The sequence below is a fragment of the Homo sapiens genome, chromosome 11, assembly GCF_000001405.40.
Source record: "Homo sapiens chromosome 11, GRCh38.p14 Primary Assembly".
NCBI classification, from domain to species: Eukaryota; Metazoa; Chordata; class Mammalia; order Primates; family Hominidae; genus Homo; species Homo sapiens.
In genome coordinates, this window is record NC_000011.10 from 93,658,013 (window position 1) to 93,765,630 (window position 107,618).

Below are 107,618 nucleotides of genomic sequence, written 5' to 3' on the forward strand. Positions count from 1 at the left end.
ACAGGTGCACACCACCATACCTGGCTAATTTTTAAATATTTTTGTAGAGATTAAGTCTCCCTATGTTTCCCAGGTTGGTCTCAAACTCCTGGGCTCAAGCAATCCTCCTGCCTCGGCCTTCCAAAGTGCTGGGATTATAGGTGTGAGCCACTGTGCTCAGCCAAGATCTTAAACATTATTCTATACTATCTCCCAAGATGTCCAGATGTGTTTGTCTATGAGAATTTAAATAAAAATCTACAGCCCTTTTTAATTTGCAAAAAAATAGAAATTCCCATTCAAAGCAGCTTCAGTAGAAGACTGAATGGCTGCTACCAGTTTGCTGCAGAATAGGCAGGCATATTGACCTCAGGTATGGCTAGATCCAGGGACTTGAACACTATCCAAATTCTCTCTCTGCGCTCCTTGCTGTCACACTCATTCTTTCAGACCAGCTTGTGGGGGACCACCTGGGAAAGCTCCAGGTTTACATCCTAACATGAGCCCAGAGAGGAAAATATTTGTCTCTGCTGTCTCCAGTGCCAATTCCTGTGAAAGACTCTGATTGCCCCAATTAGGTAACATACCTGTACCTCGGTTGGTCACAATGGCAATGGAAACAAGAACTGCGATTTGTCCAGTCTGGGTCACATGCCTACCCCGGTAGCCTAGAGGTCTGGGTCTGTACCAGAGGAGGAGAGAAAGGTGTTCGACAGAAAAATAAAATAAATAACTGCTAAACTACCTAGTATGTGTATACCCCTCTAGAGTTTACAAAGTGCTCTCATATGATTCATGCCTTTTGAGTCTCACAACCATCCTATAGAGAGGCGACATGAAGTATTACTAAGAAACGTGGTGGATTAAGATGGCTACAAATTCTTTGTCACTGCCTCCATTGAGAGATGGAGTTCATTTCCCTTTCACTTGAATCTGGCCTGGCTCCATGTTACTTAACCAATAAAATGTGATACAACTTACTACAACTCGTTCTCTGCCTCACCTTTTAAAGGACTTGCAGCTTCCACTTTATTCCTCTGCGAATGCTCACTCTTAAGATGCTCCCTCTCCAAACTAGCCACAATAGAGTGAGATGTCCAATCTACATGGACTGGTCATGAGTGGACACTCCAGTCAACAGTTCCAGCTGAGCTCTCAGCTGCCAGCCAACGTCAGCTGCCAGCCATAGTAAGTGACCCATGTTGGACATTCCAGGGTGGTTCGGTTGGCAGCAATTGATCGCCAAAACAGAAATGAAGACTCATTGATTTGAGGTCCCACGGCTAGAAAGTATCTGTGGTAATGCTAAGCCAGATGCTCTGACTCTAAGCCCACTTGGGCTTTGATTCCTCACTGCCTTCTATTAAAAACAGAACAAGTCTCGATTCAAAATCTCCAAGTGTAGAATTTCTGCCAAGGATGCAGGTTGAGGAAGTGAAGCATGTAATTTGGTCATTTATTCAGCTTTGTTCATTTATGCCAGGCAACTGAACAAAGTGCACTCCTGGTTCTCAAGAAACTTAGAGTGTAATCAATAGAGAGCCCTCTAAACAGCTCATTTCAATAAGAACTCCTAAGTGCCATGGGGCAGCATGTGCAGGAACCCATGTCCAGGCACTAAACCTAGCCCAAGGGATGAAATAATATGCACATGTTTTATCGGGTATGGAAGAGTATCTCCGTGCCTGTATGGAGGATGCTGAAAAAATGTTTAAAATGAATACAAATATTCTTCAAGATAAATGTGACAGGAAATGGGGAGAGAGGCTGAGAAGAACCCTAATATTTGGGAAGGAAACGTGAATTCTAGTCCTGGTTCACCCTTGACTGAAATGTGCCCTTGGCCAAGTTGCTGAATCTCTCTGTAACTCAGTATCCTGATCTGTAAATCTGAGGTGGAATCACACTATTTCTTCCTGTACCTTCCTTCCTCCTACTCCATCCCTTTAAGTTTTGGTGTTCCTCGGAGTTTGGTTCTTTGCTCATTGCTCTTCTCACTCTGCAAATTCTCCCTAAGTGATCTCATCCATTCCGCTAGCGTTTGTTATTACTCATGTAACAAGGAAATCCCTTTATGCTTAGCCTAGTTCTTTCTGTGGGCTATCTACCGATGTATTCATCTGCTTACAGTACATCACTGGATGTTCTACAGGCACATGAAGTTCAATATACACAGAGCTTGGCTCATCACCCTACCCACTTAACTGCCATTTCTGATTTCTCCCTTTACAATCAAGAATCAACACTGCTACCCAAGCTAGTGGCCTATGAAATCAACTTCACTTTCCCTTTTCTCTCAATCTCACATGCAATTGTTTGTCAAGTACTGCTAATTTTGTGTCCTAAGTTTCTGAAATGCATCCCTTTGTCTAGATATCTCATAAACAGCTCAAATTCAAAATATTCAAAGCTTAACTTATTACTTCTCCCTCCTGGTTCTCTTCATGTGTGTTCCAGGAGGATGTTATCACTATCTACCCAGGTGCTAGGTATCTGGGACTTGGGCATCACCCTTGTTTTCTCCTCTTGTGCCTCCCATAACCAGGTAACCACCAATTCCTGATGTTTGGCTTCCTATTCAATCTACTCACCTCTCTCCATTCTCATTGCTATTATCTTTCACTTTCTGTAGTAGTATACGGCCTTCTGTCTTCACTCTCTCTGACCTTTTCCCCACTGTGCAGCCAGATCTGATCGTGTCAGCAACTTCCCATCCCCACCCCCCATTTTTAATCCTTTGATTCCTGATGTTTAACCCCCATGACCCAGACTGCAAAATCTAGTATAGGCATCATAATCCATCCAGAGTAACATAATGTACTCGGCACATAACAGATACTCAATAGGTATTAACCTGTGCTCACCGCCTGATTATTGGTTATTTACAGCAGATAAATCCGTGAGGTGCTCTCCGTGCGCTGTACCTCTGGAGGCACAGGGTAACATACGGCTCATTGTTGTTATGAGCTGGAGGCCTTAAATGAAAGCTATAAGACGTTAACTGCGCATAATAGTACCAATGAATTCCGTAGTCAGTACAGAAAAGGATGCATATCCCAAGATATCTTCATGATGGGGCCTTAAAACAAAAGTCACCCTCATGGCTCTGCACTTTTTTTTTTTTTTTTTAGACAGGCTTTGGCTCTGTCGCCCAGGCTGGAGTGCAGTACTGGCGGGATCTCGGCTCACTGCAACCTCCACCTCCTGGGTTCAAGCGATTCTCCTGCCTCAGCCTCCCGAGTAGCTGGGATTACAGGCGCCCACCACCACGCACGGCTAATTTTTGCTGTTGTCGTATTTTTTGTAAAGATGAGGTTTCACCATGTTTTTAAAAGGACTTGGTCTTGAACTCATAACCAAAAATACATAACCTCGAACTCTTGGGCTCAAGTGATCCTCCCGCCTTGGCCTCCCAAAGTGCTGGGATTACAGGCGCGAGCCACCGAGCGCGGCCCATACGGGAAAACGTCAAAGCCTGACAGGTGTGACAAATAATGGGCCCCTAGGCAGGCTGGGGCTGGCGCGTGCCTGTGCGCGTGCGCGGGGCGCGGGGTTTTTAACACCGCGCAGCCTTCCCGGCGGCCCCCGAGGAAGGCGGGACAGGGCCTATTCCCGCGGTTTGGTCCGGCCATTGGCGGGCGGTTTGAATGACGGAAGTGACGGCGGCTCGGCGATGGCTCTCCCGCAGGCGCAGAAACGGCTGCTGGGCAGCTGATGGGCAGGAGCTTACCAGGCTGGCTTGCTCTGAGCTGCGGTTACTGTGTCCAGGCCCCGGGTTCTCAGGTGAGTCAGGGATGCACTGGCTTCCCAGTCGCCCCGTAGGAGCATGACTCCCCGAGGCCCAAGAGCTGGGATTGTATTCCGGAGGAATGGGATCCCAGGAAGGCGCCTTGTTGCGAACGCAGGTACGGCTCGCGTTTCTCAGGCTCCGCAGGCCGTGGGCCCTGCCCGCGGTCGGGCTGGCGGCTGTAAGGAGTGTCCGGACCAGACCCGGTAACTCAGTGCGAGAGGCTTTGCGCGCTCTCCTGGGGTCGGGTCGCGCGAGCTTCCCACGCAGCCTCCCCTGTCGCGGAGCTTCCGTGTCGGGGGAGGGGCGCTTCCCCCAGATCACCCGCGGACATGGCCTGCCACCTGGTAGCTGTTAAAAGAGCCTTGCCTGGATCGTTTCATGCAAAGAGCACGCTCTCTTTTGGTGTCTGCCACCTTAATCTCACAGTTATTCAATCCTGTCACAAACTCAACTTTTAAAACAATGGTGAACTTTTGAGTCCTTAATACTTAGAGTGTATTTGAAGACTTCACGCTAAGTCACATAGACGTCAGAACAAACCTTTTGGGGTAGATATTATTATTCCCTTTATACAGTTTAAGAAAACGAAACCAAAGTGACTTCAGTGACTTGGCCAGTATCTTCCTGCTAATAAGTGGCAGTGTTGGGTCTTGAACCCAGATCTTCCAAGTTTAGTGTTAATTTTGTGATTACTATGTACCAGGAGCCATTTAATCCTCAGGACGAAATCTTGCAAGATAAGTAGTATAATCTTCAATATTGGATAGTAATAAAATGTAGAATTTAAAAATCCATATTACTAAGAATAAATAATTAATAAACAAGTAAATGGGGCAGCAGGGAAAACTTCCTTACAGCAGGATTCCGATTGATAATTGTAGAAGGAATAATGGAAATAGAAAATACTATTTGGTAAACACCACAGTAGTTGTTTCAGACAACAGTCATCAATGGATACTAACGTCAATGGGCAAAAGTATGATGAAAAGCATATTTCTGTAGCCTCTACTCTGTCTTCATGAGATATTTATAAAGGAAAAGTAGTAACTACAGAGGAGAAACCTGGTGGACATCATCTTAACCAAGTGACCAAAATTCAGCATCATTTACCTCTTGATAACAATGCACTGAAAAGGTGCCTAATCAATTCTGTGGTGTTCTTGCCAAAAATACATAACCTCAGTTTAATCACATAAGATTAGACAAATCTAAATGGAGGGACATTCAACAAAGTACTTGGCCAGTATTTTCAAAAATGACAGGGTCTTGAAAAGACAGACTGAGAAACTGTCCCAGATTAAGGGGGACATGACAACTTTGACATGAGAATGTAACTCACATATCTTAATCTCCTGCATTCTGAAATCTCCATTTGCACTGAGGCCATGCTTCCCATGGGCTGCTCCTAGCCACTGACAGTGGCAGGCCTGTTCCTGAGAATCTCCCCACGGGTTCTTGCTGAACATTTCTTATACTGCATGGCTGTCTAAGAGGGGTCTACCCATTGTTACTTCCCTCCATTCAGTGTTAGACTTACACTGAAGTCTGAGGCGCTTGTAACTTTTATCAGCTCCCTCCCATTTTCCCTCACACACGCATTTCTCCTAATAAAATATTTGCAGGTTTACTCCCATCTTAGCGTCTGCTTTTTAGATGACACACAGTTACACAGCAACAAATGCAATGTGTTATATCCTTGGATTGGCTTCTGGTCCAGAAAATAGACATTAGTGTGATAATTGACAAAAATTGAATACTGCCTGTAGATTAGTAAAAAATATTGTGTCAGTGTTAATATTCAGATTTTGATCATTGTACCATGGTTATGTACAAGACGTTGACATTTGGAGAAGCTGGGGAAAGGGCAAATGGGAATTCTAAGCCTGAAATTTCCAAATAAAAAGTTTAAAAAATTTAAAAATTATACACAAGAAGAAACAGTTATTCTATCGCATTTTAGGAGCTTAAAAATAATAAATGTTTATATGTTTTTCAATAATCCTCTGAGATGAAGTAATGGATACCTAAAATTTGAAATATTAGGATTTTTTTCCTCTTAAAGTATAAGAATAAAACACAAATCTAGGTATACCATTTGAGGAATTTTTACATATGTATACACTTGTCTAAACCATCATACAGATCAAAATATATAAATTTTCAGTACCCCAGCAAGCTTCTTTGTGCCATCTCCGAGTCAGTAACTTCCAGTAAGGTAACTTTATTTTTACCTCTCATGGATTAGTTCTGCTTGTTCTTGAACTTTATATAAATCAATTTTGTTGTACTTTTTTGTGTCTGGCTTTTTAAAAATTCAGCAATATTATGTCTATGAGATTCATCAGGAATTAGTCTTAATTATTTAAATATGAGGGAATTTCTTAGACCTTCAGACAAAATAATAAAGATACATTGTGAAGATTAATCTTGTTCTTTTTTCTTCTTTGTTAAATTTTCTGTTTTTTAAATTCTCACTCTCAAAAAACAACAGCTTAAATAAAATTTTCGCCACTCCACATATTTTTGTGTGTTGGAAAGTTAGGAGCCATTTGGAATAAGGAAACCAGATTCTTCCCTTGGCTCCGCCACTAGATGTTGTCACTCAGGGAAAGTCCTTTAACCCAAGAGGCCTTGTTTCTTCATGTATAGCATGAAAAATATAATCAGTACTTTAGTTACCATTACCAAAGCCGTGTGAATATTAGATGAGTAGGATGCATTAAAAGATTTTTTTAATGCCAGCAGTTAGTCCTTTTTGGTGTTAGAGTCTTATTGAAGGTTGTGATGATTGTGTATAGCTCTGTAGCACTTCACATAAATTAACTCATTGAGTCATTCATTCAGTCAACACACTTACTGAAGTAACTACCTATGGGCGAGACACTGTTTTCAGGCTATGGACATAAAATGGTGAATAAGTCCATTCTGCCCTGATGAGCTTACATTCTGATGGAGAAGTCACTGGAAAGGTATTAGTCCCTGTTAGGTAATCCCACAGTCTCCTAGCCCCTATTCTGTTTACACCTGGTTGAAAACATTGTGCATCCATAGTATGTGAAATATTACCTGGTAGTTATTTATTAAATTTAATTGAATATTAAAATTTTTATTAAAAAACCCATAGCCATTGTCCTTCAATTGTTAGGAATCTAACTAGAAAGAGCAAACTGTAATTGATGAAAAACTACAGGAGGTAATACCAAGACAACATAAAATTAGTCCCCATCTGAATGTATAGGTAATAATGTATTAGAGTTGGGCAAATCAGGAGTGGGAAATTGCAACAGGAATTATCAGAGGACAGCTTCGTAGAGGAAGGAGGGCTTAAGCCAGCTTTAGAAAGATGTAAATATTCAGTAACTGAGATTGTCTGCCTGGTCATTGTGAGGGAGACCTGAGAAATGTTGATTGTCTCAGATAAAATGCTCATGTACTCATGTAAAGTGTCTAATTTTTTGGAAATGGCAGTAATAGGAGCCAGTTAATATCAGAATTACCTGAGGAGGGTATTCAAATTATAGAACTATAGATTCTTATATTTATTCCATTTCTTTTTGCCTCGTTCCCCCAAATAGGAGCATGTTATAATCTAGGGAGGAGAGAGAGAACACAGTGTGAACGGTAGCAACAGAAGAATAGATCTGGGCCGGGCGTGGTGGCTCACACCTTTAATCCCAGCAACTGGGGAGGCTGAGGCAGGTGGATCACTTGAGGTCAGGAGTTCGAGGCCAGTCTGGCCAACATGGTGAACCCCTGTCTCTACTAAAAATGCAAAAATTAGCTGGGTGTGATGGCGCATGCCTGTAATCCCAGCTACTCAGGAGGCTGAGGCAGGAGAATCACTTGAACTCAGGAGACGGAGGTTGTGGTAAGCCAAGATTGTGTCATTGCACTCCAACCTGGGCGACAGAACGAGACTCCATCTCAAAAAAAAGAAGAATAGATCTGGAAAACTAAACGCTTGATACAGCCGAGCAAGTCATTCATATAAAAATTACGTCACTATAATTATTGAAGAATTGTTTACTGTAGATTATAGAACATGGGATTGATGTGATTTCATGAGGTAACAATGACACTTGGTGATCAAGTTATATGCAGTAGACTGGGAGTTGAATCTAGGAACAAAGAACCCTTGAAATTACAGCAACCTTGCTAGTTATGAACAAGTTATGAAGGTTCTAAAGTGTCAGATTATAGTTTTGAAAACATTTATTCTATGCTAACATCTTTTTAGGTCTTTGTGCTTTTTCACATTTAAGCTCAGTAAACTCTGGAAATGCTAACCAGGAATAAGTCAGGTCCAGATACTCGAGGTAGACAATCTGCTATAAACAGGAGAAAACTTTTCTGAGTAATTCTGATTCAGTCTTCATTTCCACTTTCCCACCCTTCTGAGTATCACTGATCTAAGTGTGAATTTATAATTGCTATTTGTAAATAAGTTGGACTTCGTTTACTCAAATTTTCCTTGCATGTATATAACCCTTTAAATATCAAAAGTATTAACACGAATTTTAAAAATTTTCTGAGCAGGCATGGTGGCTCATGCCTGTAATCCCAGCACTTTGGAAAGCTGAGGTAGGTGGATCACTTGAGGCCAAGAGTTCGAGACCAGCCTGGCCAACATGGTGAAACCCCATCTCTACTAAAAATACATAAGTTAGCTGGGCGTGGTGGCATGCACCTGTAATCCCAGCTACCCTGGAGGCTGAGGCATGAGAATCGCTTGAACACGGGAAGCAGAGGTTACAGTAAGCTGAGATCGCACCACTGCCCTCCAGCCTGGGTGACAGAGCAAGACTCTGTCTCAAAAAAAAACAAACAAAATTATTCTAATCTTTGCTGCCCTATTTTAATGTTACATTATTTTTATAGACATTTTCCTTTTTGAATTCAGAACTGTCATACATAAAGTACACAGAAATGAAGAGAAAAGTCGTGAATACTCACAAGCTGAGATTGAGTCCTAATGAGGAAGCCTTCATTTTGAAGGAAGATTATGAAAGAAGGCGAAAACTAAGATTGCTACAGGTATGACTTATTTGTAATAAAGTTTTAAATTCCTTTCTTCCTCAAATTACTTGTATTCTTTTACATTAGAGTGTTCTAAATGTTGTATTTAAAAACCTCTTCTGGGTATACGAGAGCCCTGGTTATTTGGTATTAACTAGTTTTGGAACACTTGAAAAATAGGCTGAGATGGTTAAGTACATTGTAGAAGAGTTGGAAGATAGGTATTATTTGACTCGAATATTGAAAATAGCTCTTTATCTTTTTTAAAAATGGTCTGTAATTGGTAACAGGAAGCTTAGATGACTTTGAAGAATGCTAATTGGAAAGATTATTAGCTGCTGAAACAAATTTATCAGGAAATTGCAGATAACCCTTTTCTAGAAGTGTTTTTAAAGTAAGTTTTTGTGAAGTATGTTTCAGGCACCATTCTGTCTAGAATCAGAAATGATGTACAACAGAAATGGAGTTCTCATCTGGCTCTGTCTGTACTCTGGGCTATAGATTTTGTTGAATCATATTTATCGCTTTAGCTTTTATAGGTTATTAGAGTGATAATGGCAGTCCTTTTGGGAGTGGGCGCTGAATAAAAGCTATCAGTTTGGAGACATTAGATATAGTCTTGAGATTTTTACTTTTTGTACATTCACTCAGATTTTCTGCTTTAAATAGTCTTTATCTAATACAAGATGAGTATCAAAGAGAGTTGACAGACTTAAGAGAATTCATTTGAGTTCCTCTTTCCAAATAGCTTTTCAAAAAAGTTTAAGTAAACCTCCTTTCATATAACCTGTTAAATATGCATTCTTTAGGTTCGAGAACAAGAAAGAGATATCGCCTTACAGATAAGAGAAGACATAAAACAGAGGAGAAATCAACAATTTACACGTTTGGCAGAGGAGCTAAGGGCAGAATGGGAAGAATCACAAACTCAGAAAATACAGAACTTGGAAAAACTGTATTTGGCAAGTTTAAGAAGTATGGGAGAGGGACATCGACAGGCCAAAGAAAATGTGAGTGAGATCTTATTTGACTACCCTGTTGTGGCAGTAATATTAGTAAAAAGTAAATTATAGTTGTTGAATGCTTTTCTGATAACATTTTCATGCATTGAATTTCTTTGGGGCAGCTTGAACTTTTTTATAAATTTAATGTAATTTGTGAATAATAGGCTCATTTCTTACTAAGAGTTATTTCAAGTAAAATCCATGTCAAATAAAATTGGTCTTCCTATGATGTTCAAGTTAGCATTATTCTCTTCCAGTACTCCTCTATCTGGGGAAATAATAATCTTCTGAATCAGAAGTTGTTGTCCATCTCAGGCATTTTTTGACAGATTTGGTGGGGTGAATTCAACCCCCCAACAAACATTTTTTGATGACTTTCAGAAAGTCACAGTAAGTCTGCCCCATTATTTTGATTTATTGTGATTTATGATGTGGAAATACTACAGTCCCAGAATCAGTCACATACAGTAAACAAGCTAGTTACAAAGAAGGTAAATCTTTGATAACAACTAGTGAGAAAGAAAATATCTTAAGACTGTGGCAATCTGTTTCATGGTCCTTGGTTTTAGTCTGTGTTTTTAGTAATAGCCGTAAGTTCTGACTCAGGTTTTTGTGGTTTTATGCATGCCACATTAAGTTTGTGCCTAATGCAATGTTTCCCAAACCTCTGTTATTTGAATACCATGTTCACAATTTTTGCCCTGACTGGGAAACTACCCATATCACTATATATTTTACGTACTTTAACCATGTCCTAAGTAGTTCGATATCCTATTTATATTTTTGTAATAATGTTAATTGATTGCATTAACTTTACATTAAAATGTTTGTGTTTGTCCCCCCTAATATGGCATATCATCAGTGGTACTGTTGTCATGCTCTGGGAAACACTGCTATAGTATGTAGAAAGAAGATGACAAAATTGATAAATCACTTCTGATATCATATGAGACACATTTCTATTATTCTTGTTTAACATGACATTTTAAGTAATATATATTTTTAGGAACCTGATTTGGATGCTTTGGCACAGCGGGCAGCAGAAAGGAAAAGAAAAGCAGATTTGAGGCATAAAGAAGCCTTGAAAGTACAGAAAAATCAAAAAGAAATATTACTGAAACAAAAAACCTGGTAAAGTAATAATTTTTACTATAATCTCAACTGAAACTAACATGGTTGAAAGTAGAGGATACATAGGATACTGTGTAAGCAAATATTAAATAAACATAGTAGCATATTCATTGCATTTGTTAAACTTGATTTAAAAATAATGTTGGGGACAGGGAATGATTTGCTTAGGTGAACATAGTAACTAATGAGCTTTCTTTTCTAGTTGTAGTTTGAGTTGAGTTTAGCAGCAGTTACTAAGTTTCTGAAAAAATATATGGCTACTTCAGAATGCATGTCAACCAATGTCTGTTTCCGATGTAAACATGAAATAAAAATTGATGTGATTAAGAACATTAAAAGAGGTTGTAGACTCTGGAAGTCATTAGTATTTTTTGCATGTTGTAAAAATTAAAGGGCCATTCACAGGAAACGTGAGTGAAGCAAAGTAAAAAATTAAGGGCCCTGTTACTAGTTAGCAACAGCCATTTTTAACAACATTTCTGTTTTTTTTTTTTTCACTCTAAAGAACATTATAAGTTTCTTGGGTTGGTCCCCACCATAGAGCTTTCTGTCTTTAGATAGGCCTCTCTCAATTTGTAAACATTTTCTTAACATATGTATAGACTCTTTACACATGTAAAGCTTACTGAGCCTGTGGAATCAGACTAGAGGATTTCTTGAGCCTATGACTTACATATTTTTAACCCTGTTGTACTATAATATTATCACTGAGAGATTAATTGATGACATCTCTTGTTTCTTAAGGCATATAAAAGCTCGAAAGGAAGCACTGCTTGTGGAAAAAGAGAGATCAGCCAAAATTACAAGTCTGCCACCTCCTCCTCCAACTCTTTTTGAGGTGAGTTTGAGTATTAAGAGGAACTAGGTCATAATTCTTCTTTACTATTATAATTCAGTGGAGGTCAGAATGACTATCACTTAAACTTAATTGTACAAGTTTTCTTGTACAATTAAAAACTTGTACAGGAGTATATCTGGAGTATGTTAAAATAATTCTAGATATCATTTCACCTGTAAATACTTTAGTATGTATCTCTGATGTATAAGGACTTTTTTCTTAGTATAATACTAATATTGTTTCCAATATTATTTAATACCCAGTATTTGTTCAGCCTTCCTCAATGATGTCAAAAAAATTTTGTTGTTTGGAAAACTATAATGGTTTTGGTTTTGAAAAATCTTTTAATAATTCTGCCTTTTGAAAAAATACCCTTTATTTATTTATTGGGGGAAAAAACTAAACTATTCGTCCATTAGGCTTTCCCACACTCTGAATTTGGCTTATTTTAAATGGTCAATATTTTACAGATAAGTTTCAGTTAAGTTAATAAATTTACATAAGATTATAAAGTATCCAGGTGTGATTTTAAAAAAGAAAAGAGGAAAAAAATATTATAAAATAATAAGGATCTATTTTTTATGGGAGTAAAATGTGTGCTTTTGTGATTTGAAGCTTATTTTTTTTAAAAAAATGTAATTAAAGCAGAAATTTTTTAAAATACTTGTTCTCCACATTAGCTTGTTATAGTTATTGAAATGGCTATTTGGATGATTGTCAAAATTACCTAGTTATTTTTATCTGAAGAATGAAGTAGAAGTAAACCCAGAAATACATAGTTGTACATACAAGTATATTCTGTATAAGCATAAGTACCAGATACTCACTTCTTAGGCCTTTCAGTTTGTCAGCCTTCCTGCTTGTACGTTGAGCCATCTACCATGTAACATTTGATCCAACAAAATTCAGACGGAAAAGTTGTATTTCAGTCACTCCTTCGGTACAAAGTGACATGATAAAAGCCAGGCAATGTATTATCCATGATGCCTTTTGATTATTTTTGTCTTAATTCTTAGTATTTATAACAAGCCAAAGTCAAAAATTTATAAAAAGTAAACAAAACTCTGTAAGTGCTTTGACAAGCATGAATTAATCAGTGGGCATGAACTATTTAGTTCTTTTTTTCTTTTGAGGCAGAGTCTTGCTCTGTCACCCAGGCTGGAGTGCAGTGGTGCAATCTTGGCTCACTGCAGCCTCTACCTCCTGGGTTCCAGCGATCCTCCCACCTCAGCCTCCTAGGTAGCTGGGATTATAGGCATCTGCCACCATGCCCCGCTAATTTTTCTGTTTTTAGTAGAGACGGGGTTTCACCATGTTGGCCAGGCTGGTCTCGAACTCCTGACCTCAGATGATCCACCCACCTCTGCCTCCCAAAGTGCTAGGATTACAGATGTGAGCCACTGCACCCAGCCTCGTTCCTTTTAGGAAAACAGGATATATTCCTTGTTTTTCCTCTCTGCCAGTTTTCAGAGTAAAGGGTTGGGGTAATAATCAATGCCATTGGTGGTAAATGGGTTTTTTTTTCCTTTCTCTTTTGTTACTATCACTGTTAACTTGTGGGGGTTTTTTACTCAATATTACATAGTCAATTATAGTCATTCTTTTTCTTCTCACTGATGTTCGTAATATCTGAAATTTGGTCAGCAGGAGACTTGAAGTTGTTTCTTGCGTCCCCGTGACTCCATGAGCATTTCCTTGCTCTGTGCCCCAGCAAATGACCTAGGCTTAATTTACTCTGTCCCGTATCTGGTATCTCCAAAGACCCCTGATTCTTTTTAGTGGAGAAGTGGTACTTATAAACTAAGATCTGGGTGATTATATTCTTGTTTCACTAAAAGGCATTATTTTAGAAAAATACATTACCCAAGCCAATAAAGGTGTTTGGGATAAGGCAGTGTTTCTGAATGTCTTGAGATGGTTGTGAATTTATGGCATAGAAGGGAGGGATAGGATTTTAGTTTGGGAAAAGCTAGGTTGTGGGGTATTTGGGGGCCAGGGAAATGCACCATATAAGAATATTGTGTCACATACACAGGATATAGATGCATCTGTATCACTGTTTCTCCAAGCAGATAAAAATATAAATGCTGAAAATCCTGGGGAAATAAACCTAGACTGTTTAGTCTTCTCAAACCAAGGTCTTTCCTTAATTTAAGAAAATATTATTTTTTGAGAGAGCTATTTACATGGTGAAGAGAATTGATACTTCTTGTGTACCTAAGATTTTATTTATGTCAGGTTTTTTTATTCATATCTAATTTAATCACATTAGCCCTGCATGTTAGATATTTCCATTTAACAAATGAAGAAAATTGAAGGTCAGAAGTTAAGTAACGTAACCAAAGTCCTTTAATAGGTAAGTGCGATAACCAGAGTTTATGTCAAGGTCTATTTCTATAAAGCTCATGATCTTTTTACTGTGACACTTAGCTTCCCGTGAATATACTTCAGAGTTCATGCTAACTGTTCAAGTTAACTACTTATATATTAAAGTCTAGGAATGTAAACAACCATAATCTTTTCATAGGTCTGTTAAAGAATGAAGTTTGTATTGAAAACCCTGAGATGCTATGAAGACTTCTCATGTATCTATACCAGATGCAAGAGAAAAATGAGCTTTGTTTTACTTCTTCCCTTGCTTATACCTTTTTTTTTTTTTGAGACGGGATCTCACTATGTTGCCCAGGCTAGAGTGCAGTGGCTCTTCACCAGCCCCATGATAGCTCACTGCAGCCTTGAACTCCCAGGCTAAAGCAATCCTCCTGCTTCCGCTTCCTGAGTAGCTGTGACTACAAGAATGTGCCACAGTGCCTGGCATTTTTTTTCTTCTTTTCCATTGCTGCATGAGCCAGTGTCAGGTACTCCAGAGTAGAAAGCTGGTTTTGTCCTGTACTTGGGTAGATAAGGCTAGAAATAGTTACTGTGGAGCAAAACTAAGGCTGGAAGATAGAACACAGGAAGTAAATTAAGTGATTTTAAATTATTAACAGATCATCCTAATTCTGCCAGGCTAAGGACTGATTTCACTAAAAACTTAGGTGCAATTCACTGGAAATCCTGTTATAATCAATAAGGATTCATAGTAATCAAAATCTCAAATCCCAATTTTGGGAGGATTCCAAATTCAATCTATACATAATTGCCTTTACTCTGGAAGTACTGGTACTTTAAAATGTGTAAACTGAATCCCATTTGTATATCAAATTACATCATTTTAGAGACTTGTTTTCTTCAGAGTTCTTCCTTGTCAAGAAGCCTATGGTTTATTTTTTCAAGGCATTGATTTAAAGTCTACTAAGATTCTTCGTAGAGTGAAGCATTCTAATGTGTACTACCATCTCTGAATTTTTGTTTTGTGACTTCAGTTTCTTACTGAACTTTAATATTAACTAGTTAAAGCTGAGTGTGGTGGCACCTGCCTTTGATCCTAGCTACTCAGGAGGCTGAGTTGGGAGGATTCCTTGAGCCCAGGAGTTCAAGACCAGCCTGGGCAACATAGCAAGACCCTGTCTCAAATATATATATGTATATGTGTATATGTATGCTAGTTAATGTTTTCATTAGTGGTCAGTTTAATCCTTTACCTAAATGATAAGACCCTGAATAAGGTCCTCTATTGTACATATCTGGATGTATATCCAGGTATTTGCCAATTAGTTATCTTCTGACTGGTCTAGGTAATTCTCAACTTTGGCTGTACATTTATCACCTGTGCAGCTTTTTTTTTATTTTTTATTTTTTGAGACAGAATCTTATTCTGTCGCCCAGGCTGGAGGGCAGTGGTGCAGTCTCGGCTCCCTGCAACCTCTGCCTCCTGGGTTCAAGCGATTCTCCTGCCTCAGCCTCCCAAGTAGCTGGGATTACAAGTGTGTGCCACCATGCCTGGCTAATTTTTGATTTTTAGTAGAGAAGGGGTTTCTCCATGTTGGTCAGGCTGGTCTCAAACTCCTGACATCAAGTGATCTGCCTGCCTTGGCCTCCCAAAGTGCTAGGATTACAGGTGTGAGCCACAACGCCTGGCCGCAGCTTTTTAACAATGCTAATACTGGGCTCTGTTCCATGGATTCTGATTTAATTCGTTTGGTGTGGGGCCAAGACACGAGAAGTTCTTAAAAACTACTCAGATAATTCTGCTCACATCAGACTGTACATTTTTACTTGGATTTTCTTAATCCCCCCTTCTTTTTTTTTTTTCTTTTTGAGACAGATTCTTGCTCTGTCGCCCAGGTTGGAGTGCAGTGGCACAATCTTGGCTCATTTTGCATCATTGCAACCTCCGACCCCTAGGTTCAAGCAGTTATCTTGCCTCAGCCTCCCTAGCAGCAGGGATTACAGGTGTGTGCTACCATGCCCATCTAATTTTTGTATTTTTAGTAGAAATGGAGTTTTACCATGTTGGCTAGGCTGGTCTCAAACTCCTGACCTCAAGTGATCCACCTGCCTTGGCCTCCCAAAGTGCTGAGATTACAGGCATGAGCCACCGCGCCCAGCCCCTTCTTGTCCTTTATATTGTTTCTGTTCACTTGAGTCCTCCTCATCATTCCACACTCATATATGTTATAGCTAAAACTTTGGTTAATTCTCAACCTATTCTTATTTAAACTTTTCTCCCTCCCAACCTGTGTTGCATTTGTGATGTCATTGAATTAGCCAGGCATGGTGGTACATGCTTGTAGTCCTAGCTATGGTAGGCCGAAGCGTAAGGATCGCTTGAGCTCAGGAGTTACAGTGCAGAGTACAATGCCACTGTACTCTGGCCTTGTCAACAGGCCTTAAAAAAATTAAAAGTGCTTTTTATACATTAATTGATTCTTACAGTAATTGTCACAATGATCATATGGTATAGCGATAGCTATAAACCCACTTTTCTTGAGAAAGCCGAGGGACAGAAAAGTTGAGGGACTTTGCTAAGTTTTCACTACTGGGATATAATACAGAAGACATCCAGCAGAAGTGTTAGCATTTCTTTGTGGATATTTTTTTCATCAAATTATCTGTAAAATGCATGGTTTATTATTTAATTTATGTGTAATCGTTAGAACTTCTAGTTAGAACTGTTACTGTGAGCTCCTTGAAGCCAGGGGCCATTATTTTATTTTACTTCTCGTTGTCGTTCACAGTGCCTTGTGTAATGTTTAACACATAGTAGGCACTTAATATTCTTTGTCAGTTTAGTTAATTAATTTAACATCAGTATGTGATAGGTTGTGATGGACTGAATCTGCCTTTACTACAAAATACAGGAAAGGGAAGGGGGAAGGTAGTTTACTTTCATTCTTCTGAGAGTTGTTTTGTTCTGGAGTAAGTGTAATTTAAATATATTGGCAAGTGTTTCAGGACCAAAATTCAAAATACGTCATTAAACATTGAGAAAATAAGACTAATGTGAACTACAGTAGAATTTTTGTGATTAGATATGGAAGAGGACATAGTAGTGCATGTTGTTGTCTTATAAATATAATGAAGTGCTTTTCATTTCATTTGATATGGCCTGTAAGCCCTTCTATATTCAGGAGATTTAAAGATGAAATTTCTCTATAAATAACTTAAAAATTGAGATGAATAAAACACATTTAGTTAGCGACACCTTGAAGATGATTTGAAATACTGATGAATCTGGTACTTTTATTAAAATTTGAAGTAATTTAACTCAAAAAATTTGATTTCATTATGAGCAGATATTTAGCATGTTTTGGATGCGGAGAACTCATTAAAATACAAAATTACTTTTTTTGCATTGGATTCAGCTTTAAGTGAAAATTAATGCTTTTAACCTATTTTTTTATGTTCTCTTTTCCAGAACATCGAAGTAAAAAGAATTTCTGCAGTCAAAACCAATAGTTCTACCTACCATCATCTTCACACTTTTGTGAATAGAGAGACAGACACAAAACGGGTGATTGACTTATTGTTTCTTCATGCCCTCGCTTTATTATTTCTGTGTGCATTGAATTGAATTATATCTTAGTTATATGTATGGTGTTCCCAGATTTCAAAATTTGGACAATTGATAATAATAATCAAAACCTTTTAAATGCTTTGAATTTTCATGTCAGGCATATGATGGTTTAATATGAATTAAAGAAACTAGTTGGCTATTTAAATGGTTATTTTAAAATAGCAGATTTTAAAGCTTTTTTTATCATAAAATATTACATGCTATTTGTGGAAAATTTGGAACTGTACATATAAGTGTAAACTATTGGGAAAACACCAATTCTGTCACCAAAGTGGAATATAGTTAATGTTTTAATAAATTCATTATAACCTTTATTTAAATATAAACATATACACACACTTTTCAAAACATGATTTTTAGTGGCCACTTAATATTTCATGGTAGCATTTATTTAACCATTATTTTATTTTTTGCTTCTGTAAGTAATGTAAGCATTATCTTGCACGTTTTTATCCACATCTCTGATTATATATAAATTCCTGAAAGAGAAAGTATTGGCTCCAAACTGTGTAACATTTGATACAGATCATTAAATTGCTTTTTAAAAGCATCAGCAACATAGGAGAATGACCACCTTACCATAGCCTTTTCTGCACTGAATATTATGTTTTAAAAATTATTGCCAGTCTTAAGAGTAACAAATGATATATTGTTATTATAATTGCTATTTCTCTGTGTCAGTGGGGGTTTTAATTTTTTTCATGTTGAATATATTTCTCTACTAGGAAAATAAATTTTATAGCATTCCTGTGGCATTTAGAATGCAACAAATACACATTTTGGTTGACTGCTTAATAGCAGGTATTAAAATATTCAGTTAAGAACTAAAATGAATATCATCACAGAATGAACTTCTAAGATGCAAGAGTAAATCTGAGATTTATTTAAAATTGTAAAGTATTATTACAGTTTCGATATTATGATGTAGGAACAATAACTTCAATTTGTTGCTAACTGCTTTACTGTTTACTGCATTTTTGTGATTTGAAAAGATGCTACCTTTTAACTAAGATTGATGATGAATTTTTTTTTACCTAACTCTGTCAGCATAGGGTGCTGCTGATGGTATTAAATTAATATCCATAAGCTTTCTTTTTTGATAGTAACCAGAAGGCCTACCTCCTTTTCAATTTTTGGACTTAAAAATTAGATCAGTAGTTATAATGATAAAGGGTTAGAAAAAAGTTCGGGACCACAAACAAATTTTGTTTCTAACAGTTTTATGAAAGTATTCCCACAAACTAAAGCTTTGTGTACTGAATGAAGATATGATTTCTGAATATTTTCAGAAATGGGTTTATTACTGAACACATTTTTATTCGAATATTTTCTTTTATTTGCTGCTTTACTGTATCACTTAGGAAAAGTCTGTCCTTAAACTTTGGATTTAAAATGTGATGACCAATGTGCTTGGCTTTCAAGATAAAATTACCTCTGAATTTTCATCTGCACTCAACTTATATCACATGCACAATAATTTTAGCATCTTCCCTGGAGGAGTACGATATGATCTTTACAGCAGGTATCATATAAAAAATATTTGCACGCTTGGCATATATGTTTGGGTATTTTTCTTTAGCAGCTTTCTGCAAATAAACTTTCATTTGTTCAGTCAGCCTTTTTAGCACATAAGAGCTGCTATTGTGTGTGTGTGTGTTTTTAATATCCTGATAAAGTAATTCCAAAATCTTTTATATGTCATAATATATATCTTTGGCTGAAGAAGATTTATGAAAGTGGCCTGCTGTAGTCCTACTTACAGCCAGTAATTCTCTACATTTTGTTTTGCTACATTCGCTACCTCTACACACAACTGAACAAAACATCATACGCTTAAAAGTCCTACATTACATATTCATGGGCTTCATCATGTCTATTCTTTGTCAGTGACAGTTACGTAGCATTTTTTTCAAATGAACTTTGCATTCTGAAAATATTCAGTCAGATTAACTGTATTGTTTGTGGTGAGACCCAGAAATGTCTGCAGAAAAGTGAAGCTGAATCAGTTAAATTCATCATCAATTTTCCATGCTCTATTATATCTAAAAAGATTTCTGTCCAAATATCTGATGTACAAGATTCAGAAATGTATTTAATAATAGCATTTATCATTCATATATCTTTGATCTTCACATACTGAAAATAGAATCTAACATTATTTCAACCAGATTTATGGTTATGTTTTTAATTGCATTGACACAAATCTATAGGGGATTGTCTTCCTAAAGCTGTATTATAAATCTTGTTTTGAAGTATGATCAATAAGAACAAAATTTGTTTGTGGTCCCTAACTTTTTCTCTAACCCTTTATTCATATCCTTTATATGCTTTTTTATATCTGGACTGATATTTATCATTCATGTTGTATGCTATTTTGAAATTTTTCCTTTCTTTAAAATTTTGGTTTACCAAAATTGACATACTGCTTTTAATTTATCTTCAAGAGATGTGAAGAATTCATAAACAACTTTTTTCTTGAAAACCTCATGGCTGAAATGGATTGAAATATTGTTCTCAGAGGTTATATTATTTAATATCATACATATTGATATACTAAATACTCCTACAGATTATAATTTTGATTTAATCTAACTTTTTTTGTCTTACCTGATGTTATTTAGTTTTGCATGAATATTTAGTGGCTCAAAGCGGTTATATTCTTGATAAATTTGTTTGGCCAGTGTACTCTTTGTTAATTTAATAACTGTCAATCTCTCTACCTATTTATCTCACCATGTGAGAATTTTTAATAATCTTACACTTGAAGTTAACAGCTTTTTTGGTCATCATTAATTGTTTCAACTGGCTGGCAGAATTTCAACATACAAAAGACAGAAAAAGACTTTTACTGCTGGTTACATTTAGAATATTTACCTATACTTGAAAGTGAATGTTCAGATAATAAAAGTAAATCCAGGCTGGATGTGGTAGCTTACGCCTGTAATCTCAGCGCTTTGGGAGGCCGAGATGGGAGGATTGCTTGAGACCAGCCTGGTCAACATAGCAAGACCCATCTCTTTAAAAAAAAAAGTAAATCCAGACTCTGTGCCTCTTTCTCTTTTTTGTGTTATTTATGTTAATGAGATTTGTGGGTATTTACCTTTCAATACTGTCATTTTAATGAAGTTTCCTTTTTTTTATTTTTGAGATGGAGTCTTGTTCTGTCACCCAGGCTGGAGTGCAGTGGCACAGTCTTAGTTTACTGGAACTTCCGCCTCCCGGGCTCAAGTGATTTTCCTGTCTCAGCCTCACGAGTAGCTGGGATTATAGGTGCCCGCCACCATGCCTGGCTAATTTTTATATTTTTAGTAAAGACAGAGTTTCACCGTGTTGGACAGGCTGACCTCAGGTGATCCACCCACCTCGGCCTCCCAAAGTGCTGGAATTACAGGCATGCGCCACCACGCCCAGCAAGAGATTTCTTTGCTTACAAAGTGATGGATAAATGTGTTTGGAGGAGTATAACCTCATCTGGTTTAAAATGAGTAACTCGTAAAGCTTTATACTAACAATTTGATCCCTTTCATAGGTACATGCCGTTGATAATTGTGGACATTTTAAAATATAACTCTTCTTATATTTTATATATGTAGAAAACATGATTTTAAGGTTGTTTTGTTTTTTAGTTACTGCTTGTCTCACACTTTAAAAATTTTGCCTACAATTTTTGATTGACTGCTAGCCAGATGCTCGTTTGGCTGCTGAAGAGGAAGCTAAACGATTGGAAGAACTACAAAAACAGGCAGCACAAGAGAGAATGGAACGGTTTGAAAAGGCACATGTACGGGGATTCCAAGCAATGAAGAAGATCCATTTGGCTCAAGTAAGACTTATATTCTACCCATGACCATTACTCATGGACTTACTAATAGCATTGCAGGACTGATTAGTGAATGAGCTCAAAGAAAGGTAGGAAGGGTGGGTGTTCAATATAGTCTCTGATTCATATGATTTCAAGTTTCCCAACTTTCTTTGCCCTCCAATTTCAAGTTCTGATTGGGTTAAGCTATTCTCCCAGTGTATTGCTATTCTAAAAATTTTACTAATGAATTTATTAAAAGTTTAATATTTTAATATGTCCAAAAACAGCCTGAGGAAAAAAATCACTTTCCTGATTATTTCAATAGCATATGTGCTCTATAAATTTGAGGATTCAGTTCATTAAATTTGTATTGAGCAAAGCACTTGTTGGCTTTGCAGAATGTTGTTTCAAAAATAAAGTCATGATCCTTGCTACCGGAGCTTTTAAAAAGTGACAGTCAATAGGCCAGGCATGGTGGCTCATGCCTGTAATCCCAGCACTCTGGGAGGCCAAGGCGAGCAGATCGCATAGGCCCGGGAGTTTAAGACCAGCTTGGAAAACATGGAGAAACCACGTCTCTACTTAAAACAGAAAAATTAGCCAGGCATGGTGGTGTGCGGCTGTAGTCCCAGCTACTCAGGAGGCCAAGGTGGGAGGATCACCTGAGCCCGGGACAAGGAGGTTGCGTTGAGCTGAAATCACACCATACCACTGCACGCCAGCCTGGGCCACAGAGCGAGACCCTGTCTCAAAAAAAATTAAATAAAAAGTGACTGTCAAGTCCAGTCGAGGTAGCTCAGGCCTGTCTCAGGCCTGTCATCCCAACACTTTGGGAGGCCAAAGTGAGCAGATGGCTTGAGCCCAAGAGTTCAAGACCAGGCTGGGCAACATGGTGAAACCCTGTCTTTACCAAAATTCCAAAAATTAGCCAGGCGTGGTGGCCTGGGACTACAGAGTCAATACAGTCAGTCCCAGTTTGGGACTGTGTTGTGGCCTGGGACCTCATTTCCCGAGAAGGCTGAGGTAGGAGGATTGCTTGAGCCTGGCAGGCAGAAGCTGTCATGAGCCGAGATTGCACTATTGCACTCCACCCTGGTGACAGAGTGAGATTCTGTCAATCAATCAATAAATAGTGACTGTCATCAATATGTAAAATATTGTAATGAAAGCTGGCTTTATAGTTTTAGCTTAACTTCTGTCATGCTTATTGTTCATTTAGTGCTTAGTCTTAAAATATAGCATAAAAATGATTCATCTTATTAGAAGTCTGATTTTATTTTCTGAATTTGACTAATGCATTTGGATTTTTTAAATACCCATCTTAGGAATGAGTTTTTAAGTACTTCTTAAAAATGCATTGGAAATTAAATTTTCTTATGAAAGGTTATTTTTATAGTTTGAACTAAATCATGAGCTTCTCCCTTAAATTTTTAGCTTTCATAAACTAGGAGTGAATTATGACTAAAATAACTGAATGTCTGAATTATTATCAGTAATTCTCCCCATCTAAGGTTTAAACCTATAGTAAAACAGACACAAAAAGCAGTCATAAATTGAACAGATTCTTCCATAAAAGCAGTAATGTTTAGTAGTTAAGCAAGTGGGCTTCACAGTCATTCTGCCAGGATTTATCTGTCTTCTTCACCACTCAGCTGTTTGATCTCAGGCAGATTAGTTAACCTCTCTAAGTTCTGTTTCATGTGTTGTTTTTTTTTTTTTTTTTGAGACGGAGTCTCACTCTGTCGCCCAGGCTGGAGTGCAGTGCTGGGATCTTGGCTCACTGCAACCTTCACCTCCCGGATTCTAGCAATTCTCCTGCCTCAGCCTCCTAAGTAGCTGGGACTACAGGCTCGCGTCACCACACCCAGCTAATTTTTTTTTTTTTTTTTTTTTTTTTTTTTTGTGACAGAGTCTTGCTCTATCACTCAGGCGGGAGTGCAATGGCGTGATCTTGGCTCACTGCAACCTCCACCTCCTGGGTTCAAATGACTCTCCTGCCTTGGCCTCCCAAGTAGCTGGGACTACAGGCACATACCACCACGCTTGGCTAATTTTTATATTTTTAGTAGAGACAGGGTTTCACCACGTTAGCCAGGATAGTCTCGATCTCCTGACCTCATGATCCGCCTGCCTCAGCCTCCCAAATTGCTGGGATTACAGGCGTGAGCCACCATGCCCAGCCCAAGTTTTTTGTATTTTTAGTAGAGACGGGGTTTCACCATGTTGGCCAGGCTGGAACTCCTGACCTCAAACAATCTGCCTGCCTCGACCTCCCAAAGTGCTGGGATTACAGGTGTGGGCCACCAAGCCTGGCTGTTTTTTGTTTTTGTTTTTTTTTTTTAACCTCCCCTGCCACACCTCTCCTGATCATCTGTTTTGTGAGGATTCAATGAGTTTTCCAAAGCCCTTGGAAATGTGCCTGGAATTTCATAAGCTCAGTAAATGTTAGTGGTAGTGGTCATTGTTATAAATAATCCAAAAGGAATAATATACTAGCTTGCAGTGAGCTAGAATAGTACACTTACTCAAACAACTTTAGATAATTAGAATCTTAGTATAAATGAAATAAGTTCATTTATAATTTTCCTTTTCAGGACATGGCAAAAAAAATTCATCCTCAAAAGACAAAATAGTTAAAACTTTACAAAAGAATAAGTAATGTATATATGTTATCACTTTTTAATTTATTTTTATTTATTTTTTATTTTTTGAGACAGTGTCTCACTCTGTTGCCCAGGGTAGAGTTCAGTGGCGTGATCTTGGCTCACTGCAACCTCTGCCTCCTGGGTTCAAGCAATTCTCCCGCCCCAGCCTCCCGAGTAGCTGGCATTTCAGGCGCATGCCGTCACGCCCTGCTACTCTTTGTATTTTTAGTAGAGACGGGATTTCGCCATATTGGCCAGGCTGGCCTCGAACTCCTGACCTCAGGTGATCTGCCTGCCTTGGCCTCCCAAAGTGCTGGGATTACAGGTGTGAGCCACTGTGCCTGGCCCATTACCATTTTTTTAATGCAGGATTTCTCTACGTTATAGTAGACTTAATGTTCCTTATATAAGAAGGTTGTTAAAAAAAAAAACCGTGCAATCTCACTGCTAATAGAGGATTTCATTTTTCCTGTCTGAACCTTTTTGCTGCATACTGTATTGTGGCCTGGGACCTTATTTCCTTCTAGTGTCTATATTAACTAATATTTGACTTCTACCTGCTTCTCCAGTTTTATCTTCCTTCCCTAATCATCCTTGCCCTCCATGCCCTAGCTATAATGAACAGTGTGCTATTTTCTGAATATCCCGTGCCTTCATCTCCATACTGTTGTGCTGCAGTTTTTTTCTTACATGTACTCATTCTCTTTCAGCCACTTTTGTCTGGCTAAATCCTTATCCCATCCCAAGGAACAAGAAGTCTTGCCTTGTTCTCCCTCCTTACCTTCTACCACCAAAATTCCATTAGATAACCTCATTAAAACACTGATTAAACTTTCATATTAGCCATACTCTTTAAGCTTAAAGAAATACATTCAGATCTCCTTTAATAATGGAAATTCATAAGAGTGTGAGGTAACAAGAAATATTCTATGTTAAGCCACAGTCACCCTGGGTCTTGGTGCTTACCTGAGATAGGTATATGGAGAACTGGAACAAAGTACATCACAGGAGCCATGGCAACTTATATAGACATTAACTTCATGACTTTCCTCAGAAAGGAAAACTGTAGCTGGCAGACACTTTTTGCAGCTTTATGGCCTAACCAGTACCACTCTTTCATTGTACTTACTAACATAACACTACTTATTTGTTGGTCTTACTACTAGGGTAGGGTTGAGATTGTGTCCCTAGCACTTAATGTGGTATCTGGTATTCAGCAAATAATTGTTGAATGAATAAATGTCTGTCTTTTGGCTGAACAAATAATAGAGGAGAGGAGAGAAGCTTAGACCCTGATCCTCATTTCCCCTACCTGCAACATTGTTAATATTACCATACAAAGTTTGTGACTCAGTTTTTGTTAATTCTCTTTATTCTTGAAGAATCAGGAGAAACTAATGAAAGAACTCAAACAGCTACAGCAAGAGGACCTGGCACGTAGGAGACAGACTGTAGCACAAATGCCACCACAACTAGTTGAACTTCCATACAAACGCAGTGAAATGAAAGAAGACTGGCAGAGAGAATTGGAATTTGCCTTTGAAGATATGTACAATGCAGACAGGAGTAAGATATTTTCAGTAGGGCTTTCAATAGTGATTTTATACGTTTTGGTGGGAAAATATGTTTGTAATGATAAAGCAGTTTTTATCTTGAAATGAGTTCTCTGTTTGAAGGAGGCCCCCCATATTTTAGATTGAGACATTACCGTGGCCTTTGCATTTTTGTGATCCAGTTATTTTTAATCATTTTGGAATGGAAACGTGTCTCTATTTTTCTTTTTTAAGAGGTGAAAGGGAATCTGATTCTGCACCTTGAACCAGAGCCCTTGCCCACTGTGACTAATCAGATCCAAGATGAAGAGCTGGACCTTTCAATGGAACAAGAAAATTTGGGTGCAGCTGAAGACCTTCCAGTGACAGAAGCTGAAATATGTTCTAGTGAAACAGATGGTAAAAACCCTTCTGAGCTAAATATTACAGTATTTCACAGAAAAAAAAAATGCTAACCATTAGCCAGCAGTTAGGAAAATCTGGTCTGATATAAGTGCAAGCAATGAGTAATACTGATGGGAGCAGTAGCTAAAGGATACAACGTTTTTATATTTCCATCATTGACGATCCTTTTTCATATGTGTAGGAGGAAAGTTTATTCAGACGTACAGATGATCTGAAGATTTTCAGGTTATTTGAGTTGGGTGCTCAATTCTGAATTCATTAGAAAGGTTGCATGGTAAACATATCTGATAGCAATAACTTAAGCATACCCTGAGAATGACCCTGTGTGGCATACACACCTGAATGTGTGTTCTGAGCTAGGGAATCTGGGAGTAGCCAACCTGGAGGTTCATTTCTTGTCTATGAGGAACATCTGAGCCCCTGTCCCATCCCGTGGAACATGAGCCATACAGAGGATCAAGGTGTCAAGTTTTGGGTTGAATGAAAGTTGTCAGGTGGAGATCGTTAGGAAAAGGGTACTAAGTGACAGTACTATTTAAACTGCATGCTTTTTGCAAGCGGTTGCAGTTCTTCTGTCCAGCCTGCTGCCACTGGACTCTCCCTTATGTGTATGCCCTCAGTGAAACCCCAAATCTCATTGGCTAGCTCTGGATCTCTTATTTGGCATCTTGAACCTGGTGCCATCCCCATTTGAGTGAGTAGAGGTTCAGCACGACAAAGATCAGCATAGACTTGTCAGATCATCAGAGATCCTACTGGTATTCAGTTATTTCTAGGTACTTCGTGTGTAATGATGGATAGCACAAATTTTGATCTCTCAAACATCTCTATCTCCAACATTCTGAACTTTTTTACTTGGCTGTCCCATAGTTAAAACTGCATGTCTAGCAATAAATTTATGATCTTCTCTTGCCTACTAAAACTGTCTCTACCTGTCTTTTCTATCTTAGTGAATGGTATCACAGTCTGCAGTTACCCAAGCCAGACCACTGGGAGTTACCTTTAATACTTTCCTTTTACCTGCATGTCTCCTTAAAGACCAAGTCCTCTTCATGGAATTCAGCTATTTTTGCCCCGTATCTACTGGTATTTCCTTTGTTTAAAACCACTGAGGCTTTCTTATCGTCTTCACCCTACACTGTGAACATAGCCTTTTGGGATTCCAACTTTATGTAGGCCTCCTATTATGTAGGCCTCCCATATCTACTGGTATTTCCTTTGTTTAAAACCACCCAGGCTTTCTTATCATCTTCACCCTACACCGTGAACGTAGCCTTTTGGGATTCCAACTTTATGTAGGCCTCCTATTAGACTCCTCAAGTGAGGGCTCTAGGCCTTATTCATGTCTCCTATGCCTACATTGTTGTCCAAACGGAAGCCTAAGGTTACTACCAGCAACTGGGGAAAAAAAAGCAGCAGCAGCTTAAGGTTACTGTGTTTTGACTTTGGCATAAGCTTAGCAGAAGATGGTTTCAGGGCTGACTTGCCTTCCCTCCAAGCTTTCCACTTAAATTTCATTTCTGTCCTCTGCAGAACCTTTTCTTTTCATGCCAGGTCAGCTGTGTCTTTGTTTGTTTGTTTGTTTGTTTGTTTTGAGATGGAGTCTTGCTCTGTTGCCCAGGCTGGAGTGCAGTGGCACGATCTTGGCTCACCACAACCTCCACCTCCCGGGTTCAAGTGATTCTCCTGTCTCAGCCTCCCAAGTAGCTGGGACTACAGCCACACACCACCATGCCTGGCTAATTTTTGTATTTTTAGCAGAGACGGGGTTTCACTATGTTGGCCAGGCTGGTCTCGAACTCCTGACCTTGTGACCCGCCCACCTCTGCCTCCCAAAGTGCTGGGATTACAGGCATGAGCCACCATGCCCGGCCAGCAGTGTCTTTAAAAAGATATTCTTACAGCCAGGTGCGGTGACTCATGCCTGTAATCCCAGCACTTTGGGAGGCCAAGGTGGGAGGATCATTTGAGTTCAGGAATTCAAGACCACCCTGGCCAACATGGTGAAACCCTGTCTCTACCAAAAATACAAAAATTAGCCGGGTGTAGTGGCGCTCACCTGTAATCCCAGCTACATGGGAGGCTGAGGCAGGATAATCGCTTGAACCTGGGAGACAAAGGCTGCAGTGAGCCGAAACCACACCACTGCACTCCAGCCTGGGCAACAAGAGTGAAACTCCATCTTAAAAAAAAAAAAGATATTTTTACTCTTTCATGCAGCTTTTTCAGTTATTTTCATTGGGAGTATCAATATCTAGTTTGTCACAATGGAAGTCTTGCCCAATCTAAAGGGACAGTTACACTTTAGCTCCTGCTGATCTCATTTGGTCTTATTGGCTTGGTGTTGCCAAGTTGTTTGTTTGTTTGTTTGAAGCTAGAAATCTCATTGTTTTTAAAAATCCTTACTTTTAAATATTGGCAATGAATTTACTTCTTAAAAATGAGTGGGTTGTGGACTAATGGTAAATGAAAGAAGCCAGGCAGAAAATAATACCTAAATGTGTGATTCCATGTTTATATGAAGGTTTTAAAAAAACAGGCAAAACTAATCTGTGATCTTGGGGTTAAAGTAGGGGCTGTTTTTAGGGGTGTATTGACTGGGAAGGGACATGAAGGAACCTTAGTCCTGGTAATGTTCCACATGATCTGAAAGGTGGTACATTGACATATGTGAAATTCAGTAAGCTATACACTTAGGTTTTTGTGCACCTTGTTCTTTGTGAATTATAACTCAATTGGAATTTTTTTTAATATAAGTTAGACAAAACTACAATCTGCCTATTTTCAACCTCTTAAAGATATTCTTAAATTTTATTCCTTGACTAAGCCAGAGAAATATGTACTTGCATCACACTTTTGTCCTCTTAGAGAACTGTTCGTATTATACTGAGTTTTGGCATTAAACTATCAGCCCACATGGGAAAATGTTTGAAGAAATACTTGTGTTGTTTTTTTGTTTTTGTTTTTAACTGAAGGGATCTCTGTGTGAAGATGGGTGGGAGACATTTTTCCCAGATAGTGCCAAGAATAATTTGGGAGCAGTTGATTTGCTTTTATGGCTATGATGTTTTCCTCTGTAGCTCACTAAGAAATACAGAGCCATATTTGGGACCATTCTCTAGTGTAGACTATAGAACCTCACAGCATATATTTTCAATACTAATCTTACCAGCAAATTAATTAGAAGTTACACATTCATTTATCATTTAGCAAGCAAAATAAACATCTTCCTGATAAGTTTTTTAGGCTTGATATTTGTGTTGCATACATGTTTTTGGAAAATACTTGAATTTTGGCACTTTTACTATTTTCAGTTGAAAAAATTATTTCTAGTTATAATGATTGGAGTCAGATAGCATTGTTGTATATACTGTTAAATCGTAAATATGAGGAAAATAAAACTGTGCTTTTAACTAGTGGTTATAGCAGTAACCGAATATAAGATGGAACAATTTGCCTGGTAATACAATAGATGCTAAATAAGTTTTTTCCCTTTTTCTTTCTTTTAGTTCCCTTGGTAATGAAGACCCAACAGATTCCTTCAAAAGTTCTTTTTAAAAAATTATTAAATAAGATCCGAAGCCAAAAATCTCTCTGGACAATTAAATCTATGTCTGAGGATGAAAGTGAAATGATTACGACTGTTAGTGAAATTGAGAGTAAAGCACCAACGGTTGAGTCAGGAACAATTGCCAGCAAAGAGAGAACGTTATCCTCTGGGCAGGAACAAGGTATTTCTCTCCAAGAGTCTCATTTTCTATAAACCCTTTTAAGTTGTTCAAAAGTAGGTTCGTTTCTGAAAAATCAAAGAATAGAGGTTAAAAGGAACAAAACATAATCCTGCTAATTAAAAGCAACAAAGAAACATTATAAAAGCCTTAGTGAATCTTCTTCCGGACCACTTTTAATCTAGTATAGTTATTTATATATATTAATTGCAAAGTAATCAATGAATCAAAATTAACCAGTTCCTTATTGAGATGTTCAGGCTGTTTTCTAATTTTTCTTGGCATTTTTGTGCTACAGTGGGCATCCTTTTAGTGAAGTCTTTGCCCACATCTTTATTTCCTTAGGAAGGACTCTTTAAAGAATAACTCCTGATCAAAGGATATATGAGCATGTTAATGGCTTTTGAGCGTGTTGTATTCCCACTAGGTATTTAGTTTCTTATTTGCTAATTTTAAATACTTTTCTGATTGGAAAAATAGGCTATTAACTATATTTCCAGAAGTTACAAAGTATCTTTTCACACACAATTCAAGTATCTCCTTGATTGGGATGATTTTAAAAATGTGATTGGATTTGTATAGAAATGTTTTGCTTCTATGCTTTTGATAAGAGTGACTTGTGGTCTATATTTGGGTTTTGGATTTTATCCTGAGTCCCACAGGAAGCCTTCTTGAAGTATTTTCTTCCCTTGGCCCCTTGACAGCACCTTCACTTGGTTTTCGTACTTTACTATTTTCTCTTGCATTTTCTTCGCTGTTTATCCACATCTCCATAATGACTAACCATTGTTAGTCGTTGGTTAGTCTACAGCTCATTCCGCAAGTCCCTTCTCTTTATATCAAAACTCCCTAGTTGATCTCAAATGTCACACTTTACATTATCATCTGTAAACTGATGTCTCCCAAGTATGCATTTCTATTTTTGGCCTCCTGTTTGAACTCACCTTACTTATTTAACTGTTTCCTTCTCTTGTATATCTAATAATATCTTAAATTTCTTCAGAAGTGACCTGTTGATATCCCCTCCCACCACATACCTGCTTTTCCTACAGTATTCCACATTTCAGTATCTGGCAATATGTTAATTCCCTTGCTCAAGCCAAAAAGCTTATAGTCATTCTGGTTCCCTCTTTTCATATCTTATGTATCTTATGTCCAAACTATTAGCTGATCCAGTTGGTCCTACCCTCAAAATATATCCATAGTCCAACCATTTCTTTCCACCTACATCCTAGCTTAAGCCATGTTCATTTCCTAGGGTAGATTCTTGTAGTAGCCTGCTATCATCAGCCTTTGCACCTCCCTGTTATTGTCTATTAACATAGTGGTCCTCTTAAAAACAAGTAATCTCATGTCATTTCTTTGGATGAAGCCCTCCAGTAACTGTCAGTTTCACTCAGTAAAAACCAGAGAGTTTATAGTGGTTTCAAAGCCTTATGTGACCTGCACACATACACCCCCACCACCACTACTCCCATACTCACTACCTCTCTGACTTCATTTGCCTGCCACACCTCCCTACCCATCTTCTGCACTGTAGATGCCAGCTTGCTCGCTGTTTCTCAGACAGCAAACATAGGACTCGTGGTCTTAGCAATTGCTAATCTTTTTGACTAGACTTCTCTTTTTCTTGGGTATTTCCTTGACTCACTCCCTCACTTCCTTCACATGTTTACTCAACTATCCCTTTCTCAGTAAGGCCTTTTCTGACTATATAAAATGGCACACTTCTACCACTCCCCACCTCTACCCCAACCTCCACACCTTTTACTTCCTATCCCCTTTACCCTGCTTTCCCCCCATAGCTCTTATCAATATCTGATGGGCCCAGTAAAGTGACTGGTGCTTATTTTGCTTATTATCTTAATGCCTACCCCACCCATCCATAAGGACAGGAGCTTTGATTTTGTACATTGCTATGTCCCCAGAGTCTAGACTACTGCCTTGTACAAAACAGGTGCTCAGTTAACATTCGTTGAATTAATTGAATAATTTAAAGCAAGAGAGGTAAATTTGGAATCTAGACATATATATGATATTTAAAGCCATGGGCATAGAAAACCACTTGGAGGGGAAATAATTTAGTGAAAAGAGGGCTTGTAAGACCATCTGAGGGATTCCAACATCTAGAAGATGGCTAGAGAAAGGGCAGATAGCAAAGTCAGTAAAAGGAGTGGCCAGAGAAGTAAGGGAGAATATGGTGTTGAAGTCCAAAAAAGGGAACTCTCATAGTCAATCCGTGACCAAGTTCTTTTGATAAAGGGCCTGGCTGGGCGCAGTGGCTCACACCTGTAATCCCAGCACTTTGGGAGGCCCAGGCGGGCAGATGACGAGGTCAGGAGGTCGAGACCATCCTGGCTAACACGGTGAAACCCCGTCTCCACTAAAAATACAAAAGATTAGCCGTGCATGGGCTGGGTGCGGTGGCTCATGCCTCTAATCCCAACACTTTGGGAGGCCGGGGCAGGCAGATCACGAGGTCAGGAGATTGAGACCATCCTGGCTAACATGGTGAAACCCTGTCTCTACTAAAAATACTAAAAAGTAGCTGGGCATGGTGGTTGTGGGTGCCTGTAGTCCCAGCTACTTGGGAGGCTGAGGCAGGAGAATGGCGTGAACCTGGGAGGTGGAGCTTGCAGTGAGCCGAGATCGGGCCACTGCATTCCAGCCTGGGTGACAGAGCGAGACTCTGTCTCACAAAAAAAAAAAAAAAAAAAAAGTGAGCCAGGCGTGGTGGCGGGCACCTGTAGTCCCAGCTACTCGGGAGCATGAGGCAGGAGAATGGTGTAAACCAGAGGCAGAGCTTGCAGTGAGCTGAGATCGCACCACTGCATTCCAGCCTGGGCGACAAAATGAGACTCCGTCTCAAAAAAAAAAAAAAAAAAAAAAAAGATAAAGGGCCAATATGAGCAGGCTTTCACCATTCTCATCTTGCTTTATTCTCCCCCTTGCCTGACTAAAACCATGCACACTGATCTCTCAGTTTCTTGAATGGGCCAAGGTTTGTTTCTTTATCCTCACGGGGCCTTTTATACCCATTGGTCTGTCTGGAAAGGTCTCCTATACATCTTCATGTTGTTTACCTGGCTGGTTCTTCCTTACCTTTCAAGTGTCTGCTTAAATGTCGTTTCCTCAGAGAAATTTCATCTTGCCCAGATTTATTATACTCTATTGTATAACCCTTCACTTTTCTTATATAGTACTTATTACAATTTCTAATTTTATAATTTTTTTCTGGGATAATTATAAGATGGTTCTGCCACCTACTCTGTAAAGCCTCCTTGAGGCATTTTCTCATTTACTGTGGTATCCCCAGCATCTGCCACATAAGTAGGTACCAAATGAATTAATGAGTGAATGAACGGATAGCTCCATGCAGACTATCTGGCTACCCAAATATGATCAGAACAAATTGCTTTAACTTCCTTCTCTGCTCTGGTTTCACAAATTATTTTTTAAAAACCTAGTATCCAAATATATCAAAGATACATTGACATTTTGTTAGCTTCTCCTTTTTAACTTTGATACCTTGTTGTTTCCGCTCTTTTTATGCCTTTCTCCTATGTTTGAAATCCTATCAGCGTATCTATTAAATCAGTTCTTCACGTTTTCACAATTTCAGTCTTTCATCTCTGTTGTTATTATTAGGCTTGGGTTTAATGAGAAATATATCTGATCATCAGGAAGGTTACTGGATCTTAACTAGATGAGACATTCAGATGGCCCTAGATTGAATGTGTTAATACCAGAATTTTGTTATTTTGCTTTAAGTTTGACAATGATTATATATTCAAAATAACAGTGGTATTATCTATTACAGTTGTTGAAAGTGATACACTAACAATTGAGTCTGGACCACTTGCTAGTGAAGATAAACCACTTTCGTGTGGTACAAACTCTGGAAAAGAACAAGGTATTTCTTTTTATCACATCCTCAAATTAAATTTGACTCCTTGCATCTTTTTTTTAAATAAAATTACATGTGATATATTAAGAAAGGGCATTATAGTGGTGTCAAAATTCTAAATTATTGAAACTAATTTTTGTTTGGGGCATTCCCCTAGAAATAAATGAGACTCTGCCTATCACAACTGTAGCTCAGAGTTCAGTTCTACTTCATCCTCAAGAAGCAGCAGCCAGGATTAGAATGTCAGCAAGGCAGAAACAGGTAATTTGAAATTTTATTTTTAAAGGTTTATTTTTCCCCTAGGTACTATTATATAATTTTGTTTGGCCAATGAAATTTGTCTTAATGTCTGGCTAATTTTGATATCATGTTTTTGACATTGTCTTACACAAACATTCAGCTGATAAAATGCGTGTTGTCTTTGCCCATACTGCTCATTCAACCCTTATTGTGTCTGCTTTATATTTTATATATTTGTATAGATCTTCCCTATAAAATTTATTAGCTTTTAAAAAGCAGAGACTATCTTCTTTAAAAAATTCAATTTATCCTACACAGTTTCTGATACAATGCTTTGTACATAGCAAGTATACAATAAATAATTGTTGAATTAACAAGTCCTTGTCATAATATTAGACACTCAGATGGGCTTTGTAATCCCACAAGTTTTTTGAAAAATAATACTTCAGAGGAAAAACTTTTAATATACAGCGCCCTTTTTTTGCTCCGTCGCCCAGGCTGGAGTACAGTGACACGATCATCGCTCACTGCAGCCTTGACCTCCTCAGTTCAATCCTCTGACCTCAGCTTCCTGAGTAGCTAGGACTACAGGTATAGGCCACCATGCCCAGCTAATTTTTTTTTTTTCCTAGTAGAGATGACGTCTTGCTATGTTGCCCAAGCTAAACTTTAACTTCTTTAGGCTGGGCATAGTGACTCATGCCTGAAATCCCAGCACTTTGGGAGGCTGAGGTGGGCAGATCACTTGAGCCCAGGAGTTTGAGACCCACCTGGCCAACCTGGTGAAACCCTGTCTCTACTAAAAATACAAAAATCAGCTGGGTGTGGTGACACAAATCTGTAGTCCCACCTACCCAGGATGCTAAGGTGGGAGGATTGCTTGAACCCAGGAGGCGGAGGCTGCAATGAGTCAAGATCACACCACTGCACTCCAGCCTGGATGACAGAGTGAGACTCTATCTCAAAAAAAAAAAAAAAAAACAAAAGGCCGGGCCCGGTGGCTCACGCCTGTAATCCCAGCACTTTGGGAGGCTGAGGCGGGTGGATCACGAGGTCAGGAGATAGAGACCATCCTGGCTAACACGGTGAAACCCCGTCTCTACTAAAAATACAAAAAATTAGCTGGGCATGGTGGCGGGCGCCTGTAGTCCCAGCTACTCAGGAGGCTGAGGCAGGAGAATGGTGTGAACCCGGGAGACAGAGCTTGCAGTGAGCCGAGATTGCGCCACTGCACTCCAGCCTGGGCGACAGAGCCAGACTCTGTCTCAAAAAAAAAAAATCCTCCTTAACTTATGACTTTGGTCTCATCTACTTTTAATAAAATATTTTTTTAACCCAACTTACCTCGAAGGAGGCTAATTATTACTAAGCAGGCCAGTTTATAGTCCTAGTTAGTTTTTTCAAAAATACAGCTGGGGAATAATTCCGTGAGCCAGTATTTCTTCTCAGATAAATACTTTCTCAGGCCAGGTGCAGTGGCTCATATCTGTCATCCCAGTACTTTGGGAGGCTTAGGCGGGCGGATCACCTGAGGTCAGGAGTTTGAGACCAGCCTGGCCAACATGGTGAAATCCCATCTCTACTAAAAATACAAAAAGTATCTGGGCGTGGTGGTACGCACCCACAATTCCAGCTACTCAGAAGGCTGAGACAGGAGAATCGCTTGAACCCAAGAGGTGGAGGTTGCAGTCAGCCAAGATTGTGCCACTGCATTCGCCTGGGCGACAAGAGCGAAACTATCTCAAAAAAAAAGAAAAAAAGAAAAAAAGAAAAATTTCTCATCAATAGTCTAGAACAGTATTGTTCAGTAGCACTTTCTGTGATGATGGAAATGTTTTATATCTATGTACAGTATGTACCTGTTAGCCACATGGGCTGTTGAATAAAATAGTGTAACTGAGGAACTAAATTTTAAGTTTTATTTAATTTTAATTAAATTTAAGTAGTCACATAAAGCTAGTAACCACTCTATGGACAGTACAGTTGTAGATGTACTACAGAACTGTAAACAGTCTAAATTCAGGGGCTCCTATGAGTAAGGGAAAGTAAGGAAGAGGAACTGTCTGGGAACTCAGTTGAAGCCACTGTTGCCTAACTAGGAATAGGTAAAGAATCAGGTCAAAACATTTTTTATTTTGAAAACAAGATCATTGTTCATTATCTCTAGTAGAAGTGCTGCTCTTTATATAAGAAAACAACGTGCATTCCTTTTTTTACTTATTCAGTAAATACTTGTCTGTTTATCAGGGACTGTAGAGTAGTCCCTGCTTATCCACAGTGTATATGTTCCAGGACCCCTAGTGGATGCTTAATAGTACCAAACTGTGGATAATATTGATTCCTGTATATACTATGGGTGAATTTATTTTTCCTTCTTTATAATTCCACTGATAGAAGATTTACTTTTACCATAGATCTTAGCAATCAGCGTATAATTTTTTTTCTTTCCTTATTGAGAACTTTCAGCTTTTCACTAAAAGGAAGCACTTTACAGCCTCTCTTTGACATATCAAAATTGCCAGCATTACTACTCTTATGCTGTGGAGCCACTGTGAAGTAAAATAAGGGTTATTTGAACACAAGCACTGTGATGCTGCAACAGGCAAGTTTTTGTAACCAAGATGGCTACTAAGTAACAAATGGCCTGGTCCAGTTTACAGCATGGATATGCTGGACAAAGAGATTATTGATGTTTTCAGCAGTACAGAGTAGGACAGTGCAAGATTTCATCACACTACTTAGAATAGTGCATAATTTAAAACTTATGAATTATTTCTGGAATTTTCTATTTAAGATTTTCTGGCTGCTGTTGACCCTGAGTAATTAAACCACAAAAGCTAAATTGCAGATAGGAGGGGACTAAGGTGCTGGATTTGGCAGGCTAGTTTTGTCCTCATGAAACTCATAGTTACTCAAACATGTTCATATTACTTAGAGTGTGAGTGTGCTTGTATAGTATTAGAGTTTATGTGTTATCTTTCTGCCATTTTCTTCTGTTCCATGCCTGACAAAAAAGACACAGAATGTTGTTCATTGCTTCTAGATAACTATCCCTCTTAATGAGCATGGTTAAGAAGTCAAAGTATTTTAGGAGGCCTTGATATTTAATTTCTTTAGTCATTATTTATACTATTAAATGTGTGAACATAGAATTTGGCTGTACATCATTTGCTACTTCAAGGTAGTTCTTCAGTGGTGATCAGGGTTTCACTGTGCTCTCAGAAAGTAGAAATAGTTAATGTATTTATTCTTTCTTTTCCTTCTGCCTTTTTTTACTTCTATCCCTTTTTCTCTTTTTCCCATTTCCCATCTTTTACTCCCATCCTCAGTCTGTCAGTGATAACAACAGAGATAAAGCATCAACACTTACTTCTTTGAAAATTGGTACCCTTGGTGAAGAAACCTAATTTCTTTTAAATGGAACGTGTGTTATCTTTGCCTTTGTATGAGTTTGTTGTTAATAGATCAATAGTATTTTGTTACCTAGATAATGGAAATAGAAGAGCAGAAGCAAAAGCAATTGGAATTACTTGAACAAATTGAACAGCAGAAATTAAGATTAGAAACTGACTGCTTCAGGGCTCAGCTGGAAGAAGAAAAAAGAAAAAAAACTCAACCGACTGGGGTAGGATGCAGAAAATCTCATCACTACATAAATCATTTGGTAAGGGGGGCAAGAAAATATGAGCACTTGTAGCGTTTAGAAAAGTAAAATGGATGGCTGGGCGCGGTGGCTCATGCCTGTAATCTCAGCACTTTGGGTGGCCGAGACAGGCAGATCACTTCAGGTCAGGAGTTCGAGACCAGCCTGGCCAATGTGGTGAAACCCCATCTCTACTAAAAATACAAAAATTAGCTGGGCATGGTGGCACGTGCCTGTAATCCCAGCTACTCCAGAGGTTGAGGCAGGAGAATCGCTTGAACCTGGGAGGTGGAGGTTGCAGAGTGAGATTCCATCTCAAAAAAATAATAATAATAAAAGTAAAATGCCTTTGTAATTCTTATTTGGTCTTTTTTTGATATAATGTATGTATATATGAATAAATTTGCATCAGTTACGGCTTTCATCTTTCAGTTTCTATAGGATACTAATAGATACGACCATGGTTTGTAGGTAATGCGTATGTTGAGCTTTTGGACCTGCACTGAAGGAGAATGACAGATTAGTTCATTTCTTACTAATGGAAATGCCAGTCATTTTATAAAAAATAAAGCTGTATGGAAGTTTACAATTATAGAACTGTATGTAAAAATACTTCAATACTTACTTCTAAATTTGCTTTTTAATTAGTAACTTTGTCTTTTATTAGGTTGGCATTGCTCCAGCATCATGCCCTGTAATTTCTGATGAAGATAGTCATAGGCAGATGATTCGTAACTATCAACATCAGCTTTTACAACAAAACAGGTATTAGCTAGGGTATAATTTATATGTGATCGTATGTGGCTACATTTTTAGGATTTATTGTTTCATTTATATGAGGATCTAATTTGGATTTCCTTAGAATTATGGCATTTAGAACTGCCATTCTTAAAGGACAATGTGAGTGTAATTTCTTTTCACCATGAGTATTGCCAACCCTAGATTGCTGTTTGTTAAATTTAATGTATAGACATGGGGCTTTTTATTTTTCATTAAAAAACAATAATTGTTTGCTTTTGTTTTTGGTAGGTTACACAGGCAGTCTGTTGAAACAGCCAGGAAACAATTACTTGAATATCAAACTATGTTAAAAGGAAGGTGCCCATCGGTGTCAGCTCCATCATTGATAACTGATTCTGTTATATCAGTGCCATCATGGAAATCTGAGAGACCGACTGCTATATCAGAGCATTGGGATCAAGGTCAGAGACTCAAGTTGAGTCCTAACAAATACCAACCCATACAACCTATACAGACCTCCAAATTAGAACAAGATCATTTTCAGGTAGCGAGACAAAATCACTTTCCACAAAGACAGGTGGAAACAACAGAAACATTACGCGCTTCAGATATTTTAACCAATCAAGCTTTAGAATCACAAGAACATCTAAGGCAATTCTCTCAGACTGAAACACAACAGAGAGACTATAAATTGGTCCCCAAAGATTCTGAGACACTTTCAAGGGCTTTGTCACATGACAGGCAGCTAATATCACAGGATGCTAGAAAAATATCTGAAACATTTGGGGCAACAACTTTTCAAAGTTTAGAATCCCAACAATTGTTCTCAGAGAATAGTGAAAATATATCTTACCATTTAACTGAACCTTCTTCATTTGTACCACTGGTACCTCAGCATTCTTTTAGTTCTCTGCCTGTTAAAGTTGAGTCAGGAAAAATTCAAGAACCCTTTTCAGCCATGAGCAAAAGTACAGTTTCCACAAGCCATTCTATAATCAGCCAAATGCATGATAGGCCTTTGCTGCCGTCAGAGAATATCACAGCCCAGCAAGGTAATATGAAGGCCCTCCAAGAACAGTTAGACCTACAGAAGAAAGTTCTTCAGGCAACTCAGGAAGCTCAGGAACAGTTGCTTTTGTGCAAACAGAAAGAAGTGGAACAGCAAACGGGCCTCTCGGTATTCCTTCCCTTGGTAACTCCAGATTCATCTGCTTTATTGCCTTCTGCCAAAGCAGATTTGGGGAGAATCCAGGAATCTTCACCAACCAAGAATAATATTGCAGTTTCCTCAGACCATCATGTGATCTCACAACTTCAGGATAAGCGTTTGAGTCTTTCACAGCCTATCCTATCACAGCAAAATAATTTTAAATTTCTCCAAGAGCAGTTGAATATTCAGAAGGATAGCCTTCAGGCTAGGCGAGAAGCCCAGGAAGTATTGTATGTACATAAACAGAGTGAATTGGATAGAAGAGTATGTTCCGAACAGGCTGAGCCCTCTTTCCCATTTCAGGTAGCTCAGCATACATTTACTTCACTACCATCTGCTGATACAAAATCTGGAAAAATACAGGAGCAACATTCATCTAAGAGCGAGAAAGGACTTGTTTCATGCCAATCTGACATCCCCATATCTCAGGATGGGTCTTTGAGTTTCCTACAGCAGTTCCTACCTCTACATGATAGTTTGAAGTTGCTCCAAGAACAGTTGACTAAACAGAGGGATACTCTTCAGGCTAGGCATGAAGCTCAGGTGGAATTACTTTTACATAGACAAAGAGATTTGGGGGACAGTAAGTCTGGGCTGGTGAGCTCTTCATCCTCACCAGTGGTTGTTCAGCATTCAGTTGCTTCACAAGCTTCTGCTAAAGCTGAGCCTAGGAGAATTCAGGAGCTTTATTTATCTGAGAAGGAGAATGTAGGTCCCTCCTGTCATTTGATAATCCCAACATTTCAGGATAAGTCTCTTAGTTTTCCACAGCATAGCCTGGCACAGCAAGAAAATTTGACAATACTCCAAGAACAGTCACAAATACAAAGGGTAATACTTGGTGCTAAAGAAGGAACTCAGGAATTTGTACACACAGAAAGTGAATTGGAGAAAAGAATTTCTTCTGAACAGACTGGCACCTCCTCATCCCTTTCCCAGGTGGATGAATCTGAGAGATTCCAGGAATGTATATCAATCAAGAGTGACAGTACCATTCCCTTAAGCCATCCTAAGATCCCAAGATGTCAGGAAAGACTTTTGAGAGTTTCACAACATATGCTACCTCTACAAGATAATTTGGAGGAACACCAAGCATGGCTAGACACTGAGAAAGAAGCCTTTCATTTCAGCCAGAAAACCCAAGAAAATACATCTTCTGAACAAACTGGTTCATCTTCATTCATACCCCAGTTGGTACAGCTTTCATTTACTTCGTTAGCTTCAGCTGAGTCTGGCACAATCCTGGAACCTCTTTTTACAGAGAGTGAAAGTAAAATTTTTTCAAGCCACCTTCAGATCCCACAATTGCAGGATAGGCTTTTGAGGATATCGCAACTTATCCAGCCTCAACAAGATAATTTGAAGGCACTTCAAGAACAGTTAGCTACACAGAGAGAAGCCATCATTCTAGCTAGACAAGAAGCTCGGGAAGAATTACTTTTACATCAGAGTGAATGGGAGGGAAGAATATCTCCCGAGCAGGTTGACACCTCTTCCTTACCCCTAGTACCACAGCATTCATTCGCCTCATTACCTCTTAATGAATCTGAAAGAAACCAAGAACCATGTTCAATTAACAGTGATAATATAGTATCCTCAGGTCACTCAGAGATACCAACATTGCCTGATGGGCTGTTGGGTTTATCACATCTTGTTTTACCTCAACAAGATAATTTGATTGCACTTGAAGAACACTTGCATGCACAGACAGATTTCCTTCCTTCTATTGAGAAAACCCAGAAAGAATTGGTTTTGTCAAAACCATGTAAATTTGAGGAAAAGGTATCTTCTGAGCATTTTATCCAGTCTCACCATGGTGATTTGCAGGCACTTCAACAGCAGTTAGATACACAGAAGAAAGCCATTCGATCTATACAGGAAGTCCAAGAAGAATTGCTTTTGCAAAGATTAAGTGAATTGGAGAAAAGGGTATCATCTGAACAAGTTTGCTCCTCTTCATTTGTATCCCAGGTGCCTGTTGCTGACTCTGAAAGAACCCAGAAGTCTTTCCCAACCAAAAGTAATGATACTCTTCCCTCAAGTCATCGTGAGATTCCAAGATTACAGGATAGACTTTTGAGTTTATCAAAGCCTATTCTGCCTCAGCAAGATAATATGACAGCACAATTGGATGCACAAAGGGAAGTGATGTATTCTTATGAGAAACCCCAGGAAGAACTGTCTTTAAACAAACAAAGAAAGTTGAACAAAAGTGAATCTGCTGAGCATACTATCCCCTCTTTGTTTCTACCCAAGGAAACAGAGCATTCGTTTATTCCACTACCTTTTGCAGAAGCTAAACCTAAAAGCACTTGTGAATTGTATTCATCCCAGAATGAACATGCAGCCCCCCCAAGTAATCCTGTGATCCCAGGGTTTCAAGATAGACTTTTGAGTTTTTCACAGTCTGTCTTAACTCAGCAAGATAACTTGGGACTTCAGAAACAGTTGGATCTACAAAGAGAAGTTCTGCATTATAGCCAGAAAGCCCAGGAAAAATTGCTTGTACAGAGACAAACAGCATTGCAGCAGCAGATACAGAAACATGAAGAGACTTTGAAGGATTTCTTTAAAGACAGTCAGGTATGTTTTAAACCTGAATAATAATGAAACACTAGAAGTTTAAACCCAAATCAGTTTTTAATACTAGGATTACAAGTTTTCAGTTATTGAGAAAAAGTAGTTTGACCTTAACTGTGCTTTGATTTTTCACCCTAAATGATGTGGAAGTTAAAACAAAAATCGATCCACCCACATGGTGTTTATGAGGTTAATAGTTACGTGAAGTCCAATTAATTTTTTTAAATTTTCTTTTGTTTTTGCTTTTTTTTTTTTTTTTTGAGACAAGGTCTCGCTCTGTTGTCCAGGCTGGAGTAGAGTGGCACCATGTCGGCTCACTGCAACCCCTACCTCCTGGGTTTAAGTGGTTCTTGTGCCTCAGTCTCCCAAGTAGCTGGGATTACAGACATGTACCACCATGCCTGGCTAAATTTTGTATTTTTTTTTTTTTAATAGAGACAGGGTTTCCCCATGTTGCTGGGATTACAAAGTGCGGGGATTACAGGTGTGAGCCACCACACCTGACCCAAAGCTCAATTAATTTCACCTGCAAACACACCACAAAACAATGTAGATTCTTATTTTAGAGTTTTGTTTTAATGTATTTTAAGCTTACCATAAGATTTAAATTGTAAAAATAACTGGTTAGCAGAATTTCTCTTATGCAGCAACAGACATTGTGCTCTTTGTTGACATTTATATACAAATCAAAATCAATACCATCTTTTTTCTCAAGTGACACTATTATGGTTTGTTGTAAAACGGGCATGATTTTAGGCTGATGTAGAGCTGGACCTGCTGCTTTTATCTGAATTGTTCATAAGACTCGGCCCAGTGACTCATTCATAGTTGCCCTATCTGGGAGACAAGGGTATGTTCTAAATTTGAATGTATCTGTTTTATTTTAAAAGGCCAGTTCTGCTGGACATGGTGACTCAGGCCTTATAATCCCAGCACTTTGAGAGGCCGTGGCAGGTGGATCTCCTGAGCCCAGGAGTTCAAGATCAGCCTGGGCAACATGGCAAAACCCTGTCTCTACAAAAAATACAAAAATTAGCCAGGCATGGTAGCATGTACCTCTAGTCCTAGCAACTCTGGAGGCTTAGGTGGGAGGATGACTTGAGCCCAGGAGGTTGAGGCTGCAGTGAGCCATATTATGCCACTGTACTCCAGCCTGGGCGATGAGGGAGACCCTATCTCAAAAAAATAAATAAATGAAAGGCCACTTCCTAAATTTATTATTTAGTCTAAATAGAATTCTACAAATCCTTTGATGTCGAGAAGAAGCTTGAGTTGGGTTCAGGAAGAGTTAACGTCAAGAGATTTACTGGTCATTTAAAGGAAAAGTAATGGCAAAAGAAAAGCAGAGGGAAATACTCAAATATAATCTCTTATGGAAAGATGAAATGGAGGCTAAGTTTTTTTTTGTTTGTTTTTTGTTTGTTTGTTTGTTTGTTTTTGAGACGGAGTCTTGCTCTGTCACCAGGCTGGAGTGCCGTGACGTCATCTTGGCTCACTGCAACCTCTGATTCCCTGGTTCAAGCGATTCTCCTGCCTCAGCCTCCCGGGTAGCTGGGATTACAGGCATGCACCACCATGCCCAGCTAACTTTTGTATTTTTTGTAGAGACAGGGTTTTGCCATGTTGCCCAGGCTGGTTTCAATCTCCTGACATCATGATCTGCCCAACTCGGCCTCCCAAAGTGCTAGGATTACAGGCGTGAGCCACTGCACCTGGCTGTAGGCTAAGTTTTTAAGTCCAAGGCTGTGAATGGTTGTTGTTTTTGTTGTTGTTGTTGTTGTTGTTTGAGACGAAATCTTGCTCTGCTGCCCAGGCTGCAGGCTGGAGTGCAGTGGCACGATCTTGGCTCACTGCAACCTCTGCCTTCCAGGTTCAAGTGATTCTCCTGCCTCAGCCTCCTAAGTAGCCAGGATTACAGGCATGCACAATCACGCCCAGCCAATTTTTGTATTTTTAGTAGAGACGGGATTTCACCATGTTGGCCAGGCTGGTCTTGAACTCCTGACTTCAGGTGTCCTGCCCACCTTGGCTTCCCAAAGTGCTGGGATTGCAGGCGTGAGCCACCGCGCCTGGCCGAATGGTTGTATTTTCAATGGAAATATCCTTTTGGCATTAGAAGCATATCTTATTTTTTATATATAGATAAAATTTTGTGATTGATGGAACTATTTATTTGGTTTACGTTCTAATTTAAGAAGGGAGATATAAATCTAATGAATAATGCTTCACATGATCCCCCAACTTGTGCTTCCCCACCCTCATCTCCACTTTTTCAGATAAGTAAGCCCACAGTTGAAAATGATTTAAAAACCCAGAAGATGGGGCAGCTCAGAGACTGGTTTCCTAATACACAAGACCTAGCAGGAAATGATCAAGAAAATATTAGGCATGCAGATAGGAACAACTCTGATGATAATCATTTGGCTTCAGAAGATACTAGTGCCAAGCAAAGTGGTAAGATAATTGTGTTTGATTGTAATTATTTCACTGATTATTCCTTGTTTTCGTCCCCTGTAGCTTGCTAGTTGAAGAAAAGTTAGAAGTATGTTAATAGATTTTGTATTGTATCCAACTTTGTCATTGACTTAATAGGTGAGCATCTGGAGAAAGATCTGGGGAGAAGATCCTCAAAGCCACCTGTAGCAAAAGTCAAATGTGGTTTGGACTTAAACCAGCATGAACTTAGTGCTATACAAGAAGTAGAGTCACCAGCAATTGGCAGAACTTCTATACTAGGTAAATAGATGCTTTGATAAAACAAGATTTTTAAATAATTTGCCAGTTTTCTACTTTTTTTTTAGATGGAGCCTTGCTCTGTTGCCCAGGCTGGAATGCAATGGTGTGATCTCAGCTCACTGAAACCTCTGCCTTCTGGGTTCAAGCAAATCTCCTGCCTCAGCCTCCCGAGTAGCTGGGATTACAGGCGCCCGCCACCACACCCAGCTAATTTTTGTATTTTTAGTAGAGACAGGGTTTCACCATATTGGCCAGGCCGGTCTTGAACTGCTGACCTCAGGTGATCTGCCTGCTTCAGCCTCCCGACGTGCTAGGATTACAGGCGTGAGCTACCGCACCTGGTCTACATTTTTTCAGAGTGCTAAATGTTTTTTGTTAAACTTATAGCAGAAAAAGGAGATGGAAAAAAAAAAAAGAAACCTAGACTGACTTTCATGAAAAGGAAAAAATGGCTTATTTAAACAGTATTTAAAATTTGGACTTAAGGAAATGTGGCATTGGTAATAACTATGACTATGTAGTTTCTTTATCTTGTATATGGGGAAAACAACTTATTGTAGGCAAAAATTTTTTGGTTTTCCATCTTCTGACAGTCTTGCTCCCCGTTTCCTTTCATGTCTGCCTTCTAAATGTGTTTCTTTTAGGATACACTCAGGTTTTTTTTTTTTCTCTTTTCCTTTGTCACTTTCTACTTTCCTACCTTCACTGTTCTGTTCTTTTCTTATATTTTTATAGGATTATTATGCTTAAATCCTGGCTTTGTGGTCAATTAGATATATTTATTCACTGTACTACTTTCTACATCCAGGTGTCAGAAAAAAATAATAAAACACTCATCCCTGTAATTCTTTTTTTTTTTTTTTTTTTGAGACAGAGTCTCGCTCTGTCGCCCAGGCTGGAGTGCAGTGGCGCAATCTCGGCTCACTGCAAGCTCCGCCTCCCAGGTTCACGCCATTCTCCTGCCTCAGCCTCCCGAGGAGCTGGAACTAGAGGCACCCGCCACCAAGCCCAGCTAATTTTTTTATATTTTTAGTAGAGACGGGATTTCACCGTGTTTGCCAGGATGGTCTCCATCTCCTGACCTTGTGATCCGCCCGCCTCGGCCTCCCAAAGTGCTGGGATTATAATCTTGAGCCACTGCGCCCGGCCCCATCTCTGTAATTCTTAATAAATAGTCTTATGTGAATTTCATAATTTTTTTTAGAATTCAGATTCACTAAATAATTTTCTCGATCAAATTTATCAAAATAAATTATTTTTTAAAGGGGAACATTAGCTTTGTCAATAGAAAGGTACTTAGAAGTTGTATCCCCATTAGTATAGTAGTTGAAAAAAAAGCTGTAATGTTAATATTAGCTGTTTGATCTTCAGCTATAAAATATTGTACCTGTGTTTCTGAGCATTTGAAAGAATTAAGGGAGGTATGCCAGGTGCAATGACTCACACCTGTAATCCCAGCACTTTGGGAGGCTGAGATGGGAGGATCGAGACCAGCCTGGTGTAATGCAGGGAAACCCCCTCTGGTGGCGCTTGCCTGTAGTGTTCAGCTACTTGGGAGGCTGAGGTAGGAGGCTCACTTGAGCCCAGGGGGTTGAGACTGCAGTGGTTTCTTTTAAGTCTAGGAGTAAGTCTAAATAAGTCAAGACCCCTAGGTAGGTGAACTAAAATCCCTACCAAAACCCCTGGTAGGTGAACTACCAGGCCCTCATGATCTTTCTCTTCCTCCCTTCAAGACTTAGTAAGTGTCATTGGTTTGGTAAACTTATTCAGATTTCCTTCTCATGAAGTCTTGGTCTCATCATAGCCTTTACCATACTTCTTAGGGTAATACTTCTATCATCATATTACATGCAAGTAATTTAAAAAGGGAAATAGCGCTGAAAGGTATAACATAAAACAGCAGTTCTTCCTGCCCCTACACACCCTTTAATACCACTCACTAGAGGCAGTTACTTTTCAAGTATTTTAAGTATTTCTTCTTGTATTTACTTCCATAGTTGCAGTGGGTTTAAGCAAAAATTAAGCTAAATTGTCATTATGGTGATACATAGACCTTTTTTGCTGCGGAGTCCATTAGTATATTATGTTATTATATTTTATTTTTCTAAACTTTTTTTCATGTAGTAAATTGTCTTATTTATTTAATTTGCTTAAAGTTTTTAGAGTGTCTGTCTTTCCACTCTCTACTACTTCAGTTAAATACCTCTCAATATAATGTAGTTTGTACTATTTTCTCTTTTTGTGGAACACCTTTTAGTTGGAAGTTGTATGGGCCGTGCTATGCATTCTTAACAAGGGTGTTTTTTCCCCCAGAGGGATAAAAATTGGTTCTTGGGGAGGTGAAAAAAAACTTTTACTATTTATATGTACAAAGCACAAATATGCATAAATAGATATACAGTATATTTGTGGTTATTAAAACTGAACGGGGGTAGAGGCAGTTTAAAAAGGAAAAGTCTAAAAAGACTCCTTAAGGGATGATAAAAATAAGGTTGAGAAATACTGATCTATATTGATCTTTCCATTTTTTCTTCTCTTTCTTTTTCTTTGGGTTTTGTTTTGTGGGCTAATTTTCTTAATTTTGTGTTCTGACTTTTCTTTTGAACTTTTGATGATCAAATTGTAGTTTCTAAAAGGTTACTCTTTTTCTCTGATTATTTTCTTTTTTTATAGCATCCTGCTATTGTTTCATGGATGCAGAATGTTGTCTACTTTAAATATTTACAGTGGATTTTTTGGTTTGGGTTTTTACATTTTTTAGTTCTTTCATTTTTTTGTTGTCTCTGTCTTATACTTTAGAACCTTTCCTCTAATGTCTTCATATTTGAACGGGATGCTAAAAGGCCAATTGGAGGTTCTCTTGGGGTGAGGGGCTATATGTGCTGTTGGACTTTATTGGAAAAAGTATGGCTTTGTAGTGAGGACGCTCACCTTAGTATCTGTAGTTCCATTCCTTGAGAGAAGTTTAGTTTCTTCAAAGAAATACCTTTTAAGCTTGATATAAGCCTGGCTGTTGATATTATTGAGCCAGACCTAGGAGATCTGGATTGAGGATGCAGACTTTAACACCCTCTGATTTCCTTATGGCATTCTGTCACCCCCTTCCACTCTTGCCTGCTTTCTGTGCCTGATCCCCTGGACCCCAGAGTGTATCAGATTCGTTTTCTCCAGAGAATAAACCTTTAGTTTCCTCTGGGGATGATGTTGATGGACAGGGATCTCAGGAGAGGGATAACTCTTCCAAGTGCATAGTCTTAAATGTTCTGTTTTTAGTTTCCTGCTGCATGTATTCCTTTTGTAGTAGTGCCTAGCGCCCTTAATTCCCAATTTTTGGGGCGATGCTTTATCAAAATATAACCTTCAAAGAGGTGCACAAATCATGTTTGTTTCATGTAAACACCACCAGGTCAAGAAGTGGAACATTAGAGAACCCAGTAAACACTTCTCTTTTACCTTCCCAGTTATCATCCCCTGTCTTCTAAACCATATCTTGATTCCTATACCACAAATTAGTTGTGGTTATTTTTGAACTTTATATATAAATTATGAATGCATGTTATAATGGCTGGTAAATTCTCCACGAATTTTCTTTGTGATTAGTCAATACTGAGGCATAATCTGATGTGGTGAGGTAGCAGCATCATTAAAAGCTTAGTAAAATTGAATACAAATAATATAAAAGCTTGACTGTGAAAGGTAAGGAATTATTGCTATATACAGTAAGTCTTTAAGAGCTTAGATTTCTACCCATAATATAAATTGGCACTTTAGTTCTAGCTATTAATAGTTCCAGAAATTGAAGTGGAAATATTTTTTCCCCCCCAGGTAAACCAGGTATTTATGAAGACAGAGACCCCCTGCGAGTCTCAATAAGCCGAGAACAAAGTTTCTTTGGGAGCCCACTGGCCCATGATCCGTTTAGTTGTCTTCAACTGGTTGGCCAAGAGAATGTCTGTGGTGATGACTATGATGAAGCAGGTGAGAAATAAATGGAAAGTGGAATTGTATGCACAAGGATATGTGGACAAAAGATATTTATTATTTTGTTATTTGTAATGGTGAAAAATGGTAAATAAACTTAGTTACTGCTGTTAATGGAATCGTTATGATGCAGTTAACTATATTGTTCTATGCAGTTGTTAAATGAGTAATTTTGCTTTTAAATTGTTTTATTAAATGCCAGTAAGAAGTTTATCAAGGTAGGAGTTTTATACAATTGGCAGCATCCATAAATTTTATGTTTAAGCCTATTTGTAACAATCCATATCTAATTAAATACTGTTAAATATTTTAAAAATTCTATCTGTGGGCATTCTAAATAAGCTGTTTTATGTTTATTTTTAAATATTTGGAAAAATAAAGATAATTAGAAGGAAAAATATTTAAATCACTTAATCCTAACACCCAAAGACAGCCAATGTTAATCTTCTCGCTTCTGAATTTATATATGTATATATATATAGCACAGGATATTTTATATATAATTTGTGTACTGATCCTACAAAGTATAGTTGTAGTACTATTTTATTAGTTGTAAGGCATCTTTTAAGAAGTTACATTTTGGCCGGGTGCAGTGGCTCACATCTGTAATCCTAGCACTTTGGGAGGCCAAGACTGGCAGATCATGAGGTCAGAAGATTGAGACCACGGCTAACACCGTGAAACCCTGTCTATACTAAAAATACAAAAAATTGGCCGGGTGTAGTGGTGGTCACCTGTAGTCCTGTAGGGAGGCAGGAGAATGGCGTGAACCTGGGAGGTAGAGCTTGCAGTGAGCCGAGATCAAGCCACTGCACTCCAGCCTGGGCGACAGAGCGAGACTCCGAGACTCCATCTGAAAAAAAAAAAGAAGAAGTTACATTTTATAGCCAGATTTATTTTTATTTTAGCTGTACACCTAGTAAGATAATTTACTTGTATCTATACAAGATACCTTACTTGTATCTATAGTTGAGTGGAATGAGAGATGAAGGAAAGGGATATTCTTTTGAGGGTTTATTAAAAAATTGACTTTAACATCTCTTTAAATTGTGGATTAAAATAACTGTAAAGGATATAATTTTCAGTGAGCTATAATTTTTGACATTTTAAAATAAAACAGATTATTCTTTTTTTAATTTTTAATTTTTGTGGCTACATAGTAGGTGTATCTATTTATGGGGTATATGGGATAGTTTGATACTGGTATACAATGTGTAATATTCACATCATGGTAAATGGGGTATCCATCACCTCAAGCATTTATACTTTATTACAAACAATTCAATTATAGTTTTAGTTATTGCAAAATGTACAAAGAAATTATTCACTATAGTCACCCTGTTTTGCTATCTAACTGCTTATTTGTGCCCATTAACCATCCCCACTCCCCCAACGACCCCCAACTACGCTTCCCAGCCTCTGATAACCTTTGTTCTACTCTCTATCTCCGTGAGTTCAGTTGTCTTAATTTTGAGTTCCCACAAATAAGTGAGAACATGTGAAGTTTGTCTTTCTGTGTATGGCTTATTTCACTTAACATAATAACCTCCAGTTCCATCCATGTTATTGCAAATGACATGATTTTGTTCCTTTTTATGGCTGAATTGTACTCCATTGTGATACGTGCCACTTTTTTTTTATCCATTTGTTTGTTGATGGACACTTAGGTTGCTTCCAAATCTTGGCTATTGTGAACAGTGCTGCAGTCAACATGGGAGTGCAGATATCTCCTCAGTGTACTGATTTACTTTCTTTTGAGTATATACCTAGCAGCAGGATTGCCGAATCATATGGTAGTAATATTTTTAGTTTTTTGAGGAACCTCCAAACTGCTCTTCATAGTGGCTGTACTGATTTACATTCCCACCAACGGTGTTCCCTTCTCACCACATCTTTGCAAAACATTCATTATTACCTGTCTTAGATAAAAGCCATTTTAACTGGACTGGCAGGATATCTCAAAGTAGTTTTGATTAGCATTTCTCTAATGATCACTGGTGTTGATTGAGCACCTTTTCATTTGCCTGTTTGCCATTTGTATTTCTTCTGAGAAATGTCTGTTTGGATTTTTTGCCCATTTTTTAATCAGGTAATTAGATTTTTTCCTACAGAGTTGTTTGAGCTCCTTATATATTCTAGTTATGAATCCCTTGTCAGATGGGTAATTACAAACATTTTCTCCCATCCTATTGGTTGTCTCTTCACTTTATTGATTGTTTCATTTGCTTTGCAAAAGCTTTTTAATTTGATGTGATTCCATTTGTCCATTTTTGCTTTGGTTTCCTGTGCTTGTGGGGTATTGCTCAAGAAATCCTTTGCCCAGACCAGTGACCTGGAGGGTTTCCCCAATGTTTTCTTTTAGTAGTTTCAAATTTGAGGCCTTAGATTTAAATCTTTAATCCATTTTGGTTTGATTTTTGTATATGGTGAGGGATAGGGTCTAGTTTTATTCTTCCATATGTGGGTATCCAGTCTTCCCAGCACCATTTACTGAAGAGACTCTCTATTCCCCCATGTACGTTCTTGGCACCTTTCTCAAAACTGAGTACACAGTAAATGTATGAAATTGTTCCTGTGTTCTCTATTCTGTTCCATTGATCTGTGTGTGTCTCTTTTTATGCTAGTACCATGCTGTTTTGATTACTGTTGCTCTGTAGTATAATTTGAAGTTAGGTAGATTCCTCCAGTTTTGTTCTTTTTGCTCAGGATAGCTTTGGCTATTCTGGGTCTTTTGTGGTTCCATATAAATTTTAAGATTTTTTTTCTATTTCTATGAAGAATATCATTGGTATTTTGATAGGGATTGCATTGAATCTGCAGATTGCTTTGGGTAGTATGGACATTTTAATAATGTTGAGATTCTTCCAATCCAGGAACATGGAATATCTTTCCATTTTTTGTGTGTCCTCTTTAATTTCTTCCATCAATCTTTTACAAGTTTCATTGTAGAAATCTTTCACTTCTTTGGTTAATTCCTAGGTATTTAATTTTCTTTGTAGCTGTTGTAAATGGGATTACTTTCTTGATTTCTTTTCAGGTGATTTGCTTTTGGCATATAGAAATGCTACTGGTTTTTGTATGTTGATTTTGTATCCTGCAACCGTACTGAATTTATCAGTTATAATAGTTTTCTTGTGGAGTCTTTAGGTTTTTTCCAGATATAAGCTCGTATCAAAGGATAATTTGACTTCTTCCTTTCCAACTTGGATGCTCTTTATTTCCTTGTCTTGTGCGATTGCTCTAGCTAGGACTTCCAGTACCATTAATATGTTGAGTAACAGTGGTGAAAGCAGGCATCCTTGTGTTTCAGATCTTAGAGGAAAGGCTTTCAGGTTTTCCCCCATTTGGTATGATACTAGCTGTGGATCTGTCATATATGGCTTTTATTGTGTTATGTTCCTTCTGTACCCAGTTTTTTAAGGTTTTTATCATGAAGGAATGTTGAATTTTATCAAATGCTTTTCCAGCATCAATTGAAATGATCATGTGGTTTTTGTCCTTCATTCTGTTGATAGGATGTATCACATTGTTTATTTTGCATACATTGAACCATCCTTGCATCCTTGGGATAAATTCCACTTGGTCATAATGAATGATCTTTTTAATGTGTTGTTGAATTCGATTTGCTAGTATTTTAGCATCAGTATTCATCAGAGATATTAACTTGTAAATTTTATTTTATTGCATCTTTGTCAGGTTTTGGGATTAGGGCAATACTGGCCTTGTGGAATGAGTTTGGAAGTATTTCTTCCTCTTCTGTTTTTCAGAATAGTTTGAGTGGGATTGGTATTAGTTTGCCTTTAAGTGTTCGGTAAAATTCAGCAGTGAAGCGATAGTGTCCTGAGCTTTTCTTTGCTGGGAGACTTTTTATTTCAGCTTTGATCTCATTACTTGTTATTGGTCTACTCAGGTTTTGGATTTCTTCATGGTTCAACCTTGGTAGGTTGTATGTGTCTAGGAATTTATTCATTTCTTCTAGTTTTCCAATTTTGGCCTATAGTTGCTAATAGTAGTCTCTAACGATCCTTTAAATTTCTGCAGTATCTGTTGTAATGTCTCCTTTTTCATTTCTGATTTTATTTGGACCTTCTTTTTTTGTAATTAGTCTGACTAAAGATCTGTCAATTTTTTAAATATTTTCATAAAACCAATTTTTGTTTTCTTGATCTTTTGCATTATTTTATTTGTTTCCCTTTCATTTATTTCTCCTCTGATCTTTATTATTTCTTTTCTTCCACCAACCTTAGGTTTGATTTGCTCTTGCTTTTCTAGTTTTTTAAGATGCATTTTTAGGTTGTTGATTTGAAGTTTTTCTTCTTTTTTTATGTAGATACTTAAATAGCTATAAATTTCCCTCTTAGTACTGCTTTTGCTGTATTTCATAAGTTTGGGTATGTTGTGTCTCCATTATTTGTTTCAAGAAATTTTCAGTTTCTTTATTAGTCTCTTCATTGACCCACTGGTCATTCAGGAGCATACTGTTTAACTTCCATGTGTTTGTATAGTTTCCAAAATTTATCTTGTTACTGATTTCTAGTTTTATTCCACTGTGGTCAGAGAAGACAAGTGTTATTATTTCAGTTTTGTTTTTGTTTTTGTTTTTGTTTTTGTTTTTGTTTTGAGACAGAGTCTAGCTCTGTCATCCAGGCTGGAGTGCAGTGGCACGATCTTGGCCCACTGCAGCCTCCATCTCCTGGACTCAAGCAATTCTTCTGCCTCAGCCTCCCAAATAGCTGGGACTGCAGGCATGTGCCACCATGCTTAGCTAATTTTTGTATTTTTAGTATAGATGGAGTTTCACCATATTGGCCAGGCTGGTCTCAAACTCCTGACCGCCCAGGAACAAGTGATCCGCCCACCTCAGCCTCCCAAAGTGCTGGGATTACAGGCTTGAGCCACCACTCCTGGGCTATTTAAGTTTGTTTGTTTTTTTTTTTTTAATGTTTTAAGCCTTGTTTTGTGGCCTAACATGTGGTCTGTCTCTGACAATGATCCATGTGCTGAGGAGAAGAATATGTATTCTGTAGCCATTGGATGAAATGTTCTGTAAATATCTGTTAGGTTCATTTGGTCTATGGTGAAGATTAAGCCCAATGTTTCTTTGTTGATTTTCTGTCTGGAAGATCTATCCAATGCTGAAAGTGGGATGTTGAGGTCTCCAGCTATTATTTTACTGGGGTCTAGCTATCTCTTTAGCTGTAATAATATTTGCCTTATATGTCTGGATGCTCCAGTGTTGGGTGCATATATGTTTATAATTGTTACATCCTCTTGCTGAATTAACCCCTTATCATTATATAATGACCTGCTTTTTTTTTTCCTATGGTTTTTGTCTTGAAATTTTATTTATTTATTTATTTTTTTAAGACAGAGTCTCACTCTGTCACCCAGGCTGGAGTATGGAGTACAGTGGTAGGATCTTGGCTCACTGCAGCCTCCGCCTCGTGGGTTCAAGTGATTCTCCTGCTTCAGCCTCCCAAGTAGCTTGGATTACAGGCATGCGCCACCACACCTGGCTAATTTTTGTATTTTTAGTAGAGACGGGGTTTCGCCATGTTGGCCAGGCTGGTCTCGAACTCCTGACCTCAGGTAATCCACCCACTTAGACCTCCCAAACTGCTAGGATTACAGGCATAAGCCACCACACCTGGCCAAAGTCTATTATTTCTGATATAAGTATAGCTACTCTTGCTGTTTTTTGTTTTCCATTTGCATCTTTTTCAATGTTTTTGTTTTCAGTCTGTGTTTCTTTATAGGTGAAGTGTATTTCTTGTAGGTAACAGATCATTGGATCTTGTTTTTTTATCCATTCAGCCACACTATGTCTTTTGCTTGGAGAGTTTAGTCCATTTACATTGAACATTATTATTGATAAGTAATGATTTACTCTTGTCATTTTGTTATTTGTTTTCTGGTTATTTTTTGGTCTTCTCTTCCTACTTTTCTTTCTTCTGTTTTGTTGTTGTTGTTGTTGTTGTTGTTGTTGTTGTTGTTTTAGTGAAGGTGATTTTCTCTGGTGGTATGTTTTGATTTCTTGCTTTTTATTTTTTTTTTTGTATCTGTTGTATGTTTTTAAATTTGAGGTTACCCTGAAGCTTGCAGATAATATCTTATAACCCATTATTTAAAACTGATGACAACTTAGGAATGATTGCATAAACAAGCAAAGAGAAAACTAATAAAAGCCCTATACTTCAACTTTGTGTCCCTGCTGTTTAACTTTTTGTTGTTTCTATTTATGTCTTATTGTACTGTCTATATCTTGAAAAGTCGTACATATTATTTTTGATCTGTTCATCTTTTTGTCTTTCTGTTTAAGTATGAGTAGTTTACACAAAACAATTACAGTTTTATAATATTCTGTGTATTTCTGTGTACTTACTATTACCAGTGATTTTTGTACCTTCAGATCATTTTTTATTGCTTACTAATGTTTTCTTTCCAATTGAAGAACTCCCTTGATTATCCCTTGTAGGACAGGTCTGGTTTTGATTAAATCCCTCAGCTTTTGTCTAGGAAAGTCTTTGTTTCTTCTTTACTTTTGAAGGATATTTTTGCCAGATCCGCACTTTTAATGTGTCATGCCACTCGCTCCTGGCCTGTAAGGTTTCCTGAAAAGTCTGCTGCTAGACGTATTGGAGCTCCATTGTATATTATTTGTTTATTTTTTTCTTGCTGCTTTTAGGATTCTTTCTTTATCCTTCACCTTTGGGAATTTGATTATTAAATGCCTTGAGATAGTCTTCTTTGGGTTAAATCTGCTTGGTGTTCTCTGTTCCTCTTGTACTTGAATATTGATATTTTTCGCTAGGTTTGGGAAGTTCTCTGTTATTATCCCTTTGAACAAACTCTATCCCTGTCTCTCTACCTTCTCTTTAAGGCCAGTAGCTCATAGATTTACCCTTTTAAAGCTATTTTCTAGATCTTGTAGGCATGCTTCATTCTTTTTAATTCTCTTATCTTTTGTCTCCTCTGTGCATTTTCAAATAACCTGTCTTCAGGTTCACTAATTCATTGTGCTTGATCAGTTCTACTATTAAGAGACTGATCCAGTCTTCAGTATGTCGATTGCATTTTTCAGCTCCAGAATTTCTGCTTGATTCTTTTTAACTATTTCACTGCCTTCATTTTATTTATCTGATAGGATTCTGAATTCCTTCTCTGTGTTATCTTGAGTTTCTTTGTTTCCTCAAAACAGCTACTTTTGAATTCTCTGTCTGAAATGTCACATATCTGTGTCTCAGGGATTGGCCCTTGGTCCCTTATTTAGTTTGGTGAAGTCATGTTTTCCTGTATGGTCTTGATGTTTGTGGATGTTCATTGGTACCAGGGCATTAAAGAGTTAGGTGTTTCTTTCTTTTCTTTTTTTGAGACGGAGTCTTGTTCTGTCTCCAGGCTGGAGTGCAGTGGCATGATCTCAGCTCACTGCAACTTCTGCCTTCCAGGTTCAGGCGAATCTCCTGCCACAGCCACCCAAGTAGCTGGGACTACAGGCGCGTGCCACCACGCCCAGCTAATTTTTGTATTTTTAGTAAAGACGGGGTTTCACCATGTTGGCCAGGATGGTCTCAATCTCTTGACCACATGTTCCACCCGCCTCGGCCTCCCAAAATGCTGGGATTACAGGCGTGAGCCACCATGCCCTGCCAAGAGTTAGGTATTCCTTACAGTCTTTGCATTCTGGGCTTGCTTGTACCCATCCTTCTTGGGACAGCTTTCTGAGTATTCAAAGGGACTTCAGTGTTGTGATCTAAGTTTTTGGTCACTGCAGCCATGTCTTCATTAGGGGATACCCCAAGCTCAGTAACACTGTAGTTCTTGCAGACTCATAGAGGTACTGCCTTGGTGGTCTTGGATAAGATCCAGAAGAATTCTCTGGACTATCCAGCAGAGACTCTTATTCTTTACCTTCCTGTCTCCCAAACAAATAGAGTCAGTCAGCCTCTCTCTCTCTCTCTCTCTGTGCTGAGCTGCCTGGAGCTGGGGGGAGGGGTGACACAAGCACCCCTGTGGCCATCATCTCTGAGACTGTGCTGTGTCAGACCTGAGCCAGCACAGTACTGGGTCTTGCCCAAGGCCCACTGTAACCACTACCTGCCTACCATCTTTGTTCATTCAAGGCCCTAGGGCTCTACAGTCAGCAGGTGGTGAAGCCAGCTGGTCTTATGTCCTTGCCTTCAGGGTGGCAAGTGGCCCCGGGCAAATCCAGAGATGTTGTCCAGGAGTCAGTGCCTGGAATCGGGATCTTTAGAACTCTACTGGGTACTCTACTGTGGCTAAGCAGGCACCAAAATCACAAACAAAGTCCTTTCCACTGTTCCCTCCCCTTCCTTAGGCAAAGGACTCTCTCCCCTTGTCCACCACCACCACAGGCCTATGGAGAGTACTATCATGGTACCACTGATGATCACTTAAGGCCCAGTGGCTCTTCAGTTAGCTTGTTGTGAATGCTGCCAGGCATGGGACTTCCTTCAGGGCAGTGGGCTTCCTCCTCTCTGACCCAGGGTAGGTTCAGAGATGCCATCCAAGAGCCAAGGCCTGGAATCGGGGACTCCAAGATCCCACTTGGTGCTATTCCCCACTGTGGCCAAGCTGGTACCTAAGCTGCAAGGCAAAGTCCCCTTTATTCTTCCCTCTGCTTTTCTCAAGCAGAAGGGGTCTCTTCTCATAGCCATCACAGCTGTGAATATGCTGGGTCACACATGAAGCCATCATGTCTCAGAGTCTCACCTAAGGCCCATGGCATATACTACTTGGCTACCACTGCTAGGACCCAAGGGCTCTTTAATCAGCAGGTGATGAATCCTGCCAGGACTGGGTCCTTCCCTTGAAGGCAGCAGGTTCTCTTCTAGCCCAGGATGTGTCCATAAATGTCATCCAACAGCTAGGTCCTAGTATGGGGACCTCATAAGTCCTCCCAGTGCCTTATTCTTCTGTGACTGAGTGGGTATTCAATTTGCAAAACAAAGTCCTCTTTATTCTTCCCCTTCTCTCCGCAAGCAGAAGGAGGGGGTCTCTTTTGGAGCTGTGAGCTGTGCTGCCTGGGATTAGGGGAGGGGTAGCACAAGCACTCCCTTCGCCACCCTAGCTGGTTTTCACTAGGTCATGTGACCCCTCCAAGTCTACAAGCTCTGAGCCCAGCACAGCACTAGGACTTGCCTAGTGCTGCAGTTGCAGTCTTTGTGGCCTAAACAGCCTTTCAAGTTTGTTTAGGACTCCAGAGCACTAAATTTAGCCCGTAGTGACAAGACTTGCCAAAACTCAACTTCCAACTGCTAGAGTGGATACTTCCCCTCTGGCTAGGGCTGGTCTAAATGCTCCCTCCAAGGGCACTGGCAGAGTTCTACTTGGTGCTGGCCACACTGAGTTCCAATGCAAAGTCCCAGAATGGCTGAGCTCTCCTTCCCCCAAGCATACAGATTCTCTCTCCGCACCATGTGGCCACTGCCTGGAGATGAGGGAAGGGTGGTGTTGGCATTTCAAGACTGTCTTTGCTATCCTCTTCAGTGCCTCTGTCAGCGATATGAAGTTAAAACCAGGTACTGTGATTGCTCACCGGATTTTTGGTTCGTATGAAGGTACTTTTTTATATGGTTGCTGTTGTGTAATCAGGAGGACCAGGGAGAGACCTTGGGGTGTATACAGGAGGGTATCTTTATTATTGAGTGCACTCAGACCCAGCAGACTCAACGTCTAAAGACTGGGCGCAGAACAAAGACAGTACTTGGCTTTTATACACACTTCACAAAAGGGGGTGGGCTAGCTTGAAGCAAGCTTACAGTGGTGTGAAAGCAGGGATACAGAGGCAGGACAAAGACAGTTAATCAAATTGTAACAAGTTCATAACTCAGGATTGCACATGACCATCGCTGTGCAACCCAGATGCCCATTATCTAGATTTTGCTCTAAAGAGCCTTGCACTGGTTTATCTCGTAACCTTCACTATGGTGCCTAGGCAGCTGTAGTTCAGGCCTGCTTAGGCTTCTCATGACCTTTGATGTACTTCTTAGACAAAACAGAATTCTTGAAGTTACTAGTTACAGAGAACAGGAATCTATAAAATCTATAAACTTATACCATAAAACAAAGGAAAATTTGTTTTTCTTCTCCCTATGTTGAAGGAGTGCTGGGAGAGTCTACAGAGCACATTAGATAATATTATTAAGACTTTTCCTGGGTCTGGGCTGTGCCTGTTGCTGCCTCTGGGACAAGTCAGCCTAATACAGGAAAGCTTATTTCTCTTTAATTTTATTTTTCTTTAATTTCCCGCCTCAGTTGCCAACTTTGAAGTTCCTGTGGTGAGGACAGTTGGTGGAAGCTTCTATTCCGTCTCTCTTGCTCCACCCCTACCCGCTGCATCACTTTTTTATTTACACAATGGATATTTGCATTTTCTTTTTATTCTATTTGTTGATAACCTCTAGCTAAAGACTACGAGGAACGCACCTATAGTTGAACAAAGCTGAGCGTCTGACCTGTTGCGGTGAGGGGGAATGCATACCATGGGCAACCACGAGGCATCTCAGTAAATGGCTATTTAGGAAGGACTTATAGGATTTGGGCTTGTTTTAGGGGATTGGGAGAAGGATTCAAGGAAACAGAGCTTTTTGGTAATTAGTATTGGATGTTGTCAGGAAGCAGGAGTAATTCTGTTTCAGTACCTGAAAAGTTCTTATCTAGGAGGTGGTAAGAATGGAAGTGAAGCTAAAGTTGTAACTGGTAAAACAGCAGCAGTCACTCCTATTAGCCAGGATAAGGGAATGCTTGGCCATTCTTGTGGTTTAGACAATATTCATGGTTTTGTCTGTGTTCAGATGTGGTTACAAGGGGTCTCATTTTTTTTTTCTTTATCAGGGTCACAGAGTGGCCATTTCTGAGACTGGCATTCCATGGAATTGTTGATGTTTAACAGAACACCAGGGCATTACCTGATAGTGCCAGGTCAGCTCCTGGATACCAGGGACGGCTTTTCTCTTTCTCAGAATCATTCCCAGATTCAGATTGTTTCAAATTTCTTTTATTCTGTTTTGAGACAGGGTCTTGCTCTATCACCTAGGCTAGAGTGCAGTGGCACAACCACAGCTCATTGCTGCCTTGACCTCCTAGGCTCAATTGATCCTCCCACCTCAGCCTCCCGAGTAGCTAGGACTACAGGCATGCACCACCCCACCCGGTTAATTTTTTAATTTTTGTAGAGACAGGGTCTCACTGTGTTGTCCAGACTGGTCTTGAACCCCTAGGCTTGAGCAGTCCTCTCACCTTGGCCTCCCAAAGTGTTGGGATTATAGGCGTGAGCCACCACGCCTGGTCCAGATTGTTTCTATTTTAGAAAGGTCTGTCTTGTTACTACTATTCCATTGTTTCTGCCCCACATCTTGATTTAACAGATTTTTAAGATGGAGCCACTAACTGCAAACTTTGTACTGTCTGCCCTTGTAGGAAAACAGGAAATGGTGCCTTCCTGCATGGCATGAAAAGATAGCAGTAAGGTGTTACTTTCATTATGTCACTTCCCCTTTTTAGGAACTGTTATCAGTGAACCACATCCCAAATGACGACAGTTATTTCTCTTCCAGCTTTCAGGGACCTATCCACTGAATCTTTGAACATCTTCAGTGACTCTGATCTTGCTCCTTTCTCTCACTTTTATTTTTCACTTCTTACTACCACGCAAATGCTGCCTTATTTATTCATACCTCCACTGAGGGAGTCTTCTAGGTATATTACAGATAACAGTAAATAATTGTAATTATTATTAGTGAATTGAACATCCCAGATTAACTTCTCATTTCCCAATTAGCTTTTAAAATGAACTGCTTAAGAATAGAAGAAAAAATTAAAACTCACTATAAAATTTCACCAGCCAACCTGGGTGACAGAGCAAGACCCTGTCATCCAAAAAATATATTGTATTTAAAGACAAATGTCAGCCAGGCACGGTGGCTCACGCCTGTAATCCCAGCACTTAGGGAGGCCCAGGTGGGCGGATCATAAGGTCAGGAATTCGAGACCAGCCTGGCCAATATGGTGAAACCCCGTCTCTACTAAAATACAAAAATTAGCCGGGCTTGGTGGTGCGCACCTGTAGTCCCAGCTACTCAGGAGGCAGAGGCAGAAGAATCTCTTGAACCCGGGAGGTGGAGTTTGCAGTGAGCCAAGATCGTGCCTCTGCACTCCAGCCTGGGTGACAGTGAGACTCCGTCTCAAAAAAAATAAAGACAAAGATTTGCGATTAGCTTTGTTTCCACTTCATTAATCATAATATATATTATTTTATGAATAAATATCTGTACTTACATACAGATAGATGTGTACGTGTGTGTGTGGGTTGTTTTTTTTTTCCGGGTTTTTTTTTTTTTTCCTGTTTTTTTTTGTTTTGTTTCAAGGCACAGTTGTTCACACTGTTGCCCAGGCTAGAGTGCAGTGGTGCCATTATAGCTCATTCACAATCCAAAATCCTGGGCTCAAACCATCCGACTGCCTCAGCCTCCGAGGTAGCTAGGACTACAGGAGCATGCCACTATGCCCAGCTAATTTTTTATTTTTTTGTAGAGATGAGGTCTTGCTAGGTTGCACAGACTGGTCTGAAACTACTGGCCTTAAGCAATCCTCCCACCTCAACTTCCTGAGTTGCTGGGACTAGAGGGGTGAGCCACCATGCCTACCTGCTTGTTTACTAGGTCTACATTTGAAAAATAATTCTCCTGGTCCGAATGTAATGAGTTATCTCAATTGATTATTTACAGTCAGTTACAGATCGGACTCTTTGTTCTATTCTTTTCCCTGTTCTCACTACTGCACTTGACTAGTCTTAAAAAAAAATAAAATGAATAATTAATAATTGTTACATAAACATTTAAGAAATATACCTTTAATGTGCATACCTTCTAATATCACTGAGATTATGAAGCAGAATTTTGTTTATATTCAGTGAAGCAGTTTTAATTGTATTTTTCAGAGCCATAGACTACAATATGTCTTGGTGAGCTTTCTCACAAGTGTCAGTTGGTCACTTGGAATAAGAAGGAAAATAAGCTCAGAATACATGATTGTTAATATGAGACACAAAGTATAATTTTAATGTTTTAATATCTCAAATATAATTAGGAATGATAATTCATCATAAAAGTAATATATGCTCATTATGAATTTAGAAAGCTGTAAAAAAAAAAAAAAGCTGGGCGTAGTGGCTCATGCCTATAATCCCAGCTACTCAGGAGGCTAAGGCAGGAGGATCACTTCAGGCTAGCAGTTCAAGACCAGTCTGGGAAACATAACAAGACTCTGTCTCGCCAGGCGTGGTGGCTCACACCTGTAATCCCAGCACTTTGGGAGGCCGAGGTGGGCGGATCACCTGAGGTCACGAGTTCGAGACCAGCCTGGCCAACATGGTGAAACTCCGTCTCTACTAAAAATAGAAAAATTAGCCAGGCATGGTGGTGTGTGCCTGTAATCCCAGCTACTCAGGAGGCTGAGGCAGGGAGAATTGCCTGAACCTGGGAGGTGGAGGTTGCAGTGAGTCGAGATTGCGCCACTGCATTCCAGCCTGGGTGACAGAGCGAGAGTCTGCCTCAAAAAAAAAAAAAAAAACTGTCTCTAAAAAAATGAAATAAAATAATAGAAGGCACTAAAAGGTACAGTACAAGTAAAAATTACTCCTTGTGCTACCATTAATAAACAACCACTGGTTACATTTTGGTGTGGTTTTTTGAGACGGGGTCTGGCTCTGTTGCAGAGGCTGGAGTGTGGTGGCACATTCTCGGTTCATTACAACCTCCGCCTCCCAGGCTCAAGCAAGCCACCCTCCCACCTCAGTCTCCTGAGTAGCTGCGACTACAGGTGCCTGCCACTGCCCCAGGCTAATGTTTGTAATTTTTGTAGAGATGAGGTTTCACTGTGTTGCCTAGGCTGGTCTCGAACTCCTGCACTCAAGCGATCCACCTGCCTCAGCCTCCCAAAGTGCTATGATTACAGGTGTAAGCCACCGCACCTGGCCCTGGTGTTTTCTTTATTGTCTCTTTTATATGCATGTTTTCGCATCTTTAGGACCACACTGTGTTTATGATTTAATATTCTTGCTTTTCCACTTAAAACAGTGGCAAAAGCATTTCTCATCACACTGGTTCTTTTCTAGGTTTTAGACCTAATATTCAAATTTCTTAAAGCATTTTATTCATAAAATAACAATAGCTACAGTTTTCCAGGAAAAAGTATATTGTGCTGACTAGTGAATGTTTTTAACAAATACGGTGAATTTTTTCTTTGATCTAAGACAAGACAACTTTAAGAAGCAAAATGAGAAAGTAGATTGTAGGAAAGCAGGGAATGGTGTCCTGTGGTGCTAAGAATTTGATTTGTCTTATCCCAACTATATTTTTCTCCCATCTTGAACTCCAAAATCCATTTTTCAGTTAAGCTGAAGGAATCTGTTGTTGAAAATCATGCAGTGTTAAGTTATGCTGTGGAGGAAGAACATGCATATTTGGGTCCAACTGTGAAGCCAGATGATAAGGTTAGTAATGTCTTAATGTTCACTCGATTTTTAGAGCTGTTTGGCTTCGTATTCTCTTTTGTTTAGTTTACAGAAGCTATGTTATAACATTAAAGTCAGTGCTTTCTGAGATCTGCTTTTAGTGAAGTGGATCAATGATGAAACTAGCCAAATCTGAGCATCAGAAGTCTTTCCAGTCTACCTGATGCATGATCTCTACAGTTCTGAGAAGCAAAACTATAAAACAATGTAAAACAATAAGGGCATATGTCTGGTGTGTGTGTGTGTGTGTGTGTGTGTGTGTGTGTGTACGCACATGTGTTTATAAAGATAACAGCTGTAGGAATGAATGAGATTGAGGGTGGGGGGGTGCGTATGTATGTCTATGAAAGCCTAATCATTTCTGGGCAATGATGAAAAGGTTTTACTACTGATCTTTGTAACTATGATGGTTTCTACACTTGACCTGAGCTCAGAAGTGACAACTGCTGGGGTTGGTGATTTGGGGTTTTCTTACATACTACTTGCTACATTGTGGTATGATATTCCCCTTAATTTCTAGGCTAAAACACTGTCTTATGAACCATTATCTTCAGCAACTGTTTCCACTGGGAGCCTTTTAAGTTATGAAAACACAGATTTGAGCCTTACAGATCCAGGTAATAAGGTCAAAATGTTTATAAATAAGTTGAAAGACCGGCACCAGTTGAGTTGCAATACAGTGATGGAAGGAAGCATTGGGTTTTCATGATACACCATGGGGAACTATTTCTCTAAATCTCACAAGTAAAGTATGGCCAGGCGTGGTGCCTCACGCCTGTAATCCCAGCACCTTGAGGTGGGAGGATCGCTTGAGCCCAAAAGTTTGAGACCATCCTGGGCAACGTGGTAGAACCCTATCTCTACAAAAAAATACAAAAGTTAGCCAGGTGTGGTGGTAAGTGCCTGTAGTCCCAGCTACTCAGGAGGCTGAGGTGAGGGGATCGCTTGAGCCTGGGAGGTCAAGGCTGCAATGAGCCACAATCACGCCACTGCACTCCAGCCTGAGCAACATAGTGAAACCCTGTCTCAAAAAAAAAAAAAGTAAAATATTCACACCCAGCAAAACATTGGCGCATATGGTATTCTAAATATTACTGGAAGTAACAGGGATGCTCTGTAGATCCCCAACAATACTTTTGAGAAGCAGTTGCTGATATATTTTTCCATTCAGTGGAAACCTATCCGAGCAAATTTCATGGTTGCACTGATCTCTTAACAATATGTATTACCATGCTTCTCCACTAAAATATGTCTGTAAGGAAGTACCCAGTACAGTATGTCTGTAAGGAATATTCCATTAAAAGGAATATAGTGTCGCTGTCAATTACATTTTTTTTTCTTTTGAGATGGAGTCTTGCTCTGTTGCCAGGCTGGAGTGCAATGGTGCAATCTCGGCTCTCCCGAGTAGCTGGGACTACAGGTGTGCGCCACCACGCCCAGCTGATTTTTGTATTTTTAGTAGAGATGGGGTTTCACCATGTTGGCGAGATGGTCTCCATCTCTTGACCTCGTGATCCACCCACCTCGGCCTCCCAAAGTGCTGGTATTACAGGCGTGAGCCATCACGCCTGGCCTATTTACATATTTTCATTAAACTCAATTTTCAGAGTCATTTTCAGAGCACATGGATGATAGCAAGCAAGAATCTACCACCAGTAAAGAAGAGGAAACAAATATTATAAGTTCCATAGTTCCTTCAACACAAGATATTTATCAGCGGCAGAACTCTTCAGACGTTCATAAATCTCTGTTGCCTGCAGTGGATGAAACTACATGTGGTCACACACACTTTCAGCAAATGATAGACAAGTACATTAATGAAGCAAATTTGATACCTGAAAAAACAGATTTGCAAGGTAAAATTATTTTAAAGCAATACTTTTATGTAAATTAAGTTTTAAATTTTCACCTTTCATCATTTTAAATTTTATGCAGTGATTGTTTGAGCTTCATGTTCTTATGGCCTGCTACAACACCGTTTTACCACAGAATATATTGAGGGCATTTAGTGAGAAAGGGGATCTGGAACCAATTAGACTCACTGAGGCACATTTATAGGAGATTAATTAGCAAATCTTCCTTTGCCATTGCAGAGTTAGCTATTACGGCTGAGGCGGTATTACTGATAAATAAGAGCAGGAGCTCAGAAATCATACAGTTCTGGATTTGAGTCATAGCCTGACCATTTCCTAGCTGTAAAACCATGGGCAAGTTACTTTTTAATCTTTTATAAAAGAGGAATATTATAGATTAAATGAGATAGTGCACATAAAGCACAATGTCTGGCCCATAGTAACACTGAATACAGTGAGCCTTTTTCCTTTTTTAAGCTTATACTGAAGCAGTGGTTACATATGTCCTGTTGATCCTCATTAGCCTCATAAGGCTGTGGAAATGGAAATTCGTATTTGTCAAAAGTTTGTTCATACCTGTAATCGTAGCACTTTGGGAGGCTGAGGCAGGAGGATTGCTTGAGCCCAGGATTTCAAGACCAGCCTGGGCAACACTGAGACCCCATCTCTATTTTAAAAAAAAATTTTTTAAATTTAAAAAAATTAAATTTCTCTAAAAATAAAACTTAAAAAGTTTTGGTCACTGAGAGGATCCATATTTTGGACCTTTGAAATAATCATGATAGGACTTAACTTTAAAGCATCTGCTGATCATGGGGGAAAAACTGAAGTTTTTGTTACACTGGAGTTACCTGAAAATAAGCGTTTATGAATATGTTCTTAATACTCCTTTTCTAGTGTTTACCTTAAAAATAAATTTATGATTTTTTTCCCTCAAAAATTCTAACAGTTGACCTTGACTTTCCAGAATTGGAACACATTTTTCCTAATTTGCATCATCAGCTGTTTAAACCCTTAGAACCACATCCAGATTTTGACTTATCATCATCATCCTCTGGGATTTCTCCAGACAACAGAGACTTTTACCAGGTATATTAAAGTAGATGTCCCATTGCAGTGAATATCTAAAAATAGTTTTAAGCCATTTCTTCTACTGGAACAAAAGTTCTTCTAAACCCTTACCTAGAATCACATGGAAGTCTGGGCACAGTGGCTCACACCTGTAATCCCAGCACTTTGAGAGCCCAAGGCGGGCAGATTACTTGAGGCCAAGAGTTCGAGACCAGCCTGGCCAACATGGCAAAACCCTGTCTCTACTGAAAATACAAAAATTAGCCAGGTGTCGTGGTGCGCACCTGTAGTCCCAGCTACTCGGGAGGCTGAGGTGGGAGGACCACTTGAGCCCAGGAGGTGGAGGCTGCAGTGAGCTGAGATCGTGCCACTACACTCCAGTCTGGGTGACAGAGCCAGACCCTGTCTTTAAAAAAAGAAACAAACAAACAAACAAAAAGAATCACATGGAAAACTTAAATAAAAAATAAAAATAAATCCTATTGTCCAGACTACACCCTAGACCAATTAAAGCAGAGTTTCTGGGAGTGCTCAGATAGTACTAATTATTATTATTATTTTTTAAGCTCCCCAAGTGATTCTAATGTGGAACCAACTTTGAAAACAGCTGCATTGGGCCGGGTGCGGTGGCTCATGCCTGTAATCCCAGCACTTTGGGAGTCTGAGGCAGGTGGATTGCTTGAGGCCAGGAGTTTGAGATCAGCCTGGCCAACATGGTGAAATCCCATCTCTACTAAAAAACACAAAAATTAGTTGGGTGTGATGGCATGCCTGTAGTCCCAGCTACTCGGGAGGCTGAGAACCGCTTGAACCTGGGAGGCAGAGGTTGCAGTGAGCCGAGATCGTGCCACTGCACTCCAGCCTGGACAACATAGTGAGACCCCATCTCAAAAAAAAAAAAAGGAAAACAGCTACATTAGAATTTTGTTTGTCCCATCCACCTGTCTCCACCTAGGGAGTATGATGCCATAAAAGGCTTAATAACAACTTTTAGTTGTGGAACATATTTAAACAGTAAAGTAAATACAATTTTGCAAAATTTAAAGTATCCTCCTACACAGTCAAAGGAGCTGAGATTTAAACCTGAGTCTTTTTGCTTCCACTTCCTGATGGCCTGACATTTTAAAGTCTCTTTCATATTGATTGAAAAGAACTGGATTTGAAAAAGCAAATCATTGCTGTCATAGTGAAGTGATAATTAAGGAAGAGTAATACCAAAGGAACACAATGATTATTGTTTCAATTGTTAATACCTAATCAGTATTTCAGCCTTTCCCTTTTGTTTCCTGCCAGAGATCAGATTCTTCATCTGAAAGCCACTGTGCTACTGGATTATCCAAAAGTACAGTTTATTTCACAGCACTGAGGAGGACCAGCATGCATTCTTCTCTTAACACAAGTCCGAATCAACAACCTGACACTAACTTGGCTCATGTTGGAGCTCACAGTTTTGCTACAGAAAATATTATTGGGGGTATGTATGACTAAGTTAGAAAAAGTTAATTTTTCCATGATTTTTTACATCCATTTCCTTAGAAATTAAGCCTAGCACCTCTTGGTTTGTCTTCACCCCTGCTCTCACCCCTATCCTGGGTGTTAAAAAATATTTAAATTACAGAAGTAATACATGCATTTTTTTAAACAATACTGAACATTATGAAATAAAAGGAAAAGTGTTGCCTCTTGTTCCTCAATTTCCCTACCTCAATCATTATGTGATAGTTAACAGTTTAAGTATTATTTTTTTGTTTGTTTTTTTTGTTTTTGTTTTTGTTTTTATTTTGTTTTTGAAGACTGAGTTTCACTCTTGTTGCCCAGGCTGGAGTGCAGTGGTGCAATCTTGGCTCACTGCAACCTCCGCCTGCTGGGTTCAAGTGATTCTCCTGCCTCACTCAGCCTCCCAAGTAGCTGGGATTACAGGCATGTGCCACCACACCCAGCTAATTTTCTATTTTTAGTATAGACAGGGTTTCACTATGTTGGTCAGGCTGGTCTAGAACTCCCGACCTCAGATGATCCACTCGTCTTGGCCTCCCAAAGTGCTGGGATTACAGGTGTGAGCCACCATGCCCAGCCAGTTTAAGTATTCTTCTTAGGCCAAGTATAGTGGCTCACGCCTGTAATCCTAGCACTTTGGGAAGCTGCGGCAGGAGGATCCCTGGAGCCCAGGAGTTCAAGACCAGCCTGGGCAACATAGAAAACAAGTATTCTTGAGCCTTTGGTACAAATGATTATATATACACACAAACATACATGAGATACACAAGGATGTACAAATTATATATACACACATGGATAATTGAGATACACATGGATGCTTTATTCTCTTTTCTGTTATTAAAGTCATATTCAGTTCTTATAGAGGAAAACATCCTCAGTTTATAGCCATATTGTCCTTATTAAATATTAATAGAAAAAGAAAAAATACTTGGTGTGAGCTGTAGTTTGAGAAATCACTGTGACCATCCTTATCTTTGTATTCATGTTTATACACATCAACTTTTATGCCTAAAATTGTAGGTTACTTGCAATTGGATGATAAACTATTAGAGACTGTCAGTATCCAACTTTTACAACATGTAACGATGATTAACTGATTTTTGAATTTCTTAATGCAGGATCTGAACAATGTTTTGAACAGCTTCAGCCAGAATATTCTTCACAGGAGGAGAGCCAGCATGCTGATCTACCAAGTATTTTTAGCATTGAAGCAAGAGATTCTTCCCAAGGCATGAAAAATCAGAACTATCCCTCTGAAGAACATACTGAAATATTACAAAACAAGAAAAAAATTGTTCATTTCCAGCTTTCTATAGGAAACTTAAGTTCAGTCTACAGTTCATCTGATGAAGCTAATGTATTTGATCAGTTAAATGTACAGCATAGCACTCCATGTGGTTCTAACTCTAGTGAGTGCTCAACAAAACACCAACTAGAAAGCAGAAAGGAAAGTATGGGCTTTGAAGAACTATCAAAAAGAGGGGTTGTTACAATGTTACAAAGTCAAGGACTCATTGAAGATAATAAAAATGAAACCTGTAGGGTTTTAGACATAAATCCACAGGTAGAGGAAACTGACTCTCGATTATGTGTAAGAACAGTGGAGATGGGAACTTCAATTCAGGCACCATATTCCTTAACTACTCAAAATGAAAAATATTTTGAGAATTCAGCTGAAACAGACATTCCAAAAATCACCAAAAAACTATCTCAACTAGGAGAATCAGAGCTTTTTGCAAGTTCTGGATCATTTTCATTACAGAGCTCTATACCAGTCTGGGTAAGTGAAATCAGTGTTGTATAAATAACATTTAAATTCCTTTTTGGGAAAAAACTTTTTTCTTCTAAAATTAGAGATGAAGTTCCCACTATGCTACCCAGGCTGAACTCAAACTCCTAGGATCAAGGGATCCTCCTGCCTCAACTTCCGAAGTAGTTTGGACACACCACAATGCCTGGCAGGAAAAACCTGAAACAAAATACAAGCAAAACTGCTTGTTAATATTGCTATCCAGCTTGTGATCACTAGAAATATCCAGCATAATGCAGAAACTTAAAAATTTGAAAACTGTCTTCTGAGAGTATTTTACAAAAGATCCTTTTTCTCCCAATTCAGATATCCTTTCTCCAACTTCCCTGAAAAATGGTGGTTCTGCCTGTGCTTCAGCACTTTCAGTGTTGAGCCTCATTCCAGTGCAATGAATTCATCCATTATTGGAATAAGTATTGGAAACCTGCTCCTCATATTAAGCAACTTATAATCTGCTTGCTTTCAACACCAGTCAACTGGTGACTGGTTTTCATCTAGCAGTATGTGCAGTTTATCCTTCCACAAATAAACATAACAGATTGAAAATAAGAATTACAACTAAACCACGTTTTATGTGGCTGCTTTTGTTCTTGTTGTGTTTAGATACTTTTGAAACATTATCTGTTAGCAGTCAGTGGCCCACATTTGGTAGCAGCCCAGTCGACCCCTGCTCCCTTTAAAGGATACAATTCGGCACAGCCAACCTGCATTTATATTTTTTGCCCAACACTACAAGCATTTAGGTTTGTAATCATTGTGGTAGATACCTTTCAGTCCATTGTCACACTATTTCATCCCCTCCCCAAAGTAGGCTCCAGTATTTCTACAACTGAATGCTGGAGTTATGGAAGCCTAAGGAAATCTGATCTGTTGGTCTTTGCCAATCATTGCTTTTCTTCCTCCATTTTCACATTTATATACACTTGCAAAAAATGTGCATTATATACAAAACGATTAGTTTAAGTCTTTTAAGGCTATTTTGACATGGTTTTCCTTTTAATTGTGGTTCACAGGAAACAGAAACTGGCCATGGTATAATGGAAGAACCAGAACTTACTTTAATAAGCACCACTGATACCAGTATTGCTGAAATGGATTTTGCAAATTTAACCCTAGAAGAGAAGAGCGAGAATGAAGCAAAATGCTTCTTTCAGGTAAATTTAAGCTTTCCTTCTATTTTATTCTATTACAAGCAAACCAGTTGATTTGTCTCTTACAACTTATCAGAAGGTACTCATTGGAGGGAATTATGCTATGCATTTAACTAAGCCGACACCCCCACCAGCTCTCAATTTGTCTTAAACCTTCACTATTCTGTCAACCATTGTGCATTTTCTTTTAATCCCCACTCCAATTTATGCCTGTCTCCAAGACTGGCAGAACTAATCTTATACACCTAGTGTTATAGTGCCAAGTTGGAAGTTTTACCTAAACTTATTCCCAGATATTGAAAAATGACTTCAGAACAACTGGTAATTTTACTAGGGGAGTAGGGAGGCAATAAGAATAAAGCTATCTAAACAGAGGCCTAGAGGTGTGAGGGCAGTGGAGCCTAAGCCCAGTTCAAGACCAGCCTGGGCAACAAGGCAAAACCCAATCCCTACAAAAAATACAAAAATCAGGCATGGTGGCGGGTCTCTGTAGACCCAGCTAAGATTGAGGCTGCAGTGAGGTGTGATCATGCCGCTGCACTCTAATCTGACAGCAGAGCAAGACCCGCTTAAAGCGTTTAAAAAGAGTAAAACATGCAACTTTCTTGCCATTAGGTGAGTGAGTTTCTGCCTCTTGTATCAGCAACAGAAGCCTCAGATTATCCAGCTGTATCAGAACTTTCCATAGAAAAACCAAGGACAGCATCTACAGGTAAGCCTTGGACGGCCTCCACACTTCTAATGGAAAGTAGATACTTTGCCTATTTCTGTCATAAATTTCTTTTCCCCCAGCAGAAACCCCTCGCAGGCTTACACCTGTACCAGGGAGCTTACAAGAAGCATTTATAAAGAGGAAAAAATCATTTATGGAGAGATCCCACCAGAGGCAGAAAGAAATAAGGAATAAAATTCATGTCTCTGAAAATTCTCAAATCAAAACAGTTAAAGAGAAACCATCTATAAGTATGTTGAATTTTTAAAATCTTCAACCAACTCCCTGAAATGTTTAAAGCCTTGTGTTTACAACTTGATTTCACTTTTCTTTCCTCAGGTTCATCTGTGAGTCGTCTAAAGGGCGTGAATAAAGTCAGAGCATCTTTTCCTGAAGACAGAAAGACTACACAGGCTCTAAGGCACCAAAGGGGTCTAAGGTAGGGTTAATTTTTTTTTTTTTTTTAGTGATTCACTTTTTGCAGTGTTTGTCTCTAATTCTATATAAATTCTTTACAGGTTATACAATCAACTAGCTGAAGTGAAACAACAAAAGGAAGAAAAAACAAAACAAGAAGCTTATGCCCAAAACAGAGCAAGGGCAAAAGAATTCCATAAGGTGAGTATAACTGAGGGAGAAGGACTTAATTTTTCAAGCATGAAGTACACAACTGAAACTCAAATTTTTATTCCTTCCACAGAAAACACTAGAGAAACTTCGAGCCAAAAATACATGCTGACTTTCTAGAAATAGTGTAAAGGTTTTTTAATTGTGTATATGTAGCATTAGACAAAATTATTTAAAGTCAATAAATTGTTATTCGAGGAATTCCATGTTGTGATTTCTTCCACTGTCCATCAAGGTCACTTTAGATCCTCTAAAGAGCTGGAGTCAAAAGATTTATCTTCAAGTTTGCCCTGAAGAAGAGAAATTTTGATTAACCTTTAAAACTCTCACATGGCAACAATCCTGGATTATTACGTTTTATATCTCCTCAGGAAAACATAGCACCAAACATTAGGAGTGCTATGGCTTCCTATAGAGAACTTCCATCTTTGGTCACAGCGTTAAGAGCTCTGGGTTTCACAGCCTCATAAGCCCTCTTTGAAATGACCCATACAAATGTCTTTTCTAATGCATACATACCTTTTTAATGAAACTGATCCAGTTGTCCTGTCAGCCCTACATAACAATAGTATAAAAGTAAATTTTACATTTCCAGAGATGAGTGTACAGTGAGTGAACATGAATGAGTCCCTAGAACGAGCCTGAGTTAACTCTACTACAAACTGCTTGGTTATTAGCAACCCACAAGGGTTACAATATAAAGGCAAAGCAAATTTGCATGATTCAAGAGATCTAGGAGAATTTTCAAATCTCACTGATTTTAAAGAAAAATCACATGTGGTTCACATTTTATTTGTATTGCATTTCTATTACAGTTAATCAACTGTTCCCAATAAGCTGATTGCTAGCAAAGTAGCAGATAGAAAACCTACTGGGAAATTTTTTTATGGTCATGTCCACAGCAAATGAGAAACTGCATTCTAAAAGCCTTGGTAATGACCATTACACCCTTGAGCAAATAACTTATAGTTAAGATAAAAACCATTACTTGCCATAATTACTTTGGCTTCTGTCATCTCGTTTTAATATGGATATACTGATGAAGACTTCAAAATTCACCTGTGGAAAAATGTGTATTTCAAATTTATATTTACTATTAAGTACATAAATCTATCTTTCAAGAATGAGGTTGCTTAGGTTCCAAAGTATCCTGAAACCCGGCACCCCAAGTAAGGTATTGAAAATTCTATGCTTAAAATAGCTATTTAAACTAATAGGTATTTTTAAAAATCAATGATCCCATGCCCATTCATATCCGAATTTGCTCTATGATCATGTTTCTGGTAACTTTTACCTTTGAGCTTTTATAATCTTCTGAAATACAATGCAATATTTAATGTAAATGGATGTTCAGAAAGGCCATTTTCATTCAGCCCCTTCAGAGCAGTTGAACATTTCGCCCATCATCATAACATCGTTAATAATGAAGTTTAAACACATAATAACGTAAGCCTAGTCCTTTTTTTTACTCCTAAGTGGTGATAGATGTTGCAATAGCATTGCTAGATAAATAAATAACCTAAAATAACATTTGGAGAAAAGCTAGTATTCAACAAAATAACCTGCATGGCCTTTTAAGTAATGAATTAACTTACCAAGAATCTTTGGGATCTAATTTCTTCAACCAATTTACTTTAGGGTCCTAGAAGTTGAATTGTACAAAGTACAGTTACATTTTGACACCTGATCCAAGACACAGTAATGTATACCACATTACAATGTTTCAGTCAATATACAGCACATAAAAAAAGTGGTCCTATAAGAGCTGAAAATTCCTTATTAAATGTTATTTCTAATATTGAAAAGTCAACATTTTTCTCCTACATTTTTACTCATAAACATAGCAAAATGTTACAGGTCTCATTGTCACCACTGCAATATGCATACTGTGATGGAAGCATAACCTGTCTCAATTTAGCCACATTAACTATTTTTGGACACCATGATCAACAGTGCCCATTCTCTAGAATGAGGCATTGTAAAAGTCTTTAAAGCTTAGTAGTGTATTTGTACGAAGTTCTTGTTATGCTGGCAGTGCTACTGATAGAGGGAAACAAGCAGAATCAATAGAAACAGAGAATCTTACCTTTTTACTGTAGGTGGTGGGGATCTACCTGGTTCTCAATTTGACACCCTGGAAAAAAAAGCATTGCTTACTATTTTAGAGTATATCAAACTGAACACTCTGAGAAACCTACACAAATACTGTATCAGTAGAAATACCAGGTTTAACAAGCACAAAGCCAAGAAAACCAACGATGCCAGATACTGAATTTCTATAGCACTGACCTTTGAACACCCTAGCAGGTGTAAACTGCTGAGTGCAGATACCATGCAGTGCAATTATGACTGAACTGTACAACTCGTATTCCCAAATTTGCAATATTGCTGAGAAATGCTTTCACAAACCTCTCAAATTCCTTTAACAAGTACAATAATTTGAGCTTTTTTCCTAATTGTCACTGTAATAAGGAAGCTACATTAACTACATTTTAAGCTACAACTCTAGTCTTTGCCTAATCTTTGCCCAGTCTCTCTATAAAACTTAAAGATGGAATATATACATGTAACTTAACAGATCAGACAACAAACGTCAAGCTCATTGTTGCTCAAACTGCCAGTTACACAAAATTCTTTTTATGTAATTCATATCCCTATTGATTCAACATATCCACACAGGTTTACGTGACTTTAGGATGAAATATGTGTAACTGCCAGTTGAATAATGATGCAAAGAACACAGGTAGTTTCGTTTGGTAGGTATAGACATGCAGTCTCTTCATTTTCCTTCTCTATACAAATATATACATTGTAATATTTTTGCCAGTATCTTACTAATTCTGTGTTATACCTGAAATACTGGGATGGTGTAATTTCTATTTTTCATCTTTTGAGTCCTTGATTATTATAAGTTAAATATTTTACTTACCTCTCAACATGAATGAGTTCAAATCACATTCATTCCTATAGAAAGTACCAATTAAAGATTTAGAAAGGATACATTTCCAGTTATTAAAACTAAAACCCAAGTATAAATTTAAGATCCAGTTTATTATACAGCCATATCCAGCTCTGTCAGAATTAAGTTTTAGTTCATGCCCGTTATCATTCAGCAGTTGAACAGTTAAATTCATCATCTGAACTGTAATCATTATTTCCCAAAAGATTATACTGTCACCAATTAAAACTTACCTAAGCGATCACTCAAGAATGGTACAGATGTGTGGAGTATGCCAATACCTAAGGTAAAAAAGTAGATTATCTGGTTTTTCATAACGTTTAGCAACCGTCTTTTTCAAACTTTTAGCAACTGTCTTGTAATTCCTTCCCACAGATCTAACAATAGTCCTGTGAGTAAAGTAAAACCACAGAGTTACTCTATGAGGCGTTTCCAACGATGTGCAGGCTACAGGAAAAGCCCCATCGGGATAGACCTCAACCACTATTTACAAGGTTTTGATTTTTTTTTAAAGACACAGGATCTGCCATGTCTTTTAAAAATCGTGTGATTCTTGCTGAATCACTTGAGCCCAGGGGTTCGAGGCTACAGTGAGATGTGGCAGGATCACATCTCACTGTAGCCTCAAACCGCTGGGCTCAAGTGTTTCTCCTGCCTTAGCCTCCAGAGTAGCTGGGGACCACAGGCACCACTGTGTCCAGCTAGTATTTATACACATAAATAACAAAGTCTAACACTCCATAGGAAAGAAATTATGAGCAGAAACTGCAATATGCTCTTACAATATTGCCAACTGCAGAAACTTCCTACTACGTTAATCACAAAAACAATAATTTCACAATCACGTTGTGCTTAGGAGCCAGAGGAATGATAAATAAAAAGTAACATCAAGTAGCTCCTTTACATGAACCAAAGGAAAAAGATTTAAACTTAAGATTTAAGTTTAAAGTCTAACTGTTGTTATGAACTTCAGTATTGCAACAGAGGATGTTGTTTTCCCAATTCGAAGATTTCAGCAAATTTTAATTCTTGGCTCAAAATTAATTGTCATCCATTATAAAATACAGGAATATAATGTGCCTGTAAGTTACGACTTTGGCATTATATAACTTTTAATCAAACTCTACATCATTCAAATTTATGAATTCTTATGACCTGTGTAATCATCTTTTATTATACTATATTTTGCATTAAACCATAAAATCCTCTGCCTCATTTTAGATTGTGCATTAATTCAAAATAATGCTGTAGGCTTCAAGTAGGAAATCCAAAGTTCTGATTATTGCTACAAACTAACAAATTCAGGACCCTCTAATGCTTGCAACTAAAATGAATCTGACACATCACTATAAAATGTGTGAATCTAGGATTCTTCTTTTCAGAAATCAGTATAAATGGGAATTAAAAGCATGGTAGAAATGTCCCTGAATAAAATGAAACTTGCTCTGACAACATACTGTTTCCTACACATAAACAAATATGATGTGAAAACTCAAATTGAGACATACCTTTAACTCCAGACACCATGTTCTCAAGATAAAAGCCTTTAAAACAAAAAGCCATTGTGTATATCATCAACATGAAATTGGAATGCAAAATTAATACTGCTGAGGATTTCCCTCATATCCCATGCTGTTTATCTATTCTACAGGCCTGGAATCAACCTTTTTTTCTTAAGAGACAGGGTCTGTCTTTGTTACTCAGGCTGGAGTACAGTGGTGCCATCAAAGCTCAGTGCAGCCTCCAACTCTGCCTCAGCCTCCCCCCTTTCTGAGTAACTCCAACTACAGGCACATGCCCCAGTACCCAGCTAATTTTTAAATTTTTGTGGAGATGTGTTTCTTACTTTCTTGCCTAGGCTGGTCTTGAACTCCTGGTTTCAAGCAATACTCCCACCTTGGTGTGGGGATTGCAGGCTTGACCCATTGCACCTGGCCTGGAACCAACCTTTATGGCTATCAATACTCCCATCAATCAACTGTCTCAGGTATCATAATATCCCTTCTTATATGTATCAAAACTCATACTGAACAATGAGTTCTGGGTTGCAAAAGAGGATTTATTTTTTGCACCTATCTGTAAGTCTTTGTCCACGTTAAACAAAAACATACATAAGTGCAGTCCCAAAATGCACTACATAGCAGAGTAGTCAGCTCTATCGTGGTGATCAAAATAATGAACATCGGGGTAATGACTGGTTCTCCCCAGGTATACATGTTGAATAAATGTGTATGCCTTTTCTTGAACTAATAAAAAGTGAAAATGGTAGTTAAAAGTAGTATTAGGCCAGGTGCCATGGCTCACACCTATAATCCCAGCATTTTGGGAGGCCAAGGCAGGCGGATCGCCTGAGGTCAGGAGTTCGAGACCATGGTGAAAGCCTGTCTCTACTAAAAAAACAAAAACTAGCTGGGTGTGCTGGCTAACGCCTGTAATCCCAGCTACTAAGGAGGCTGAGGCAGAATCGCTTGAACCCGGGAGATGGAGGTTGCAGTAAGCCAAGACTGCGGCCATTGCACTACAGCCTGGGTGACAGATCGAGACTCTGTCTAAAAAAAATAGTATTAAAGATACTCTAAATTTGGAAAGGGAAATGAGGTTATTACAATACTAAGCATCTGACAGGTCACTTGTCATGGCTGAACAAAGCTGGGATAAAATTACAGCATTTCAAATCCCCTCTTCAAGATGGTTGGGTGTCAAGTTACTTTAAGATTTTCTTTTCAAAATTAAAATCACTACATTTCATTGTTTCAATACTCACAGGACACCTGTAAGCTCTTATTCAGAAATCAAATGACAATTTCTCAAATTTTTCTATGTATTTTCTCTGGTGTTTTAATGGTTTTTTTTCTAATTATTACTACTTCACAAGTTTCTTTCACAAACTTCTTCACAGGGTTAAAAATTTTTTTTCTTGTTATAAAGTTCTGGGTTTCAGAATTTCTTCACCACCAGACTGGTACATATATCCACATTTATCTTTATTCATTTCTATGAAGTCGTTTTTTCTATATGCTTCACCTTTGACATTCATGATCCTGTCACATTTTCAGGCCTCTCTGTCCAGTATTTTTGGCTTTTGTAGCTCTCTTTTTAGACAAAGCAGCTTCTTCAGTAATATCCTCTTCTTCTAAGTATACACTCAGTCTTACAGGGAATTCAGAACTTACTATGAAACTATCCCCCTGCATAAAACAAACAAAAAATCATGGATTAAGCAATAACTCAAATAGTTTAGTAATTACATATAGCTGAATGCCCTGGATTACTTCAGATAACCTAGAGACTACATGTAGATGTTAAAAATCCAAATTAACATTGCTTATTTTTTCATTTGACATCCTAACTAGCAATAATATGTATCAGAATGCTACTTATTAAAAATAGTACTGAAAACCCCATGTTCTTTATCAAGTCTCTAAAAAATTATTTTCCTTCTTGCATTTCCTGCAGTAAACTTATAGAGCTTTTCAAAAGTTAAATGAAGTGTAAGAGAAAAACTAAATATAATTCCTTCTGTATCAACCAACTCCTGCCTTCCCAAAATGGAATAGGAAAAAAATAAGTCACTTACTGCCAATTTGATATCACATTCGTTATCTTCAAGATGTGTTGCATCCTCATCCTCTGCTCTGTAATATTAAAATTTATCATCGAGATGACAGAATCTTCGATGACCTAATTAGTTGTATATTCCACTCTGAAATATAACTGAAACTGCAATACTAGTCAAAGGAAACACAAAATTTGAGAATTTTGTGTTCTGGAGAATTCTAGATGAACGGTGTGCCAAGCTTGGCTCAACTGTAATAATCCCAATTGTCATACTCTGTATCTTTGTTCATTATTTAAGTATAACTATATTAAAGGCAAAATATGAAGCAATTAACATAGAAATTTAATTTATAACCTATTACCAAAGTATTTCATATGATTCCACTTACGTTGACTCCTCAATAGGAGAAATGGATCCATCATCATCCAAAAATTTGTATCTACGACTGTCAAAATCTTCATTTTCTAAATCTTCACCAACATTCATTTGCTTCAATGATTCTTTCAGGTGGTGTTCATACTTCAGTTTTTCAATATAGTTAAAAAATCCTCTTGCAACAGCTTGCTATATATTAAAAACACCATAAGTATGTCGAGATTTTATTTTTAAGACCCAGCAGGTGCCTATGTTCAAAAAGGGCAATGCCCCCCCTTAGCAAAGACTCTGAATTTGCTATCTTAACTACTCCCCACTTGTGGACTTATCAAATGCTGATTATTAAAATTCACATTACAATTATGAATTTACCTAAGCTGGTAACATGGAAAAGTGAAGTACATATCTTGTCATGTCTGGGACTTACTAAAGGCATTTTAAAATGTAAAAACAGGAATAAGATTTCTAATGTTTACTATAATCACCTTAAACTTAAGAGATTAACTGAAGAGATTAACATGTATTAATCCTCCCAAATAAAATTTCAGGTTCTGGCAAGGGATCATAAATTAATTCTGAATTCATTCAACATACAACTCTCAAATATTTAAAAAAGTCTACTCCTAAGTATTAGCGTATTTTTCAGATAATTGGCTTAGAAACATCTAGGCCTTAAGAATATATCCACTGAACATAAGGCATGTGTGGTTTTAGTTTAGGTTACTGCAAAAGTAATTTCAAGTTATGTGAGCTTTTATTATCCCCACTGAGTTTTAGGGTTGTGTTTAAAGACCTGAGATGGGATAAGATCAAAGGATTTTATACAAAGAGCCTTGGAGCACTATCTTTTAAATATGGCAAAGTGTAGTTATATTAAGAGATACAAGTCAAGATTCAGTTGAAGGATAGGGTGGACTTTAGGGGTAAGTCAGTATAGAAGAGTATCAAAATTGCAGACAGTCTGTTCCCAGTATATCTGAGACAATTCTAAATTGGCCAACAAATCATTTTGGGCATCTTGAGTTATGTGTAGCCATGTATGTAAAATGCTGACTCACCTCAAACGTTAAAATTTTTCTCCAAGGTGCGTTTTTTTCATTCTCTGATTCTAAAAATGGGAAGCCAGATCCTCTGCTTCTAAATTGTTTCTTCTTATCTATTAGTGAGTATATAGGATTTCTCCTTCCTTCTGGTCTTCCCCGTGGTCTTCCTGTTGGCTGGTACCTCCTCTTTTTCTTTTTTTTATATCTCTTTTTCCTGTTCTTGAATCTTTCAAAAATAGCTTTTATAGTCAATGGTATTGGTTCAAAAGATGAGTCACTTGATGAATCACTTGCGTGAACACTTTCAGGTGTACGAACAAATTTTCGAATGGGGTTTCTTTTCTCCCCTTTAGGTGAGTAAGGGATACACTGAGTTTTAAATAAGCTGCTATCAGAAGAGTTATCACTAGAAAAATGGGAAAAAAATTAATTTCATCTTCTTTTCTTACTGCTTATTACCATTAATACCCAGTCCTAAATGTACATTTCTTCCAAGACCAACTCAGAAAACATGCCCAGAATTAAAAATTTTTTAAAGGATGGGCTCAGAACCAGCTAGCCTTTCTACTGATCATCCTATTTAAATAGCCCATAATGCTACAGCTCTTATTAAAGAGTTTTGTAGACATCGTCTTGCTGTCACCCAGACTGGAGTGCAGTGGTGCAATCACAGCTCACTGCAACCTCAAACTCCTGGAAACTCCAGGGATGCTCCTGCCTCAGCCTCCCAAGTAGCTAGCTAGGACTAATGGCATGCACCACTATGCTCAGCTTACAAAAAAACTGTATCTTTCAAGACAATGTATGAGCTCCAAAAGGCTGTATGGTTCGGTTCACTGCTAAGAGTGTCTGAGTAAAACAAACACAGCCTACCGAACCGGAGGATGTAGTCTGGAAGAGATGCTAATATGACCCAAAGAATACATTTTTTCTCGACGAATGTGTCCCATAATATATTCACATTTTGAATTTAAAGTATTTGCAATGCTATTATATCAATCTATGTAACTAGATAAACTTGGAAGGTCAGTGAAATCTAGTTTTCCTTCTTTCCCAATTCCTGAAAATTATCTTTACTGTCACTCATTATATACAATAGTTTCTCATAATTCAGATACAATAAACATGATTGAATCCACTCACCTTCGATTTGCAAGTTCCACAGCATCAGATGTCACATGGTCAAGAGAATCTATTCCTGATTTATCCATCAATTGCTCTTTGTTTTAAACAGTTTTCTGAAATTATGAAATTTAGTAAATATGACAAAGCTTCCCTAAATATTGACAGTATCTACTACAGTGTTGAACGTGGTCAGACTATGCCAATGATTTCAGGCGAAATCATTTACCAAGGTTAAGCTTCTTATCCATTTCAGATCAGTTTCTTTAAAAAGAAATCCAGAAATTCTATTCACAGGTTCTTTCAGTTGTTACCCTCTAAATGTATTCAACGCAACAAGATTCCAAAAAAGTACCGTCCCTTCCAACAAAAGCATCTTTCAATATAAGTAAAAAATGTAGTTTTATCATTAGCCACATATTTTAACGTACAATTACCAATACAGTATTAATGTACAATTAAAAGCCGTTTTCCAAGATCAAAGGGGGAATTCCTAAAGCAAAGTGTGCCCTATATAAACCAGGAAAAGGATCTCCAATCAATAAACCATTTTAAACTCCTAATCACCTCTCCATTATAATTCCTAGATTCTTCATTCCTAGATTCATTTAAGCAACTGAACTTTGTCATATTGTATCTTTGCCATTATTGGTGGAAACTGACAAGTTCTGAATTCTCAACCTTTTTCAATGAACTATCATAATTCTTGTGTCTTCATCCCCATGGTAGAGAGTATACAACATACCAAAAAAAAAAAAAAAAAAAAAGAAAAAGATTCCTTCTTGTGAGCTAAAAGAAAAAAGAAAAACAGGTTGGTCTGGGTGGCTCAGGCCTGTGTAACACAGCACTTTGGGAGGTCGAGGCGGGCGGATCGCTTGAGCCCAGGAGCTCAAGACCAACCTGGGCAACGTGGTGAAACTCCGTCTCTACAAAAAATACGGAAATTAGCCAGAATAGTGGCGCGCGCCTGTGGTCAGGAGGCTGGGGTAGGTGGAATACCTGAGCCTGGGAGGTGGAGCTTGTATGTAGTGAGCCTCAGCAACACAAGGAGACCCTTGTCTCTACAAAAAATTCTTAAAATACTGGCTAGGTGTGTTGGCCCGTGCCTTTGCTCCCAGCCACTCGGGAGGATCGCTTAAGCCGCGGTGGAGGTTGCTGTTAGCCGAGATTGCACCACTGCACTCCAGCCTGGACGACAGAGCAAGACCCTGTCTCAGGAAAAAAAAAAAAAAAAAAAAAAAAAAAAAAAAAGGCATGGCAACAAAAATTAAAGATAACTACTTATTTCATTATTGTACATGCCTTAGTCAATCTCTTGTCTCATTCTGTAGCTTCTTGGGACCTGACATGAGTCATTACATATAAATCCTAGGATGAACTAGCAAAATATTTAAAATATGAAACGATAAGGTCACCAAGAGCTCAGATTTGTTAAATGCCCCCTGTGGTATTTTCCTGGTACAAGGTCTTACTAGTTTTTTTAAGTACAAGATTCTACAAAGTCATTAAATATCGAATGCTCAAAAACGGAATTCAACAAAAATTTGCCCCCATGCTTTAACGGTATACCTGTAGTTAATTTTTTTTAAAAGTAGGGATTATCAAAATAAAGCTAGCTCAATAATCACTTTTTCGAAGTGTTTAGAAGACACTCCTACTTGGGTGTCGATGCCTCCGTGGGGATTCTGCAATTCTTAGAGGCCACGTGGGCAGAGAGCGGCGCTTTACCCGGAGCTAACGCTGTGACCACCAGCGCCTCTCACCCGGCAGCGCCTAACCTGCAGAAAACCGGCGCGAGTAATGGGTACCTCACATACGAAGGTTAAATCATTTAAATCACGTAATAAGGTTAAACTTGTCCGCAACACGATTTAACACCTCCATCTCAAGATATAATGAAGCCCGTCCACACTACAACCACGTTTGTGTGGGACTCATACCAGCCGCGTGGCGCGGAGTGGCCTGCGGCCGTGATCCCTTCACCCTCTCGGACCGACTTCGGAGTCTCGATCCTCCGGACCAACGAAGGGGCCCCGGGAAACCCCAGATATGCAACGCCTCCCCCGCCCGCCAGGCCCGGACGGCCTCGCCCTCTTAGCAACCTACCTAAAACGGCCTCGCAGTGGCCCCAACCGCGCACTTGCTGCTTGTAACCCAGGCCTCGGCCCAAAACCCGCGACTGGCCTGGTGTCCTAGAGCTCTGTACACACCACCCTCCCGACCTCAGCCCTCCAACTCCCGATAACCAGCCGACCTCCTCCAACCGTGCGGAAGAAAAGGGTTGGCTATTTCCGTGGCCCAAGTAATAGTCAGGCCGAAATCTCGCGATACAACTTAGCTTCCGGGAAGAAGGCGAGCGGTGGGAGGAGACGCGACGTGGGGGCGCCATTTTTCTCGCCGCGCAGGGAGGACTGACTAACGTGGGCGGAGCTCTAGCTCGCGTATTCTGAGGAGGCGGGGTTGGCCTAGGCGAAGATCCGGACTCTGGGTGTTTTGCTACCGTGACCGTTTAGGTGAGTGGAATAGCCAAGAACATTTCGGCAAATAACAAAAACAAAACGTGCGGTCACTTGTGAGTGGATGAGAACTGTGAGGAAACAGCCTCTCAGCCCGGTTCGTTTCCGGTGGTCTCGCGTTTGCTGAGCTGTCGCCTGGCTTTCTAAATCTGGTCCCGGGTGTGTGGCGAGGGTGACGGGTGGGATGTGTGCCTGAGTGTTTTGTAATCCTTTGTCTATTTCTGCCTTCAGAAACCCTTGTGTGTTAAAATATTGGAGAAGGCTCATTCTTTGACCATGACTCGAAGTGTGTAACCTTTGTGCTGGACGCCAGTGTTATTCCATAGCACGCCCAGGTCTCCTCCCCACTTTTGCACCTGTTTCGTAAGCTCACCCTTTCTGCCTCCCAGGAGTTGGCTAACATGTCACAAGTGAGACCTGTGGAGGATTTGTTTTTCCTAAGTTTCCTCCTACATCCCCCCTGCCCCACACCATTAGTTCCTTGACCGGTTCCTGAGTTAAGATTAAACAGTGTAAACTAGTTTAGTTTTGGTGGGGTTTTTTTCTCCCAAAGTAATTTTTTTTTTTTTGAGACCGAGTTTCGCTCTTGTTGCCCAGGCTGGAGTGCAACGGTGCGATCTTGGCTCACCGCAACATCTGCTTCCCGGGTTCAAGCGATTCTCCTGCCTCAGTCTCCCCAGTAGCTGAGATTACAGGCGTGCGCCACCATGCCCAGCTAATTTTTGCATTTTTAGTAGAGGCGGGGGTTTCTCCATGTTGGTCAGGCTGGTCTCAAACTCCCGACCTCAGGTGATCCTCCCGCCTCGGCCTCCCAAAGTAATTTTAAAAAGGAATGAACTGGTTTGATTTTTCCGCTTTCAAAATTCTGTTTTCATATGATAAACCACAAAAATCAGTAAAGCTGTCTAGTCTTATTTTATAGTTCACATTTTAGGATTGAACGGGCCTTAAAAGTAATCTGGTCTCTTTACCTGCTTTGCTCCATAGTTTGGACAATTCCGGGGATAAAAAGTCCGATCCTTTAGGCAGCCCACTGCATTTGATCCACAGGGTCTGGGCAATGACGAAGCTCCAGGACTGGTATGGCATGTCCCTCACTGCCGTATTCAGCAGCAAGCCTAGCTGTGTAATTTGTGAGGCTCAATGCAAAATGAAAATGCAGCGTCCCTTGTTCAAAAAGAAGGGGAAAAGTGCTATTAAAGGGAAGGAACATTTAACTCCTAATGCAGAATCATTGAAATTTCACATTTCATTTTGTATTTTTTCTTTTTTCTTTTTTTTTTTAGAAACAGAGTCTCGCTCTGTCGCCCAGGCTGGAGTGCAGTGTGGCCCGATCTCAGCTCACTGCAACCCCCACCTCCCGGGCTCAAGAGATCCACCCACCTCAGCTTCCCAAGTAGCTGGGACTACACGCGCCCGCCACCACAACCGGCTAATTTTTGTACTTTTAGTAGAGACCAGGTTTCACCATGTTGGCCAGGCAGGTCTCGAACTCTTGACCTCAAGTGATCCGTCTGCCTCGGCCTCCCAAAGTGCTGGGAGTACAGGCGTGAATCACCGCGCCCGGCCACATTTGGTATTTCTCTGTTTGTGTTATAGAGACAGGGTCTTGCTCTGCCACCCAGGCTGGAGTGCAGTTGAAGCAGGATATTCCTCTGACCCCTTCGTGGGTCTTGCGGCTGCGGTGCCTCACTTACTTAGCCCACGGCTCTCAACTCCTCGCGGGAGGGGGGGCGCGAGTGAATGAGGCGGGAACTGGAGTGCTGGAAGCCACGAACTCCAGTCACCCAGGCCTGCTGCGCTCCACCCTTTATGGGAGGGTGCGTGGGGGTGAGCAGATGCTGGAGCCGGAGCGAGCGCTTTTGGTCGCCGGTAGGAGCGAACTCCATGCAGGCCCTGCGGCTGTGTCTAGGGGATGCCCGCGACCCCTGAAGACCCACAGCCTGTCTTACAACCTGTCATGGTTGTGAAAAGTTTTGAGAGAACGTCTGCACAGTGTCTAACGGTGTCTGGTATATAGTGTGCACTCAAATGGTAACCAGTTTAGTTGCGATAGTTGGTCTACCCCTCCAGGTGTTAACCTCTGCAGCTCCGTTTCCCTTCTAGACCCTATTTCTGGGCCATCGACTCCCACCAATTAGGCAGGAAAATACTGTTTGCCTCCATCTGGCCCAAGGCTGTATTCCTGGAGTTTATGTGAGAACCTAACTCCTTTCTCAGCTCCAACTGTAACCCTCTCCCCACCTCCAACACACACATAAACACTCACATACACATGCTACCACACTGCCTGCTGTGCCATCAGCCTGCCTGAAGTTCACATCATTTTAGAATTGGACGGGCCTTCATAATTTAAATTTTATTATGAAAAAGTGATAGTCTAAGGAACTCATTTGATTTTTTTGTCTAAATGTCAAATATAGAGTAGAACGCACAAGTGTCTGTTATAGAAATACTTGAGAGTCCTATATGCACTGTTATCCACAACCATTTAAGCACTTATCCACTAATCCCTAATAAGTACCCCTAATAAGTACATTTCTAAACCAGTTATTCAAGCTACATCCTCCCAAGATTGGACTTTGTTTCTACTTTGGTAGGGACATAAATAAACGGAAACAACTGACCTAACTTTTTACTAAAGAGATAATAAAGGGAATAAAATTAAGATTACATTTGGATTTTAACTTGTGTTCTTATTCCTACTGCCAGCAAAAATATGTAAAGTGTTTTTATCATTATAAATGAATATACTATTCATTGTGCAGATTTTGACATGTTCATAAATAAGTTAGTACCCAATGTTTGCTTGATAAAGAATGTGATAAAATGTTAACATTTGGGAAATCTGGGTGAAGAATGTATAGGAATTATTTGTATGTAATATTTGTCAATCTGAAATTATTTAAAAGAAAAAGTTAAACTGTCTCATTCCTGAACAATTATAAATTATTCAACCCAAAACTGAAGGGGGCCTGCCCCTCCACACCTGTGGGTATTTCTCGTCAAGTGGGAAGAGAGACTGAGAAAATAAATAAGACACAAAGTATAGAGAAAGAACAGTGGGCCCAGAGGACGGGCACACTCAGTATGCGAGGACCTGCACCGGCACTGGTATCTGAGTTCCCTCAGTATTTATTGATTACTTTTCACTATCTCGGCAAGGGAACTGCGGTGGGAGAACAGGGTGATGGTGGGGAGAAGGTCAGCAGGAAAACATGTGAGTAAAGAAATCTGCGTCATAAATAAGTTCAAGGGAAGGTACTGTGCCCAGATGTGTAAGTAGGCTAGATTCATGTTTCTCTTTACCCAAACATCTCAGTGTAGCAAAGAGTAACAGAGCAGTATTGCTGCCAGCATATCTCCCCTCCAGCCACAGGGTGGTTTTCTCCTATCTCAGAATAGAACGAATAGTCGGCTTTACACGGAGACATTCTGTTCCCAGGGATATGCGGGAAACAGAGGCCTTCCTCTTTTACTAATCCTTCTCAGCACAGACCCTTTATGGGTGTCAGGCTGGGGGACGGTTAGGTCTTTCCCTTCCCACGAGGCCATATCTCAGGCTGTCTCAGTGGGGGGAATTCTTGGACAATACCCACGCTTTCTTGGGCAGAGGTCCCTGCAGCTTTCTGCAGTGCATCATGTCCCTGGTTAATAGAGAATGGAGAATGGCGATGACTTTTACCAAGCATACAGTCTGCAAACATATTGTTAACAAGGCACATCCTGCACAGCCCTAAATCCCTTAAACCTTGATTCAATACAGCACATGTTTCTGTAAGCACAGGGTTGGGGCTAAAGTTACAGATTAACAGCATCTCAAAGCAAAACAATTTTTCTTTGTGCAGATCAAAACGGAGTTTCTTTTGTCTTCCTTTTCCACATAGACACAGTAACAGTCTGAGCTCTCTTTTCCCCACACAAAACTATGTTTAAAATAATTTAAGTATGATTATATAAGATTTGGGGGCCGGGTGCAGTGGCTCACGCCTGTAATCCTAGCACTTTGGGAGGCCGAGGCAAGTGGATTGCTTGAGCTCAGGAGTTTGAGACCAACCTGGGCAACATGGTGAAACCCCGTCTCTACTAAAATACAAAAAATTAGCCGGGCATGATGGCACATGCCTGTAATCCCAGCTACTGGGGAGGATGAGACAGGAGAATTTCTTGAACCTGGGAGGCGGAGGTTGCAGTGAGCCGAGATCATGCCATTGCACTCCAGCCTGGGTGACACAGCGAGACTCCGTCTCAAAAATTTGGGACCGTTAATAAACAGTTATATATATTTGGGAGATTAGATTACATGTATTAAATCAAGAACAATAAAAGCTGGTATTTGATAAAGTACTAAAGTAAATATAACATCCTAAATGTTTGCAATAGAATGATTATAGAGGATATGTTGTTGGAAAGTACCAGAACTAGAAACCCAGTTTCTAAGCAACCTGTGAATCTTTGGAAAATTAGAAAAAAAAATTTGGAAGAATATTTCAAATGGCTGAAGATCACCGTTCCACTTGCTAAATAGGCATGTTAAGGGCAGAGGCCACTCAGATTAATGAAGTGTTCTATTAACAGTTTTAACGAGAACTCCTGCAGTACTCTTAGAAACACCCTTAAGAGTCTTGTCTGTGTTCCCTGTTGTGATTGGCTTGGAGTAGGATACCTGTCTACCTCATATTACTTATATTTTTCCCTGTCTTCATTTTATCTCCCTCTGGTTGCATACTTCATCACTGAACACTTAAGGTAAGATACTAATCTCTGTGTATGTGCACTTATTTGTTACAAAGTATACTTGGCATATATTTTATTTTTTAGTTGCAATGATAGAAAAGCATATATTTAAATATCAAATTATAATTGGATAGATTATCAGAATTGAACATTAAATCTATTTACCAAGAAAGTATGTTTATTTGTAAATGAAAATAAAAATTTGAATTTCAAAGGCTAATCATTCCATAAAAGTTTCCATTTCTATTCGTAATTTAAATTTTATTTTGAAAAAGTGATAGTCTAAGGAACTCATTTAATTTTTGGCCTAAATGTGAAATATAGAATAAAAAACACACATATCTATTACAGAAATACTTGAGATCCTATATGTACTATACAAATCCTATATGTACTGTTATCTACAACCATTTGAACACTTATCCATAAACCCCTAATAAGTACCTTTTGCTTCAAGACCTATATTCCTTAGACCCACCATTAGAAAATTGGATGTTCACTCCAGCTATATGATATTTAAAAAAAAAATGAATCAGCTGGGAGCAGTGGCTCACACTTGTAATCCCAGCATTTTGGGAGGCAGAGGATGGCTTGAGGCCAGGAATTCAAGACCAGCCTGGGCAACATAGTAACACCTTGTTTCTATTAAAAAATTAGTTTTAAATTTTAAATTACAATAAAATAAAGTGTAAGTATTAAAAGGCCACTTGTCTATTTCTCACTTGGAATATTAAATGCTGGAAGCTGTGTTTGCCTGTTTATGAAGATAGAAACCTAAATGCCCTTTTGTTCTGTTTATATGTTTGAATGCTCAATGTTCATTTCCAGAACAGAAACTGTTCATACTTGGTGCGCTGTGGACTCTTGTGATAATTAACCAAGAGTAGCTCTATTTGTCCAACCTCACACCTAAAGAAGAAAGAAAATGGCTTGTGCTGAGTTTTCTTTTCATGTACCAAGTCTTGAAGAGCTTGCTGGAGGTAAAAACAATATTAACTTTGGATTTTTAAAAATTATCCCAAGAGAAAATTCTTTTAAAAAGATTCTAAGATCTATCTATATCTTACTACTTATGTATATCTATATCTTACTTATCAAAATAATACTTTTGGTACAGAATTCATTTTCCATTTCAGTATCTGTTCTGTCCCATTTTTATTGAGAAAGTCCAAATTCTGTCTAAAAAAACTAAAATTATAATTTATAAATTCTTTTTTCTTTCACTTATAGATTATTGATGATACCAACTTTACAAGATGTAAATGATTAGTAATCCAAGACTTAAGCATGTGTGATGCCCAAAGAGTCGCAAAATTTTGCTTTAACTTTTTTCACTTACATTATTCTTTAAATGTATACTCTACTGTTGTATGTTAATCATATTCCCAATATAATTCCCCCCCACCACTGATAATGACAGACTGCCAGTGAACTTGCTTTGATTTAAGGCAGTTTCCCAAGATAAATTAGGAGGGAAGATAGTCAAAAAAAGGAAAACAAAAACGAGTACAAAAATGAAGCCAGGAATAGTTGTTATCCAAAACTGTAAAGTCTGTCAGAATACTAACCTTTATTTAACAACCTCTAGGTTCTGTTCTAATGGTAACTATAGAACCTTCGCTTGTTTCTCAAAATGTGATGTTCTGGTAGTTCATTTGTCATCCTGATAAGATTGAAGTTAAGAAATAGACTCATTTTTGCTTTGTTGTAACTTTCCTCTTATAATCTTTTTTTTTTTCCCTAATTGAATGGTAGCTAATAAACAATCTGTATTGTTTGGCCTGTATTTCTTTTTCATCAGTCTGTCTTCCCTAATATGACAGGGCAGTTAGGAATTTTTTCTTTTTCTTTTTTCTTTTTGTAGACATAGGATCTTGCTCTGTTGCCCAGGATGCTCTTGAACTCCTGGCCTCACTCGATGCTCCTGCCTCGGCCACCCAAAGTGTTGGGATTACAGGCATGAGCCACCATGCTTGGCCAGATTTTTTCTTTGATTGCTTTTCTAGAATCTGTTTTCACTTTTGTGTTTGTTTCTATTTTCCTTCTATATGTGCAGGATATATTCAGAAAAAGTAGAAATTTTATGGCCTGGCACAGTGGCTCATGCCTGTAATCTCAATACTTTAGGAGGCCAAGGTGGACAGATCACTTGAGGTCAGGAGTTCAAGACCAGCCTGGCCAACATGGCAAAACCCCATCTCTACTAAAAATACAAAAATTAGCTGAGTGTGGTGGTGTGTGCCAGTAATTCCCGCTATTCAGGAGTCTGAGCTACAAGAATCACTTGAACCTGGGAGGCAGAAGTTACGTTGAGCCAAGATCGCGCCACTGTACTTCGACCTGGGCAACAACACGAGACTCAGTCTCAAAAAAAAAAAAAAGAAAGAAAGAAATTGGCAAGGTGCGGTGGCTCATGCCTGTAATCCCGGCACTTTGGGAGGCTGAGGCAGGCAGATCACGAGGTCAGGAGTTCAAGACCAGCCTGGCCAACATGGTGAAACCCTGTCTCTACTAAAAATAGAAAAAATAGCTGGGTGTGGTGGCGGGCGCCTGTAACCCCAGCTACTCGGGAGGCTGAGGCAGGAGAATGGCGTGAACCTGGGAAGCAGAGGTTGCAGTAAGCCGAGATTGCGCCATTGTACTCCAGCCTGGGTGACAGGGTGAGACTCCATCTCAAAAAAAAAAAAAAAAAAAGACATTTTGTAAGAACTTTTGATCCTTAAAAGTACATAGGCTGATGCAGTGGCTCATGCCTATAATTCCAGCATTTTGGGAGGCCAAGGTGAGCAGATCTCTTAAGCCCAGGAGTTTGAGAGCCACCTGGGCAACAAGCCAAAACCCCATTTTTACAGAAAATACAAAAATTAGCCAATCATGGTGGCATCCACCTGTAGTCCCAGCTACTGGGGAGTTTGAGGTGGGAGGATTACTTGAGCCTGGAGATCAAGGCTGAGTGAGCCAAGATCATGCTGCATACCACTGCACTCCAGTCTGGGCGACAGGGTAGGTAAGGCTATCAGAGTGAGACTCTGTCTCAAAAAAAAAAAAAAAAAAAAAAACTGTTGAGGCTAGGTGTGATGGCTCATTGTAATCCCAGCACTTTGGGGGACCCAAGGCAGGAAGATCACATGAGTCCAGGAGTTCGAGACCAGCCTGGGCAATATAGCAAGACCTGGTCTCTACATATAAAAGAAAAAAAGAGAGAGGGAAATACATTGGTCTTACATTAATAACTTTGAGACACCTATGCTTTTTTACATTGTTACTGAGGTATAACTATCTACAGTAAAGTATGCTAATCTTGAGTGTACAGCTTGATGAATGTTAACAATAGTTACACCTATGTAACTACTATCCAGATCAAAATGTAAAATATTTCCAACATCCCAGAAGGCTCCTTTGCACACCTTCCCAGTCAGCCTTGATCCATTGCCTGTTTCTGAGATGCATAAGGTGAAGTAATATTGTATGTAGTGTTTTGTGTCTGGCTGCTTTGTTCAACATATTGTCTGTTACCTTCACTGAAGTTGTTACATGTGATTGCTTACTTTTTAAAAAGTTTAAATGTTTGCATTTCAGTTGGTTTTTGGAATCTTCTCTCAAAAAAGAAGGTAATCCTCACCCTCACACAAGTGCAGGCTGTTTATCTTCAACAGTTGAAAATCACTGTAGAGGAAGTATTTATATATCTTAGTCTACGTTGTATCTTGTGATTATGTCTAATGTCTAATTATATTCATTAATAAGACCATTTCCCCCTTCTTTTTTATTATACAAGTTGAGATTGGGAGTGTGTTGAGAGCCACATACCACTTTTGATACGTGGTAGCCAAGTTTTTACCTAATGTTAAATAATCTTATTCCTTGTCTTTATTAGTTATGCAGAAGGGGTTAAAAGATAACTTTGCTGATGTCCAGGTCTCTGTAGTTGATTGCCCTGATTTGACTAAGGAACCCTTTACCTTTCCTGTAAAAGGTAAGCAATTTTTGCAATTAGCTTTTGTTTTTTAGTCATAATCTTTTTCTGAAACTAGAATTATTTTTAAGGACATCTTAAATTATCTACAAATAAAGGATATTGTCACAACATTTAGGCTAAATTGTGCCAAATTTCTGTGCTCACTCTTCTGATATTGGTTAAATTTCATTTCATACTCTTGTGGAAAAGGATTGTGTTTTATTCACTTATGTAACCTTCACAGATTGTAGAATAGATATCCAATAGGTTAGAATTCTTTGTATCACACGAGAGTTTTGCTTTTAATTGCTCAGACTGTTATGGAAACTGATTTTAATTTTTATGATTTTATTTATTCAAGACCAGAAGGGATCCTAAAAGCCTTGTATTTGAATGATCTGTTAAAACTAATCCTTCAACAAATTTGCCAAGTGAGCATCCACTGTTTGAAGTGAGAAGGAAGGGAAATTAGTATTAGAAGAATAAAATAATTTGTCAGTATGATAGATAGTTAGTTGATGTTTCAGTTTTTACAATAACACCACAAGGTAAGTAGTAGCCCTTGTTTATAGATGAGAAAACTGAAAACGAGAGAGGCTAGATAAGCTCAGTGTAAATCATAACCAGGATTCAAATGCAAGTCTGTTTCCAAAGTCTAACCCCCTCCTGTTATACCCTATTATGATGAGGAATTTGAGGATAAACACTCAAAGTGTTCTTTTTATTATGTAATTAACATCTTTGCTAAAAAGGAGTTTGCCATAGAAATTCTGGACTCTAGTTCTGTCTTAGAACAAACCTGACTTTGAGATAACATTAGCATGAGGGGATTTGAATTGAATGTTTTTTGGGGGCCTTTACAGCTTAAACAATCTTTGATTTTAAGTAGAGCTGTAAATTCTAGAAGGCTTGTGTACCATGTGGCAATTTCTTTTAGCTTCTTCAAAGGATTTAGCATAGTACTTTTTTATAGTTTTTTTTTTTTTTTTTTTTTTTTGAGACAGAGTCTCACTCTGTCACCAGGCTGGAGTTCAGTGGCGCAATCTCAGCTCACTGCAACCTCTGCCTCCCAGGTTCAAGCGATTCTCCAGCCTCAGCCTCCTGAGTAGCTGAGACTACAGGCATGTGCCACCACGCCTGGCTAATTTTTTGTATTTTTAGTAGAGACAGGGTTTCACCGTGTTAGCCAGGATGGTCTCGATCTCCTGACCTCGTGATCCGCCCACCTCGGCCTTCCAAAGTGCTGAGATTACAGGCGTGAGCCACCACGCCCAGCCTTGATTTTTTTAAAAATATGAGTGTAATGTATTTCCCCTGCTAATTAAGTAATTAACTAAAATTAAATAAAGGTCAGGAGACAGAAGAGTACAAGAAAGAAGGAAAAATGGTTAATCTTTTTTTTTTTTTTTTTTTTTTTGTGTGTGTGTGTGTGAGATGGAATCTCGCTCTGTCGCCCAGACTGGAGTGTGGAGTACAGTGGCACAATCTTGGCTCACTGCAATCTCTGCCTCCCGGGTTCAGGCGATTCTCATACCTCACCCTCCCAAGTAGCTAGGATTACAGGTGTGCACCACGACACCTGGCTAATTTTTGTATTTTTAGTAGAGACGGGGTTTCATCATGTTGGCCAGGCTGATCTCGAACTCCCAGTCTCAAGTGATGTGCCCGCCTCGGCCTCCCAAAGTGCTGGGATTACAGGTGTGAGCCATCATGCCCAGCCAAAATGGTTAGTCTTAATTTTGTCATGCAGAGTTATGCTTGGAAGAAGTGTTTTCTGGTCAGTAATTTGTGAGTCTTTAAATTGCAATACTAGAAGCCAGATATGCATCTAATATGTGTATGTATGATCTTTCATAAACATAGGAGTTTAAGACCAAACTGGCCAACATGGTGAAACCCAATCTCTACTAAAAGTACAAAAATTAGCTGGATGCAGTGGTGTGTTAGACATTTTCTACATGAACTGGTCTTGCTAAGATCACCAGTGACCTTAAAATGTTTACTAGTACTATTTAACCTCTCCACGTATTTCATACTGCTTGGCCATTGCTGCCTGACATTCTCCCCTAGGTTCTATCTTCTCTATCCTTGTTTCACCTGTTCTTCCTTTGTGCCTTTCCTTCCTCTTTTCTTCCATATTTTCCTGGTTCCTTTTTCTTTCTAATAGTCTCTTAAATATTGATCTTTTCCAGAATTCTTTCCTTAGCCTCTTCTTATTTCTAGTAATCTATCTGGGTATTTTTTAAATCCACTCTTATGGTTTTAATTACTACCTGAATATAACTTTGAAATTTGTACATCTCACCTAGATCTCTCTGGGTTTTTTTTTTTTTTTTTTTTGAGACGGAGTCTCGCTCTGTCACCCAGGCTGGAGTGCAGTGGCGCGATCTCGGCTCACTGCCAGCTCTGCCTCCCAGGTTCACACCATTCTCCTGCCTCAGCCTCCTGAGTAGTACACCCAGCCTCCTGAGTAGTACGCCCGGCTAATTTTTTGTATTTTTGGTAAAGATGGGGTTTCACCGTGTTAGCCAGGATGGTCGCGATCTCCTGACCTCGTGATGTTTTGTTTTTTGAGACAGAGTCTTGCTCTGTTGCCCAGGCTGGAATACAGTAGCACAATCTTGGCTCACTGCAACCTCTGCCCCCGCCGGGTTCAAGCAATCCTCCTGCCCCAGCCTCCTTGGTAGCTGGGATTATAGGCTCCCGCCACCATGCCCAGCTAATTTTTCTATTTTTAGTAGAGATTCACCATGTTGGCCAGGCTGGTCTCGAACTCCTGACTTCAGGTGATCCACCCGCCTCAGCCTCCCAAAGTGCTGGGATTGCAGGCGTGAGCCACCATCTGAGAATTTACATTGTACCAGAGCAAAATATTTTAAATTAAAAAACAAGAAACAATTTTAGCCAAAAAAAGGAAAACCACCCCAAAATAGATTTTTTTTAAAGAAATAAGGCGTCAAAGACATTCTAGAAACCTTACCCAATCCAAACTTTGGCCCCAGTTCTAACCCTTGCCCTTGCCTTGTATTGCCTTTATGCCACCAACTTTATAAGCCATGCTTGGTTATGATGATTATTAGAGACACAGGTACTTAAAATAGGACAGGGGTTCTAGCCACTATGTCTTCCAATCCCTGTTATTTGTAAAACTTTATGATAATGGAGAAGTTATATACTGTTGGCATTTTATTATTAAATTAGATGTTTGCCTGTTTTTAAGGTGGCTTGTGTTTTTGTTTTTTGGTTTTTTCTTAGGCATCTGTGGGAAAACTAGAATTGCAGAAGTTGGAGGTGTGCCTTACTTATTGCCTCTTGTAAACCAAAAAAAAGTAAGTACTTTTACTCTGCATATTCACATGAAGATTGTAGAAGTTGGGTTGATTACTGTGTTTATTATTAGAAGACCTGTTGATCAGTTGGCAAGGAAGTGCTAATGGATCAGTAATAAAAGGTAAACCAGGGACTTTGTACAAGTTGTGACTTAAATAATATTTTTTCCTCTTCTATAGGTTTATGATCTGAATAAAATTGCAAAAGAAATCAAGCTGCCTGGAGCCTTTATTCTTGGAGCAGGAGCAGGTCCATTTCAGACTCTCGGGTTCAATTCTGAGGTCAGCATATATAAGAAAATTATTTTACTTTATTGGTTTGACATTTGGTTTGTCTTTTTGCTTTTAGTGCCAAAAATCCTACTTTCTGAGTGAATTGTAAATCTCTCTGCAGGTTTGATACTACTTGATGTAGATTTCTGCTATAGCACACACTCCAACTGGACTAACTGTAATGGAGTACTAACTTGTAGTTTTAGATTTTCTTAGGTCATAGCTTCAGCCTTAGATAAATGCAGGGTTCTATGGTATTCTGTTGAAGGTTCTGGATTATAAAATATTTATATTCTTACAGGATTCCGAGCTTATCTATAAATCTTTGCTTTGGGTATGCAGGCAGCTTTGGATTAGAAGATGAATGGAATATTAGTGATCTAGTCAACTCCTTCTTCCACACCAAATAGTAGGAAACTATCACAATAGTATGATGGTTATTTATGAAAGTTAATAGTTATTACTAGTATATATTATTACCATATGAAAATATTACTGTTTCTTTGAATCTCATGAATACAAGACTTCAGTCTGCTCATTCTCTCATAACCTCTTCAGATATGAATAGTAGTCATACAAGTTCTTTGCAGAAACATTAGTACAATTTGCCTAGTGTTCAAGTTAGGAAAAAAAGTTAAAAATTTAAAATAAGATATTTAACGCAAGTTATAGATACACTGTAAGAAATCCAATAAATATCTTTTTTTTTTTTTTTTTTTTTTTTGAGATGGAGTCTCGCTCTGTCGCCATGCTGGAGTGCAGTGGCGCGATCTTGGCTCACTGCAACCTCCACCTCCCAGGTTCAAGCAATTCTCTTGCCTCAGCCTCTTGAGTAGCTGGGACTACAGGTGTGTGCCACCACGCCCAGCTAATTTTTGTATTTTTAGTAGAGACAGGTTTTCACCATGTTGGCCAGGATGGTCTTGATCTCTTCTCTTGACCTCGTGATCCGCCCCCCTTGGCCTCCCAAAGTGCTGGGATTACAGGCATGAGCCACAGCGCCCGGCCTATAAATGTTTTCCAAGTTTTTTATGTCTAAAATTAAATATTATGTATTTTATGTTCTCTTATTAGGACTTGAACTAAAATGTCTTAAAAGGATTAAATGTTTTGTAACATTATTCAAGATATTCTCTTTGCAGAGATACAAAGATTGACTAATTGCCTCACTTTCTTTTCAGTTTATGCCAGTTATTCAGACAGAAAGTGAACACAAGCCTCCTGTAAATGGAAGTTACTTTGCCCATGTGAACCCTGCAGATGGAGGGTGCCTACTGGAGAAATACAGTGAGAAATGTCATGATTTTCAGTGTGCATTACTGGCTAATCTTTTTGCCAGTGAAGGCCAACCTGGCAAGGTGATTGTGTCCATAAAAATACAATATTCCCTAAATGTTCTCAGAAAGCTAAAAATGTGAACTTTTACTGCCATAAATATGGTTTTGCTAAGAAAATTAGTTTCCCACTTTGGGAGGCCAAGCTGGGTGGATAACTTGAGGTCAACTTGAGGTCAGGAGTTCAAGACCAGCCTGGTCAACATGGTGAAACCCCATCTGTACCAAAAAATACAAAAATTAGCAGGGTGTGGTGGTGTGTGCCTGTAATCCCAGCTACTCGGGGGGGCTGAGGTGAGAGAATCGCTCAGACTCGGAAGGCAGAGGTTGCAGTGAGCCAAGATCATGCTACTACCCTCCAGTCTGGGCCACTGAGTGAGACTCTGTCTCAAAAAAAAAAAAAAAAAGAAAATTAGAGCTTCCTAAGTCAAAGCTCTTTAAATAACCCAGTAATGAAAGGTTCAGAGAGTATGACAGGCAGAGCAAAAGTCATCTTTAAGGTTAAGAATAATATGGCTGGAGGCCAGACGCGGTGGCTCACGCCTGTATTCCCAAGCATTTTGGGAGGCCAAGGTGGGTAGATCACCTGAGGTCAAGCATTTGAGACCAGTCTGGCCAACATAGCGAAACCTCGTCTCTACTAAAAATACAAAAATTAGACAGGGAAGGTGGCACATGCCTGTAGTCCCAGCTACTTGGGAGGCTGAGGCAGGAGAATTGCTTGAACCTGGGAGACAGAGGTTGCAGTGAGCCAAGATTGCACCATTGCACTCCAGCCTGGGCAACAAAGCAAGACTCTGTCTCCAAAAAAAAAAAAAAAAAAAAAAAGAATAGTATGGCTGGCACAATGGCTTATGCCTATAATTCCAGTCCTTTGAGAGGCCAAAGCTGGAGGATCACTTAAGGCTGGCAGTTTCAGACCAGCCTGGGCAACATGGCAAGACCCTGTCAAAAAAAAAAAAAAAAAATTTTTTTTTTTAATTAGCCAGGTGTGGTGGTACATGCCTATAGTCCTAGCTACTCAGGAGGCTGATGCAGGAGGATCCCTTGTGCCCAGGTGTTTGAGGCCGCAACGAGCTATGATCACACCACTGCACTCCTACCTAGGTGACAGCAAGACCTGTCTTAAAAAAAAAAAAAAAAGACTACTTAGTAAGCAAGACCTTTTTCTGAGAACTAAAAGGTAATAGAATATTAATTTGGGGAGTGAGTTTGTCATCTACATGAACCATACAGCTAAAATAAATAATGCCTACTTACAGGTAGTAAATAGGTTATTTGCTTCTTTCTGATGAATCACACATTGCTCTAGATAGAAATGGTGGTAGCAAAAACTTACAGCAAGAACAAAGTAAGGAAAACTAATGCCTTACTTGATATTTACTTCCTATTAGTACACAAAAATATGATTTCAGTGTTAGCTTTTGTGAAGACTCTCCAGTTTTGGAAGTAGAGATAGCCTCTTCAGCTACTTTGAGATAAGAGATTGAGAAGTGAAAATACTTAACGTCCAAGTTGTGGAGATAATACAGAATTTTAAGGGAAGTGAGAAAATGTAATCATTTTCTCCTCATCCCCACTTACCAAAGGTTAATTCCTTTAACCAAAGAATTACCAAAGGTAATTCTCAATCTTTGACTGCCTCGACACGTATGTTAAGAGTCTCTAGACTCTCTGCACTGAGAAACTTGTCTTTCTCAGTTTCTCAGTTCAAGAAAGCATGCTTAAGACTTACTAGTAAATTACATGTAACTGATAAGTATGTGTGTGTGTGTGTGCATACATATATATATGACTGATCAAAATTCACGGGATTGCAACATCTCAACTCAGATCTGGGGGCTCTAAGCAAAGAACAGAATATTTGCTTGATAGAATTAAATTATATAATGTTTTATTTCAGTAGTTATTTTGCAGCATAGTCAATGGTATGCATCTTTATGTCCTCTATAGGTAATTGAGGTGAAAGCCAAAAGAAGAACTGGACCACTTAACTTTGTGACTTGTATGAGAGAGACCCTGGAAAAACATTATGGAAATAAGCCTATAGGAATGGGAGGTACTTTCATAATTCAGAAGGGAAAAGTGAAGTCTCACATTATGGTAAGAGCCCATGTGTGCATACATGCATGAAGGAGTTTGTGTGTGTGCACTTACTTAAGATCTTAGGATTTTTTTTTTTTTTTAAACGGATCCTTGCTCTGTTGCCCATGCTGGAGTGTAGTGGCACAATCTTGGCTCACTGCAACCTCCATCTCCCGGATTCAAGGGGTTCTCCTGCCTCAGCCTACTGAGTAGCTGGGATTATAGGCATGCAGCATCACAACCGGCTCATTTTGTAGTTTTAGTAGAGACAAGGTTTTGCCACATTGGCCAGACTGGTGTCGAACTCCTGACCTCAGCTGATCCACCTGTCTCGGCCTCCCAAAGTGCTGAGATTACAGACGTGAGACGCTGCACCGGGCCAGATCTTAGGATTGTAAAGTATGTGTTGGGAATTCTACATTTGAAGACACTTTAAACAAATCCTTTTTATTATGATTGTATTACTTTAAAATTTAAATGATAATTTTATAAATCAGATTGTAAGATAATATCTTTGTCCATGTTAGTATATTAGAACTTTATTTTGGATATGTTTGTTTTTAAGATCAAGATAAATTCAAGGCCTGCAGAGTGACTCATGCCTGTAATCCCAGCACTTTGGGAGGCCCAGGTGGGAGGACCGCTGGAGGCCAGGAATTCAAAACCAGCCTGGTCAACATAGTGATGATGGCAGCGGCAGGCTCTCTGGAGCGGCTGCAGCAGGGAGGCACGGCTGAGGCTACACACTCTATGGAGCGGGTGGGAGCTGAAGACAGGTGGGAGTCCTGCCCCTTCCGAGTTGGCGCTGGAGCTCCGTTGGTGCCGCTGCAATCGCCCAAGCCATGGCTGTAGTCCCTGGCATCCCTGTGCTCTCCCAGTGGGAACAGGCGAGAGCCCCAACTGCCCAGGCGCAGCTGCAGCAGCTCAAACCCGCGGCTGCAGACCTGGGTCTCCCGCTCCACGGAGCAGGCAGGAGCCCTGCCTTCTCCACACAGCTGCAGCTGCCCAAACCGTGGCTGCGGACCCAGGCATTCCTGCATTCTTGGGGGTCTGGGAAGGCCCCCACTGCTCTTACAGGCTTGGAAATGCCTGCTCCCACTGCCTGGCTTCTCCCTGCTGTCGGCGCCTGCTCCGATCCAGGAGCAAAGTCAGGCAGAGCCCGGTCGCTGTCGCAGCCCAGCCAGGTGTGCACACGCTCAGGGCACTGCTGACACACCAGCCCCCTGCCGTCCCGGCCCCTTCTGGATTTGGGGCGCTGACACGAGCGTAGAAGGGAAGCTGAGCGGCGGCTGAGAGCAGCTCCCCACTGGCCTTCAGGCACCCCTTGGCACCTACAGCCTGGATTCCGTGATCGGCAGCAGGAGGCAGACAGGTTCCGGGGCAGAAGGGGGCGGGTTTCCGGTGAGGCCCCACTTTCGGGCCAGGGAAGGCCTGAAGGCTGGGGGCCCAGCTGCCAATCCCACACACCAGAGTGGAAACTTGTGGTGCTTTTTCCAGGCCCACTGTGATCATCCCACTGCACTCCAGCCTGGGTGACAGAGCCAGACCCTGTCAGGAAACAACAGATGCTGGAGAGGTTGTGGAAAAATAGGAATGCTTTTACACTGTTGGTGGGAGTGTAAATTAGTTCAACCATTGTGGAAGTCAGTGTGGTGATTCCTCAAGGATCTAGAACTGGAAATACCATTTGACCCGGCAATCCCATTACTGGGCATATACCCAAAGGATTATAAATCATTCTGTGATAAAGATACACGCACACATATGTTTATTGCAGCACTATTCACAATAGCAAAGACTTGGAACCAACTCAAATGACTGGATTAAGAAAATGTGGTACATATACACCATGGAATACTATGCAGCCATAAAAAAGGATGAATTTATGTCCTTTTCAGGGACATGGATGAAGCTGGAAACCATCATTCTCAGCAAACTATCACAAGATCAGAAAACCAAACACCCCATGTTCTCACTCATAAGTGGGTTGTTGAACAATGGGAACACATGGACACAGGGAGGGGAACATCACACACCGGGGCCTTTCGGGGAGTGGGGGACTAGGGGAGGGATAGCATTAGGAGAAATACCTAATGTAGGTGACAGGTTGATGGGTGCAGCAAACCACCAGGGTACGTGTATACCTATATAACAAAACTGCATGTTCTACACATGTAACCCAGAACTTCAAGTATAATTAAACAATAATAATAAATAAGTAAAATATATTTTTAAAATTTTTAATTCTTAGTAATATTCAGTATGTTTACCTATGTAATTATCTTTTGTTGTAGCCTGCAGAATTTTCTTCCTGCCCCTTGAACTCTGATGAAGAAGTGAATAAATGGTTGCATTTTTATGAAATGAAAGCTCCTTTGGTTTGTCTACCAGTTTTTGTCTCCAGAGACCCAGTAAGTCTGTGTCTGTTTTTTATATTATACTACAATGATAATGCTTGATTTTTAGGATAATCTTTAAGAACTAGGCACTTTTGTGTTTGTTGTTGTTGTTGTTTTGAGACAGAGTTTCACTCTTGTTGCCCAGGCTAGAGTGCAATGGCAGGATCTCAGCTTACTGCAACCTCCGCCTCCTGGGTTCAAGCGATTCTCCTGCCTCAGCCTCCCGGGTAGCTGGGATTATAGGCATCTGCCACCATGCCTGGCTAATTTTTGTATATTTAGTAGACGGGGTTTCACCACGTTGGTCAGGCTGGTCTCAAACCACTGACCTCAGGTGATCCACCCACCTCTGCCTCCCAAAGTGTTGGGATTACAAGCATGAGCCACCATGCCCGGCCATGTGTTGTTGTTATTTAAGAATGAGGGTAGCCTCTAGAATTATTTTGGAAGATAAGGGAGCTCTTCACCATCCTATGAGTTAGGCAGAGCAGATTTTACCTTTGAGAAAATGAAGGCACAAGCATTTTAAATAACACCCAAAATTATTTTATTAAATAGCAGGTGTAGTTGGGCATGGTCACATGCCCCAGTATTCTTAGCTACTGAGGAGGCTGACTTGAACCCAGAAGTTTGAGACCAGCCTGGGTAACAGTATAATCCCCATCTCAAAAAAAACAATTAGTAGAGTCACAACTAGGATTCAGGTCTCCTGTCATCTTGTTTGGTGTTCATTATATTATAATACTATACGCTAGAAAAAATATTACAGACCAATTCAAAGCAAATACCTACTAAAATATTGGTCATATCTTCTCTTTTTTTTATTTTTTGTGACAGAGTCTCGCTCTGTTGCCCAGGCTGGAGTGCAGTGATGCAATCTCGGCTCACTGCAACCTCCGCCTCTTGGGTTCATGTGGTTCTCCTGCCTCACCCTCCTGAGTAGCTGGGATTACCGGTACTCACCACCACACCCGGCTAATTTTTGTATTTTCAGTAGAGACAGGGTTTCGCCATGTTGACCAGGCTGGTCTCGAGCTCCTGACCTCAAGTGATCCGCCCGCCTCAGCCTCCCAAAGTGGTGGGATTACAGGCATGAGCTACTCCGCCTACCCTGGTCATATCTTGATCCAGTGATTACATGCCTAGGATATTATACTTAAATATATGCATAATTGTGTAAAATTACTAGTTAAAAGGTTATTATTACAGTATTGTTGTAGTAGCAAAAGAATTAGAAATAATGCAAGTGTCAGTTGAGAAGTTACATACGCAATAGAATACCATGCAGGTATAAAAGAATGAGGAAGCTCTTTTATGATTTCATATACAAAGATCTCAAAACTATATTGTTACATGAAAAAAAGTTACATGCAGAAAAGTGTGTACAAAATACTACATTTGAGTAAAAATAAAAGTAAGTATTTATGGAAGGATATACAAGAAAATGCTTACACTGGTTACCTGCTAGGAAGGGGAGTGAGTGGTGAGGGCAAGAGAGAAGAAGATACATTTTACTGAATACATCGTTTTGCCCCCTTTGAATTTAGAACATGTGAATGTATTACCTATTTAAAAAATAAAAACTATTGCAACGTAAAAAGTTATCCCTCCCCCTTAAACTCTAATCAATAATTTGAGTACTAACATATTGTTTGTCTGTTATCTTAGGGGTTTGATTTGCGACTGGAGCACACTCATTTTTTTAGTCGTCATGGAGAAGGTGGACACTACCATTATGACACTACTCCAGATATAGTGGAATATCTTGGATACTTCTTACCTGCAGAGTTTCTCTATCGCATTGATCAACCAAAAGAGACGCATTCAATTGGGCGAGATTAAATCAGCTGATACTTATTTAGAAAAAGAAATAATTAAGGTTAATTAATTGATTGACTTATTAATTAATACTGATATAAAACCAATAGAAATGATCCCACAGGCCAGGCACAATGGCTCATGCCTATAATCCCAGCACTTTGGGAGGCTGAGGCAGGAAGCACACTGGAGCCCAGGAGTTTGAGACCAGCTTGGGCAACATAGCAAGACCCTGTCTATTTTTTTAAAAAAGTAAAAAATAGAAATTATCTCACTACTTAAATCCCATTTTTTTCACTTCATATGAAAGAACATATTGATAGTATATTCTATATTATTTCATAGATCTGTCTGAAAGAGATTGGGAACAAAAATATCTAATTGAGATATTCTTTAATTTTTTACATAGCAGCTTTATTTTTTTTATTCTGTAGTATCAGCGAAATCAGTCATGTTTATACCTTGAATATAAATATCAGGAATCATGCAATTATTTCTACTATGTATTTAGTAGTATCTTATATTTGTATAACATTATTACATTTTGCAAATTAGTATCACAACTGCTAAGTAGATGTTTCTGAGTATTAGAAAAATCAGTGTTATTACCTGCAGGATATTAAAAAACATTTGAAAAAGAGAAAAAGAAAAATCAGTGTTTAGAAATGTTGATAGTTATTGAATCTTTGAATTGAATTTTAAAAATCCATTCTAGTAATCAGAGTATACTTTTTTTATAGAACAAGGTGGCAGGTGGGGAGCCCTTTACCCTTCTGGTGAAGTTAAACCATAGAAGTTTACAATTTGCCTTTCACAAACATTAGCAGTCCGGGCATGGTGGCTGAAGCCTGTGATCCCAGCATGTTGGGAGGCCGAGTGGGAGGATTGCCTGAGCCTAGGAGTTTAAACCAGCCTGGGCACCATGGTGAGACCCCATCTCTATTATTTAAAATGTTTCTTAAATAAAAAAAACACAAACATTAGCAACTAGTTGGCTAGCCATAATTCCTCCCTTGTTTCGATTGCCAGTTAGAAGCAATTTTTATTTCACTGGTTATTTGCAAGAGAAGGGGTAAAAAAACAGCATCAGAGTGCAACACTGAAGTGAGCTTACTTTAATTTGTAAGTGAAGCTGTTGCTGAACATGACCACTATCGTTGCTGAAATATAAAATTATACTCACTGATTGTAATGGTTGAAATTTTCCTGAATAATCATTAGCCAAAGATCAACTCTCTAATGGTGCTAATGGCAATCTAGCTAATGTGCAAATTTAGGAAGTCTTCAGTACTAAGTACATAATTTTCAAATAATATTTTTTAATTGTCTACTTTGGATGTTAGCTATGTCTTGTGAGTATAAATTCCAATTTTAAGCACTATTTTGATGCAAAAAAATGAATAAAAAATTTAATTTATGATATGTTTGTAATATCTTACCTCCAGACAAAATAATATTAATAGTCTATCATTTAACAAATATGTATTGAACACCTACCCTTCTCTCTGGAGTGTACACTTCATGTGGGCAAGGGCCTTGTTCACGACTGTAGCACTAGTGCCTTTAACTGCTAGCAAAGTAGCCACTCGGATGATTATACCAAACACTTTACTAAAGCTGGGGATCTGTCTAGTGGGGAAGACAAACAATAAATATATAATATGTCAGGTGGTATTAAATGCTATGAAAAGAAAGGAGTAGATGGACTGTAAAGGAGGATGCTATTTTTTTGTGGCCATCCCGCACTGAGACAGGATGCATTCCACACTCAAAATTTGGTTCACATGTCCAGACTGATAGCCAAGTTCAGTGGCTCACGCCTGTAATCCTAGTACTTAGGGAGACCAAGGCAGGAGGATCACTTGAGGCCAGGAGTTCAAGGCCAGCCTGGGCAACAGAGAGAGACCCCCATCTCTGCAAAAAAAGAAAAAAAATTTTTTAATTATCTGGGCATGGTTGTGCACACCTGTTGTCCCAGCTGCTCAGGAGGCTGAGGCACGAGAATCACTTGAGCCCAGAAGTTGGAGGCTACAGTGAGCTATGATTGTTTCATTGCACTGTAGCCTGGGCAACACAGTGAGACCCTGTCTCAAAAAGAAAAAAAAAATGACTGATGAAGCCACACACACACCAACAGAGTATGAAAGGGTTGTTACTCACATAATGAAGCTTTCTGGGGAAAGCAGGGCAGCTCCTAAGCAGGATTTGACAACAGGGAAGGAGACTGACTTGGAGTTTTTTGGTGGTTAGGGAGTAGGGCCAGAGTGATGTTTCTTGCATGTGGTTTGAATTTCCCACTGGTATCAAAGAAGGAAACACCCAGGCTTGCTTGCTTTATTTTTTTAAAGAGATGGTGTCTCACTATGTTGCCCAGGCTGGGCTCAAGTCATCTTCCTGCCTCGGCCTCCCAAAGTGCTGGGATTACAGGCATGGGCCACCATGTCTGGCGAGCACCCAGGCTTTCTTAGCTTGCCAGAGGTGTAGGGCATAAGGGGACGAGGGGTGGGATAAGGCTTAAAAGCCACCAGCAGTCAAACATAAATTAAGTCAGATTCTTAATTACAGATTTCAGATCTGATTTCAGATCAGAGCTTATTTCAGGTCAGATTCCAGGTGTAGAGATCATCTGAAGCAGTCCTGGGCCTCTTCACACTACAGATACCAACACTGCCTTTACTCTTCCATTAGTGTCCTCCAAAATGGGGTGCATGGACAGCAGGTACACATGACCTTCCAAGGGGTGTGGGAATATTAGAACATCTATTTATATATTTTATTTCGTCCTTTTAAGTTTCTGTGGTTTTGTGTACATTTCTTACGTTAGGGATTTCAGTTCAAAATTGTATTGCTGATAGACACAATTCAAAAAGCTTGGAGACCAGGTACATTCACACCATCTAATAGAGATGGGGGAAAAGATCAAAATGCTTTTCTTTTTAAATTTTTTCTTAGTTTTCTTTCTTTATAGAGACAGAGTTTCGCCGTGTTGGCCAGGCTGTTCTCGAACTCCTGGCCTCAAGTGATCTGCCCGTCTCAGCCTCTCAAATTGCTGGGATTACAGGCATGAGGCACTGCACCTCACCCAAAGTGCTCTTCTTACTCTTACATTCACTCAGTATAACACAGAAAGCTTCTGTGACCAGATGCATGGGGGTTTTTCCCACACACCAAGCAATTCTCCAGCAGACATCAGCTGGGGGTCCTATAATTTAATTCAATTCTAACACTATTTACTTGGAGATAGCGTCAGATCCCACAGTTTAATGGTTCAATCCTCCAAGACTGCCTCCCACTTCCGATGCCAATCACAAGCTTCAGGTTGTGACCTGTACTTTTGACCAACCCACTGTAAATCGGGGTCTCTATGCCTACCTCTTCAGGTTTGATTAATTTGCTTAGAGCAGATCACTGAACCCAGGGAAACACTTTACTTATATTTTCCAGTTTATTAATAAAGGATATAATAAAGTATACAGATGAACAGCCAGATGGAAGAGATGCATATGGAAAGGCCAGCAGAAGTCCAGAGCTTCCACACCGTTTCTGGGTGCCCCACCTTCTAGGCATGTCCACCTGTTCAGCAATTTGGAAGCTATCCAAACCCTTTTCTTTTGGACTTTGGCTTTGTTTTTGTTTTTGAGACAGGTTCTCACTCTGTCACCCAGGCTGGAGTGCAGTGGCATGATCTCTGCTCACTGAAACCTCTGCCTCCCAGGCTCACGCAATCCTCCCCTCTCCGCCTCCTGAGTAACTGGGACTAACAGGTGTGCGCCATGACGCCCAGCCAATTTTTGTATTTTTCGTAGAGACGGGGTCTCATCATGTTACCCGGGCTTGTCTTGAACTCCTGGGCTCAAGTGATCCACCCGCCTCTGCCTTTCTTTTGGGATTTTATAGAGGCTTCCTTATGTAGGCAGAATTGATTAAATTATTGGTCACTGGTGATAAGTTCAACCTTCAGCCTTT

At 39.3% G+C, this 107,618-nt stretch overlaps 3 protein-coding genes and 10 non-coding genes across 56 annotated transcripts, besides 7 other annotated features; 3 read left to right on the plus strand and 10 right to left on the minus strand.

Moving 5' to 3' along the window:
- Positions 3,434-3,503: a silencer, noted in NCBI's record as "silent region_3839". NCBI's record gives its function as "represses an Ori minimal core promoter by ATAC-STARR-seq in GM12878 lymphoblastoid cells {active_cell/tissue: GM12878}" and the evidence as "EXISTENCE:reporter gene assay evidence [ECO:0000049][PMID:35858748]".
- Positions 3,664-3,793: an enhancer, noted in NCBI's record as "active region_5397". NCBI's record gives its function as "activates an Ori minimal core promoter by ATAC-STARR-seq in GM12878 lymphoblastoid cells {active_cell/tissue: GM12878}" and the evidence as "EXISTENCE:reporter gene assay evidence [ECO:0000049][PMID:35858748]".
- CEP295 (centrosomal protein 295) lies at positions 3,670-72,346 on the plus strand. 21 transcript variants are annotated; one of them, XM_005274366.2, is made up of 30 exons: positions 3,670-3,762; positions 8,670-8,803; positions 9,595-9,795; positions 10,796-10,920; positions 11,665-11,758; positions 17,559-17,654; positions 21,400-21,540; positions 25,547-25,730; positions 25,952-26,116; positions 29,632-29,853; positions 33,671-33,763; positions 33,915-34,018; positions 37,485-37,661; positions 38,308-38,405; positions 38,670-42,174; positions 44,448-44,625; positions 44,764-44,907; positions 48,733-48,885; positions 63,300-63,400; positions 63,942-64,038; positions 65,029-65,277; positions 66,242-66,363; positions 67,639-67,819; positions 68,964-69,625; positions 70,669-70,809; positions 71,422-71,518; positions 71,599-71,769; positions 71,858-71,957; positions 72,037-72,136; positions 72,219-72,346. In XM_005274366.2, the coding sequence occupies exons 2-30, from the start codon at positions 8,696-8,698 to the stop codon at positions 72,255-72,257; spliced, it is 7,848 nt and encodes a 2,615-aa protein (XP_005274423.1). In that variant the 5' UTR covers positions 3,670-3,762; positions 8,670-8,695; the 3' UTR covers positions 72,258-72,346. The 21 variants fall into 21 exon arrangements, with proteins under 21 accessions (XP_005274423.1, XP_005274424.1, NP_203753.1 ...); XM_005274367.3 differs by having other exon boundaries at positions 71,602-71,769; NM_033395.2 differs by having other exon boundaries at positions 37,485-37,622; positions 71,602-71,769.
- Positions 63,502-63,854, plus strand: SCARNA9 (small Cajal body-specific RNA 9). The gene has a single exon (NR_002569.2).
- On the minus strand, positions 72,182-83,483 carry TAF1D (TATA-box binding protein associated factor, RNA polymerase I subunit D). Of its 3 annotated transcripts, none has more exons than NR_146091.2 (14): positions 83,310-83,483; positions 81,225-81,319; positions 80,097-80,487; positions 79,052-79,227; positions 78,682-78,739; positions 78,129-78,292; positions 76,613-76,648; positions 75,338-75,385; positions 75,075-75,109; positions 74,232-74,279; positions 73,741-73,787; positions 73,138-73,204; positions 72,665-72,700; positions 72,182-72,435 (listed from the first exon to the last, which is right to left on the minus strand). NR_146091.2 is itself a non-coding variant. In NM_024116.4 (6 exons), exons 2-6 carry the CDS (start codon positions 81,290-81,292, stop codon positions 78,149-78,151), a joined length of 837 nt encoding a protein of 278 aa, NP_077021.1. In that variant the 5' UTR covers positions 81,293-81,319; positions 83,310-83,483; the 3' UTR covers positions 77,555-78,148. The 3 variants fall into 3 exon arrangements, 1 of the variants encoding a protein (NP_077021.1); NR_146090.2 differs by having other exon boundaries at positions 75,338-75,493; NM_024116.4 differs by lacking the exons at positions 72,182-72,435; positions 72,665-72,700; positions 73,138-73,204; ... (3 more) ...; positions 75,338-75,385; positions 76,613-76,648 and having other exon boundaries at positions 77,555-78,292.
- Positions 72,501-72,634, minus strand: SNORA25 (small nucleolar RNA, H/ACA box 25). The gene has a single exon (NR_003028.1). It is a non-coding gene; the product is annotated as a small nucleolar RNA, H/ACA box 25 (small nucleolar RNA).
- SNORA32 (small nucleolar RNA, H/ACA box 32) lies at positions 72,967-73,087 on the minus strand. The gene has a single exon (NR_003032.1). It is a non-coding gene; the product is annotated as a small nucleolar RNA, H/ACA box 32 (small nucleolar RNA).
- SNORD6 (small nucleolar RNA, C/D box 6) lies at positions 73,491-73,561 on the minus strand. The gene has a single exon (NR_003036.1). It is a non-coding gene; the product is annotated as a small nucleolar RNA, C/D box 6 (small nucleolar RNA).
- On the minus strand, positions 73,992-74,121 carry SNORA1 (small nucleolar RNA, H/ACA box 1). The gene has a single exon (NR_003026.1). It is a non-coding gene; the product is annotated as a small nucleolar RNA, H/ACA box 1 (small nucleolar RNA).
- SNORA8 (small nucleolar RNA, H/ACA box 8) lies at positions 74,349-74,487 on the minus strand. Its single transcript, NR_002920.1, has one exon. It is a non-coding gene; the product is annotated as a small nucleolar RNA, H/ACA box 8 (small nucleolar RNA).
- SNORD5 (small nucleolar RNA, C/D box 5) lies at positions 75,216-75,288 on the minus strand. Its single transcript, NR_003033.1, has one exon. It is a non-coding gene; the product is annotated as a small nucleolar RNA, C/D box 5 (small nucleolar RNA).
- On the minus strand, positions 75,454-75,585 carry SNORA18 (small nucleolar RNA, H/ACA box 18). Its single transcript, NR_002959.1, has one exon. It is a non-coding gene; the product is annotated as a small nucleolar RNA, H/ACA box 18 (small nucleolar RNA).
- On the minus strand, positions 75,662-75,752 carry MIR1304 (microRNA 1304). The gene has a single exon (NR_031639.1). It is a non-coding gene; the product is annotated as a microRNA 1304 (primary transcript).
- On the minus strand, positions 77,098-77,224 carry SNORA40 (small nucleolar RNA, H/ACA box 40). Its single transcript, NR_002973.1, has one exon. It is a non-coding gene; the product is annotated as a small nucleolar RNA, H/ACA box 40 (small nucleolar RNA).
- Positions 79,906-81,105: an enhancer, noted in NCBI's record as "CDK7 strongly-dependent group 2 enhancer chr11:93471084-93472283 (GRCh37/hg19 assembly coordinates)". NCBI's record gives its function as "activates an origin of replication core promoter dependent on BRD2, BRD4, P300/CBP, MED14 and CDK7 cofactors, with strong dependence on CDK7, by STARR-seq in HCT116 cells {active_cell/tissue: HCT116}" and the evidence as "EXISTENCE:reporter gene assay evidence [ECO:0000049][PMID:35650434]".
- Positions 83,143-83,652: an enhancer, noted in NCBI's record as "active region_5398". NCBI's record gives its function as "activates an Ori minimal core promoter by ATAC-STARR-seq in GM12878 lymphoblastoid cells {active_cell/tissue: GM12878}" and the evidence as "EXISTENCE:reporter gene assay evidence [ECO:0000049][PMID:35858748]".
- On the plus strand, positions 83,660-106,737 carry C11orf54 (chromosome 11 open reading frame 54). 22 transcript variants are annotated; one of them, NM_001351986.2, is made up of 10 exons: positions 83,660-83,716; positions 83,951-84,129; positions 89,290-89,436; positions 92,334-92,432; positions 95,670-95,743; positions 95,924-96,025; positions 97,198-97,374; positions 99,304-99,453; positions 101,730-101,846; positions 103,503-106,737. In NM_001351986.2, the coding sequence occupies exons 3-10, from the start codon at positions 89,382-89,384 to the stop codon at positions 103,674-103,676; spliced, it is 948 nt and encodes a 315-aa protein (NP_001338915.1). In that variant the 5' UTR covers positions 83,660-83,716; positions 83,951-84,129; positions 89,290-89,381; the 3' UTR covers positions 103,677-106,737. The 22 variants fall into 22 exon arrangements, with proteins under 22 accessions (NP_001338915.1, NP_001272996.1, NP_001338918.1 ...); NM_001286067.2 differs by having other exon boundaries at positions 83,951-84,082; positions 89,285-89,436; NM_001351989.2 differs by having other exon boundaries at positions 83,951-84,054; positions 89,285-89,436.
- Positions 83,781-84,466: an enhancer, noted in NCBI's record as "NANOG-H3K27ac-H3K4me1 hESC enhancer chr11:93474959-93475644 (GRCh37/hg19 assembly coordinates)". NCBI's record gives its function as "activates a minimal SCP1, AML or CMV promoter by ChIP-STARR-seq in primed H9 embryonic stem cells {active_cell/tissue: H9 hESC(primed)}" and the evidence as "EXISTENCE:reporter gene assay evidence [ECO:0000049][PMID:30033119]".
- Positions 84,233-84,352: an enhancer, noted in NCBI's record as "active region_5399". NCBI's record gives its function as "activates an Ori minimal core promoter by ATAC-STARR-seq in GM12878 lymphoblastoid cells {active_cell/tissue: GM12878}" and the evidence as "EXISTENCE:reporter gene assay evidence [ECO:0000049][PMID:35858748]".
- Positions 84,873-85,412: an enhancer, noted in NCBI's record as "H3K4me1 hESC enhancer chr11:93476051-93476590 (GRCh37/hg19 assembly coordinates)". NCBI's record gives its function as "activates a minimal SCP1, AML or CMV promoter by ChIP-STARR-seq in primed H9 embryonic stem cells {active_cell/tissue: H9 hESC(primed)}" and the evidence as "EXISTENCE:reporter gene assay evidence [ECO:0000049][PMID:30033119]".
- Positions 106,738-107,618: the final 881 nt, after the last annotated feature.

Coding starts and splice junctions, on each gene's coding strand:
- CEP295 (XM_011543047.2), top strand. CDS start 8,696: ATGAAGAGAAAAGTCGTGAATACTCACAAGCTGAGATTGAGTCCTAAT. Junction 44,626..44,763: donor TACTAGTGCCAAGCAAAGTG/GTAAGATAATTG, acceptor TTGACTTAATAG/GTGAGCATCTGGAGAAAGAT. Junction 48,886..63,299: donor TGATGACTATGATGAAGCAG/GTGAGAAATAAA, acceptor TCCATTTTTCAG/TTAAGCTGAAGGAATCTGTT.
- TAF1D (NM_024116.4), bottom strand. CDS start 81,292: ATGGATAAATCAGGAATAGATTCTCTTGACCATGTGACATCTGATGCT. Junction 80,488..81,224: donor GTGGAACTTGCAAATCGAAG/GTGAGTGGATTC, acceptor CCATTTTTCTAG/TGATAACTCTTCTGATAGCA. Junction 78,740..79,051: donor TCTCCTATTGAGGAGTCAAC/GTAAGTGGAATC, acceptor TTAATATTACAG/AGCAGAGGATGAGGATGCAA.
- C11orf54 (XM_047426832.1), top strand. CDS start 89,382: ATGGCTTGTGCTGAGTTTTCTTTTCATGTACCAAGTCTTGAAGAGCTT. Junction 89,437..92,333: donor TCTTGAAGAGCTTGCTGGAG/GTAAAAACAATA, acceptor TGTCTTTATTAG/TTATGCAGAAGGGGTTAAAA. Junction 92,433..95,669: donor CTTTACCTTTCCTGTAAAAG/GTAAGCAATTTT, acceptor GTTTTTTCTTAG/GCATCTGTGGGAAAACTAGA.